Genomic DNA, 111,445 nt, shown 5'->3' with positions numbered 1-111,445 from the left:
TGGGGGATTAGCAGTCTGGGTCACAAAATGGCTGGCGCCCTTTGTCTCATAGCAACGTATAATGAATCATTCTATAGTATTCAGTAATTTAGAGAAATAAGTCTTCATTCAAATTGTATAATATTACTGTTTATAATATCGAGAGGATCCTAATTGTAAGGATAATGAGTAAGTCACCATCAGTGACATCACTAGCGGGACTATAGTCTCTACTGCGCAATCATTTGGGCGACCTTAGGTCACGAAGGTCACTAAAGCTCCATATTTTTGTTATTTTCTCAAAGGTCAAATAGCCATTTTGTAATCGGAAATAGTTCTTCCCTAGATGCTTGTGTAATTAACTTCAGTTAAAAGAATTCAACCAATCTGGGTCGTTTAGTACAACAGAATTAGTTGTTAAACTTAAGCCTTGCTAGTAACTTAGTAAACTAGGCGGAAGAACACTGATCTGTGCTTCTGGGTAGAGGAGCATGAGGGAAAGACAGTGTGGAACTGGGAGCGGCCCTGGCAAGTGACCTCGACCCTCTTGCCCCAAGAACTAGCACTATCACCGAGCTGGTCACCTCAAGGTAGAGTTGCTAAGAGTTGGTATAGGGAATTTGGTCAACTCATTGCCTTTCACTATAGGGAGTGCTTTGATTTTAGATTTTGTTTAGTTTTGAATAAAACCATTTAGCTAGTAAATTTGTCTTTTTATTACTTTCCATATTTGTAATATTGTTTACATGTTTCCGGACCACGTGGTGCCCACGAGGCCGAGTCGAGTTGGGCCGCAGATTCTAACACCAAGTAAGAATTCATTATCCCTTTGATTTTGATAATTCCGCACTTTTAATGTAAAAATTCAACCGTCCCCTATATTACTAGTGGGGATCAAGCCCCAAGGTTCATTGATTAGCATGATCGATCCAGACCTCGGTCATTGCTCAGTGGTAATGGTCTGGTGGTGGCAGCGCAAGGCGATTCTAGAGTTTTGCTAGAAGTCTATTTCACGTCATAAGGGTTGTAGAACCTTAATCCGTTCAAGCAGCTTAAGACCACGTGGCGTGGGGTCGGCTCAAGTGTAGCTCTGGGGTTCCTTGGTTTGAGTTAGTGAATAAAGAATACGAGTGAAGGTGAAAGAAGAGAAGTAAAGAGAGAGGGAACCTTATCCGTGTTACAAGACTAAAACTTAATACTTATTGAGATTAAAGTATAAATTGTGTTGAGAAAAAATAAGAAAAAAATGGAAAAAGGAAGTGGGGGGGGGAAAGCATGGCTGAAAAAAAGCAAAAATACAATTTGGTCAACTAAACAGCATTGTTTAAAATAGAAGACATGGGTTGACATTTTGGGGGTGAGGTAGGTTGCATTGAGTTAATTAGGTAGTACTTAGTTTTCATCGTAAACTGGTTGGGAGAGGTACAGTCTTTAACATAATTAGGAAGGTCATTCCACATTCCAGGTCCCTTGATTTGTAAAGCATTTCTAATTTGACTAAGTTTTACTCTTGGAATATCAAATAGGTATTTGTTTCTGGTGTGGTGCTCATGGGATCTGTTACAACCTTCTAGGAAGCTTTTAAGGTCCGGATTGACATTAGAGTTCACTGGACCCACAGTCAACTGGAAGTGGGGGATAAGGAACTGGATCAAAATGAGACAGATCGCAACCTCAGCCTCCTACCACCTCGCCCTTGGGTTGCTCCACTGTTCAAGCAGTGGTTGCCCTTCGTGACCGGTTGCAGGAACACCAGCAGCAGTCACAGCAGCAAACGGAGCGGCTGCAAGAGCAACTCCAACATGAGAAAAAATCCACCAGCGATATTTCGATGATGCTCACGCGTATGAGGGGACTTGTAAGCAATGACCGCCAAACTCCCCCTTCCACCCCTGAACCCTCCAAACATGTGTTCGCTTGCCCATCAGGGGAAACTTCTAGTGATCTTGAAATCTTGTGTAGTGGAGTCCTTCCACGCAAGTTAACTGCCAAAGTTGTGCTAAAGTATGTTCAAAACGACTCTATAGCTGGAAATGACAGACAAATTGTACTAGACCATTGGATGCAAATGTGTGACATTGGTAATAAACTAAGAAATGTTCCTGGACTTATACCGTAGTGCAATAGATAATATGTATATAGATAATATATATTAAGTGAACTAATAATATCAATATATAATGCTGACTTTAAATGCACAATTAACTAAGTTATCCATCCTTAGCTGGAACATTGCATCCCTCAAAAAAAGGTTCTCAGATTTACATCACAAAGTAACAACTGAACACATCGATATTGTATGTCTCCAGGAGTGCAGAGTTCCCGCAAGATCCTCACCCCCGAAATTGCCCTCATTTGTTTCTTACAACCTCAGATCCAGTAACTCTTGCATTCTATACATCAAACAATCCCTACCCCATCAACTTCTGCCAGAAAAACAAACTGCAGGTCAACAGTATGGAGTGAGGATCTATGTGGGCAACTCTATTCTCAATGTGTTTAATCTATATGCTCCAGCAGGAAAGTTAAATTATATTGATCTTCCGGCCTGCGCTCAAGCAGAGCCAACCATCATTCTTGGTGACTACAATGCTAGACACAAGGACATTGGTGGCTCTCGCTTCAGTAACGGTAACGGGAATCAACTGCTGTCGCTACTAAATAGTCACCAAGATGTGCAGATTGTGGGTGACCTTGAACCCACGCATATTTGTGGAGGCATTCTAGACCTCTGTGTTGGTTTCAACGTCTCTCACGTCTGGTACACATCACCTATTGTAACAGATTTGTTGTCAGATCATCACCCTAGATTGACTACTCATGTATAGGAAATACCATCCTGCCCGGTGGAACTTTCAAACACAAACGGCTCAGTGTTCCTCCTGCTCGATGTAAAGACTTTGTTGCTCATGTGTCAGCGTGGTACAGCACTTATGATCCCTCCACAGTCCAGACATTTAACGACGGTCTAGTACAGAGCATTCAGATGTTTGCTGACCCTTTAGGTCGGCCCCCTGCACCATCCAATAGTCGGACGATATGAAAGGTAATAAACGCCATGCCTATTACAATGACCCCAAACTGCGTACTTGAAACGCACTGCCAGACGAGTTGGGCTTGCATATAGGGAAACAAGTACGCCAGCAATGTTCAAGCTCTTTCAGAAAGCCCTAGCCAAAGGCGAGGGAGCGCATGACAGAGCTCAGGCAAGATAACTGGGAAACTTTTGTTACAGTCTCAACTCTCACACCCCCCTCAGCCAGGCATGGAAGGATATCAAAAGAATTAAAGGCGATAAGATCGGCCAAGTAGCACACCCTCACCCTCTACACAGAGCTAACGAGTTAGTAGATGCTTGGGCAAACCACCTCTAGCTTCAATAATCTTCCCCCAGATATACAGTTCAGATTAAATGCTGGTTACGGAGATCGAGAAAGGCTCGTTGACTTCATGCTCCACAAGGAAGATAAATGCAACGTGCCATTTACTGAGTTTGAATTACTCGCGGCCCTAAACAAAGGCAAAGCCACATCCCCCGGTGAAGATGGTATCACTTATGACATATTGAGTCTGCTTCCTTTAGTACCAGGGAATCCCCGGCTTGAGCTGTATAATATGAGCTATGTTACGGACCCAAATCCAGCGTCGTAGCACGGAGCAGTGACGACAACGCCATCTGTGAGTCAGCTCCCGAAACCCCCCTCAAATGGACGACGCCATCTAGTGAGGACGGGATATACCGGCCACAGGTGCTGGATTCGCCGTCTTAATCAGCTCGTAACATAGCCGCTGCTGACCTCTGGTGAGGTGGCGCTTAGACAGCAACGCCATCTATGGAGTGGATAGGTGGACGTTTGTGTCTAAGCCTGTAAGTGAGGTGCCCTAGAGCGTCCCTAGTACTAATGACGTGTCTGATTACAGAGTCGACCTGGGACTGCTGTATTGGACGATGAGGCAGTCTACCCAAGGCAGCCAAGGTCTCTCCACGAGTTTGCTCTGAGAACTGTGAGTCACCCCCGGACGGACACTGTTGAGAGTGTTAGCCTGCCTGTGACGTGGCAGAGTCGAGGAATCGTCGTATCCAGGGCTGGCTGGTGGAGGAGACTAGCCACTGTGGTGCTGAGAGAGGAGAGTGATCAGCGGAATCACACGAGGCTCCTGCCTAGGGCTCACAACCCTAGTATCGGTCGTGGAGTGGCCTACACAGCGGAGTTGATCGGAACCTGCCAGCTACAGGCTGGATCGTGGTTGAAGGCCTCCACGACGACGCACCCAGTGGGTACTGTGATTGGCTGGCCTGTGGCCAGGGTAGATTCGCCGAGAATCAGAAGATTCATCGTGGGCCAAAGAAGAGAACCAGGGCTACTCATCGTGAGCACCGTGGAGCACCCTGTGTCTTCAGAGGAAGACGAATCTGTATATAATAAGTGTAGTTATAGCAACCCTGTGTGACTGTTTATATATTTATTTATGGTGGTGGTGATTATATATATAAAGCAGTGCATTTGTATCCCTTCCCCTTTAATTTAACTTGCGTTACGGAACACACCCCTTGAAAGCCACTACTAACTTGGGGCCGGATACCCAAACTCTAACAATATCAGAGAAGAACCCGGTTGCGACCCAATAGGGCCGTAACAAGCTATGTTACTGGGGAACTTCCTATCTCTTGGACCAACAGTATAATCATTCCAATTCCCAAGCCAAATCAAGAGAATGCTTTCCGCCCAATTTCCCTTACTAGCTGCATTTGCAAAACATTCGAGAGAATGGTCCTAAACCGTCTCCTCCATAGAATAAGAACCATGCTATCCCCCCAGATATATGGCTTCATGCATGGAAGGAGTGTGCATCATTGCATCAACACCTCTCTTACCCTGCACACTGAAAAGTCATATACCACCTTCCTAGATCTTAAGTCTGCCTTTGATATTGCAAATAGACATGTTATCTTGAGTGAGCTTGCAAGAATGAATATTGGTGGTCGGCTTCTTTGTTGGATCAGGGGTTACTTATCCAACAGGAAGTCATATGTATTTTTCCAGGGACATAGGAGTGTAACAAGAGACTTTGAACTAGGTACCCCGCAGGGTGGTGTCCTCAGTCCTACCTTATTTAATATCTTAATAAACACACTGTTAAATTCAATACCGAGCAAACCCAACGTCCACATCATTAGCTATGCTGATGATATAATGATACACACCACTGGGTATGCTAACACGCAGAACACTCTTACTCTGTATTAGACTCATGTCAGGACCTAGGTTTAATTATCTCAGCAGAGAAAACAAAGATACTAAATCGGCACCCACCCAGGCAGGGAGGAGCTGTTCGCAAGATGCAACTGTCTGATGGCTCCCAGCTTGACTATGTGAACAGATTCAAATACCTTGGCTTTGAGGTGCCACTGTATGGTCCTGCTGTATTCAGACTCTGCCGTCAGTATAAAGAGAGGCTTCGAGTTCTCAAGGCTGTTGCAGGTTATCACTCAGGCTATGGTGCCAATGTCAGAATTGTCAAAATGATGTACTTTGCATACATCAGATCTCTAGTGGATTATGCTGCACCTCTGCTTGTTTTGATGCCTGAAAGAAAGCTTGGAGGGCTTGAAAAATTACACAACGAAGCCTTGAGGAAAATCCTTGGGTGCCCTTGTACCACAAAGATACTTAATATGAGAAAGGAACTTAATATTCTGAGCGTTGTTGATCGTGTTACTGAAATTAACTGTCAAATTGGTATAAAAATGCTTAGGCTAACTCATCCTAATCCTTGCACAGAAGCCCTCCAGAATTTCTTTATTGAAGATCAGCATTGTTCCAAATGGATAACAAAAACTGGAACTCAACTCAGAATGTATCGGGTTCATGATTTGTACCAAGAGAAACAACAACGGCACTTTCCTGCACCGTGGGAGGTTACACCCTTTCCAGTTTTAATCCCTCCCTTTCCACCCAAGAAGCAAATTAGAGATCAGCCCAAGCTTCGTCTTGAGGCAAAGCTCAGCGCCTTAAGCCATATTGATGCTCTGTCCACAGAGCATTCTCTCTCTCAAATTATATACACTGATGGTTCCCTACACCGCACCACGGGTGCAGCTGGAAGTGCAGTTGTCCTGACAATGGGCGATGGCCTATACTTTGAGTGGGGAGTCCGTATAAACAACTGGGCCTCTACCCTTCAGACTGAACTAGTTGCCTTGTACACATTTCAGTGCAAGGAACAAGTCTCCAAACTTGATACATTAATTGTAAGTGACTCCTTATCATCCTTAAATGCTCTCAACTCTTTAAGACATAACTGTAACATGCTCGTGTCCGAAGCTAGACACAAATACAACAAAATTATTAAGGATGGTAACAGAGTCCATTTCATGTGGTCTCCATCTCATGTTGGCCTCCGAATGCATGATAGAGCTGATAAGTTAGCCAAAGAATCTGCCTTTAAAGGAGCTGTTGAGTGTAACCTTGGATTGTTAATGAGCAATCTGAGAGCAGCAGTACACCGAGAACTTCAACAAGATCTTGTAGATCTGAGGCAAAGTGAAATTGACACCAGTAATTCCATCTATCATCATACTATCATGCAAGAGTAGCCACACATCTATGGATCATCCAATAAAATCAGCAGACTTCTAGATGTTACTACTGCTCGGCTTAGACTCGGTTACAGGTATCTCTGGGAATTCTCATTATCTGCTGATGTAGACCTGACCAAATGTAAACTGTGTCAACAAAATTATTCGCACACCCTCCGTCACTATGTGATGGAGTGCGAAAAGATACCTGAATTCAGAGACAATTCTTTAACCAATGTTCCAGAGATGTGTAAACATTTCATTCATAATGATCTACCAGAAATTTTAGCCAAATATCCCCAGTTTGCTAACTGTAGGTAGTAACTGAGTGATTGTAACCTATCCACCGCTGCCCACTGGATGGGGGGGCGGTGTGCAGGACAAACATATCAATTGTGACACTAGCTCTCCACATATGTCAGTTGCATAATATAGAAACTGTACTTGTGGTCGATCTCGAACCCATTGTTGATGTGACGACTTATACTGAATTTTGTAACTAGCTCATCAAGATTGTAACTTGCTTAGCTAAATGAATTGTGGGGTTCAGTCCCTGAGCCCATTATGTGCCTCTGTAACCCTTTCCACTACCGCCCACAAGATGGGTATGGGGTGCATAATAAATGAACTAAACTAACTAACTTCCGGCCTAAACATAACACTGGGAATGTTGTAACATCTCTGACTGCCCTGTTATCAATGATTTCAGACCAAATGGTACGAGGTATTTTGAGCTCTGTAACTACTTTTATTATTATTATTATTATTAATACCAGCCACTACCTTGGACCACATATGGACAAACATAACAGCTCCCCTTGTGTCTGGTATAATCTACGACAGAACAACTGACCACTATCCTACCTTTCTCATAGCGAACATGGACATAACACCACCAAAAAGCAAGAAACTTTCATTTAGGCTACACAGTGAATCAGCTTTAGACAATCTTACAGAGGCACTTTACAATATTAACTGGGATTCTGAATTCAATAATACCCATGATATAAATTCATTAGCTAACCTCTTCCTCTCCAAAACTCTAAGCCTCTACAACCTTCATTGTCCCCTTCTTACCAAGCAAGTAACTGACAAAAGATTAAACAATCCATGGCTCACAAATGGCATTCTCAACTCAATCAACAAGAAACATGAATATGAAAAGAAAGTTAGGATTGGCCTAGTTTCAAAGGAAGTAGCTAAAAGGTACTCATCAATGCTTACCAGTATCATAAGAAAGGCAAAACTTGCATATTATGTGAATAGATTCAATGAAGCAAAAGGCAACATGAAAAACACTTGGAAAACTATCTCTAGTATCCTAGGAACTAAACAACACTCACATAACCAAATAAAACTCTACAAGGATGGGGATATACCGTCAACTGATTTAGAAATGGCAAATGAATTTAATAGTTTCTTTTCATCGGTTGGTGCTAATCTTGCCAGTAAAATCCCACAGACTCAGACACATATTAACACATATCTCTCAGGCAGCTATCCAAACTCTCTTCTCCTTTCACCAATCAGCCCGGCAGATGTTGTGTCCATCATACACTCTCTAAAAACCAAGGCAGGGAACACCAGTGAAATTCCGTCCATTGTGTACAAGAGAGCCTCCCATGCCCTTGCCCCACCCATAGCACTACTGTTCAACAAATCTATAGAGTGTCACACCTTCCCTGATATCCTCAAAAAAGCAAGAGTAACGCCAGTCCATAAAGGAGGCAATCCGGCGGACATAAACAATTATAGACCAATATCAAATCTACCCATTCTATCAAAAATATTTGAAAAAAATTATTTACAAACAGCTCTATTCCTACCTCGTAAAATTCGACATACTCAGCCCCTGCCAGTTTGGCTTCCGGTCCCAAAAGAGCACCAACGATGCAATCATTAGTCTCCTTGACATTATCTACTCAGCCCTTGACAAAAATGAGTTTCCGATTGGACTCTTCATTGACCTAAGAAAAGCCTTTGATACTGTTAATCACAACTACCTCTTACTTAAACTCCAGCATTATGGAATCCGAGGCCTTGCCCTTGACTACATCCGATCCTATCTTAGTGACAGACACCAATATGTAACCATCAATGATACAACTTCTTCCACTCTACCAATTACCGTTGGAGTGCCACAGGGCAGCATCTTAGGACCTCTTCTATTTCTTATATATATAAACGATCTGCCTAATGTCTCTAATATTCTCAAACCTATACTGTTTGCTGACGATACTACTCTTATCTATTCAAACCTCAACCCACATACACTAAATAATGTTGTGAATAATGAATTAAAAAAAGTCCACTTATGGATGTCAACGAACAAACTAACATTAAACATCGAAAAGACTTACTACATCTTATTTGGAAGCAAATCATCAAATGCAATTCAGCTACAGATAGACAACATCAACATCAGTAATAAAAATGATGGCAAATTTCTTGGCCTATTCCTAGACAAGAGACTCAACTTCAGCACCCACATTCAACACATAACTAAGAAAGTCTCTAAGACAGTTGGTATACTCTCCAAAATCAGATAATATGTTCCTAACTCTGCTCTCCTCTCACTATATTATGCACTAATCTACCCCTATCTTAATTATGGTATCTGTGCATGGGGGTCTACCACTGCAAACCACCTTAAGCCCATCATCACACAGCAAAAATCTGCTATCAGAATAATAACTAACTCTGCTTTCAGACAACACTCAGCTCCATTGTTTAAATCCCTAAACTTGCTAAATATTAACTCCCTCCACACATTCTCTTGTGTCAACTACATTTACAAAACCCTGTTCTCAAATGCAAACCATGCTCTGAAACTCTCCCTGGACAGATGTAATAGGACCCATTATCACCACACCAGAAATAAATATCTCTTTGATATCCCCAGGGTCAAACTTAATCTGTGTAAACACTCTATGCAAATTAAGGGACCTAGTCTATGGAACTCACTCCCTAGTGAATTGAAAAACTGTAAAACTTTTGCCTTATTTAAAAGCAAAACCAAAAAGTACCTAACTTCATCTTCTTAGTTTCCTACACTGAGCTTTAAATTTGCTCTGTACCTAGTGATACCCAATCTCCTAATTTTTATGTAATATCAAACAACCTTATCATTGTGTTCATTGCTGTCTTCTTCTATGTGCTAGCCATATGCTGTATTGTGACTACCAATTTTTGTCAACTACCATTCAAGCTGTCATTGCAACCAATCTTATATTGTTTCTGCTGTATTGTGCCTACCAATTTTTTGTCAACTACCATTCAAGCTGTCATTGCAATCAATCTCAGCTACCTATGTGCTTTAATATACTGTACCTACAATTTTCTCTCATCTTTTTTTCATTTCATGTAATCTGTTATCATTTTTTTGTCTATAATTTTTGCAAGTATTTACCTCCTTAAAATTTTCTTAGATTAAGGACCTGCCCGAAACGCTGCGCGTGCTAGTGGCTTTACAAGACTGTAATTACCATATTTGTATCCTCACATTCCTTATGTACATTCTTGTATATGCATAAATAAATAAAATAAATAAAATAAATTATTATTTATATATGGACGAGTTCATACATGGTTGTAAAGCCACTAGCACACATAGCGTTTCGGGCAGGTCCTTAGTCCTATGTTCCCTGGAATACCAACCAGGTACCCATTTTACTGTAGGGGTAAACAAAGGCTATAGTTAAGGATTGGCGGCGTCCAGTAAATCCTCCCCGGCCAGGATACGAACTCAGGACAAAGCGCAAGCTAAACGCCAGGCGAGTCTTAACCACTACACCACCGGGACTACTTCATACACTTACGTGTATTGGAAGATATTCTTGTGCTAGTGTACTGGTGGATCAGCCTGGCATTCCATATTCTCTCCTGATTCCCTGTATGACTGGCCTTCCTGTGAGGCGGGGAGGTTAGATGAACTTGTGGCTAGTTTTTTATCTACACTTTGTAATCCATCATATAGAATAGCAAAGCAGCATATTGCTGTGTAGACCTAAGCTTATTAATACAAGATTTTCTGAATATTAATTTCAGTGGGAGACACAGTTCATCTGCCAGTTCTTTTATAACTTGTGATTTAATTTCGTTTACACCTGGGACTTTTGAGTCGTTGACCCAATGTACCTTCTTGTATATATAAAATAAATAAATAAATAAATTTACGATGCTTACTGTCTGAGACATTTATTTTTGCTATATTTCGTATATGACAAGTGAAATTCAGTTCCTTGTCAATGTGAACACCAAAAATAATTTTCCAACTACTCTGCTTTCAATTTGAGTATTGTTAATTGTTAGTTTAATATGATCCATAGCAAGTCATTGAGCGCTCCTCGTACAACAGGTGTTAAGGTCACTAACCAGCAGAGTCACCCCATAAATGTATCTCGTTTTCTGTAAAAAAAAATCACAGAGAATGTTGAAATTTGTCAATTACATAAACTGTAACTTCAGAGATATCTAAGTCAATATGTGGATTTATTCCGTGATAGCGTGACAATTATAGACCAAGTAACATAAGTTAAAATACAAGCCTAAGGGACATGTGGGAGCACTGGATAAAACTGGGTTAAAATGTTTATCATAAAATGTATAAAATTATCGATTATATCATTTATTTATATATTTATTATATATTTATTTATTTACTAGCAGTACCCGGCCACAGCAACCTTCCCTGTCCCCCAGTCTTACCTGGGACGCGGTCGGGTCAAGAAGTACCTGCTCCGCGACAAGGGGTGAAGTATGTATTGGTGTTTAGCTCAGTCTACACACAGGAGACTGACTAGCATTAATCGCCTTCTACACAACTCCCCCCATGCTGGGTACTGAGATGGAGACTCGGTCACCAGAAGAACTGGCTACTTCCCACGGGAATATTAACATGGACTCAGAAAGCAGCCAGTCAGTCGAGGAGGGTGAGTTTCAAGAAGCTCTAACCAGGCAACAGAAGAAACGGAGAAGACAGGATGTAAGGCGTAGTGTTGACAGTAATAGTACTCTTAACGGAAACGACAAGAGAATGAGGAACGACTCTGAGACTGATCAAATCAGTGTCAACGGACGGACGGAACGATGTCAGGAAGGTGAGGGTCAGCGGAGATGGAGGCTTCTCTTCCCTGCCTCATGCACGCTGGCCTATCATCAGAAGCTGCTGTGGACAGTCAGACTCGGAAGAGAACACCGCAAGTTCGAGCCCCTGCTGAAGGAAGGTGTAAACAGACCTTACTTAACGGTAGGTTCTATGGAGGCAGTGATGTTTCTTAGCCAGCAAGGATATGATGGAATTGTTATGGAAATACCGGAGGGGAACGAGAAGCTGACGAAGGTAATTATCTATAAATACCCTCAGATTCTGGACCCCGAGTTCATCCTCGACGACCAACGATTTGTGTGGGCCATGCGTCACCTTATTAAAGGTGAAGCTAGGAGTCAGGTGGTGGCTCTAGTTAGAGGTGAAGTTCCCGAGAAAGTGTTCATCCCCGGGGCTGGCTACAGGCATGTAGCAAAGTATGTGGAAGAGCCCATAATATGCCTGAAATGCTGCAGATGGGGGCATAAATCCTGGAGCTGTCAAAATGATCCACGATGTCGTTTCTGCGGAAAGTCTCACCCCTCTACTGTGTGTAGAAACAGACTTAATCTGGGTGAGAAAATGGTTCCCAGATGCTGCAACTGTGGAGGTGTTCACAATGCCAGCTCGGCTGTGTGTAGCAAGAGGCCGAGTATGGGTGTTCCCCGGCCGGTGAATGTTACAGAGCAAGCAAGAGCTCTTACCCAGACACCGGGAGCACAGCAAAACAGTCTGCCCCAAACAGTGCCAGTGAACCGGACGAATGCGTGGGTAAAGGAGTCACCTTTACTTAGGCAGGCTCAAGCAACAAGCAGCCACGCCACCACTCAGGACTCCGGCAGTGACTGTAACGGTGAGTGAAGTGGCTACTGTGGCTCAGAAAGAGGGTCATAATGATATGGTCAAGGAAGTGTGGGCTGAACTTAGAAAAGTTGGTGAGTTCCTCCAAAATCTTGGGCAGAGGAATCGAGTCCATCGAGGCTAAATTAAACGTTCAGGAGGTCAAGGAAAATCACAAAACGGTGAAGGATGGACAGGATATAGTGGTTGAGGACAATAATGAAATATTGAGTGATGAAATGAAGGAAAGTGAAGTGTGTGAATGATGATAGTCGTAGTGAAAGGAAGAACCCTATAATTTCACATAAAATGAAGGAATCATTTGGGCCAATAATGGACGTCACAGGACTGAAAAAATCTCTTGAGAATCGCAATGTCGCTTTTACTGGTGAACTTGGGAGGAGGTGGGAGATGTTATACAAGGTATGGCTATCATTTAGTGAATTTATAGGGGATGACTTAGGCAATGAATTGTTTAATAATGGATCACCCTAGACTGAAAGTGTTGTCATGGAATGTTAATGGTTTAAGAAACAGGGTTACAGATGTTCATTGTTATGTGATGGGAAATGATATTGATGTTGTAGCTCTCCAAGAGACAGGGGATAGGAATGAAGGATTATTGAAATTAAATGGTTATAAAGGGTTTCACCTCTTCGCCGCAAATAACATCAGAGGCACGTCAATTTATGTTAAGAACTCCATACCAGCAGAGTTAGTAGAACCGCCATCAAAAACGCAAGGTATAGAGAGTGTCTGTGTTAAATTATCATTAAGGGAAGGGGAATTTATTATAGTTTTTTTTGTATGTATCCAGGAACTGCTTCGACGCTAACTATCTACCTGACTGCATTTATACTAATCCTTCACTGGTCATTGGGGACCTTAATGCTCGGCACACAAGCCTTGGGACAGTGGGTAGTATTAATGCTAATGGGGTCAAGTGGTTACAGTTTCTACAAGATCATCCAGATACCTGTCTATTGAGAAACAATGAACCAACTCACATCAGGGGAGGACGGCTTGACTATGCCTGCATTTTAAACTCTCAGGGGATTATGGGGGAGGCTCGGGTTGTTCGGGAACTACTTAGTGACCACTTTGCCTTGAACGTTGAATTACCACTGGGGAAAAAACAAGTCCACTTTCAAAGGAAAAGGCTAAATATTAATAAGGGTATGAAAAATTATTTTATTCAAAATATGGGAGATTGGTATCAACATTACACGCCGCTCTGCGTTGATAGTTTTTACGAGGACATGGTCGAGAACATAGAGAAATTAGTACAGAGGGAAAATAACGGGGGCAGGGGAAGCAAGACGCACGGACCTAAGAAATTTAAATATTCCAATGATCAGCAAGTCAAGGGGTGGGAGAGAATGCTACGGAGTGCGCATAAAGAATGGTTAAAAAATGGAATGTGGGATGAAGAGAAAAATACAATGTTGGAAGTGGCTAGGGAATGCAGTCAGGTGAGGAAGGAGGCGCGGGACAGATACTGGCAAGAATTTGCTCAGTCCATTGGTAATACTAAGAACCTTAAAGACATATGGAGAGCAGTAAACAAAATCAGGGGTTGTAAGACCAAATTCATTGCTCACGCAGATCCAGGGAAAGTTGCTAATGAGTTAGTAGATAAATGGGCAAGTGCTGCTGGTATGGAGTCCTTACCTGCAGACATGAGAGTCACCATTGAGTCATGGGAAAATATTAGAAATGGAGTAACTTTATGTGCCTTAAATACAAGATCTATAACATGCACTGAGATAACTCACGATGAGCTACTGGATGCTATAAAAAGTGGCAGCTCTACTGCTCCGGGGAAAGATGGAGTAACGTATGACGTACTTAATTATTTAGCCGGTATGAAACCTAGTCCCTTACTTGAATTGTTTATTATGAGTTATAGAGAGGGAAAGTTACCAAGAAAATGGAAAGAGCCTGTCATCATTCCTATCCCTAAGTCAAACGGAGGCTACAGACCTGTCTCCTTAATATCCTGCTTTTGTAAAATGATGGAAAGGATTTTGTTAAATAGGCTACTCTACCTTGTAGGTGATAACATGTCCAGTAATCTCTTTGGTTTTATCAAAGGCAAAAGTACTGCGGATTGTCTCTTAAAGTGTTTGTCTAATGTGGATGACAATTGTAGAGTTTTTGTTGATCTACAAGGAGCATTTGATAAAGCCAATATGGAAGTAATCTTATACGAATTAGCCAATCTGGGAATAACAGGGAGATTGCTACACTGGATAAAGGATTATCTACAAGGCAGAAAAGGTCAGGTGTATTACCAGGGATACATGTCTGAGGAACGGAGGTTTCAGTTAGGTACCCCACATGGGGGAGTATTAAGTCCCACCTTATTCAATGTATTAATGAACAGATTAGCATCAGAGATGTATCCTCCAGGGGTTACGACGATCATATATGCTGATGACATTCTTATACAAGGCACTTCCGGGAACAAAATTCAAATTGCTCTTAACATACTTGGTACAACCTGTCACAAGTTAGGCTTAGTTATAAATGCAGATAAAGCCAAATACGAGTATAGGAAACGAAGAAATATGGCCCACTGCCTTTTGACGAAAGGCGGTGGAGTTTCTGATGGGGAAGGAAGAGACAATTGTGCATCGCGTCCCGCAGGCGCGGTGCGGCCAGCCTGGGTGGCATAAAAGGCGCACGAAGTCAGGTCTCGCTCTCACTCCCACTCCCGTCCCGGACCACGATTCAAGAAGCGCCCACCCTCCTCCCCCTTTCTGCTGGCTGCCAGTTTTCACGGTCCTGACTATGTCAGTCGTTGTTCCTCACGTTTTCCTCCCGTTTCACTGGGGATGGGTGGGGGGGGGGGGGGGTGCAGCGCCCGTCCCCAAGTGTTCCGCTGTCCGCAGCTACTACTTTGACTTTACTGCCATTCTACTAGTAAGCCCTACCTTGTCAGGTAATTCCTTCCTTGGCGGCTCGGCCTCTGGCCTGGGGTTATTTTCTTCTCCAAATACATATTCAGGCTTCCCCAGTCACTATGTTTTTCTGCCGCCTGATTATTCTCCAGCTAGGGTTTCCCTTATGTTATGTTGTTCACTTTGGTGTCCTGTTATACTTAGAATTAGATTTGTTACATTCGCCTCACTGCTAATTCTAGACATTAGGACATTAGGTTTCTGCAGAGTTGGTTACTAGGCTATAAGATTACGTTTTTACTACGGGTGTACAATTTAAGATGTTTTGTGTACTTTGCCTTAGCCACGGCTATGTTATACATTTGTTAAGTCCTATTTAAAAGCCTGTTTTACTTCTTCAGAATTATTTATCATGTCAATAAAATTACGCCCCCAAGGCTTGGTGTCTTCCTTCCCCTGATCAGAAAATAACACTTACTCTAAATGGTGTGGAACTGAGCCGTGTTCAGAAGTACAAGTATCTGGGCATGTATGTTGGATACACATGTGAGAGTAAAAATGCTGAAATAAATCATATCAGCACCTTATGTAAAGCCCGTCTGCATCCTCTGAAAGCACTGGCTTTTTCTGGTAAAGGTGTTGGGGTACCTATCTTGCGGATGTTATACATAAGCACTGCTCGGTCCCTGATAGACTACGCAGCACCCATATTGTCTTACACAGGCCAAGGCAGAATTAAAAAAATAGAGCTGATACAGAACGAGGCTATGAGGATTATTCTTGGATGTCAAAGAAATGCAATGATTGAAATAATGAGAATGTAATTAAATTTACAGAGTGTGTGTGATAGAGTCCGTGACATTAACACTAGAGTATCTATTCGTTTCATGTGGAGAAAAGGAGGGAATAAGCTGTTTGAGAGCGTTCAGACCTGCTTGAGTGACGTACACACATCCAGGAAACTGAGGGAGACACGCTACACGAGAGGATTAGCTCATGACCTCGGGGGAATACGACGTACTTGACTGCTGTAAACCCTCTCGACAGTGTAATATGTCTGCTCCCTGGAAAGTACAGAAAATAGACGTCGAAATTGTACCCCTCAAGGTGAAAAAGCTTCATCATGAACCGGGGCAATTACGGTGTTTGTATGGAAGCATGATATCTCGGTTACCAAGAGGCAACAGTTTACATGTATATTGCGACGGGTCGGTGGCGGAGGATGGCAGGGCCGGGTGTGGTGTCCTAATAAGGGATTATACGGAGTTTGGGACTGTGGACAGGATAATTGAACTCCGGCTTAGTAATTATATATCATCCACACAAGCTGAACTGCAGGTCATTCTGGCGTGTTTGGAGGAAGTACGTCATGACGACAAAAATGTTTTTGTATTTGTCGATAGCCGAGGAGCACTGGAGTCCTTAAACAGTCGAAACCCAGTCTTCATGTCTATAGTTGAGGACTGTAAGAGAAGAATAACTGAGATACAGCTGAAAGGTTATAGTGTGAAATTCATGTGGATTCCATCTCATGTTGGAATAGTGCTCAACGAGGTGGCGGATGACTTGGCCAAACGTGCCACATCAAAACCACAAGTTGACATTGAATGTGAATTCACAATGAGACAAATAAGAAGCAAAATCAGAAATATTCAGGCACAGGCAGGAGTGGAGAGGAGAGAGATAATGTATGAGAGAAGTCAAACCATGCAACACTACATGTATGTGAGTCAAAACACCCATTTCACTTATGGTAAAAGGAGAAATGCTTGGAGTGACTCTGTGTACATGCGGCTCAGGCTTGGGTACAAATATTACTGGGAATATGGGATAGATGTTCATGATAATGACACGAAGTGTAAACTATGTGGTATGTTAAGGTCTCACACCCTTGCCCATTATGTTCTTGATTGTCCGTTGATTAATGTATATAGAAACACTGAGATAAGGACTGTTCCTGAACAAATAGCCTGGATGTGTCACAACGGAAAGGTTGATGATATTCTTGAGAGATATAAGAATTTTGCACCAAGATTGTAATGTTTTGTTGAATTATCTGCAGGTGTCTTGCAAATTGTCTATACAGTATACCTAGGTCATAAAAGTATTTGTGTGTACGTCTGATACCATACTACTTGTGAAGGAGGAAATGTATATGTTTACCTCTCAGAATGTTTGGTAATATGTTTATTTGTGATGTGTGTCTATGTATATATTAACACGTTGTACTGAATGGGGTGAGAATAGCTTGAGCTACCTCATCCCTTTGTGTGTATTTTACCTCAATAAACTTATTTCAATTTCAATTCAATTTCAATCCCACAGACTTAGACACATGTATGGCTGTGAAACTGTGTATGGCTGACTCCATACACAGTTTCAAATGTAGATATGATAGAGCCCAGTAGGCTCAGGAATCTGTACACCAGTTGATTGACAGTTGAGAGGCGGGACCAAAGAGCCAAAGCTCAACCCCCGCAAGCACAATTAGGTGAATACATATTAACACATATCTCTCAGGCAGCTATCCAAACCTCTCTTCTCCTTTCACCAGTCAGCCCGGCAGATGTTGTGTCCAACATACACTCACTAAAAACCGAGGCAGGGAACATCAGTGAAATTCCGTCCATTGTATACAAGAGCGCCTCCCATGCCCTTGCGCCACCTATAGCTCTTTTGTTCAACAAATCCATAGAGTGTCATACCTTCCCTGATATCCTTAAAAAAGCAGGAGTAACGCCAGTTCATAAAGGAGGTAATTCGGCGGACATAAACAATTATAGACCAACATCAAACCTACCAATATTATCAAAAATATTTGAAAAAATTATCTACAAACAGCTCTATTCCTACCTCGTAAAATTCGACATACTCAGCCCCTGCCAGTTTGACTTCCGGTCCCACAAGAGCACCAATGATGCAATCATTAATCTCCTTGACGTAATCTACTCAGCCCTTGACAAAAATGAATTTCTGATTGGACTCTTCATTGACCTAAGAAAAGCCTTTGATACTGTTAATCACAATTACCTCTTACATAAACTCCATCATTATGGAATCAGAGGCCTTGCTCTGGACTATATCCTATCTTAGTGACAGACACCAATATGTAACCATCAATGATACAACCTCTTCCACTCTACCAATAACCGTTGGAGTGCCACAGGGCAGCATCTTAGGACCTCTTCTATTTCTTATATATATCAATGATCTGCCTAATGTCTCTAATATTCTTAAACCTATACTGTTTGCTGATGATACTATACCTCATCTATTCAGACTCCAACCCACATACACTAAACAATGTTGTGAATAATAAAGTTAAAAAAGTCTACTTATGGATGTCAACTAACAAACTAACACTAAACATAGAAAAGACCTACTACATCTTATTTGGAAGCAAATCATCGAATGCAATTCAGCTACAGATAGACAACATTAACATTAGTAATAAAAATGATGGAAAGTTTCTTGACCTATTCCTAGACAAGAGACTCAACTTCAGCACCCACATTCAACACATAACTAAGAAAGTCTCTAAAACAGTTGGTATACTCTCTAAAATCAGATATTATGTTCCTAACTCTGCTCTCCTCTCACTATATTATGCACTAATCTATCCCTATCTGAATTATGGTATCTGTGCATGGGGGTCAGCCACTGCAAACCACCTCATGCCCATCATCAACCAGCAAAAATCTGCTATCAGAATTATAACAAACTCTGCTTTCAGACAACACTCAGCTCCCTTGTTTAAATCCCTAAACTTGCTAAATATTAACTCCCTCCACACATTCTCTTGTGTCAACTACATTTACAAAACCCTGTTCTTAAATGCAAATTCTGCTCTGAAACTCTCCCCGGACAGATGTAATAGGACCCATTATCACCACACCAGAAATAAATATCTCTTTGATATCCTGTTATAAATATATATGTGGGTGTGGGGCTTCTATGGGTACTGGTACTATTAAGGGGTAAGGGTAGTTAGAAGACAAGAGTATCAAATATGGGAGAGCTAAAAGGCCCGGCCCCCAAAATAAACTATCCACAGTAGTAATAACTTGCTACTAGACCATATATGTTAGTCTAAGGGTTGATCAATGCGCTCCCACATAGGAAGAAGGGATACTCTGTAATTCATGTACTTATTTATTAACCCCTTAACAACCCCCCCCCCCCATATACACTCACACCAATAACAATAATAATAATAACTTTACCACACTATCTTACGTTAAAAGCCTTGGTCCACTTAGGCAGGATACAAGGTTTACACTAATAACAAGCTAGGGTAAAGTACTACTGGATAAGCACTGAAGCTGGATGCAGCTTAGGGTAGGGAAACCACGTGGGACCCTAATACAAAACACAACACTTAGGGGTACCCAAAACACTGGCAAATACTACCCCCAGGTCTCACCAATCGTTACTACCAGAGTAGGTACACTTAATAATGCCACGTACTTAACTTAAGGATACAGGAACTTCAGGTAAGGGAAATAAGTAAGAGGAGAAGGGAGAAGAGTAGGGGTGCAGCCACAGAGTAGGTCTCGTCCGCACGAACACCAGCCAGAGAAGAGAGCTCCTAGCGACCAGCTGGCCTCCCTCATGTCGTGGTGCCGGAAGGAGCCTAATTGATCGTGCAGCTAAGCACATTAAAGATCTTCCCCTATGCAATGTATTGTTACTTTACAAATGATTAGAAAGTATTAGTAAGCAAAGTTGGTGCCTATGTTATTATTTAATAATCAACCCCCAGCTCAGTCTTTAAATGCTCTTTGAGAAACAACAATAGTCTTAAGTCTGGCAGGGAAGATACAAACAATTGCCGCTAGTGATGCACCCAACTGTACTACCAGAAAGTTTAATAGCTCAATTTTGACCTCTGGTTTCCACTGGAGAACCCAGGGTCGTAACATATCCCCAGGGTCAAACTTAATCTGTGTAAACACTCTATGCAAATAAAGGGACCCAGTCTATGGAACTCACTCCCTATTGAATTGAAAAGCTGTCCAACTTTTGCCCCATTCAAAAACAAAACCAAAAAGTACCTAATTTCATCTTCGTAGTTTCCCACAATGAGCTTTAAATTTGCTTTGTATCTAGTGTTACCAAATCTCCCAATCTTTATGTACTTAATCCAAACAACTCTCTCATTGTGTTCATTGCTGTCTTCTTTTTATGTGCTTTTGTGCAAGCTATATACTGTAATGTGCCTACTAATTTTTGTTAACTACCATTCAAGCTGTCATTGCAATCAATCTGAGCTACCTATGTGCCTTAATATACCTACAAATTTTTCTCATCTTATTTTTTTTCTTGCTATGTATCTGTTATCATTTTTATAAATTTTGCTAGTATTTACCTACTTAAAATTTTCTTAGATTTATATATATATATATACAAGAAGGTACATGGACCTGCCCGAAACGCTGCGCGTACTAGTGGCTTTACAAGAATGTAATTACTATGCTATGTATCCTCACAATCCCAATGTACCTTCTTGTATATAAATAAATAAATAAATAAATATATAACACTGCAAACCAGCATGACAGGGCGGAGCTCATCGAAACCTTTCAAATACTAAACAATTTGGACGATGTCGATCTGGACACTTTCTTCAAAAGGTCAGATTCTCGGGTTCGAGCTCAACAAGCCTCAATGTAGGACAGAAAACAGAAGATGCTCTTTCACCCGTATGGTTGTAAACCCGTAGAACAGCCTACCCGCCAGAGAGTAGGTAAGGTAAACGCCAAATCTGTACTGGGTTTAAAATACAGATAGAAAAGATCGTCCAGGCAAATGGGTAGAACCTTTAACAAGCCGCCAGCTTCCTGTCCTCGTTGAGGCCACCAATATTAGTGGCTTTCAGGTAAATTAAACTTCAGCAAAGATCAGTAACCAAAGAAAATGGGAAGAGCTACGTGGCGAGTAAGCGAGCGAGCGAGTGACGTCATCATAACAAAGGTTGCTATAGACGTCTCCACGACTCGTGAAGTTCGCCTGTCTTAAAGACCTGTGTCCACAATACCCGCCAAATTGTCCCTCCCACAGTACTCTCAGGACACTTATGGCAGTGTAAGTGTGTGGTGAGGCCACACCACTGAAGACATTGAGGATATACCACGAGGGAGAGACAAAACTGTTGAAGGAAGGAGTCACTGGCGCCACCTGACCACCTTGTTCCTCGCACTCTCATCATCCACCGTAAGTACTGGAGTACTTTCTGCTCCTCCATTGTCTTACACCTCAACATGCAATTGTTGGGGTGTGGAAATAGGCCTATGGCATTGTTGGGGTGTGGACATTGGTCTATCGAATATGATAATTTTTATAATAATAATAATACGAAAATCCACTGGGACTGTGTGGTGTTGCAAACCAACAACCAAGGCATTGCCAGTCGCATACTCTACCACTGTACCACCACTGACTTCCTAAAAGTTTTATAATCGGATTTCTACTGATAACACAGGAAGTCTGTGATATCCTGATATCACAGGAAGTCCTGAAGCCAGTCCAAATTTTATGTAAGACCCCTAAGCACTCAGGTGAAGGATAAAGTACTGTAGTTCAACACTGTATGCACAACTTCAGATACACAGAAAATCACACTAAGGTGATATACATCAATGAACAATCCACTGAGGCTATGAGGTAATGCAAACATTGCAGGTTTGCCTCATCTCACAGCCCGAGTGAATTTTCTCATTGATGTATATCACTTTTGTGTGATTTTCCGTGTGTAAATAATAATAATAATATTATTATTATTTATTCAAAAGATTGTGTGTACAAAGAACATAAGAGTATTGTTCAATGAAGAGACAGGAGTTACATATACTAATGAAGCTACTATTATGCAAAGCGTTTCGGGCAAAAATTATTAATAATATAAAAATTGTTTAATTAATGTTGTGACGAGGTAAAACACTTAATACTATTAGAGTAGTAAGCTAACAAAATGAGAGTGTTCCAGGAAAATAAAAAATTAATACAAAGAAGGTGATACTTAAGGATGACAATTATAGACTATTACATTATGGAGTCAGAAGTTCTAGCAACAGTACAGTAGTTTATTTGCATTAATTATAGAATGGAAATACAAGTTGTAATTTAGAAAAGCAAGTGAACTGCTCCTCACAACATTTTTTTTTTAACAAATCAGAACATAGAGTAACATACTATAATTTAAGGTTAATGGGGCCAACACTTACAAATAACGAAGATCATAAAGGACACGAGTAAACACTTTATCAAAGAAATGCATGAAATTAGATGACATTAAATGTTGACAGTAAATATAGAAATTAAATGAGTAATACAGTGTGTCCTCGGCTATGGGGCATAGCCGATTTATTCCAGTGTGGAATTCGTTCCATCCGTTCGGCCCCAGCAACGCCCTTTCCCCTCCCCCCCCCCCCCAAAAAAAAATACAATCACATTAATGCATATGCCAGTACACATTTGCCTTATGAAAAATTTAAATAACAAAGAATGTATATTGAAATGAAATAAATTGATATGGCACGTTGCAGTACTGTACTTACCTTACCAGTTGAGTTGTAATTACCTAAATGCAATTACCTAAGTGTAGTTACAAGATGAGAGCTATGCTCGTGGTGTCCCATCTTCCCAGCACTCTTTGTCATACATATCACGCTTTGAAATTACTGATGGTTTTGGCCTCCACCACCTCACCTAATTTATTCCAATTGTCTACCACTCTGTTTACAAAAGTGAATTTTCTTATATTTCTCTGGCAGCTTTGTTTCGTTAGTTTAAATCTATGACCTCTTGTTCTTGAAGTTCCGGGTCTCAGGAATTCTTCCCTGTCAATTTTATCGATTCCTGTTACTATTTTGTACTTGGTGATCATATCACCTCTTTTTCTTCTATCTTCTAGTTTTTCATATTTAATGCCTCTAACCTCTCCTCATAGCTCTTGTCCGGTCCGTCTAATTACCACAAGCTACACAAGCTTCACAAAGCTTCAGAAAGCTTATGTTAGTAATGAATAAATATGATATATTTACTCATTATAATGTTGGTGCTGAATGTACAACATGAGAAAACATAATTTTAATCTGAAAAAGTATATTTTTATTAAGAAATTAGACAAAAATAAAGAGCTGGTGACGCCAAATAAAGTCGACGATCCAAGCGTCGGTTAGGTTAGGTTAGGTTAGGTTTGGTTAGGTTAGGTTAGGTTAGGTTAGGTCAGCCTAACCTAACATATCATATTTATTCATTACAAACGTATTGCCAGGAAGCTTTGTGAAGCTTGTGTAGCTTGTGGTAATTAGACAGACCCCTCTTGTCCTTTACTTCTGGGAGCCACTTAGTGGCATGTCTTTGCACCTTTTCCAGTTTGTTGATGTGCTTCGTAAGTTATGGGCACCATACAACTGCCTCATATTCCAGCTTTGGTCTTACAAAAGTCGTGAACAATTTCTTTAGTATTTCACCATCCATGTATTTAAAAGCAATTTTGAAATTAGAAAGTGTAGCATAGGCACCTTGCACAATGTTCTTAATGTGGTCCTCAGGTGACGGTTTTCTATCTAGAACCACCCCTAGATCCCTTTCTTTGTCAGAATTCTTTAAAGATTTCTCACATAATTTATAGGTTGTGTAGGGTCGATGTTCTCCAAATCCTCATTCCATAACATGGCATTTATTCACGTTAAATTCCATTTGCAAAGTATTGCTCCATATACTTATTTTGTCCAGATCTTCTTGAAGGGCATGACAATCATCTAGGTTTCTTATTCTTCCTATTATCTTAGCATCATCAGCAAACATGTTCATATAATTCTGTATTCCATCTGGTAGATCGTTTATGTAAACAATAAACATTACCGGTCCAAGAACTAAACCCTATGGTACTCCACTTGGGACATTTCTCCAATCCGACACATTGCCTTTGATTACGGCCCTCATTTTTCTATCAGTTAGGAAATTTTTCACCCATGTTAGAAGCTTACCTGTCACCCCTCCAATATATTCATTTCCAGAACAACCTCTTATGTGAAACTGTCAAAAGCCTTTTTTAGGTCCAGATAGATGCAGTCAACCCAACCATCTCTTTCCTGTAAAATCTCTGTGGCTCGATCATAGAAACCGAGTAAATTCGTTACACAGGATCTTCCAGATTGAAAAACATACTGTCTGTCTGATATTATATTGTTTTTGTCCAGGTGTTCTACCCATTTAGTTTTAATTATTTTTTCCAATATTTTGACAATTACAATTGTTAATGATACAGGTCTATAATTGAGGGGGGTCTTCCCTGCTGCCACTTATGTAGATTGGAATGATGTTAGCCTTTTTCCACACATCAGCTACAACTCCTGTAAACAGGGATGCCTGAAAAATCAGTTGAAGTGGAATGCTGAGCTCAGGTGCACATTCTCTCAGAACCCAGGGTGAAACTCCATCTGGACCAACTGCTTTGTTCTTACTTAGCTCCTTGAGCATTTTTTCCACTTCGTTTCTAGACACCTCTATGTGCTCTGTTGTTCTCTGGAATTCTTATTGTGTCTGGTTCCCTGAAGATTTCATTTTGTACAAACACACTTTGAAACTTTTCGTTTAATGTTTCACACGTTTCTTTTTCTTTTTCCGTGAATCTATTTCCCATTTTCAACCTCTGAATATTATCCTTTACCCTGCAATTTGTTGTTTATGAATTTATAGAATAGACCTGGTTCTGTTTTGCATTTGTCCACAATTTCTTTTTCAAAATTTTTTTCTTCCTCTCTCCTCACTGACGTGTAGTTGTTTCTCGCATCTTTGTATCGCTTGTATGTTTGGGGGTTTGGCCTCTTGCTATATTGATTCCATTTTTGTGTCTTTTGGTCTCTGGCCCTCTCACAATTTCTGTCAAACCAATCCTGTTTCCTAGTTGTGTATCTCTGCTTTGGTATAATTTTTTTTGTGCCTTTATCATATATTTCACAAAACTTGACATACATCTCATTTACTTCCTTGCCTAGCAGCAAGTCTGTCCAATTATACTCACTAAAAAAAATGTCTAAGGTCGCCATAGTGTCCTCTCCTGAAGTCAGCTTTTTCAACTGCTTCAACCTCCTTATTTTCTACCAGATTATAACGCATTGCATAGTTTATTCCCAAAAAGACATGGTCACTTTTACCCAAGGGAGGAAGGTACTGAATATCAAATATCTCTTCCTCCTTCCTGGTTAATATAAAATCTAGCATGGAGGGAACGTCTGTGGGATATTTGGGGCTTGAATCTGATTATTTAAATATTAATGTAGTAAATTAAATTGCGAAGGACCACCCGCTTTTATAGTAAAGAGGGAAACTGAGAATTTCTGATCATTAAATAATTCCTAGATAAAACCAGTAACTATGGATAAAAATACTAGAATTTATGATCATAGAAATAATTAATGGGCTGTATTATTAAATGAATCAAACCCTCAAGCACCTACATTGGGGGGTTATTACTGGAGGTAAGTACGTCCAGGAATTAGTGTGGTTCGTTCACTAATTCAATTAATAATAATCTAATCCTATAAAAATTATATTGAAACTGCTATCATTACCATAGATGGAAACATAGATTATGAGTATAGCAATGAGAGTTACAGTAAACCACATATTAATCCTGAGGGATTCTGCACATAAGAAATTGCAATAGAATCATGAAAGAAAATATAGTCTTAGCTTAATGATGATTTCTTTAGACAAGCCATGGAAGTTCCTCTTATTCTCTGGACTCGGTCGGCTGACGAAAGGGACGGATTAATATGGGAGAAGGCGGCATGGAGAGTTCCTCTCTTGTGCTGCAAGACAAATATGTACAGTAGTAACTAATTTAACTACTAAATCTATATTCAAGAAATTGAGAGTTACAGGTGACAGAATTTAATCACCTGTTATTAGATGTTATCGTGCGTCATAACGGACAATCACCCAGCTACCATTAAACTTTTACCTGATGCATCACATAAAGGACTATACTTAGCTGTGGGCACTGTATAAGTATTAAGATTGCCGTGCTTCGCGTCCCAGGCTCCGGTTTGACCTATCCTGGATAGTGACGCGCTTCGCTGGCCGGTCACGTGTCGTCAAGAACCAGGTTAAAAGGTTCCTTATTTGACACCAGCACTAGCTGAAGATATTATCTGCAAGGTTATTCACGCCTCACAGTGGCGACTTTCATCTGAGGATGGATAACGTCTGCCCTAGTGGCTGGACAATGGCGTCTCCTTGTGAGTACGGAATACGCAGGTCTGCCTCTGAGCGGCTCTCCGCGTGTACTGAGTTGGGCTTCCTCTACCCACGCTGCATCCGCGTTCATAAAACAAATTATTGTCACGAACATTAATATTTCTCGCATTTACGCTTGAAACGTTGAAGACTGGACGGGTTTATTATTTAGAGGAGGAAATTATTATTATTTACCAATTTAAGAATAGTAAATATATAAGGGAGAGGAATTAATGTCTCCCCATGGCATTCACTGGTGACGTTAACGTTATTACGAGATAGACGCTATGACTCCAACGCTCTATTCGGCATTTAGTTGGAAGTCAATTCATCTGCAATTAGTTATCATACAGAATGCCTTAGGTATAGAGAATCGTGTTTAATTCTCACATACATTGGATATAATGTGTTTACTGTAAGGAAATCTGACGCAATACTGGCGTCAGGTGACGTGAGACTCCTAGCCTACTGCTCAGATGAAATTATTAGTACATGAGAATTCTACGTGTTGTTAATTTTACTTACTACAATAATTAGTATTGTTAGTAATAAGTAATGAGAATACAACAGTGTTGTATTCGGTGTTGGAAATATCCAACATAACTCCGGGGGGAGGATTCTAGGGTCGTAGTGTACTGTGTTGTACTGACCTATCCCGAAGTGATATTAAGATTAGTACATTAGTATGTTAATATGTTAGTATGTTGGTACACACATAACGAACGTCCCGGATTGATCAAGGACTTACAAGAACTTAAGTCTTGCTAATTACATGTAAATGAAACATGTTACTTATAGCCTACACAATAATTAAAGAATTGCTCTTAGTTGAGAACTATAATAGGCTTGTAGTTTCCCTTAGTGGAAACATGTGTTAAATATTGAAACATTAAATGATTAAGTTATCGGTAATCAGGAACACTCTAAAGCTCACAATAAACTCAACAACTAGGGTCGCAGTGACATGTAATGGTGTATTACGTAGCTGCTGAATCGTAGGCAAACTCAGAATAAGTTCCTAAGAACTGATAACACTATTGTATGATTATACAGTAAAGTATTATTAGTCCTTCAAGATCAAGGAGACTATGACACTACAGTAAGGTCACTGTCTAGGGTCGCTGTGACTTGTAACTATTGGGTTACTAGACAATAACATCACGCAGTATCACGATCACCCCAAATTCAAATGAGGAAATTGAATTTAATGTGCACTGCCGTGCAGTAGTCATTCTGACTGATGGTACAAATAATTTGCTAACTAGCTAAAATAATAGAAAAGTAGAGAACTGAAAAGTTTATTCATTAAAATCAAGGAAAATTCTGAGTCGACAGTGAGATTAGCAGCCTAGTCATTCTGACTTATGAGCTAATTAAATGGCAGCTCATAGGCTTGACACTGTAAACTGGTTAATACGAAATCACCTTTACATGAATTTGAGTTTATTAAATCAGTCTCTATAAGTATAGTCAACTGTAATTAATGGTGAGTACAGATTAGGCTAGTACTCAGTTGACACTACTAAAGTCCCTAAGCCTACCTAAATAAATGGTTTGAATTTCTAACCTACCTAAGTAAGGGACTAAGCTAATTGTGAGCAAAGTACTCGAATTAAGATTGTGAGCAGTATTGAGCTCATTAACAGGTCGAGCTATATTGAACTCGTGAATATGGTGAGCTACAGTGAGCTCGTTAGCAGTGCTAACAGGGTGAGTTACATTGAACTCGTCAACAGTGTTGACTGGGTGAGCTACAGTGAGCTCGTTAACAGTGTTAACAGGGTGAGCTACAGTGAGCTCGTTAGCAGTGCTAACAGGGTGAGTTACAGTGAACTCGTCAACAGTGTTGACAGGGTGAGCTACAGTGAGCTCGTTAGCAGTGCTAACAGGGTGAGTTACATTGAACTCGTCAACAGTGTTGACAGGGTGAGCTACAGTGAGCTCGTTAGCAGTGCTAACAGGGTGAGTTGCAGTGAACTCGTCAACAGTGTTGACAGGGTGAGCTACAGTGAGCTCGTTAGCAGTGCTAACAGGGTGAGTTGCAGTGAACTCGTCAACAGTGTTGACAGGGTGAGCTCGTTAGCAGTGCTAACAGGGTGAGTTGCAGTGAACTCGTCAACAGTGATGACAGGGTGAGCTACAGTGAGCTCGTTAGCAGTGCTAACAGGGTGAGTTGCAGTGAACTCGTCAACAGTGTTGACAGGGTGAGCTACAGTGAGCTCGTTAGCAGTGCTAACAGGGTGAGTTGCAGTGAACTCGTCAACAGTGTTGACAGGGTGAGCTACAGTGAGCTCGTTAGCAGTGCTAACAGGGTGAGTTGCAGTGAACTCGTCAACAGTGTTGACAGGGTGAGCTACAGTGAGCTCGTTAGCAGTGCTAACAGGGTGAGTTACAGTGAACTCGTCAACAGTGTTGACAGGGTGAGCTACAGTGAGCTCGTTAGCAGTGCTAACAGGGTGAGTTGCAGTGAACTCGTCAACAGTGTTGACAGGGTGAGCTACAGTGAGCTCGTTAGCAGTGCTAACAGGGTGAGTTCAGTGAACTCGAATTAACGAGGTGGAGTTTTGCATTATTCAATTATCATGGCGAGCAATATTAAGCTCGTACGCATGGGGAACAAGCACTCATATTATTACGTTAATTCTAAGGTGAGCTATATTAAGCTCAGGAAGCATGTTAATTAACAATGCTAATGTTTAACGATAATGCATTAAACATATTAGTTCTCTGTAAATTCGCTTACATATTAGTAAGTTTGCAAGTTTGTTCGTGCTGCGTTCCTACACTAAATAAGCAGAAACGAAAGAAAAACAACTCAAACAATTAATGCAAGTATTTATCACTAACTCTTAGTGCAGAAAACATGGTATTAAGAAGGTTTTCTTGGCAAACCTTTAAGTGCAAGTATAGTGGACCAGTGGTCCTAGTGAATTTGTAATTACTGAAGTTGCTTGATGACTTCATAGAATTACTAAATTCAGGAAATGCCAGTGGCATTAAGTGCTAGATTCTCTAGCCTAACATTATTAATTACCTAGGGGGTACTAGATTCTCTAGCCCAACATTACAATTTAACTAGGAAGACTGAGTGTGGTCAATTACTACTTGTCGAGAATAATTCTAGGTCTGCAGTGAATTCAATGGTTTGGTCGTTGTGACTTGTACTTGTTTGAGTACGGACCATTGGTTTTCACTGAGAGCTATGAAACATCTCGGCGAGTATCAATTGCACTACATTCAATCTGAGTTTATTACTCAGCTGTGTTTTTCCTTTTAGCTTGCTGCTGGAGAATTGATTTACTGCTGACTAATTTATTATTATTGGCAGGTTTAGGCTTGTTCACATTCAGAACTTTACCAGTAAGTAAGTAGCCACCTGCAGATTGGAGCATATTCATTCCCAATCGTTTAACATGTCCAGTTATGAACTGGTAATAGTAGTCGGTTCCTACTAGTACATTTACATTGTTAAGGCGGTCAGACGTTAACTTGTTGTCGGCCAAATTAATTTCACGTTCCTGCAGGAAGTGGGCTGTGTACCCCAGACCCTTAATATTTAAGTCTAAAGGTATTTGATCTACAACAATGGCTTGGACAGCCTTGGCATGACTACCTAGTCGTACAAGCGGTTGAACTACTGTGTATTCATGGGTTCCTCGATTTATCATGGACCCTGACAAGTTTAATTTTACCTGTCCTATTGGTTGTAAATTAAGTGCCTCTGCTGCCCTTTGAGTAATGAAAGTTCTCTGGGAACCTTGATCAAATAGTCCACGTATGGTGATCTTGGTTCCTCTGTTCTTCACTTGAAGTTGGACAGTAGGCAGGGCAGCATCCACTTGAGATGCTTGTGTAGTTACGCTGTACACATCTCGCACCTTGCAGCACTCTACTGGTGTAGATTCTCTACGTCCTATTCTAGGATTGACATAATTAGTCCTAACTAATTTGCACAGTGCAGCATGATGCTTGCCCCTTCTACACCTATTGCAGGTGTTCAGTGGGGTGTCACAGCTGTTAACATTATGTGGTTTGAGACACCTAGTACATTTATGTAACTGTTTGAGTCGTCTGACTCTTGTGTCTCTATTAGGATAATTAGTACATTTGTACAGAGAATGTTTTTGATTGCAAAACAAGCACATTCCCCATCCTATAGTTCGTTTAGGGGTTACCGTTTTAGGTAAAACAGTATTTGCAGGTTGTGATGGTTTTGCTGTTTGCATTTGCTTATTATTTATTCTCTTGGGAGTACTTGGTGTACTCTGGGGAACCATTAACAGGTTCTTGGGAGTGCTCTTTGGACTATTAGGTCTCTTAGGAGCACCTGTGGAGTTATTAGCAGTGCTCTTTGGACTATTAGGTCTCTTAGGAGCACCTGTGGGACTCTTAGGTCTCACTGATGAATCAGTATTTGACTGATTCTGGTTACATGGGTTATTAGCACCTTTGTTACCTAGTGACAGTGTCACTTTAGGAGTTTCAGGCAAGGAAACTGATGTAGGTACAGTTTTGGTGCATTCAGATTTAGCATTAATTGCTTGGTCTGCTGTATGATTGCTCATATTATGCAAACCTGTAAATATATCCTGCATTGACAGGGTATTACCATTCTGGCATACATATAGTTTATTAAGTGTGTCACCAGACAATTTTCTCTGGATGATAATTTTAGTCATCCACTCAGTAGTTGGGTGATCCACCTCTTTACTGAAAGAATTTATCAGTGACTCAAGCTGGAAACTAAAGGCTTGTAAAGAGTCAATTGATTGCTCTGGTGAAGATAAATTTAATAATTGGTGCACAAGGTTTATAATAGTCTTCTCATTGTTAGCACTTACTTTAGAAGGCTGTTGTGAGCAATTGTGACCATTACTTGTGTTGCTTAAGGCTTCTTGTTTAGCCTCAGCTTTGATTACAGCTTTGACTGCTGCTGCAGCATTAGCTTTATCATTTTCTGGTTCAGATTCACTGATTATTGCAGCTTCACTTGTTTCATCTGCAGCTTCACTTGTTTCTCTGGATTCTGGTGTTAGGCTAGTTAATTCAGTAGCCTTATGTATTGAACTTATAGAATCCAAGGAACATTGAGAAGAGTGGTCTGAAATTTGATCAGACTCTGTAAACAAATCATCACATGAAGCGGTATTAGATGAGAGGTTAGAAAATGAAGGTTGAACTTCAGTTGTTGATCCTGTATAGTGATCAGCATTGATTAGAGGATTCTCCTCGTCTTGAGGTAGTTCAGGTATTTCATCTGAACTGAGTGTTAACTTGGATACAGGTCTATTAATGATCTGATCCACCCACTCGGGAATATCTTGTCTCGCAAGCACCTCCTTATATCGGTCTAACCTGGTTTGAACAGAATGTTCATAGTTATCGAGATCAGATTCTGTCAGACGTAAGTGGTCTGAGACAGTATGACCGACTTGGAGTAAATTCCTGTGGGACTCGATCACAGTCTTTACATGATCATATTTTTGGATGGCGTACCTTATGTAACTTGCTAGTCTATAGACGTCACCTGGGTCAGTTTCGACACAGAAATGACATTTCATAAGCAGTTTTCCTAAGGGACGTTGAAGAGCTGTCAAGAATCTTGCATTCCTTTCTAAAGGATTCATTCTTGCGGTAAATTGAGCCTGATAGGGCTTATGTAGCTAGTGGTATAGCTATAGTCTGCTCCTTGATGCAGAGCAGGTATAATTATTGACAGCCTGATAGGGCTTATGTAGCTAGTGGTATAGCTATGGTGTCTGCTCCTTGATGTAGAGCAGGTATAAGTAATGACAGCCTGATAGGGCTTATGTAGCTAGTGGTATAGCTATAGTCTGCTCCTTGATGCAGAGCAGGTATAAGTATTGACAGCCTGATAGGGCTTATGTAGCTAGTGGTATAGCTATGGTGTCTGCTCCTTGATGTAGAGCAGGTATAAGTAATGACAGCCTGATAGGGCTTATGTAGCTAGTGGTATAGCTATAGTCTGCTCCTTGATGCAGAGCAGGTATAATTATTGACAGCCTGATAGGGCTTATGTAGCTAGTGGTATAGCTATGGTGTCTGCTCCTTGATGTAGAGCAGGTATAAGTAATGACAGCCTGATAGGGCTTATGTAGCTAGTGGTATAGCTATAGTCTGCTCCTTGATGCAGAGCAGGTATAAGTATTGACAGCCTGATATTTCTTGAGGCTGGTTGTAATTTACCTCATTTAGAGGTTAGCTACCTACCTAATAATAAGCAACTAAGATTTGAGTGGTACCTTGGTCTCACTACAGGTGTTCCTCAGCTTAGCTCTTCTAAATCAGCCTCGGATGGGTAGTTGACTTACAGTAACACTCAAAGACATACATAGAAATATGCAATAAAATAATTACACAATAAATGGTTAATCCCACCCTTGATAGGGTCAGCACAAAAGAATAATATATGTGTCACTAACTAGCTCAAGCCTAGTCGTGAGAATTTCTACTTGAGAAACTACAACTATATTTAGTCTGTGCTTGTGCCAGATTCAACACAATCACAGCCTAAATTGCTACCTACCTAAGGTTGGCAAAGATTATATTATGGTGCAGTAATGTGCAAATAATTGTGCTGTGTTTTTGGGTTTTTTGGTATTTTATATAATATACACTTGTGTAATTATGTGTATAAGAAATTAAATGAACACAAAGGAATTAATTGTGTTTGGCAAGTATTCTACTGCCGTAAATATTATCTAACTCCTGAATGTACTCCTAATTATGGAATAAAATATTATCAGGGTTAGTAATGATTAACTAGTATGAGATCAGTAATTTATATTAGTATACTGGATCCCTAAATGTTAATGATCCACTGACTTGAGTGAATCAGTAATTATAACATGGATTCAGGCTATAATGGACAGTCTGCTGACAGCCATATATTGAAACATTGGTATAGCCTAAATGGTTAACACTTAATTGGTGTTAGTGATTAATATAAGGTTATGAGCTGTTGCTCTTGGTGACCTAAAGATTCTACTTCAGTATGAAGTGTAGGTCTAAATGTTGTGGGTAATTGGTTATGACCCACTAAAGCTATGTATAAGGTAGCTATGTTAGTGTGATCTAGACTAACTGATGTGTTACACTGTTAGTTGACACAATTAATTAAACAGTTAGTCTAGCTTCTGTCACACAATGATTAGTTATTAATGGTTAATATTTTAATTATAGATTTAATGCCTATCTGGTTCGATAAGGGCCATAATGAGGGATATTTGGGGCTTGAATCTGATTATTTAAATATTAATGTAGTAAATTAAATTACGAAGGACCACCCGCTTTTATAGTAAAGAGGGAAACTGAGAATTTCTGATCATTAAATAATTCCTAGATGAAACCAGTAACTATGGATAAAAATACTAGAATTTATGATCATAGAAATAATTAATGGGCTGTATTATTAAATGAATCAAACCCTCAAGCACCTACATTGGGGGGTTATTACTGGAGGTAAGTACGTCCAGGAATTAGTGTGGTTCGTTCACTAATTCAATTAATAATAATCTAATCCTATAAAAATTATATTGAAACTGCTATCATTACCATAGATGGAAACATAGATTATGAGTATAGCAATGAGAGTTACAGTAAACCACATATTAATCCTGAGGGATTCTGCACATAAGAAATTGCAATAGAATCATGAAAGAAAATATAGTCTTAGCTTAATGATGATTCCTTTAGACAAGCCATGGAAGTTCCTCTTATTCTCTGGACTCGGTCGGCTGACGAAAGGGACGGATTAATATGGGAGAAGACGGCATGGAGAGTTCCTCTCTCGTGCTGCAAGACAAATATGTACAGTAGTAACTAATTTAACTACTAAATCTATATTCAAGAAATTGAGAGTTACAGGTGACAGAATTTAATCACCTGTTATTAGATGTTATCGTGCGTCATAACGGACAATCACCCAGCTACCATTAAACTTTTACCTGATGCATCACATAAAGGAATATACTTAGCTGTGGGCACTGTATAAGTATTAAGATTGCCGTGCTTCGCGTCCCAGGCTCCGGTTTGACCTATCCTGGATAGTGACGCGCTTCGCTGGCCGGTCACGTGTCGTCAAGAACCAGGTTAAAAGGTTCCTTATTTGACACCAGCACTAGCTGAAGATATTATCTGCAAGGTTATTCACGCCTCACAGTGGCGACTTTCATCTGAGGATGGATAACGTCTGCCCTAGTGGCTGGACAATTTCGTCTCCTTGTGAGTACGGAATACGCAGGTCTGCCTCTGAGCGGCTCTCCACGTGTACTGAGTTGGCCTTCCTCTACCCACACCGCATCCGCGTTCATAAAACAAATTATTGTCACGAACATTAATATTTCTCGCATTTACGCTTGAAACGTTGAAGACTGGACGGGTTTATTATTTAGAGGAGGAAATTATTATTATTTACCAATTTAAGAATAGTAAATATATAAGGGAGAGGAATTAATGTCTCCCCATGGCATTCACTGGTGACGTTAACGTTATTACGAGATAGACGCTATGACTCCAACGCTCTATTCGGCATTTAGTTGGAAGTCAATTCATCTGCAATTAGTTATCATACAGAATGCCTTAGGTATAGAGAATCGTGTTTAATTCTCACATACATTGGATATAATGTGTTTACTGTAAGGAAATCTGACGCAATACTGGCGTCAGGTGACGTGAGACTCCTAGCCTACTGCACAGATGAAATTATTAGTACATGAGAATTCTACGTGTTGTTAATTTTACTTACTACAATAATTAGTATTGTTAGTAATAAGTAATGAGAATACAACAGTGTTGTATTCGGTGTTGGAAATATCCAACAACGTCCCCTTCCCTCATCCTCGTAGCTTGTTTAACATGTTGATACAAGAATGTTTCCAGGATGAGGTCTACAAATCTACTGGTCCAAAAATCCTCTGTTCTAGCTTTGTATGCTTCCCAGTATATGGATTTTAAGTTGAAGTTGCTGACTATCAAAAGTCGTGATCTATATTTATCCGCTCTTACTATAAACTCTCTCATTATTGTTATAAGACCCTCTCGTTCACTATCTAGCTCCCCCTTTGTCCATGTGTTGCATGGCGGTGGACTATGTGCATTTATGATCATTAGTTTATCATCCTCATAGGAGATCTCTAATGCTATTACGTCAACTTCTCGTGGATTGGCAATCATTATTTCGTTCACCATTAGGTGTACTTTCACCAGCACAGCAACGCCACCGCCTTTCCTAATTTTTCTGTCCCGTCTCCAAATTGAGTAGCCTCTTGGGAATATGACCTCATTTAAAATAACATCTTCAAGTTATGTCTCCGTGAGTGCAACAATGTCTGGTGTCTGAAGCTGTATTACATCACTTAACTCCAGTATCTTTGATCTTACTCCATCTACATTGGTGTATACTATTTTCAGGAACATGTTCCCCCTCTCCTAATTCATCACTACCCCTCTCTCTAGCAATTTTGTTGGGTTGCCTTTTTGTACCATTTTACAGGCCTGCCTTCCCTTATCAATTTGTAGAAAAAAGAATTGATTTCTTCTTCATTTCTGCTCTCATTTAGTTTTTTACCTCTATGAGGTTTAGTTTCAGCTTCTCTCTGTCTTCTCTTGAAAGATCTCGTCTTAACAATCACACTTTCCCATCCTCATCACTTTGTAATTTTCTAGCATTCCTTAGTACTTCTTCCATCTATTTGGCACCGTTTAGGGTGATCCTCAAAGATCGATCTTTCCCTTTTACGTACCTGCCTATTCTCCTGTAGTCGCAGACATTCTATGGTAGTAAGACCTTCCACGAGGCCAACAATTTTATCTACTACTTTTGCTTCTTCTACAGCTCTTTCTGACCTAGATATTATCTTTTCTTTGCAACCAAAAATTATCAGGGACTTGCTCCGATCAACTGTGTTTTGTACCAACTTTGGGTTAGATGCCAATTCCTTCCTCATCTCCAGCCTAATGTTTGTTTTATCTTGGTTGCTGCAGTGTTTGGCTTCCTTTACTGCTTCTTCAATTTTTTCCTTCTCCTTGGCCACTTGTGCATAGGTTAGTTGCATATCCTTCTTGCACTGTTCTATTCCCTGTGTAACTTCCTCCATCTGTGCTGACAAAAGCTGTTTCTCCTGTTGAATTTCCTTACTTAACCTATTGTAGTCATTTATGTTTAAATTTGCTTCTTCCAAAGCTATTTTTTAAGAGTTTATTTTCCTCTTCCATGGCTTTGCAATTTGTTTCCAATTGAGTCTTGTCCTTGCACAAGTCTTTCACTAAACCCTCAAGACATAAAACTTTGCTACACAACTAGTCATTACTTTCTTTCAATTTACTGATTATTTCTACATGAGAGTTCACTATGGTATCTAATTTTGCCAACTTGTTGTGTAGACTGCTTATATCAATGCTTTCTTCATTGAATCCCCCAAAATCAAACTCTGTTTTTCCTCTTGCTGGCGGCCATCTTGAATATTCTTGTCTGCACTAGAACACTAGGGTAACTTTGAGTTGTGTAGTGCAAACTTTGTTAGTCTCAATATCCTGAGAGTGCCACACATATGATATCAATATAAATTGTTTAAAGAACAGTAACTTTTCTAACAAATGTACATTATACACTACAGTCTGTACATAAAGTACAGACCACTAGAATCACACTACTGCAGTATACATATATCACTTAAACTACACTTTGTACATTTAGTGTCATTAGAACTGTGCTGTACAGCTCAATTGGTACTCTCAGGTAAGTTATGGCTAGTGCTGGGTGCTGGTCCAGTTGCCTGGGCATCCTCAGAAGGTGAGTCCTTGCTAGTGCTGGGTGCTGGTCCAGTTGCCTGGGCATCCTCGGAAGGTGAGTCCTTGCTAGTGCTGGGTGCTGGTCCAGTTGCCTGGGCATCCTCGGAAGGTGAGTCCTTGCTAGTGCTGGGTGCTGGTCCAGTTGCCTGGGCATCCTCGGAAGGTGAGTCCTTGCTAGTGCTGGGTTCTGGTCCAGTTGCCTGGGCATCCTTGGAAGGTGAGTCCTTGCTAGTGCTGGGTGCTGGTCTAGTTGCCTGGACATCCTCGGAAGGTGAGTCCTTGCTAGTGCTGGGTGCTGGTCCAGTTGCCTGGGCATCCTTGGAAGGTGAGTCCTTGCTAGTGCTGGGTGCTGGTCTAGTTGCCTGGACATCCTCGGAAGGTGAGTCCTTGCTAGTGCTGGGTGCTGGTCCAGTTGCCTGGGCATCCTCAGGTGTGTCCTTGCTAGTGCTGGGTGCTGTTCCTGTAGGCCTTCTGTGAAATCATACCAAAAACTTTTGAATCATAGTTTGTCTCTTTGTTGTGCCAACCACAAAGATATTATAATATCTTTCATGTCCTTTAGGTGCCGGTAATAATCTGTCAGCTCTTCATTATCAGTTACAGCAACCAAATCAAGCAGATCATTAACCTTTTGCAATGATGCAGCATATGGAATAGATAACACACTATCATCTTCCTCTTCAACATCCTCATCATTATTACCAGTAACTGACTAGATAATCTCATCATCAGCTAATTCACCATAACCTGGATCATCAGCATCATTATCTAACCATGCATTCACATCAGAAAATTGCACATCTTCCTCACCTGCATCTCTGAATGTCTCAAAAATCACATTATCAAAGCCCTCAAAATCATAGTAATCTTTGTCTTCATTCTAACTAGGTACCGGACTCAGAATTTTATTCCATGCATTCTTTAATGTGGTGACCTTCAACTTGCTCCATTCTTTGGCCTAGTTGTAAATTGCATCCTTAATTGAATATTTCTTGAAGTTTTCTATTGTTCTACTAACCTTTGTATCCTTATTAGTCACTGTGCTGCTCGGGCTCAAAATATGGCAACCCCCCCTGTGTGCAGGAAATAAATTCTTGGCTTTTTCTGGGGGGAGCCCCGCCGGCTCCCCGGAGCTTTACCGGCTGATATGCTAATGTCAGACTTTGGCATCAGTCATGTGTATGGAGTTCTAGGGCCTACCGGGGACCACGGCCAGAACCTGGCCCCCTCAGAGAGGCAAGGGGAGCAATGGCCTATAGAAACCCCCGTGTGGTTGGAAGCATTCTATGTCTGCCATCGACCGGGTCAAGCATCCAGAAAGGTAAGCATTCCAAAACAAACCCCTATTCTGGTGAAAATTGCTACCTAAAGCCAAACTAGTGGATAGAACTCTTCAACAGAAAACATGGAAACTAGTATGACGTCATACGTCACCGCGCCGCTGTCTGCGCAGCTCCCCCCTCCCCGGGAGGGGGAAGGGGGAGCCCCAGACCTCCCACGCCGACTATCCACCCATCAGTTCTTCGGCTGATGCTATAGGCAACGGTTATGTGCTCCGGCTCCAGTGGTTGTTTCAGCACTGTACCTAGAGTGTGGTGTCTGTTTTCTAGGTGGTGCGTGAGCCGGGAGTGATTCTCCAGTACTCGGGCTGCATGCGCCTAGGGTTCCCTTCCCTAGGTGCCCTGTAAGTACTGCCCTTGGGGCCACCTTCCACAAGTTCCTTGGGTCCTGCCCCTGCTTGGCCGTTTACTGCTTGGTTTTCGGCCACTCTTTGTGTGCTCGAGTGTTCTGTCTCCCTTGTTCGCCTTAGGGTAGGGGGCAGTTTGCACTGGTAGGGGCGCAGGGTGCTGTGTAGCTTGTCTTTACCAATCATAGCGGCCGGCTCTGTTCCGCTTGGGTACGCTGTCCTCTTGCGGGGTTTTCTTTTTCTTTTTGTTTATCTACCTGGTGGGGGGGGGGGGGGTCTGCCTTCGTTCTTGCCCCTTGTGTCCCTTGTGTTCTGAGTATTTTCTGGTGGTACCCCCTGCTAGGTCCCCGTGAGTTTACACGTCCCAGGGGTTCAGCTCTTAGAAAGTTGTTTGGTAGCTTTGGGTGCCAGTTAGCAGTACCCTGCCTGGGATTACCTGAGCGCGAGTCCTCTTATAGTAAACGCTCGGGACCCTGGGAAACCCCTGGGGGCGCGCGGGTCCGATGGATGTGACCCCAGAGTCCCCCCCTCGCTTCCAGCGAGTTTGAGGGTTGCTTTCGCCCTTTGTCTCTGGGTGACTCTCTGTTTTGCCTCCGTCTGCTGCCTGTGGGGTCGGTGACACCTTCGACCCGGAGTCCTGCGAGTTTGGTTGCTCGTTGTGGCTTGGTTACCCGGTTGTGCTAACGAAGCGGGTGCGGGCAGCAGGGGCGTTGCACTTAAGCCTTGGTGGTGGCAACGTTCTCGTGGTTTCCTCCCCGGGAGCCCCGGGGCTGCCCCGTTGTAGTTCGTTTTGGGACTTGGGGGTGTTGGTTGCTTCGGTTCCATCCACGCCCCCTTGTCTTTCCCCTGGATCACCCTTCCTGCCTGCGTCCGGTTCCTTACCATCTGTAGGTTCGGGGCGGGGTTTTTGGTGGTGTTGAGACTCGGGCAGTCTCGGGGAATTCCCCTTCCGGGGTAGTGACGGGGGCATTTGAGCCTGTTCCTCCAGCCGTGTTGTATGAATCTGCCAGTGGGCTCCCTTCCTTAGTGTTTTCACGGCTACCCCGGTTTTCTGGTACGGCCGGGGCTTTGGGGGAACGGCTCGGCCCCGGGGCCTGTCGTGTTGGTTCCCGGGGCTGGGGAGGGGCTGACTTGGGGGGCCTTGGCCCCGTTGGACCCCGTGGGTTTTTTTTATCCCCCTCTAGGCGGGGCTTGTGGTTACGCGGAGTGGGGTCTTTCCTCCCCACTCGCCGTACATGCTGTTGGGCGTCGGCCCCTCCCCGGGCTCGGTTCCTTGGCCTTTGAGTCGGTTGGTTCCGTCCTGTGGGTGGATGTTTCCTCCCACCCCTTTTTGGGATGGTGTTTTTGTCATGTTTCCCCGTTCGATGGGGTTCTGCGTGACTTCTGATCTCGGGTGCGCCTGCGTGTGCCTTCGGGACTAGTGTTGGCTTCTGTGTTCTCGAGGGTACGGGAAGGTTTTTCGCTACTTCCCGCATTATTGGAACGTCTGTCGGCTCCTCTTCCTTGTCGCCCTGTTGGGCTACTTGTCGCCCTGTTGGGCTACTTGTCGCCCTGTTGGGCTACTTGTCGCCCTGTTGGGCTACTTGTCGCCCTGTTGGGCTACTTGTCGCCCGGTTGGGCTGCGTGTCGCCCGGTTGGGCTGCGTGTCGCCCGGTTGGGCTGCTTGTCGCCCGGTTGGGCTGCTTGTCGCCCGGTTGGGCTGCTTGTCGCCCGGTTGGGCTGCTTGTCGCCCGGTTGGGTTCCTTTTTGCGCTCTTTGCTTCTTTGGCCGGTTTTATTGTTCCTGCTTCCTCTTTTGGCTACTTTTCTCGTGCAGTAGTCCTGGCTGGCGTCTTCCCACAGAGAGGGTGTGCGGTTCGGCCAGCGTGTTATGCGCATGCGCCGTGGAGTTTGTTTTGGTCTGGGCGGTGTTTCAGTGCTGGTGTTTTGCGCCCTTTTTGCTACAGTGCTTCGCCTCTCGTTCTTCTCCCTGGCTGCGGTATGTGCCCCTTCGCGCCAGGGGTGTCCTGGTTCCCAGTTGTGGGGAGGACACCGCGGTTTTCCCTGTGTCATGGGTGTGGACCGCCTCCTTCGCCTCTCCCTGCTCTCCTGCGGGTCCGGCGGGGTCCGGCTCTGGCGTCTTCACCTGGCGGTGCTCCCTGGTTCTTCTGGGCACGGTTGAGTCGTGTCAAGTTCGTGCCACCGTTCGCCAGGTGAGTTTCTGCGGTCTGGCGTCTTTTGGCCGGGCGCTGGATGCAGAGTTGTTTATATACCTGTCTTTATTTAGGTATATTTTTGTACGACTGAGACCGTTCGCACACCAGTGACTGTCCCTTTTTCAACCCTTCCTGTCCCCCTTATGTGCATGTCCAACCCATGCTGGAGTCATTCAGGGGACCCTCCTTTTTTAATGTTGTGAGGTGTGGGGGTTGTAGGGTTGGTTCTGTACTCACCTGGTAAGGCTCCTGGCTGTGCTTGCAGGTTTTGAGCTCTGGCTCTTGGGTCCCCCCTATCTGGTAGAACTTGCGGGATAGTACCAGTGGAGTGTAGTGGTGCTATTGGCACATTTGGGGAACACTGTATTACCATCAGAGGTCTGTGCTTGTTACACGACCTACTTGCAAGCATAAGCCTTCTTGCTGGTTCGTCCGTGGACTTCCAGGGTGCACTAGCCTGTTTTCGTATGGCAGTTCCGGCCCGTCCTGGTTGTGATGGTATGTGGGCCGGTGGACTGCTCCTAGCAGCTGCCTGGTGGGCCACCCTCTGGCCGGTCTAGCCTGGCCTTGGGCCGGGCTTCAGGTGTAAAAGAGCTCCCAGTACCTCATCCAGCAGGTATCGAGCGGGGTTTCTCCGCCGTCGGTCGCCTGGTGCAGGTTTCTGGGCCTGCAGGGTTTTGTTGTGTCTCCGTTGGCCCTGTCTGGGGTCTGCCTGCTCCGTTCTCTGCCTTTGCAGAAGGGAGTTGCTATTTACATGTTGCAGTGGTGCCTGTTGCTGCTGCTGCACGTGTGCATTGGTACCGTGTTTCACGGTGGCGTGTCCTTGTTCCTGTGTCCGGTTGTGGAGTGGCACTTTGCTGCCGTTTTGTGCCTGGGGATTGCGTGGTTTTTTTTTCTGTCCCTGCCTGATTGTCCACCCCTGGTGGTTCTCCTGGGGTTTTTGTGCTTCTGCTCTTTCTTCCTGCTTCCTCTGCAGCAGGGATGTTCTGCGTGTGTTCTTAGGCGTTGGTCAGCCTGTGTCCTGTGATGTGCTTCTTTGTCTCGGTCTATTGCAGTTGTTCGTACCCCTTGGTTCGGGTACTGTTCTGGCGGCGACCCTTCCGCCTTCTTTGGTTTCCTAGCTTGCCCTGCCGGTTGTTTTTTTTTGGGGGGTCTTGCGATGTCTCGCATCGGACCCGTCGTTTCTGAACTCCTGGCGGGCTTGCATGCTTTGGGGAGTTTTTCTGTTCGGCAGACGTTCCATCTCCTTGTGCCGCCTGGGTTTCGGTGGTCGCGCCCGAGATCTTCCCGCGGCTCCGCCTTTTTCCTGGGCTCGGAGGGGCCTTGTCGGGGCTGCTTATGTTCTGCCTTGCGGTCTCACCTCCGGTTGGTGGTCGGGTGGCTTCGTGGTAGGTGTCCCACCTGCGTGCTTCTCTTGGCGGCAGTATGGGGTATTTTGGCGGTCCTTCCTTTTCCTGTCCCTTCTTAGGTGGTTACTCTTGTTAGCTTGGTTTACTCTCGGCTTGGTTTTCTGGTGGGGGTTGGGGCCGTCGTCTTGCCACATACTGTCGCCTCTTTTCGTGCAGCGCGGGCAGAGCCGCTTCAGCTTGCTTTCGGTCTTGGTGTTGCTTCTGCACCGTTAGTCAGCTGTCTTGTGCGTCGTTTCACCTCCGGCCTGTTCGTGCGCCGCTTGCACCATCCTTGTCTCTGGTCAGCGTGCTCTGTCTTCTCCTCGGTTGGTAGTGCCCCTTCGGTTCCGGTGTGTTTTTTCGTCGGCTCTTTCCTTTGGGCCTTTGCCTCTGGGGGTCGCGTCGCTGAGTTTTCTTGCTCCTTCGGTTTTAGCGTTTTGGTTGTTTGGTGGCAGCAGTCTCCATCTTTTCTGGCGCGGGGTAGGGCTGCTGCATTCTGGAGGGGTCCAGGGTTTGTTGGTGCTTCGTTGGTCGGGCCGGGGGTGTGTCGTTTTTGTGTTCAGTGGCGGCCCTTCGCTGTTGTTTGCGTGCCACGGCGTTTGGGTCCGGAGCGCATTTTGCGTTGATCCGGTTCTGTTCTTCCTGGTTCGTGGATGATAGTGTCCCGGGTGGTCAGCCGTGTTCTTGCGGCTAAGCTGCCTGTGTTCTTCACTCATGCCTGTGGCGTTCGTGGCTTCGCTGCTCTCGCTGCCGTCTGGGTGACGTGGCCTTGCGGTCTTTCGGGCATGGATTTTTGGTGTTCGTGCAGGGGCCTTGCTGCTCATGGTTCTCGTGTTGTTCCTGGGATTTTCGGGGCTGTGGTGCCTTGGGTTGGCGTTTGCTGCCGGTTGTCTCGCCTCTTTGGGGGGTGCGTGGTGTCCGCCTCCCGGTTCTGTCCCTTGACCTTCCTCTGTGTGTAGTTAGCTCCGGGGAGCCGACGGGGCTCCCCCCAGAAAAGCAGCGTTGAATGTAATGAAACGCCATTTTCTGGGTGAGACCCGGAGGCTCCCCGGCAACCCTCCCTCCCTCCGGTCGGCGTTTTTCGTGTGTTTTGACATCCAGCCTCAGAACTGATGGGTGGATAGCCGGCGTGGGAGGTCTGGGGCTCCCCCTTCCCCCTCCCGGGGAGGGGGGAGCTGCGCAGACAGCGGCGCGGTGACGTATGACGTCATACTAGTTGCCTTGTTTTCTGTTGAAGAGTTCTATCCACTAGTTCGGCTTTAGGTAGCAATTTTCACCAGAATAGGGGTTTGTTTTGGAATGCTTGCCTTTCTGGATGCTTGACCCAGTCGATGGCAGACATAGAATGCTTCCAACCACACGGGGGTTTCTATAGGCCATTGCTCCCCTTGCCTCTCTGAGGGGGCCAGGTTCTGGCTCGTGGTCCCCGGTAGGCCCTAGAACTCCATACACATGACTGATGCCAAAGTCTGACATTAGCATATCAGCCGGTAAAGCTCCGGGAAGCCTCCGGGTCTCACCCAGAAAATGGCGTTTCATTACATTCAACGCTGGTTTTTTTAAAACAACGCTGTTTGTCTTTAATTGTCTGTAATAATTTGTAATTGTATTTGTGCTGCTTTTTCAGCCATGTTCCCCCTCTTTTATCTCTATTTTTATTTGTTCTCAACACATTTTATTCTTTATACCCATTAGTATTAAGCTTTAGTCATTAATGTTTTTCCTGCCCAAAACGCTTTGCGTAATAGTGGCTTTAGGCATTGTATGTACTAGCTCTATCTATTAATCCAACAAACTTTGTAAAATCTCTTGTATTTACCTTACCTAAATAAACGTTTATTTATTTATTTATTTATTATAAGTATCTACATTTGTGTTCACAATAGTGAACCACTAAGCTAGTATGGTGGGCAAAACAAGAGTGGCTGCCACATACTGACGCTACCTCGATTCCCTCCCTCCCTCACCAAAATTCCACCTCCCACAATACTACACACAGCGCTAATTATCACCACAATCCTGGTCACTAAATCCTGTAAATGAATAATCGATCACACATTTATTTTGTAAAGGAACGTATGAAGTCGTTTGAAGATTCCTAGATGGATGAAATAATGCTGTGGTGCTGTGGCTAGCGCTGTGAACATCTTGAAGAGCATTGATTCACTTACATTTGAACATTGTACACAGTCATTATCACACTCAGGCTCTTCTGTAATACTATCATGGCTAAATAATACCAGTTACATATATATTTTGACATTATTCGGCGATGCTGTGGTCACAAGCTGAACAGCAGTGCTGTGAGCTCATGCTGCGTGCGCCAGCCTTGGTTGCTCACTCAATACTGAGGCTCTTACACCCAGGAATGTTGCCCACAATTTTTTTTTTAAATGGCATCTGTTTACAAAAGAGCCCTGAGGAAGCTGATGTGACCCCCATGTATCCGCGGGAGTTTTGAATCATACGCTATACCTATAAGATCCCTGAGGTGTGTTACGCACCACCCGTCGAGCGCCTACAAGCGCGTTGCGCAGTGCAGTGGTTAAGCATCTCGTCTTCCTCAGAGAGCAGAACTTCCATATCTGAATTCATAGCTCTTTTATAAAGCCTTTTGAGAGCATTGATAAGCCCTTAATCCATGGGCTGTATTATAGATGTAGTGTTTGGTGGTAAAGCCATACATGTTATTTTGCCATCAGGCGATGTTAATTTAGCAATGGGGTGAGCTGGGGCATTATCAGTCAACAGCATTACCTTTACCTCAGTAGGATGAATTCTACACTCTGAATTCTACATCTGCTGTTTTTTTTACTTCTTTACAAGTGATTCTGGAACCAATCTTCAAAAATAATCTGTGTGAACCAGGCATTTTTTGTGTTGTAGTAGATGACAGGTAATCTGTTCATGCAGTTTTTCAGTGCTCTGAGGTTGGCAGATTTCCCAACAATTGCGTACTTTGTTTGGTGACTGCCATCTGCGTTAGAGCACAATAATGCTGAAATTCTTTCCTTCTTTATCTTGCAACCAGGAATACTCTTCTCAAGCCTGAAGGCCAAAGTGTTTCTTTGAAGTCATTTCCAGTTAAAGCCTGTTACATCTGCATTGTACACTTAAAACCAGCTTAGATTATTAGATATCATGTGCTGAGAAAGTTTATGCTTATATGCATTAGCACTTCCAACATCTGCACTTAATGCATCGCCACAAATTTTCTTGTTAATGATGCCATACCTCTCTTTAAATCGACATACTTATTCAATGCTAGCCTTGAAATTGTCTATGTTTAACTTTACAGCAAGTCTTTCAGCTGCATTTCTAATAGAATCAACTGAAACAGCAATTCCTTTCGTACCATGCTGTGTAAACCATTTAAATACAGACGAGTCCAAATCCGTATACTTAGCAGGCCTCAATTTTTTCTGTTGCCTATTGTATCAGTTTGAGCAAAGAATTTCTTAATATTATCCTTCTGCTTTTTTATATCACAAACTGTAGCTTTACCGATGTTGAATTCTTGGGCGAGTCGAGTGACAGAGTATCCATGCTCTACTTTCTCTATCAAGTCAACTTTCTAATCAATTGACAAATATTTTCTCTTTTGTTTTATACCTTTAATACCATGAATGCTGCTCTGAGACATCTTGACAGATTAACCCTTCAATTGCGCATCGCATCATATGATGCTTTGACCGACTTGCAGTAAATTGCGCATCGCATCATGTGATGCTTTGGAGTACTACGCAAGATTTAAACGGCCCGCGGATACACGGGGTTCACCAGACCTTCATCAGGGCTCTTGTAAACAGACGCCATTTTTAAAAAAAATCGTGGGCCAAACTCCCGGGTGTTAGGGGCCTCAGTATTGAGTCAGCTACCAAGCCTGACGCACGCAGCATGAACTCACAACACTGCTGTTCAGCTTGTGACCACAGCATCGCCTAAAAATGCCATAATATACTTGTTCATGCTATTATGTAGCGATGATATTACAGAAGACCCCAGACAGTGATAAAACTGACCAGGGTTCTGATAATAGCAAGATTGTGGTGATATTTGGCGCTGTGCGCCATGGAGGGAGGAGTAATGCTGTGGGAGGGAGGATGGTGGCGTTGTCTTTTGAGTGTGTGTGGCCACCTTTTATTGACTGCACTCACCATACCAGCTTAGTGGTTCGCTATGACCACAAATGTAGATACTTATATGTAACGTGTGTATAGTGTGAGATAACAGCGAGAGTAGGAGGTTGGGAGCCGCCATTTTGGTGAGGGTGGAGCGTCGTCTGCAGGACTTATCATGTTGTTTACTGATGACCACGATGGTCTTTGGGCACCATACCAGTTTACTTGTACAAGTATGGTGAATAAAACTGGTAGATATTTATATATAATGTGTGTATATATAGCGTAATAACACCACACAGTATTGTTGTAGGAGAAATATTAGTGCGTCTGGCCTTGAGGGCGGCCGCCACCAGCTGACTGTGTGAGAAGCTATGTCTCTGTGACTTTACTCACCATACAAACTTAGATGTACAGTTATGGTGAACAAAACATGTAAATACTTATATATAACGTCTGTATATAAAAGCAAAAACAGTATGGTGGGTGGAGAATGGTGGCAAGTCAGGTGAGGTGAGGTGAGGGAGGGAGTGGCAGCCAGTGGCAGCCAGTCACTGCCTGCCACTGCCACTCAGCATACCAACTTAGTGGTTTGTCATGGTGAACAAAACATGCAGATACTTATATATAACCTGTGTATATAGTGTAATAACCGACAAAGTATTTGTTCACTGTTTGATGAACCTAATTGAGTCAACAATATGCACACCATATTTTTGAGTACAGCGATGATTCACTCATTTTATTATATAAATATATCACACTACACACTATTGAATAATATTACAGCAAAAAAACTACAAAAAATCAATCAGAGACATTGAAATAATTAGGTAATTATCTCTTTGTGGAAACTCTGGCCTGACAGCTGGCGATCAACAGACCCCCTGGGACGCACGCTCAGTCAGCGCCTGATTTTTGCCACACTTCCCCGCCCTATAGTGGGCAATATATGCCACTTACAATTTTTTTATTATTTTTACCGTGATCAGTGAACACAAATTAACAGGTTAGGAAGAATAAATAATTTTTTTTTTTTTTTTTGGTATGCGCCTGTGGGTGTCAAATGGTATATAGCTATGCGCCATTTAAGGGTTAAATGAGTTCAAACAGTAAAAATTGTTCAAATTTATCACGAAAATCCATCGCGCGTGAACCCGACGTTTTTACCCCAGGAAGAGGAGAAGCACATGGTGCCAGCCATCTCATCCAGGCCCAATGCGTTGACATGACCTGTGCTTATTTTATAGGCATACTCAAAATTTAATGTACATGTTACAAGTTATCAAATGACTGTTACAATTTGTTTTATTTAAAATATTATTCTAATAGGATTGTAGAACAGACAACTGTGCACATTATTTGTAAAAATGGTGAGAATTGGTCAGAAACGGAATTTTTTGAAGCTGACTCAAAGTTTTAGAGATAACTGAAGTTAAAGTTATCGACAATGAATAAGGTAGTTCTAATTCATTAATTTACTTATATGTTTTAATAAACGTTGTTTGGCATTCGTACTCGAATATGTGAAAGTTGTAGGTCAATATGTGTTGGAATGATGTCAAGAAAAAATACCCCCCCCCCCCCAAAAAAAAAACAGCTAAATACTGTATAGGGAAAATTATAATGATTTAGGGGATAAAAATGTATATAGTGGCACCTCGATTAACGAGTTTAACCCTTTCTGGCACCGAGCTCGTTATTTGGAAACTCGTCTTTAGAAACAAATTTCCCCATATAAAATAAAGGAAATAAATTTAATCCGTTCCACTCACAAAAATATCCATACTTGTATGACATTTTATAATGTAAATATAATACTGCACATGTATTTATGAATGTTTTGTTGTACTATTTTCATGTTTACCTTATGAAGAGTCGTTGTTTGCTTGAATGAGACGATGGGGAGGTGGGAAGGAGGAGAGGGGTTATGGTGTGGAAGGAGAATCCACCTCTGAATCAGGGGGGCTCTCTCGGGAATTTCTCCCCACTGGGACCGGATTGTGGTTCACTATCACTGGCTCTTCTTTTCTCTACTTTTCCAAAGAACGTATCTATTGACAATTGCTCTTGTCTTTGTTTTAGGATGTTCCTAAAACGAGTCAGCAAATTATCATTAAACATGTTCACACACAAGGTTGTCACTGCTTTATCAGGGCAGCTTTTCCAAGAATGCGGTTACCTTTTCAAACATTCCCAACACTTCACTGATCTCACTGGAAGAGGCAGCATCCTCCCTTACCTCCTCATCCCCTTACTAATGGTGCAAATTGTTGATGAGGATCTGCCATACTCCCTTGTGAGATCAGCCGCACAGACACCACGCTCATGCTTTGCTATAATTTCCTTCTTCAAATCCATAGTAATTGTGTGTTTCTTCCTCTTGACAAGACTATCTTTAACAAGCAGCTTCTTTGGCGACATCTTGCGTTACAAATTGTTGTCACAAAACCACAAAATACCGAAAGAAAAGCGCAAATAAATGCAGAGGGATGCTTGTCATGCGCGATACAACAACAACACTGGTGTCGGAGGCGTCCGAGAATTTGTGAGAACCCGCGAGACGCTAGGAAGCACCATGTGGTTTTGCTCGTTAATAGAGGTGAAGCTCGTCAATAGAGACAAATTTGCTGTGAGTGGCTCACTCGTTACTCAAAATGATCTTAGATACAGCCGCTCGTTAATCGAGGTGCTACTGTACTTTATAAAAGTGATAAAGCCCTGATCATCAAAACCGCCTAAAGAGACAAAGAAAATAGAATTTGAAATCTGTGAAAAACTCAGTCAAAAAAAATTCAAAGTCCCAAGTTCTGCCAGTTGTGACTGATTTATTGGGTGACCAATTTCATTCTATCTTGACATAGTTAGGGATGGGTATGCACTCTCCAGGATGTAGAGGTTACATCAAAATGAGATAATAAACAAAGGAGATAAAAAATATATATATTTTTTGGATATTGGGGACAGTAACAGATATTAACATTAGGCAATACATGATATTTATGATATTTTATGATATTTAACAAAATAGAGCATGATAACATACTCATTATTATTGGTATTATGATGTATTACTCAGCAATGCTATACAGGCACCAGCTGCATATCCACTTTGTGGACACTTCTTGCTACTATTCTTCTTCTTTGTACATTGTACAAGTGCTTGCATCCCTTTATTACTGCATTATCCCTCAGTTCCAGTTAATAGGAGCTGTTCTCCTTATCAACAAAATGTTCTCCTTTTTAAAAAAAATTGTCTAAAATATATTTTTGAAAATATTAGGATGAAACTTGCATGACGCTTATGCCAATAAGTTGGAGATTTGTCTAACATTTAATATTAATTTTCACATAATTCAAATATTTTTGGCCCAGCCCCCATTTACAGCATTTACAGGTTAATGCACATGGTTTGTATTACGTAGGCTGTTAGAGAGGGAGGGGAGGCAGCCGAGAACCCGCCCATACCCCTTCCCCTTTCCTGCCCCACCCTCCTTACTCCTGTCCACCCTCCTTACTCCTGTCCACCCTCTTTACTCCTGTCCACCCTCCTTACTCCTGCCCACCCTCCTTACACCTGCCTACCCTCCTTACTCCTGCCTACCCTCCTTACTCCTGCCCCCCCTCCTTACTCCTGCCCACCCTCCATACTCCTGCCCACCCTCCTTACTCCTGCCCACCCTCCTTACTCCTGCCCACCCTCCATACTCCTGCCCACCCTCCTTACTCCTGCCCACCCTCCTTACTCCTGCCCACCCTCCTTACTCCTGCCCACCCTCCTTACTCCTACCCACCCTCCTTACTCCTACCCACCCTCCTTTCTCTGGCCTACCCTCCTTACTCCTGGCCACCCTCCTTACTTTTGCTCAAAGTACAATACCTAAAAAATATTATTAAATTTTTCAAAAAATTTACTATGTTTTGGTGGGAAAAATTTAGTCATAGAAACCTTAAATTTGTTTTATTTTGCCTAATAGGTAATACTGCTTCCATCTCTGCTCGGCTACCAAGGACGATAGCAAACACAACTTCTGCCCATTAATGATGGTAAGGACAATTTTATTCTTACTGTACTACCAGTGTGTGTGTGTGTGTATCATATTGTTATTAACTAGTGATGGTAAGTATATTTATTATGTTGTCATTAACTAGTGATGCTGAGTGTATTAACCCTTTAAGTGCGCAACTCATCATATGATGGGTTGAGTGACTTGCAGTAACTTGCGCTCCACATCATATGATGCATTGGAGTACCGCGCAAGATTTGAAAGGCCCGCGAGTAGAGGGGACTCCCATACGCTGCTTAGGGGTTATAGTAAACAGACACCATTTTGTAAAAAAAAATCCAGCTCACGCTACCATCGCGTGGGAGGCATCAGTTACCCAGCAGCCACCATGTCGAGCGCACGGCCGAACGCTTATCGGGCGCGCACCACGCAATCACTCGCCCAAGAGCAAATAACCAGTGAATTATTTTCTGATGGTGAGGAAAGTGATTTTGATAACTAATATTGATAAAGACTACACACAATTGACCGATGATAGTAGCACTGACAGTGAAAATGAGATACAGCCCCCTCCCATGGCGAGGCCTATATGCTCACCAATACCACTTAGCCCAGTGTCTACTCCAATTCACCCTCGACCACACAGTTCATGTGCTTATTTAGAGTCTGAGGATATTTTCGGTGACGAGTCAGAGGAAGGTGACTCATTTTCTGGTTTTAGTGAAGTGGAATCAGAACATAGTGTTACTGGGCCTGGTGCCAGTACCAGTGGTGTTACTGGGCAAGAATTTGTCGCGTCAGCAGCGTCTCGCCCAGCCAAGCGCCACCGCATGGAACAACATGAGGCACCAAGAGTAGTGTAGTGATGGTGATGTTCACGTGCTTCCACCTTATGTGCACGTAGTGGCCGTACTGTGCGTAGATGGGCTTCAGCTCCTGGTCCACGGTGTACATCGCTTCCTCGCCGTCGTGCCCCTGTTGCGTCTCGCAGGACACCAGGTGTACTAGTGTGGAGTGATGGTGCTGGTTTTATTCCTCGAATTCCTGCCTTTGACAATAAAGATGGGATTACCGAGCTTTTCCCTGATAATGGAGAGGATATGAGTAAATTAGATTATTTTACAGCATTCTATGATGAGCCGCTCATGGAATATATTGTACTCCAAACGAACCTTCATGCGGCTCATCTCATTAGAAGAGAGATAACAGAATTTTCACGATTGCAACATTGGAAAACCACCAATGTAGGTGAAATGTATGTGTTTTTAGCAATATGTATGTTGATGAAGCACTGTGTCAAACACGCTATCACAGATTACTGGAGCAAAGATCTGACTATTCCAACACCTTTCTTAGGGAAATATATATCCCGAGATAGGTTTCAGATACTCCTCAGGTATCTGCATTTTGCATGTAATGAGGACCGGGCAGAGGATGATAGACTTTGGCGAGTGAGACTATATGAATGAAGTGATTGATAAGTTCAGAGATTTTTACGTACCAGCACAGAAGCTGGTGATTGATAAATCCCTTGTGCTTTTCAAAGGATATGTTTCATTCAAGCAGTATATTCCCTCCAAACGAAACAGATTTGGATTGAAATTCTTTGTACTGTATGACTGTGAAACAGGATACGTGTTATACATGATTCTGTATTCAGCTAGCGATGTAGACATTCCCGGTAACAACGAACATGGTGTCTCGGGTAGTGTGGTGAAGTCACTGATGGCACCATGGACGAACAAGGGCCACATCTTATACACAGATAATTACTATACTAGTCTATTGCTAACTACGTTTTTGGTTGAAAATAGAACTGGATTGGTTGGCACAGTAAAGGCACGAAAGAGGGAAATGCCAGTGTTTGACGGTAGACTTGCAGTTGGTGAGTGCCAGCTACAGAAATGTGATCAAATACTCTCGGTTCGGTGGAAAGACAAGAGAGAAGTGAACATGCTGACAACCATTCATGAGGGTACAATGGTGAATAGTGGCAAGGTGAACTGTGTAACGAAAGAACCAGTATATAAGCCAGATTGTGTTCTTGACTATAATATCAACATGCGTTTGATTGATAAGGCTAACATGATGGTTGGCATGATCGAGTGTGTGCAGAAAACATTGAAATGGACGAAAAAAGTGTTTTTCCATCTTGTTGACATGAGCATGTTGAACTGCTATAATATGTATCTGGGGAAAACTGGACATAAACCTAGTTTCTGTGCATTTGCTTTTACACTTGCAGCACAGTTATTAGCAAAGTTTGGTAAAGGTGTCCCTGGCATACAAAGACCAATCATGAACCCAGTGTTGCAGCATGCTGCAACACCAAGCTTACTCACATGGAGGCCTTTCAGCAACACAGACTAAAACATTTGCCACCAGCTGGAAAGCGTGCAATAGGCCAACGTGAATGCCTAGTATGTAAAAACAACAAAAAGGAGAGAACAGAAACGTAAGGTGGTACGAACATCGTGTGAAGCGTGTGCAGTGCCATTGTGTGCTGTCGACTGCTTCAACGACTACCACTCTCTCCAAGATTTCTAAATGTGCAATAATAGTGCAAAAACCTGTACATAGTGCATGCTTGTGTGTACATATAATAATGAACATTGTGATTACATAATATAATGGCGTAATGGAAAACATTTGTGTGCACATGTGTATACTCGATGTATGTAACATTTATTGACAATGACTGTGATGTAACATTATGTGCAACACAATTAGTGACTAATATTGCTAATAAAATAGGCCTACACACTGTAAATAATGACGCAAAAATAAATTTGTGGCAACTCTGGTTGCTTGAAGACCGCACGCGACGCCTCTGGGACACACCGTGCATGAGCAATCATGCAGGGTGTGATGTCATCGCCCATCTTGTCGGCTCAATTACGTCGTCTGTAAGTTCAATTTAATTTTTTTTTCTCGTGGTCAGGGAACACGACTTAACAGGTTAGGAAGAAAAAATAATTTTTTTTTTTTGGTATGCACCTGTGGGTAACAAATGCTAAATAGCCCGGAGCCACACAAGGGTTATTCTTGGTGTTTTCATTACCCAGTAATGGTGAGTGTATTCATCATATTGGCATTACCCAGTGATGTTGATTGTATTAGTCATGGTATTAATAACCAGTTTTGTTGAGTGTATTAACCCTCTGAAATGCATTAGCGCCTAATTTCGCTCAGTCAAGCGGTGCACATAACACCTTAACCACTGCACTGTGCCAAACGACAAATGCTTTTCGCCATTAACTGTCCCCACCGACAAAAGTTTTTTTTTTCGTACTCGGTCAAAACACGCTCGCGGTAGGTTGGATACAAAATGAACTCTTGGGACCTCCAGTGAGAGGCAGCTTTCTTTGAAAAAAATTCCCAGAATGTCCTAGGGCTGCTGGCTGGGTTAGTATTGAGTGAGTAACCATGGGGTGGTGCACGTGCCTCTGGCTCCCAAACACCTGTCCGACGCAGTGTTGAAAGATTGCTCTCTGTCGGTGAAATTCAGACCTTATAGCTTGAAGAACATAAGGGTCATGATATTGATGAAGCTAGGTCATGATATTGATGAAGCAATAAGGACCTAACACAAAGGTCGGATGCAAGTGATACCGCACCTATTAGGACGACACAGCGAGCGTATCCAGTTGTAGCTGTGAACGCCACCCATGCCCACCTATGCCATCTCCAATTTATATAGGTGATACATAGATGAATCATTTTCTGGGTTCAGTGATGATGCATCTGATACAAGTAGCATAGATGAACAGTGTTAGCGGTTTCCATGGTGGTGTTTTCCATAGATATTTTCAAGATTAGCTGAATCTCTTCCAGAATGGCTGAATCTCTTCCAGATTGACTGACACTTGCCATAAATGACTGAATCTTCCAGTCAGGGACCTTACAAAGCAGTATTTTCAAGACTACCTTACACATTACAAGCTTGGCTACATACCACTTACAAGTACTAAAGCCAAGGGTGTACATGAGTGCGTTATTTGCAAGCACATAGAACAAAGAAACAGCGAAAATCTATGTACCTGGTGCAACGAGAGCGAAGTCGCGCTTTGTACCATGGACTACTTCATTGATTATTACTCACTTCTGAAGTACTGATTGTGTAATACAGTGTGTTAGTGTGTAAATAGTGTGTGAAACTATACATATTGTAATCTTAGTGAATTTTTAGCAAGTAATATTGCAACAATAAACATTGTGGATACATTACTGACACACAGTATCACAGTTCCATGGAACATTATGAACGTTCTGTTGTATACATATTGTAAATAACAAAAATATGCATCATATACAATAAAAAAAACTAATAAAACCGCATTGAAAATACATAGAACAAATAATTAAAAATATATTTGTGGCAACTCACAATGCTTGAATGGCCTGCACACTTGCTTCTGGGAGTTTCTGGTACGGGCGACCAGCCATGATGACGTCACAGCGCACCTTGTCCACGTCCCCACAGCCAAAGTAAGTGGAATTTTGTATTTATTTTTACATAGACATGTTCAGGGTTAAAAAAAACATTTTTGGGGGAACACTTGATTTCATGTGCACGGGGAATGTCACAATAAACTCAGCGCATCACAGTGGTTAAGGCACTCGTAGATATATTGTAGGGTTCAAAACTTGGGTACAAGATGGATTCCTGAGGTGTTTGCCAGCTTGAAAAAAATTCCCAGCATTCCCCACTGTTGTGGGCAGGCTCATATTCAAGGTAGGAACTATTTTGTATGTATCCATATTGAGCTCCCAGTCTCTAATTGGCCATGTTTTTGAGAAAACACTCTCTGATGTTGGAATACAGGGCATATTCCTTGAAGATGAGCATGCCAGGGATTTTGATAACTCAAATCTGGAAAAAGACCTAAGACAGGTGTTTGATACTAGTGATACGGATATTGAAGTGAACGATGTGGAGAGTGTGTACAGTACACAGCTCTCACAGCCCTGCCATGCCGGCCTAGGTCATCACCATCAGTGGAACAACACAAATGAATTTTTGTATGTTCTACTGAACATTTAGCGCCAAATGCAATTTGTTCGGATTATCCGGGAATGCTTTAGAGTAGGGTTCGTTAGAGTGAGGATGCACTGTAATTGAATAACTAATATGCTTACAATACTTTTTGAGTATAGCGATGGATCACATTTTATTATATAAATATATCACACTACACACTATTGAATAATATTACTCGAAAAAAAAACAGAAAAAAAATCAAAGACATTGAAATAATTAAGTAATAATATTTTTGTGGCAACTCCCGCCTGACAGCTCGGGTGGAGCTGACTGCCTCCGATGATTACTCTGTCAACGCCTCACTTTTGCCAGACTTCCTCGCCCTATTGTGGTCAAAATATGTCACAAATTATTTTCTATTTTTCCCATGATCAGGAAACACAAATGAACACTTTTATAAGACGTGTTGCAGGCTAAAATCGCAAGAGAGCAGCCCAAGGGTTAACAAAAACCAACTAATAATATCAGGGGTTTTGCGACCTGATGAGGGTATCGACATCATAAAACCAAAACACGCTGAGTCCCTGATGAAGGTAATGCCGTCATCAATTAATGCATTTTTAAAAATTCCATTTATTGTCCGAATATTATGGGACTGGTTTTAAATGTGCCCCTTTATATTGTGAACAGTTTGATAGCAAAATGAATGACGTAGCATGAAAATTGAGGTTAGAAAGCTGAAAAGAGTACAGTTCATCCTCACTAACGAACCCCGTTCTAGCGAATTCCCAGAAGATCCGAACAAATTGAATTAGGTACTAAATGTTCAGTGGAACATACAAATGTTTGATTAAGCGAAGATTGTTCATCCAAGCAGTCACCGAGACCGAGCGTCGGAGGTGGCTGTCATCATCTATGATTCGCCAAAGTGTAAACAGTTATACAGTGTTTTATTATGCTTACCCATTGTTTCTAGGGATAAATGGTTGAAGGATGATAAAATGGTATCAAGGGTCATTGGTGAGAGTTGTTGTCAGGGGGGGCAAGTGGTGTCAGTAGTTAGGGTTTATTGTTAGGGGGGGCAGGTGGTGTAAGTTATTCTCATGGAAGGCAGGTTGTCAGTGGTGTAAGTTGTCAGGGAAGCTGGAGTAATAGTGGTGTCAGGGGAGGCAGGTTGTGTCAGTGGAGAGCTCTGGCTCGAGTTATCATGTAAATGGCAACACGTGGCTGGCGCCTCCATGCTCCACCTCGATAGTTCACTCACTGTCTGCTTTTCACCAAATTAGCTGAGAAAATGTTACCATTTCAGTTGTTTGCAACACAAAGCTCTATCATATTCCATAGTCAAAATGAACAATTTATAATAAATTGTGGTGTCAGTGGTGAGAGGATGTATTAGGGGGTGGAAAGGCGTCAGAGAAGGAGGGTGAGTAGAGACACCAGCTGACTGCTACAGCACGTGCCTGCCTCGATACTAAGCTCACTTGCTGCTTTTGACAAAATTAGGAGAGAAAATTTTACCTTTTCAGTGGTTTGTAATGCATCGCTCTACCATATTCCGTAGTCAAAATGAAGAATTCATAATAATGTGTGGGGTCAGTGGTGAGGGGATGTATTGGGGGGGGGGGGGGAGGGAGGGGTAAGGAGGCGGCTAGCCTCTATGCAGTCAACATTGGGTCGAGTATCGTCGAGGTCTGGGTTCAAGGCCTGGTCTGAGGTCTGGCCTGAGGCCTGGTCTGAGGCCTGGCCTGAGGCCTGGTCAGGCCCAAGGCCTGTCAGTCTGGCTGCCACCCTTCCCCCCCCCCACTCCTATACCGCCAACATGCTACAACCCCCCCCCCCCCCCCTCCCCTCCCGCACCTGACTACCAGCGGCCGGCCCTGACCCTCCTTCCCCTACCACCGGCAGTCCGCCAACCACCCCTCCTCTTCAGTTTGTTGAGAAAATTATGTGATTTTGCTTTTTTGGATTCAATAATGCTCATATATGTAGAATTTTTAATCCAAATTGTTTGTAAGTGATTGTTCTATCAAATGCCATAGTGAAAATGAAGACTTCATAATAAATGAATTGTTTATGAATATTTATGTAGACTGATACAGTTGGCTTATGGAAATCCTGGCCATTACATCATATTTGCGGCCACCAATAACAGTCACATAGTTTTGATTTTAATATGGAATTGTTTACAATTGATTGTTCTATCATGTGCCATGTTTAAAATGATAAATACATAATAAATAGATTTTCTGTGATTTTTTGTTTTGTTGATAGTGGATGTAGGACCTTTGTTATTTTCACATGAAGGGGAGGGACAGCCTGGGGCTGACGGGTAGAACGAATTCCGCAGTGAAACGAATCGGCCTCGCCTCATATAACGCCTACGCCTCGTTCGAGTGAGGTCACACTGTATAAACATTTGAGTGTGGTTTGTGCGCTCACGGCCAATGCTCAGCCTTCGTTGCAGTGTGTGCCAGGTCGCTTGCCAGGCCAGCAAAAGAGTTAATCTTCCTTGGAGATTTCAATTTACCGAGTCTAAGATGGAGAATGGCAAACACAAATATCATAGCAGGGAATGACCCGGGAAATAACCAACCACAGGTTAGAGAACTTTTGAGATTCTGTGACAAATTCTCGCTCAATCAACAGATTACAGAACCAACTAGGAACGAAAACACACTAGACTTGTTTTCTAGTGTGTTTTTGTTGTTTTCTAGTTTTCTAGACTTGTTATCTAGTTCATCATTAGTTCACAAACAATGATGAACTAATCAGAGACATCACAATCTCAGATACTTCATACTCAGTCCATAAGCTCATTGAAGTGCGAACTAGCATAAATAATGGTAGTAGGTCTAAGAGACCCAACAAGCGAGAAGGAATATTTAATCAATTCAATTTTAACAATAAGAGGATCGACTGGGAAAAAATAAATGTAGACCTTGCAACCATTCAATGGGAGACAGTCATAAACGACAAAACTCCCACACAGGGAATAGCTCAACTGACAGCTGAAGCTTACAAGGTCTGCTTGAAGCACGTGCCTGTGAGGAGGGGCAGAAAGAGGACCACTCTAGAAAGAGAACGCAGACAACTCTACAGGAGAAGGAAAAAAATAACGGAAATGCTTCGGCAGACACAACTATCACAAGCAAGGAAAATAAGCCTAAGCAGGGAGATCGAAGAAATAGAACAAACGTTGAAGCGATCATATGAGTCTGAGGAAATGGAATTGGAACAGAAAGTTATACAAGAGATAAGGAAAAGTCCGAAATATTTTATCACATACACAAAATCAAAATAAAAAACCTCTACCAGTATTGGACCGTTAATTACAAATGAAGGTACGTACACAGAGGACAACAAAGAGATTAGTGAAATTCTAAGACGCCAGTATGAGGCTATGTTTAGCACACCAATAAACAACATGAAAGTTGATGACCCAGACAGCTTTTTTATGAATGACATTCAAGCTGCAGATAATATAACGGATATTACCACAAACTCGGAAAACTTTGAAATAGAAATTGACAATATGCCTATGCACTCAGCTCCTGGGCCTAACTCATGGAATTCAATATTCATAAAGAAATGTAAAGTACCAGTAGCGAGAGCACTCAGCGTAATTTGGAGAAAGAGCCTGGATACAGGGGACATACCAGCAGCACTTAAATCTGCAGATATAGCTCCGTTGCACAAGGGGGGGAGTAAAGCCTTGGCAAAAAATTATAGGCCAGTTGCACTAACATCACACATAATAAAAGTGTTTAAAACGTTTGTATATAGGGTAATAACACCACAAACAGTATTGTTGGGGGTGAAACTTTAGTGCGTCTGACCTTGAATGTGTGAAGGAAGCAGCCGCCACCTGACTGTGTGTAGCAACGTCTCTTAGTGCCTGAACTAACTATATCAACTTAGTTGTACAGTTGTGGTGAACAAAACATGTAGATACTTACATATAACATCTGTATATAGTGAATAAAAGCAAAAACAGTATTGTGGGAGGAGAATGTGGGTGAGGGAGGAAGTAGCAGCCAGAGGCGGGCTGCCACTGGTTGCCACTGCCACTCAGCATGCCAACTTAGTGGTTCGTTATGGTGAACACGAATGTAGATACTTATATGTAACGTCTGTATATAGTGAATAAAAGCAAAAACAGTATGGTGGGAGGAGAATGTGGGCAAGTGAGGTGTTGAGGGAGTGAGTGGCTGGCTGGTGTGTGGCGGTCACTCCTCGTTGCTTTTTGACTCATATTAGCGACTTAATGGTACGTTATGGTGAACAAAACATGCAGATACTTATATATAACCTGTGTATATAGTGTAATAATCGATAAAGTATTTATTCACTGTTTGATGAACATAATAATTGAATCAACAATATGCACACCATATTTTTGAGTACAGCGATGATTCACTCATTTTATTATATAATTATATCACACTACACACTATTGAATAATATTACAGCAAAAATACTATGAAAAATCAATCAGAGACATTGAAATAAATAATTAGGTAATTATCTCTTTGTGGCAACTCCTGCCTGACAGCTGGCGAGCAACAGACCGCTTGGGACGCACGCTGAGTCAGCGTCTGTTTTTTGCCAGACTTCCCCGCCCTATAGCAGGCAATATATGCCACTTACGATTTTTTTATTATTTTTCCCATGATCAGAGAACACAAATTAACAGGTTTAAAAGAAAAAATATTTTTTTTTTGTATGCGCCTGTGGGTGACAAATGCTAAATAGCCTGGAGCCACACAAGGGATTAAACATAATACAGGGTACATAACACAATCAAATTTGCCCATAGTAGGTAAACACCATGTAAAGAATTTGGGAATAATGATGTCTAGGGAGCATAACCTAAGCCTAAATGTCTAAACCTAATGTTTAGGGAGCATAACCAAGCAAATATTGCGTCAGAAAAATGATGGATTACGAGAACTTTCAAATCCAGGGATCCCATCACAATGGTTGTGCTCTTCAAATCACTTGTGTTGTCACGTCATGAGTACTGCTCAGTACTCACTTTACCCTTCAGAGCAGGAGAGATTGCAGAAATAGAGGGAGTACAGAGAACATATACAGCATACATAGACCCGATAAAGCACCTAAATTATTGGGATCGTCTCAAAGCCCTCCAAATGTACTCACTAGAAAGACGACGAGAGAGATATCAAATAATATACATATGGAAAATACTAGAGGGCCAGGTTCCAAATCTACACAGTAAAATAACAACATACTGGAGTAAATGATATGAAAGAAAATGCACAATAAAACCAGTGAAGAGCAGGGGTGCCGTAGGCACAGAGAACACTGTATAAACATCAGTGGTCCGCGGTTGTTCAACATTCTCCTGGCAAGCATAAGAAATATTGCTGGGACAACCGTGGACATCTTCAAGAGAAAACTAGATAGGTTTCTCCAAGGAGTGCTGGACCAACCGGGCTGTGGTGGGTATGTGGGCCGCTCCAAGCAACAGCCTGGTGGACCAAACTCTCACAAGTCAGAGTTTGAGGAGTAGAGAGTACTCCTCAAGTACTTCCAGTAGAGTAGAAGTAGGAGTAGAACAACTCCCAGAACCCCATCAAGCAGGTAAACCGCCTCTAGATACAATGAAGATAAGCCTTGGGCTACACAATGAAACTTGTAAAAGCAACTGTATTGCTGCTGCCTCTAATATCAACTGGGAGTTTGAAATAGGTGACATAGTGAATATCAACCTTGCAGTGCAAACATTTCTTCACAAAACTTTTAGCCTTGCCTTAAGGCTACCTTGAGGTGTTTTCTGGGCTTAGCATCCCCGCTGCCCGGTCGTCGACCAGGCCTCCTCGTTGCTGGATTGGTCAACCAGGCTGTTGAATGCGGCTACTCGCAGCCTGACGTATAAATCACAGCCTGGTTAATCAGGTATCATTTGGAGGTGCTTATTGAGTTCTCTCTTGAACATTGTGAGGGGTCGGCCAGTTATGCCTCTTATATTTAGTGGAAGCGTGTTGAACAGTATCGGGCCTCTGATGTTGACAGAGTTCTCTCAGAGTACCTATTGAACCTCTGCTCTTCAACGGGGGTATTCTGCACATGCTGCCATACCTTCCGGTCTCAAATGATATTATTTCTGTGTGCAGATTTGGGACCAGCCCCTCTACTATTTTCCACGAGTAAATTACAGTAGTTGCATGTCTCTGCACCTTTTCCAGTTTGTTGATGTGCTGCTTAAGATATGGGCACCATACAACCACTGCATATTCCAGCTTTAGTCTGACAATAGTTGTGAATAATTTCTTTAGTATTTTGCCATCCATGTATTTAAAAGCAATTCTGAAGTTAGAAAGTGTAGCATTGGCTCTTCATACAATGTTCTTTATGTGGTCCTCAGGTGATAGCTTTTTATCTAGAACCACTTCTAGATCTCTTTCTTTATCCGAATTCTTTAAAGATTTCTCACATTTCATAGAGGTGTCTGAATATAAAGTGAAAAAAATGCCAAAGGAGCTAAGTAAGAACAAAGCATTTGGTCCAGATGGAGTTTCACCATGGGTTTTGAGAGAATGTGCACTTGAGCTCAGCATTCCACTGTTACGAACCCGGATCCGACGTCCGAGCACGGAGCAGTGACAACCGCGCCATCTGTGGGTCAGCTCCCGAAACCCCCTCCAAACGGACGACGACACCTGGTGAGGACGACGTATATTGGCCACAAGGGCCAGTTTCCATTCCTGTGCAGCGCTCAACACAGCCGCTGCTGACCTCTGGTGAGGTGGTGCTCAGACACCAGCGCCATCTATGGAGTGGATAGGTGGGCGTTTGTGTCTGAGCCTGTAAGTGAGGTGCCTTAGTGTGTCCCAGTTATTGATGACGTGTCTGCTTACAGAGTCGACCTGGGACTGTTGTGATGGGAGTTGAGTCAGTCTACCCGAGGCAGCCGTCTCCATACCTTGTACTTTGCTGCAGCAGTTGTGAAGTCGTCCCCCGGAAGAACACTGTGGTGTGTTAGCCTGCCAGTGGAGTGGCAGTGAAAGGATTACCTGGGACCAACTGTTGGAGACGATCATCCACTGGGGTATCGAGGACAGGAGAGTGATTTGTGGTGTCACACGAGGCTCCTGTCTAGGGCGTTCCCCTTATATCGTTCGTGGAGTGGCTTGACCAGCGTTGTGGGTCTGGAACCTGCCAGCAGACCGGCTGGATTTGTGGTTGACGGCCTCCACGGCGGTGCCCCCAGTGGACCTGTGTTTTGGCTGACCTGTGGCCAGGGTAGGCTCAACTTCTCAGAAGAATTCGTTGTGAGGCCACGAAGAAGCACCGAGGACTCAGCACCGAGAGTTTTGCACCAGAGTCTTCAGCAGAAGACTACAGTGTATTTTCCCCTGTAAATAAGTGTTAATACCCCTCCCCCTGTGTAACTTTTATATATTATTTATTGGTGTTGGAAATCATTATATTATATTAAGTTCTTAACTTTCTTTCCCTTCCCCCTTTAAGTTTCTTGCGTCACGGATCACATCCCTTGAAAGCCACTACTGGCTTGGGGTCGGATACAACTTCCTCTAACAACATCAGAGTAAGGACCCCGTTGCGTCCCGAGAGGGCCGTAACATAATTGGCATCCCCAGCGGGATCCGTCCCCTTGTTAAGTATGTTTGACAGGGGTGGTGAAGTGGCGCAATCCCTGTATATAATTCCCCCAGTGTGTGACGATTGCGACGTTATACGTCCTGTGCGGTGCTCAAGAGTGACTAAGTGCAATATTGTGCAGTGCGGTGCTCGCTGTGACTAAGCGATTAAGTGCAATATTGACTAGTGTGGTGCTCAGTGATTCGGTGCAATATTGTAGAGCGAAGTGTTCGCTGTGATTCAGTGCAATATTGGGTAGTGCGGTGCTCGAAGTAATTACGTGCAATATTGGCAAGTGCAGTGTTTGGTGCGATAAAGTGCAATATTGACGTAGAACAGTGCTCGGTGTGTGAAGTGCTAACGTGAAAGCGGTGTGTTAAGTGCTAGTTGAGTGTTCCATCTGTGACAATGGCAGAAAAAGCTACCATCGATGATCTGGACGACGTTCAGGCTTTTCTGAACAGAGAGGACTGTCTTGCCAGATTAAAGTATCTGAGCAAACCGGAACTTGTACTAGTGAGCACCTACCTGGAGATCAAGATCCGTGCCAGTGATTCCCGTGTGGAGATCTTGTCCAAGGTTCACCGGCACCTGAAGGCAGAAGAGAAACAGGAAGGCGGGGCTCCTAGTAGAAAAGAAGGTGAGGAAATAGCTTCCACGGAAAAAGAAGATAAGGGCAGCGACATTGACAGTGATGCAGGTGAGCTTAATATCAGCTTCCTAACAGTCAAAATGCGTGCCCTAGAGATCAATCGTGAGATAGAGTGGAAGAAGTTAGAATTAGAACGAGAATTAAAAGATAAAGAAATGGAGATGAAAGAAAAAGAATTGGCGATGAGGCGTTTAGAATTAGAAAGAGAAGAAAGAAGAGAAGAACGAGAAAGAGAAAGGGAAGAACGAGAAAGAGAAAGAGAAGAGCGAGAAAGAGAAGAGAAACGAGAAAGAGAACAGCGAGAGAGAGAAGAAAATGAAAGACAGAGACAACATGAACTAGAAGTATTACAATTAGGCGGTGGTCGGAGGCCAACAACGGACACCAGCGGTTTCGATCCGGTAAGAAACATCAAAATGGTCCCCAAATTCAATGAGAGGGAAGTCTCGAAGTTCTTTGCAGCCTTCGAGAAAGTCGCTGCCTCTTTGGAGTGGCCAAGGGAGAATTGGGCCATCATGATACAGTCAGTCTTGACTGGGAAGGCCCAAATCGCCTATTCTACGTTATCCCTTGACGACTCCGGCGATTACGACAAGGTGAAGAAGGTTGTGCTCATGGCGTACCAATTGGTACCTGAGGCATATAGACAGAAGTTTAGAAACCTGAAGAAGACCTCAGAGCACACTTTCACCGAATTCGCCACCATCAAGGAGCGACTTTTTCAAGAATGGTGTGCCTCTCGAAAGGTGGAGACCAAGGAAGACCTCGAGCAGCTGATTCTGCTCGAGGACTTCAAGGATTGTTTGTCTGGAGACCTGAAGACGTACTTAGAGGAACAGCAGGTAGAGACCTTGAGTGCAGCAGCCACCATGGCTGAAGAGTACATCCTGACTCATAGGCCGTCTGCTAAGTACGTCCCAAGGAATTACCAGCGCCGGTTTGACAGACCTGACGAAGAGGAAAGACCCGTCCCACAAAGTGCTAAGAAGACGCCCCCAAGTAGCCCTCGAAGGACTAGTCCTAGTTGTCCGAAACACCGTAGTCCAAGGAGGAATATGGTGTGCTACTTGTGGGCAGAAGGGGCATGTAGCTGCTAGGTGCCGAGGCAGAAGAGGTGGCAGCGTACGTAGGGAGGTAATGATGATGAGCTGTGTTACCCCAACAGCAGGAAGCCAGTCGACGACTACGCAGGAAGAACCCAGATTGTTTTCCCCTCACACTTCAGGCGGGTATGTATCGCGTGATCATACTGGTAGATCTGTAGTAGTGCTCAGAGATAGTGGATAGCAGCCCAGTCCCTGATCGTGAAGAGCTCGTTACCCGAGGGAGTAAGTGTGGATGTGAGACAAAAGGTTGTCCTGGTTGGGTTTCCTAGGACGCAGTACATCGCCCCCTTAGTGACGGTACATCTCGACTCGCCTTACTTCAGCGGCACATGTGCGTTGGCAGTAGTCGATACCCTCCCTGTGGCTGGGATTGACGTGGTACTAGCCAATGACTTGGTGACCGATTGGAGCACCAATCATCCCAAGATAGCGGACGAGTCAGCCAGAACAGCAAGGTCTGAGGTAACGACGGGCCGTGGTAATGTCCAGGTAAAGACAGACCCGGATTTGAACATGTCTAATTTGTCCTCTCACCCGCAGATCGACAGCTATCTAGCAGTGTCTCCTGATTCTTCTCTCGACAAGGAACATGAGGTTACGATGGCAGAAGTACCTGAGCTAGAAGAGAGGCCTTGTGTGCAGGCACCCACGGATACCAACGAGTCTGGAGCGAAGGCGGAGGTGTGCTTGCGGTATGGCAAGTTACAGCGTGTATTGAACCAGCCAGAGATTCCCCAGACGTCAGAGGTATGTGAGGTGTGTTCGAAAGGTCTAGTGGTCCAAACCAGGCTAGTGGATATAGCCTGCTATGGACATGACAGGCTCAGGAAGCTTATCCCTCAGGTAACCAAATGTTTCTTAGCGGTATTTTGTTGTGTTCTCGTATGTGTTCTCAGTGTTCTCAGTAAGGACCAGTGGACGACCCGATGGATGATGGCTCCCTTGAACATCGTGAAGAGATCCCAGGGATTGGAGATTTGCACTGCAAGTGTTGCAGTCGACGAAGGGACCTGGAAAGTAATAGTTGATACAGGAGATACGAGAAATGATAATATGAGTGACTGTTTCCGACAGGTTGACACCCCCCGCGTGATTGCTGAGCCTCAATACAGCGTTATACGGAACGTTGGTCGACCTGACGTGGGCAGAGCGAATGCCATCTTCGGTGTGCAAGCAGCCCTGTTGAAACTAGGTGTAAGCCTAGTAGAGGTGTATGCAGTAAGTATTGACTTACCCATTGTCGCTATCACTCTGAATTGTCAGACCCCTGTATTCCAGGTTCCTGTCTCCCTGAAGGACCATCGGACCGGTACCAGAAATGCCGTCTGTGATCAGCCATCATCGGTGCCACGACATAGGGAAGTGTCGAGTCTCCCCAGATCGTGTCTACACCGATCCTTACTCGAGAGGTGTGAGATGATGCCCCTGTTTGACATCGCTGTGGAGACGTGGAAGGTTACGCTAGGCAGGACATCGCCTGCCATTTTCAAGTTCCCTTTGTGCCAGGGTTTCTCTGTAGTACAGTTCTGTGGACAAGACAGCCTCGCCATTCCAGTTCATAGAGTAAGTGAGTCCATTTGGAGTTGTGTTGCCATACTAATTTGGTCTGTGTTTCTTTTTATAGAACCCCAAACCAAATTCTTTTTGGTGGGGAGGTGTTACGAACCCGGATCCGACGTCCGAGCACGGAGCAGTGACAACCGCGCCATCTGTGGGTCAGCTCCCGAAACCCCCTCCAAACGGACGACGACACCTGGTGAGGACGACGTATATTGGCCACAAGGGCCAGTTTCCAGTCCTGTGCAGCGCTCAACACAGCCGCTGCTGACCTCTGGTGAGGTGGTGCTCTGACACCAGCGCCATCTATGGAGTGGATAGGTGGGCGTTTGTGTCTGAGCCTGTAAGTGAGGTGCCTTAGTGTGTCCCAGTTATTGATGACGTGTCTGCTTACAGAGTCGACCTGGGACTGTTGTGATGGGAGTTGAGTCAGTCTACCCGAGGCAGCCGTCTCCATACCTTGTACTTTGCTGCAGCAGTTGTGAAGTCGTCCCCCCGGAAGAACACTGTGGTGTGTTAGCCTGCCAGTGGAGTGGCAGTGAAAGGATTACCCGGGACCAACTGTTGGAGACGATCATCCACTGGGGTATCGAGGACAGGAGAGTGATTTGTGGTGTCACACGAGGCTCCTGTCTAGGGCGTTCCCCTTATATCGTTCGTGGAGTGGCCTGACCAGCGTTGTGAGTCCGGAACCTGCCAGCAGACCGGCTGGATTTGTGGTTGACGGCCTCCACGGCGGTGCCCCCAGTGGACCTGTGTTTTGGCTGACCTGTGGCCAGGGTAGGCTCAACTTCTCAGAAGAATTCGTTGTGAGGCCACGAAGAAGCACCGAGGACTCAGCACCGAGAGTTTTGCACCAGAGTCTTCAGCAGAAGACTACAGTGTATTTTCCCCTGTAAATAAGTGTTAATACCCCTCCCCCTGTGTAACTTTTATATATTATTTATTGGTGTTGGAAATCATTATATTATATTAAGTTCTTAACTTTCTTTCCCTTCCCCCTTTAAGTTTCTTGCGTCACGGATCACATCCCTTGAAAGCCACTACTGGCTTGGGGTCGGATACAACTTCCTCTAACAACATCAGAGTAAGGACCCCGTTGCGTCCCGAGAGGGCCGTAACATCCACTTAACAGATTTTTTCAGGCATCTCCGTGAACAGGAGTCCTAGCAGATGTGTGGAAAAAGGCTAACACAGAACAAATGTTTGCACTACAAGGTTGATATTCACTGTACTACCTATTTCAGATTCCCTGTTGATATTAGAGGCAGCAGCAATCTACAGCAGTGGCAGCAGGGAAGATCCCATCAAATATAGACCTGTATCATTGACAAGTGTTATAGTCAAAATATTGGAAAAAACCAGCGTTGAATGTAATGAAACGCCATTTTCTGGGTGAGACCCGGAGGCTCCCTGGAGCTTTACCAGGCTGATATGCTAATGTCGGACTTTGGCATCAGTCATGTGTATGGAGTTCTAGGGCCTACCGGGGACCACGGCCAGAACCTGGCCCCCTCAGAGAGGCAAGGGGAGCAATGGCCTATCGAATGGCTTATGCATCGTTAACGATGCATAAGCAACAGGGCTCCATTAAGGAACATATAATCTCTTCCCACAACCAGAGAAGTCTTATAAAAAAACACGGAAATCATCGATAGATACAGCGATAGCAGGCGGCCTGATATCTGCGAGGCACTACACATTAAGAAGTCGATACCAGCAATCAACAGCCAATTAATGCACAACTATATTCTACCCACTTCAAGACTCCGCACCAATATAGAAGCATCAAGAAATATGGGCCAATAGGCCCATTGCAGTTACTTACATTCTTCCTTTTAACTTACAAAATATTATACCCATTGTTTCGTGTTCTGTCTTGTGTTGAAAATTTGTTTTCACCTCATCCAAAACTGTTGTAACATCACCTCACCCAAATGCAGGTATAAAATCAAAGCTGTTTAACCCTTACACTGCTCAGGGGTCCTGGGGACATTTACACCCCTGTGCGCAAGAAAAAAAGAATTCAAAATTTTTTTTTCGTCTTCTAGACATGTTAATTTGTGTCCCCTGAGCACGGGAAAAAAAAATCGTAGGTAACATATTTTGGGCGCAATTGACCGAGGAAGTCTGGCAAAAAGTGGGCGTTGACAGAGCGGTCGTCAGACCCGGTCAGCGTCACCCGCGCTGACAGGTGGGAGTTGCCACAAAGATATTATTACCTAATTGTTTCAATGTCTTCGATTTATTTTTTCTTAGTTTTTTTGCAGTAATATTATTCAGTAGTGTCTATTGTAATATATTTATATAATAAAAGTGATGAATAATCGCTATACTCAAAAGTATGATGTGCATATTAGTGATTCAATTATGTTTATAAAACGATAAACAAATAGTTTTGCTGCTATTACACTCTATACACAGGTTATATATAAGTATCTGCATGTTTTGGTCACCATAACAAATCACTAAGTTGGTATTGAGAGTCGAAAAGCAACGAAGAGTTACGGCCACACACCAGCCAGCCACTCGCTGCCACTCCCTCAACACAATCACTAAATTTTCTTCCCCCCAACAATACCATTTGTGGTGTTATTACACTATATACAGACGTTATATATAAGTATGTATATATTTTGTTCACCACAACTGTAAAGCTAAGCTGATATAGTTAGTTCAGGCACTAAGAGTCGTCGCTATACACAGATGGCGGCTGGCGGCTCCCTCACTCTTTCAAGGTCACACGCACTAAACTTTCTCCCCCAACAATACTGTTTGCAGTGTTATTACCCTATATACACGTATTATATATAAGTATCTACATGTTTTATGCACCGTAACTGTACACCTAAGCTTGTAGTGCGCCCAAAGAGCATAGTGGCCACCCTCTAAACAGCTAGACAAATCGTGCAGACGACGTCACCTCCGTCACCCAAATGGCTCCTCCCAGCATAATCCTTTTGCTGTTATTACACTAATACACACATTATATATAAATATCTACATTTGTGTTCACCATAGAGAACCACTGACCTGGTATGGTGAATGCAAACAATAACAGGTGGCCACACAGTCAGTAAACGATGCTGTCTCCCTCCGTCTCTCAGCATCACTCTTCCCACAGCGCTAATTATTACAACAATCCTGCCATTATCACAACCCTGGTTATTTATATCACAGTCATGGGTTATCTGTGATATTGTCATCGCTAAATAATAACAATTATATATTTTGACATTTTTCGGCGATGCTGTGGTCACAAGCTGAACAGCAATGCTGTTCGCTCATGCTGCGTGCGCCAGCCTTGGTTCCTCCAACAGTACTGTGCCTCTTACACCTGAGAATATTGCCCACGATTTAAAAAAAAAATGGCGTCTGTTTACAAGAGCCCTGAGGAAGTTACTGTGAACCCCGTGTAGCCGCGGTCCATTTGAATCTGGCCTGGCACCCTATGGCATATATATTCGCCATGCGCACCGTGGGACATGTTACTCAGGGCGTATGTATACACCATGAGCAGTTTAAGGGTTAAACTCTGTTTAGTGTTTGCAAGTTAGTTGTGTGTGTGTAAACTAAAGTCTTTGAAAATGTAATAATTTATTACGAAACGCGTTCACATGTCAAGCCGCCTGCTATCGCTGTATCTATCGATGATTTCTGTGTTGTTTGATAATCATCGATAGATACAGTGATAGCAGGCGGCTTGACGTCTGCAAAGCACTACACATCAAGAAGTCAACACCAGCAATCAACAGCCAATTAATGCACAACTATATTCTACCCACTTCAAGACTCCGCTCCAATATAGAAGCATCAAGAAATATGGACCAATAGGCTTTCTACAATTACTTCCATTCAATACCCATTGTTTCGTGTTCTGTCTTGTGTTGGAATTTAATACCCATTGAATACCCATTGTTGAAAGTTCGTTTTTTCACCTCATCCACCTCACCCAAATGTAGATATAAACCTCGAAGATGTGTAAGCTCTATTCAGTTTCAGTTGTGTGTTTGTAAACTAAAGTCTTTGAAAATGTAATAAGTTTTACAAAACGCGCTCAAGTGTCGCGTCAGACTAGAAATAAAAATGAATTTTGGAGAATTGATCTTTGAATTACCATCAACAGTGAAAAGAAATGTAAGAAAGATAGAGAAAATTCGTGTTAGAATTATTAATCTTACTTTTTCGGTCATATTTAATAATATATGTCTACAGGAAAGACTGCTACCAAAATATACTAATATACAAGAGTTGTTACATTCTTGTACAGCCACTAGTACGCGTAGCGTTTCGGGCAAGTCCTTAATCCTATGGTACCTGGAATACGATCCCCTGCCGCGAAGAATCGTTTTTTCATCCAAGTACACATTTTACTGTTGCGTTAAACAAGAGGCTACAGTTAAGGAATTGCGCCCAGTAAATTCTCCCCGGCCAGGATACGAACCCATGACATAGCGCTCGCGGAACGCCAGGCGAGTGTCTTACCACTACACCACGGAGACTGCCGAAATATTGAGAAAATTTGTGTTAGAATTATTAATCTTATTTTTTCGGTCATATTTAATAATATATGTCTACAGGAAAGAATGCTACCAAAATATACTAATATATATATATATATATATATATATATATATATATATATATATATATATATATATATATATATATATATATATATATATATATATATATATTATATATATACATTAGACCGGACACCTCATTATGTCCGGTCGTGATGGTCAAGTGGATTAAGGCGTATTGTACATACCAGTTGCGTTGCTCCTGGGAGTATGGGTTCGAGTCACTTCTGGGGTGTGAGTTTTCAGTTGCATATTGTCCTGGGGACCATTCAGGCTTGTTCACATTTTTGTTCCTCACGTGTGCCCCAAAGAATGAGGTGATTTGGTAAAATGCTATGCCCAAGATTACTATCCGAGTGCCGGCGGTGGGGTGGTTCAAATAGCCTCGGCTATCACCTCATTATGTCCGGTCGTGATGGTCAAGTGGATTAAGGCGTCTTGTACATACCAGTTGCGTTGCTCCTGGGAGTATGGGTTCGAGTCACTTCTGGGGTGTGAGTTTTCAGTTGCATATTGTCCTGGGGACCATTCAGGCTTGTTCGCATTTGTGTTCCTCACGTGTGCCCCAAAGAATGAGGTGATTTGGTAAAATGCTATGCCCAAGATTACTATCCGAGTGCCGGCGGTGGGGTGGTTCAAATAGCCTCGGCTATCACCTCATTATGTCCGGTCGTGATGGTCAAGTGGATTAAGGCGTCTTGTACATACCAGTTGCGTTGCTCCTGGGAGTATGGGTTCGAGTCACTTCTGGGGTGTGAGTTTTCAGTTGCATATTGTCCTGGGGACCATTCAGGCTTGTTCGCATTTGTGTTCCTCACGTGTGCCCCAAAGAATGAGGTGATTTGGTAAAATGCTATGCCCAAAGATTACTATCCGAGTGCCGGCGGTGGGGTGGTTCAAATAGCCTCGGCTATCACCTCATTATGTCCGGTCGTGATGGTCAAGTGGATTAAGGCGTCTTGTACATACCAGTTGCGTTGCTCCTGGGAGTATGGGTTCGAGTCACTTCTGGGGTGTGAGTTTTCAATTGCATATTGTCCTGGGGACCATTCAGGCTTGTTCGCATATATATATATATATATATATATATATATATATATATATATATATATATATATATATATATATATTAGTATATTTTGGTAGCATTCTTTCCTGTAGACATATATTATTAAATATGACCGAAAAAATAAGATTAATAATTCTAACACAAATTTTCTCAATATTTCTTATGTTTCTTTTCACTGTCGATGGTAATTGAAAAATCAGTTCTCCAAAATTCATTTTTATTTCTAGTCTGACACCACACTTGAACGCGTTTCGTAATAACTAATTACATTTTCAAAGACTTTAGTTTACACACACACAACTATAACCTGCAAACACTAAACAGATTTCTTACTATGCTATAATTCAAATGGCTTTTCATTTTGTATACCTGCATTTGGGTGAGGTGATATGTTACAACAGTTTTGGATGAGGTGAAAACAAACTTTCAACACAAGATAGAACACGAAATATTGGGTAAAGTTAAAGGGGAAGAATGGAAGTAAATGCAAACGGCCTACCCAGCAAACAATTTTAGGTTGCCACAACATATCTGGAAAGTATTTGAAAGTATTGGAAACGTTTGTTTTATCGTATCAGATACGATATTGTGTGTGGACTTAAATAGGTTTCCAAAACTTATAACCAAGACATATGTATCTAACACTAATTTGAGATGTTGTGGCAACTTTACACTCCTAACATGAGTCATTCATAATCCATTCATATACCAATATGAATCTCTTATGAAAGGTTTGAGCCAATAATCTGAACCCTTTTCACATCTTTGTGTGTAAAGTTAAATTTCTTGAAATTAAATTATATTTTATATTATATTATTTTTATTATATTTTATATATTATTTTCAATTTTAATATTAAAACCAATTGAAGGGTAAAAAAAATCTAATAATTTATATTTCTTTTATTATTTACTAACAATTAAAATTATTTACTAACGGAGAGAGGGGAGGCTGTACGGCGGAGAGTGGCGGCTGTGGCGGACAGTGGCGGCGGTGGCGGATAGTGGCGGCGGGCGGACAGTGGCGGCGGGCGGACAGTGGCGGCGGGCGGACAGTGGCGGCGGCGGGCGGACAGTGGCGGCGGTGGCGGATAGTGGCGGCGGGCGGACAGTGGCGGCGGTGGCGGATAGTGGCGGCGGGCGGACAGTGGCGGTGGGCGGACAGTGGCGGCGGTGGCGGATAGTGGCGGCTGTGGCGGATAGTGGCGGCGGGCGGACCGTGGCGGCTTTGGCGGCGGTGGTGGACAGTGGCGGCGGCGGTGGTGGACAGTGGCGGCGGGCGGACAGTGGCGGCGGCGGGCGGACAGTGGCGGCGGCGGGCGGACAGTGGTGGCGGCGGGCGGACAGTGGTGGCGGCGGGCGGACAGTGGAGGCGGCGGGCGGACAGTGGTGGTGGCGGGCGGACAGTGGTGGCGGCGGGCGGACAGTGGTGGTGGCGGGCGGACAGTGGTGGCGGCGGGCGGACAGTGGTGGCGGTGGCAGACAGTGGTGGCGGTGGCGGACAGTGGTGGCGGTGGCGGACAGAGGTGGCGGTGGCGGATAGTGGCAGCGGGCGGACAGTGGCGGCGGGTGGAAAGTGGCGGCGGTGGCGGACAGTGGCGTCGGGCGGACAGTGGCGGCGGTGGCGGATAGTGGCGGCGGTGGCGGATAGTGGCGGCGGGCGGACAGTGGCGGCGGGCGGACAGTGGCGGCGGTGGCGGATAGTGGCGGCGGGCGGACAGGGCAGCGGCGGGCGGACAGTGGCGGCGGTGGCGGATAGTGGCGGCGGGCGGACCGTGGCAGCTTTGGCGGCGGTGGTGGACAGTGGCGGCGGGCGGACAGTGGCGGCGGGAGGACAGTGGCGGCGGTGGCGGATAGTGGCGGCGGGCGGACAGTGGCGGCGGGCGGACAGTGGCGGCTATGGCGGATAGTGGCGGCGGGCGGACCGTGGCAGCTTTGGCGGCGGTGGTGGACAGTGGCGGCGGGCGGACAGTGGCGGCGGCGGGCGGACAGTGGCGGCGGCGGGCGGACAGTGGCGGCGGCGGGCGGACAGTGGCGGCGGCGGGCGAACAGTGGCGGCGGCGGGCGAACAGTGGCGGCGGTGGGCGGACAGTGGTGGCGGTGGCAGACAGTGGTGGCGGTGGCGGACAGTGGCGGCGGTGGCGGACAGTGACGGCGGTGGCGGACAGTGGCGGCGGTGGCGGACAGTGGCGGCGGTGGCGGACAGTGGCGGCGGTGGCGGACACTGGCGGCTGTGTCTGGCGGTGGTGGCGGGCGGTGGCGGGTGGCGGCGTCTGTGATGAGTAGTGGCGGCTGGCGGTGGTGGGTGGTGGCGGCGGTGGTGGTGGGTGGTGGTGGCGGTGGTGGTGGTGGGTGGTGGTGGCGGCGGCGGCTGGTGGTGGTGGGTGGTGGCGGCGGTGGTGGTGGGTGGTGGTGGCGGCGGCGGCTGGTGGTGGTGGTGGGTGGTGGCGGCGGGTGGTGGGTGGCGGCGGCGGCTGGTGGTGGTGGGTGGTGGCGGCGGGTGGTGGGTGGTGGCGGCTGTGGTGGGTGGTGGCGGGCGGTGGCGGGCGGCGGCGGCTGTGGTGGGTGGTGACGATCGGCGGTGGGGGGGGGGCTGGTGGCGGCTGGCGGTGGCGACTGTGGCAACGGGCGGTGACGGCTGATAGCGGGCGGTGGTGGCGGCTGGTGGCAGGTGGTGGTGACGGCGGCGGTGATGGGTGGTGGCGGCGGCGGTGGTGGTGGGTGGTGGTGGCGGCGGCGGTGATGGGTGGTGGCGGCGGTGGTGGTGGGTGGTGGTGGCGGCGGCGGCTGGTGGTGGTGGGTGGTGGTGGTGGGTGGTGGTGGTGGGTGGTGGTGGTGGGTGGTGGCGGCGGGTGGCGGTGGTGGGTGGCGGTGGCTGGTGGCGGGTGGCGGCTGGTGGTGGGTGGTGGCGGCGGGTGGTGAGTGGCGGTGGTGGGTGGCGGTGGCTGGTGGCGGGTGGCGGCTGGTGGTGGCGGGTGGCGGCTGGTGGTGGGTGGCGGCGGGTGGCGGCTGGTGGTGGGTGGTGGCGGGTGGCGGCTGGTGGTGGGTGGCGGCTGGTGGTGGGTGGTGGCGGGTGGCGGCTGGGGGTGGGTGGCGGGTGGTGGGTGGTGGCGGCGGGTGGTGAATGGCGGTGGGTGGTGGCGGGTGGCGGCTGGTGGTGGGTGGTGGCGGGTGGCGGCTGGTGGTGGGTGGTGGCGGGTGGCGGCTGGTGGTGGGTGGTGGCGGCGGGTGGCGGTGGTGGGTGGCGGTGGCTGGTGGCGGGTGGCGGCTGGTGGTGGGTGGTGGCGGCGGGTGGTGAGTGGCGGTGGTTGGTGGCGGTGGCTGGTGGCGGGTGGCGGCTGGTGGTGGGTGGTGGCGGGTGGCGGCTGGTGGCGGGTGGCGGCTGGTGGCGGGTGGCGGCTGGTGGTGGGTGGTGGCGGGTGGCGGGTGGTGGGTGGCGGTGGCGGCTGGTGGTGGGTGGTGGCGGGTGGCGGCTGGTGGTGGCGGGTGGCGGCTGGTGGTGGGTGGTGGCGGGTGGCGGCTGGTGGTGGGTGGTGGCGGGTGGCGGCTGGTGGTGGGTGGTGGCGGGTGGCGGCTGGTGGTGGGTGGTGGCGGGTGGCGGCTGGTGGTGGGTGGCGGCTGGTGGTGGGTTGCGGGTGGCGGCGGGTGGCGGCTGGTGGCGGGTGGCGGCTGGTGGCGGGTGGCGGCTGGTGGTGGGTGGTGGCTGGTGGTGGGTGGTGGCGGGTGGCGGCTGGTGGTGGGCGGCGGGTGGCGGCTGGTGGCGGCCAGCTGGGACACACCCTTCACCACTGAAGGTCTGAGTACAACTAACCATATGTCTCTCTCACCCACCAGCCCAGTGTTGCCAGCTCGCGCTCTCAAAATGTTTCCTTCAAAGATTGTATATTATCTTTGAACAACAAGTTTGATTATCAAGGAAATAATGCATATATTATTGTCACATTAATACTGTGCAATATCTTATTACATTCCTGCTAAATAATTATAATTTGAAACAGGACAAAAAATCCCACATATATATAAAAACCAACATTAGAGATCACGAGGCCTAGGCCTCGCCTGTGACCACACATCCTGCCTCCCTGGCCTGCTACACTCACACACCTCACACTCTTAACTCTCTCATAATCACTCTCACTCTCTTACTCTGTCACTCTTACTCTCTGTCACTCTTACTCTCTGTCACTCTTACTCTCTGTCACTCTTACTCTCTGTCACTCTTACTCTCTGTCACTCTTACTTTCTGTCACTCTTACTCTCTGTCACTCTTACTCTCTGTCACTCTTACTCTCTGTCACTCTTACTCTCTATCACTCTTACTCTGTCACTCTTACACTGTCACTCTTACTCTCTGTCACTCTTACTCTGTCACTCTTACTCTCTGTCACTCTTACTCACTGTCACTCTTACTCTCTATCACTCTTACTCTGTCACTCTTACTCTGTCACTCTTACTCTCTGTCACTCTTACTCTCTGTCACTCTTACTCTCTATCACTCTTACTCTGTCACTCTTACTCTGTCACTCTTACTCTCTGTCACTCTTACTCTGTCACTCTTACTCTCTGTCACTCTTACTCTCTGTCACTCTTACTCTCTGTCACTCTTACTCTCTGTCACTCTTACTCTGTCACTCTTACTCTGTCACTCTTACTCTGTCACTCTTACTCTCTGTCACTCTTACTCTCTGTCACTCTTACTCTGTCACTCTTACTCTCTGTCACTCTTACTCTTTCACTCTTACTCTCTGTCACTCTTACTCTCTGTCACTCTTACTCTCTGTCACTCTTACTCTGTCATTCTTACTCACTCTCAGTCACCCTTACCCATTCATACTCACTCTCTCACTCTTACTCTCATACTCTTACTCTCAATTACTCTTACTCTCAATTACTCTTACTCTCAATCACTCTTACTCCCAATCACTCCTACTCCCAATCACTCCTACTCTCAATCACTCCTACTCACATTCTTACTCTTACTCTTACTCCCAATCACTCTTACTCTCAATCACTCTTATTCTCATTCTTACTCTTACTCTCACTCTTACTCTTACTCCCAATCACTCTTACTCCCAATTACTCCTACTCTCAATCACTCTTACTCTCAATCACTCTTACTCTTACTCCCAATCACTCTTACTCCCAATCACTCTTACTCTCAATCACTCTTACTCTCAATCACTCTTACTCTCAATCACTCTTACTCTCATTCTTACTCTTACTCACTCTTACTCTCAATCACTCTTATTCTCATTCTTACTCCTACTCCCAATCACTCTTACTCCCAATCACTCTTACTCTCAATCACTCTTACTCCCAATCACTCTTACTCTCAATCACTCTTACTCTCAATCACTCTTACTCTCAATCACTCTTACTCTCATTCTTACTCTTACTCACTCTTACTCTCAATCACTCTTATTCTCATTCTTACTCCTACTCCCAATCACTCTTACTCTCAATCACTCTTACTCCCAATCACTCTTACTCTCAATCACTCTTACTCTCAATCACTCTTACTCTCAATCACTCTTACTCTCACTAACTCTCAATCACTCTTACTGTCACTCTAACTCTCAATCACTCTTACTCTCATACTCACCCTTACTCTCAATCACTTTACTCTCACTCTTACTCATTCTGTCACCCTTACTCTCACTCTTACTCTGTCACTCTTACTCACTCTCAGTCACTCTTACTTATACTCACTCTTACTCACACTTTCACACTCTCTGGCACTCTCACTCACCTTCAGTCACTCTTACTCACTCTTACCCACTCTCGCTCACTCTTACTCACTCTAGTTAATAAGAACACGCCAATATAAGACAACAAAACGTTTTCAGATTCTTTCTCACCACTTTCCAGCAACTTTTATAATTTATATAAATTATCTTAGGGAATAATACATAAATTATATATTTAAACATGATATTAGTGTTTAGTGGAATGCATAAGGAGTCAAATTGTGTTAAAAAGAGCGATTTTTAGAAAATTTGGAAAACTACTTTTTTCTGTTCATATTATAACTAAATGGATTTTAAAGGTTTCACTCAGCCAATATATATCATTCACAATTTATTAATGAATTTTACAAAAAAACACCATAAATTTTATATTTAAACATGTAAAAACTATTTGTTTTACATTTGGAAGAAAATAATTGTAGAAAAACTATTTATAATTAAACCTTTGTGTTTGGATTTTTTGAGTAAAAGTTTCTCAAAGGCTCTCCTGCACCATTCTCAATGCAAATCATTCCCACACCTATGGGAAGAGATAGGCGAACGTTGTGTAGATGATTTGTGTTTGCTGGGTATTGGCCCATATTTCTTGATGCTTCTATATTGGTGCGGAGTCTTGAAGTGGGTAGAATATAGTTGTGCATTAATTGCCTGTTGATTGCTGGTGTTGACTTCTTAATGTGTAGTGCCTCGCAGATATCAAGCTGCCTGCTATTGGTGCATCTATCGATGATTTCCGTGTTTTTTGTTAAGACTTCTCTGGTGATGGTATGGTTGTGGGAAGAGATTATATGTTCCTTAATGGAGCCCTGTTGCTTATGTATCGTTATTCGCCTGGAAAGAGATGTTGTTGTCTTGCCTATATACTAAGTTCTTTGAGGCTTACAGTCCCTAAGTGGGCATTTGAAGGCATAGACGACATTGGTCTCTTGCAAAGCGTTCTGCTTTGTGTCTGGAGAGTTTCTCATGAGTAGGTTAGCAGTTTTCTTGGTTTTATAGTAAATCGTCAATTGTATCTTCTGATTTTTGTCTGTAGGGGTAACGTTTCTATTAACAATATCTTTCAGGACCCTTTCCTGCGTTTTATGAGCAGTGGAAAAGAAGTTCCTGTAAAATAGTCTAATAGGGGGTACAGGTATTGTGTTAGTTGTCTCTTCAGAGGTTGCATGGCATTTCGCTTTCCTTCTTATGATGTCTTCAATGAAACCATTGGAGAAGCCGTTGTTGACTAGAACCTGCCTTACCCTACAAAGTTCTTCATCGACTTGCTTCCATCCTGAGCTGTGGCTGAGAGCACGGTAGACATAAGCGTTAACAACACTCCTCTTGTACCTGTCTGGGCAGTCACTATTGGCATTGAGGCACATTCCTATGTTTGTTTCTCTAGTGTAGACTGCAGTGTGGAAACCTCCGCTCCTTTCCATGACTGTTAGATCTAGAAAGGGCAGCTTCCCATCCTTCTCCATCTCGTAGGTGAAATGCAACACAGAATTCCGCTCAAATGCCTCCTTCAGCTCCTGCAAATGTCTGACCTCAGGTACCTGAGTAAAAATGTCGTCAACATACCTGCAGTATATGGCCGGTTTCAAGTTCATGTCAACGAAGACCTTTTGTTCGATGGTCCCCATGTAGAAGTTCGCAAACAGAGCACCTAGGGGAGAACCCATGGCGACCCCATCTACTTGCTTATACATGTGCCCATCCAGGCTCAAGAAGGATGCCTCTTTAGTACAAGCTTGGAGTAGTTTCCTTAGAATGTTTTCTGGTATGTCAAGAGGAGTACAGGCCAGATCACGATACACTCTGCCCGCTATATATATATATATATATATAAATATATATATATATATATATATATATATGGTGCATGGTGCATGGCCGTTCTTAGTTGGTGGAGCGATTTGTCTGGTTAATTCCGATAACGAACGAGACTCTGGCCTATTAACTAGTCGACGGATCTCCAGCAATTGGTGTCCAGTTCGCAACTTCTTCTTAGAGGGATTAGCGACAATTCTAGCCGCACGAGATTGAGCAATAACTCGCCCAACATCATTACCCCCTGCACTAATACAAATAATGGGTTTGTTCCCATTTCCCGTCATAATATCATTCATGTTTTCAACAATATCACCAATTCCAGCTCCCGGATAGCAAACCCTTAATCTGTTTTCCCTATCTCTGGCACAAAACGTTCTGTCTAAATACTTCACCTGGGAATCTCCCACAACCAAAATTCGCTTCGGTACCGCCCTAACTTTCTGAGCAGCCTGAGGGGCCTGCGCTCCGCCGTTCCTCGATGATTTCCTCGCTGCAGGCGCACTACAGCACTCGTCCTCCAACACGGCAAATGAATTTGCCGTGTTTATATATATGTACATATATATATATATATATATATATATATATATATATATATATATATATATATATATATATTAGTATATTTTGGTAGCAGTCTTTCCTGTAGACATATTTTATTAAATATGACCGAAAAAGTAAGATTAATAATTCTAACACGAATTTTCTCAATCTTTCGTACATTATGCTTCACTGTTGGAGGTAAATCAAAAATCACTTCTCCAAAATTCATTTTTATTTCTAGTCTGACGCGTATGTAATAAGTTTTACGAAACGCGCCCGTGTCGCGTCAGACTAGAAATAAAAATGAATTTTGGAGAAGTGATTTTTGATTTACCTCCAACAGTGAAGCATAATGTACGAAAGATTGAGAAAATTCGTGTTAGAATTATTAATCTTACTTTTTCGGTCATATTTAATAAAATATATATATATATATATATATATATATATATATATATATATATATATATATATATATATATATGCAATAGACGATCACAAAACACTGATCATTTTATGCGGAAAATCCACAGAGAAATATGAAATGAGGTGAACGTTTCGGCTTTGTTAAAGCCTTTGTCAACACCAGACTGACTAAGGAGAAGGGAAGGGGGAGGATATATAGGCCGACACCTGACCCAACCCATCCCTAGGGAAGGAATTAACCAAAAACAGGTATAGCTTAGCTTAGAATGGTCAAAGAGGATTAAGTGGTCAGAGAATAAGGATGAAAGATTAAAGAAAAGCCTCATAAACACACAATATATGAATATACAATTATAATGAGACATTGTAAGCCTCTCTATCAGAGTTGTTTCTTAAACTGTTGTGCAATATTATAACTTAAAAATGGATCAAGTTTATACATACCAGTACTAACATTAAGAAGATTTGGACACTGACTGATTAGCGCAGACTCAATCAAATTCCGTTCCACGAAATCCCCACAATTGGTAATGCTTTTTGCCCCATTCCAGTTAATATTGTGATCGCATAAACTCGTATGTAGATACAATGCATTAGACATTTGGGCAGTTCTAATACTATAAGCATGTTGTGACAACCGCAATTGTAAGGACTTTCCTGTTTGTCCAAGGTACACAGAATCACAATCATTGCAGGGAATCGAATACACACAACCTGCTGTATCAGGGGAGTTTTTTATTAAATTGGATTTGATCGTACTATTAGTGAACACCAAATTTATATTCAGTTTCTTAAAAATCAGAGACAATTTTTCAAGTCCACTCGCATAAGGAACCACCAATGAGTTAATCATTTTTGGTTTCGCCTTAGGGACGTGATTATAAAACGTACGCTTGGCTTGTCCAAACGAGAAATCCAAAAACCTCGTAGGATATTGTAAACTCTTCCCAATTTCATATATTTTAGCAATCTCTTCATCAAAAAACTCAGGGCTGCAAACCCTCAAAGCTCTTAGAAACATTCCTGAAAATACTGCCTGTTTAACTTTACTATGATGATTCGAATAAAAATGAACATACGACCCCACGTTGGTAGGTTTCCTATACACATTAAATTTGAACTTTCTAGTGACTCTATGAATCATAATGTCCAAAAACGGAAGAGTACCATTCTCCTCAGTCTCACAAGTGAATTTTATTGAAGGTACCAAAGGTATTATTAGTTCAATTGGTTCGGCGGCTTATAAACTCTCTAAGTGGTTAGTCAAAGTTTTGTCCCCTATAATTGGTACTATTTCCAACTCACACTTGACAAACAATGTGGACTTAGTTAATAAGCTATCCACACTGAATTTAAATTTTGATTTTAAACTTATAAGTTTCGATGTGACCTCTTTATTCACTAAAGTTCCTGTTGATGATCTGTTAGAATTTCTACGTGAGGAACTGCCTAAATATAATTTGAGCTTGCAGACCAATAAAGTATTGGAACTTATCAAATTGTGTATAAAAGACAATTATTTTAGTTTTAATGGAAAATTTTTCAAACAAACATTTGGTATGGCGATGGGCAATCCCCTGTCCCCAGTTTTAAGCAATTTGTATATGGAATTCTTTGAAACAAAAATCTTATCCAGGATTATCCCGGCTAATGTAGTTTGGTTTAGGTATGTTGATGATATTTTGTGCTTATGGCCGTGCAACAAAGACCAGATAGTTTTTCTTAATGAACTTAATTCTTTGGTACCTTCAATAAAATTCACTTGTGAGACTGAGGAGAATGGTACTCTTCCGTTTTTGGACATTATGATTCATAGAGTCACTAGAAAGTTCAAATTTAATGTGTATAGGAAACCTACCAACGTGGGGTCGTATGTTCATTTTTATTCGAATCATCATAGTAAAGTTAAACAGGCAGTATTTTCAGGAATGTTTCTAAGAGCTTTGAGGGTTTGCAGCCCTGAGTTTTTTGATGAAGAGATTGCTAAAGTATATGAAATTGGGAAGAGTTTACAATATCCTAAGAGGTTTTTGGATTTCTCGTTTGGACAAGCCAAGCGTACGTTTTATAATCACGTCCCTAAGGCGAAACCAAAAATGATTAACTCATTGGTGGTTCCTTATGCGAGTGGACTTGAAAAATTGTCTCTGATTTTTAAGAAACTGAATATAAATTTGGTGTTCACTAATAGTACGATCAAATCCAATTTAATAAAAAACTCCCCTGATACAGCAGGTTGTGTGTATTCGATTCCCTGCAATGATTGTGATTCTGTGTACCTTGGACAAACAGGAAAGTCCTTACAATTGCGGTTGTCACAACATGCTTATAGTATTAGAACTGCCCAAATGTCTAATGCATTGTATCTACATACGAGTTTATGCGATCACAATATTAACTGGACTGGGGCAAAAAGCATTACCAATTGTGGGGATTTCGTGGAACGGAATTTGATTGAGTCTGCGCTAATCAGTCAGTGTCCAAATCTTCTTAATGTTAGTACTGGTATGTATAAACTTGATCCATTTTTAAGTTATAATATTGCACAACAGTTTAAGAAACAACTCTGATAGAGAGGCTTACAATGTCTCATTATAATTGTATATTCATATATTGTGTGTTTATGAGGCTTTTCTTTAATCTTTCATCCTTATTCTCTGACCACTTAATCCTCTTTGACCATTCTAAGCTAAGCTATACCTGTTTTTGGTTAATTCCTTCCCTAGGGATGGGTTGGGTCAGGTGTCGGCCTATATATCCTCCCCCTTCCCTTCTCCTTAGTCAGTCTGGTGTTGACAAAGGCTTTAACAAAGCCGAAACGTTCACCTCATTTCATATTTCTCTGTGGATTTTCCGCATGTATATATATATATATATATATATATATATATATATATATATATATATATATATATATATATATATATATATATATATATATATATATATATATATACAGTGGCACCTCGACATACGATTGCCCCTACTTGCGATAATTTCGAGTTACGATGTGAATTTCATCGAAAAATGCGACTCGACATCCGATGGTGTTGTTGACTTACGATATTTGTTGGTACACGTTCGGGTCGACAGAGCGAGTGGTTCCCAGTCACGCGGCCGACCTGCCTCAGTTTACTACAGCTGCCCGCTTAGTGACGATTGTGCCTTTAAGAAATTCCGCTTTTGTGGTGATTTTTTGCATTTTGAACATTAAAGTAATTATTATATACCTTGCCATGAGTCCCAGGAAAGTCAGTGGTAAGGCTCAACATATGAAAACCCATGTAAGGATGAGCATATAGCAGATACAAGAGTACAGAATGTCTCTTCCTCAACAATTAAGAAAATGTGTGCAGCATGGGAAGAATTGCAAACCTTTGCTGAAACGACTCGCCCAAATCAAGCTGCAGTAGGTCGTTGCCTTAACCTATTCAATGACACTGATGCATCATTACAGACAAATGTTAAAATTAAGGGAACAACAAATGCCTCTTGACAAATTTGTAGTGAGACAAACAAGCACTGAATCATAACCAGGTTCTAGTGGTATTCAGACAAAACGTAGGAAAGAGAGTACCCTAGAGAAAACATCACTGCCTGATGTGATAATGGAAGGGAACTCCCCTTCCAAACAGGTACAACTCTCCTCCTCCCCCCTCATCACCATCTTCCATACGCCATCAAGAGCCCTCCATAAAGGTAAGAGACACTTTGGTACTGTATTGTAGTTAGAAAAAAAATTGTATTCAGTATAAAATGTATGTATATTCAGTATGTATTTGTATGTTAATATTTTGGAGGGTGGGGAACGGATTAATTCAATTCCCTTTATTTCTTATGGGAAAAATCGCTTCGACTTACGATCCGTCTCTGGGAACGGATTAGCATCGGAAGTCGAGGCCCCATTGTGTGTGTATATATATATATATATATATATATATATATATATATATAATATATAAATATATGCGAACAAGCCTGAATGATCCCCAGGACAATATGCAACTGAAAACTCACACCCCAGAAGTGACTCGAACCCATACTCCCAGGAGCAACGCAACTGGTATGTACAAGACGCCTTAATCCACTTGACCATCACGATCGGACATAATGAGGTGATAGCCGAGGCTATTTGAACCACCCCACTGCCGGCACTCGGATAGTAATCTTGGGCAAGGAATATATAAATATATATATATATATAATATATATATATATATATATATATATATATATATATATATATATATATATATATATATATATATATATATATATATATATATATATGCAATTGACGATCACAAAACACTGATCATTTTATGCGGAAAATCCACAGAGAAATAAATAATATATATAATATAATATAATATATATAATATATATATATATATAATAATACAGAGAAATAAATAATATAGTACAGTATATATATATATATACTGTACTTAGTTTATAAATTAAATAGATAAGATTTGGTGGTCTTATCACCACCAAATCAACTAAGCCCAGATTTGTGTGAGACCAATAGTCAATTTATCCATCATGGTTATGTTTGGGGAAGAGTATCACTCAATCTCAACAATCCTGTAATGTAATTGTGTGTTCCCATAGTAAGTGTAAAATAATCCAGAGTAGTTCAATAAAACCCATGTGTTAAGATGTAACCCACAGTGTATTTATTGTCCAACTTAGACTAAGAATACTTGATCCTTCCCCCATTATCACATACGATACATACATTTCCTTCCATTATTCATAATAAAGTAAGGATGGGTTTTGTTAGTCTGCACTCTCAGGTATGGCTTACAAACAGCCCTGCTGCTGCAATATGTTACCTAAATATATTATCCCATACTCCGAGATATGTTTATAAAAAATATTGGCCTTGCTGTGAATGTGTTAATCTGTCAGTAATATTAACCCTGCTTTGAAATAGCTAATGCAAAGAATGTATAAAAATATTATGTAATTTGTATTAGTAAATAAAGTACTGTAATATTAGTTTTAAATGTAAATACATCTAGCAAACTAAATATTCTTTTCCACAGGATAACAAGCCAGAGGAATGTTCAGTGTGTTTTAACGATTATGATGACAATCAGCTACGACCTCGCACACTGCCATGTGGCCACACATTCTGCTCCCAGTGTATTGACAATGCTATCAAGAATGGTCAGCTGACCTGCCCCAGCTGCCGTGCCGAGCACACTGCCACAGCTGCTACTCAGTTCCCAATTAGCTATGCTGTGGAGGCTTTTGTTAGGAAACTCAAAAATATCCAGCTAACAACTGAGGAAGTAGTGCCAGCAAAACCTTATGAAGGTCCCGCCAGAGGCATCAGTAAGACATTACGTTCCCTGGTGCAGGAGCAGAAGAGCATCATCAGCAGCCTCATTACTAGCTGTGAAGAGGTACTGTCCCAGCTGGGGGAGTACCGGGGGCAGCTGGGGGACTGGAAGACTCACCACCTCCAGCTCCAGGACAGACTCTATGCTCTGGTAGAGCAGAACAAGTCAGCAATGAAGCTCTTGGAACTGGAGGATACCAGTGTGGTGGATATGACAACACAAGGAGAGGGAGGGAAGACTCAGCTGCAGGCCATGTTGGGGAGCCTCGACACAGTCAACACCCCACAGGAGGTTGGCACAACCATAGACACAGCTGATGAGTGCAAGGTGAAGGTAGAAGATTGGTTCCGGAAGTGCCAGGAACTCTTCCCAGATGTCAACACTGTCCACACCTCGGTGAAGGTACACTACCGAAGGTCACATTGTTCTCACCCAACTGAGTATAGTATGGCCTCTATATAAACACTTTTGACATGGAGACACATCAAGATGAGAGTTGACTTTATAGATAGGAAACATTTTTATTAATAAAGTCAACTGTCATCTTGGTGTTTCTCTACACTGTGGTCAGTGTAGAGAAACACCATTACTTATATTGTGAAATTATTTTACTCAGAGCCTGATGCTTCATTATAGTCCAGTTACTTTACTCAGAGCCAGATGCTTCATTATAGTCCAGTTACTTTACTCAGAGCCTGATGCTTCATTATAGTCCAGTCACTTTACTCAGAGCCAGATGCTTCATTATAGTCCAGTTACTTTACTCAGAGCCTGATGCTTCATTATAGTCCAGTTACTTTACTCAGAGCCTGATGCTTCATTATAGTCCAGTTACTTTACTCAGAGCCTGATGCTTCATTATAGTCCAGTTACTTTACTCAGAGCCAGATGCTTCATTATAGTCCAGTTACTTTACTCAGTGCCAGATGCTTCATTATAGTCCAGTTACTTTACTCAGAGCCAGATGCTTCATTATAGTCCAGTTACTTTACTCAGAGCCTGATGCTTCATTATAGTCCAGTTACTTTACTCAGAGCCAGATGCTTCATTATAGTCCAGTTACTTTACTCAGAGCCTGATGCTTCATTATAGTCCAGTTACTTTACTCAGAGCCTGATGCTTCATTATAGTCCAGTTACTTTACTCAGAGCCTGATGCTTCATTATAGTCCAGTTACTTTATTCAGAGCCTGATGCTTCATTATAGTCCAGGTTCCACCATTAATGTTTGTGTTGGTAATGACAGGTGCAGGAGACCATCAGGGAGGCCCTGGAGATGACGACCACAGAGACAGGTGCCACAGCTGACCCCGTACACCTGGGAGACTCAGCCTCCACCATTAATGTTTGTGTTGGTAATGACAGGTGCAGGAGACCATCAGGGAGGCCCTGGAGATGATGACCACAGAGACAGGTGCCACAGCTAACCCCGTACACCTGGGAGACTCAGCCTCCACCATTAATGTTTGTGTTGGTAATGACAGGTGCAGGAGACCATCAGGGAGGCCCTGGAGATGATGACCACAGAGACAGGTTCCACAGCTTACCCCGTACACCTGGGAGACTCAGCCTCCACCATTAATGTTTGTGTTGGTAATGACAGGTGCAGGAGACCATCAGGGAGGCCCTGGAGATGATGACCACAGAGACAGGTGCCACAGCTGACCCCGTACACCTGGGAGACTCAGCCTCCACCATTAATGTTTGTGTTGGTAATGACAGGTGCAGGAGACCATCAGGGAGGCCCTGGAGATAACGACCACAGAGACAGGTGCCACAGCTGACCCCGTACACCTGGGAGACTCAGCCTCCAGCATCATGGATAAAGTTCAGGAAATCACTTTAGAGATCCCCCAGAAGCAATTAACAGTAAGTTTGTTATTTTCTCTCATAGGTCATACCACAAGATATTGAGTTGCGTTTTGAGGAGAGGAAGCCTGTTCTTAGGTTTATCGAGGTTCCCCCAAGGTCAACTACTGACTTTCCTTAACATACAATCCACAATAGTTGCCTAACTCCTGGATAAATATTTACTGGTTGGTGAACAGAGGCAACAGGAAACATGTTAACCATTTCTGGCCTGCATGGTGATTGAACCCGCGATCCTGGCCCCCTCACAGAGAGCGGGTGACACTCCACCAACCTTTCCAAAAAAGTATACCTGGTTGATGGGGTTCTGGAAGTTGTTCTACTCCCCAAGCCCGGCCCGAAGCCAGGCTTGACTTGAGAGAGTTTGGTCCACTAGGTTGTTGCTTGGAGCGGCCCGCAGGCCCACATATCCACCACAGCCCGGTTGATCTAGCACTCCTTAGGAGAAACAATCTAGTTTCCACTTGAAGATGTGTACGGTTGTTCCGGCAATATTTCTTGTGCTCGCTGGGAGGACGTTGAATCCAGTAAGACAGCGAACCAAATCAGACCACTGCTGGGTACGAAGAAACTGAAGCCTTAAAATTGACAACGAACTCCACAACAATGCCAGCACCAACCCCATGCCAGTAGAGGGATGGGGGGGGGGCTGGAGCTACAGGTCCAGCACCAACCCCCTGCCAGTAGAGGGGGGCTGGAGCAACAGGTACAACACCAAACCCCTGCCAGTAGAAGGAGGGCTGGAGCTACAGGTCCAGCACCAATCCCCTGCCAGTAGAAGGAGGGCTGGAGCTACAGGTCCAGCACCAATCCCCTGCCAGTAGAGGGGGGCTGGAGCAACAGGTACAACACCAACCCCCTGCCAGTAGAAGGGGGGGGATGAAACTACTGGTCCAGCACCAACTCTCACTGCTAGTAGAGAGGGGCTGGAGCTATAGGTCCAGCACCCACCCCCCTGCCAGTAGAAGGGGGCTGGAGCTACAGGTCCAGCACGAACACCCTGCCAGTAGAGGGGGGGGGGCAGGAGCTATAGGTAAAGCACCAACCCCTGCCAGTAGAGGGGCCTGGGGCTACAGGTCCAGCACCAACCCCCTGCCAGTAGAGGGGGGGGGGGCTGGAGCTACAGGTCCAGCACCAACCCACTGCCAGTAAAGGGGGGCTGGAGCTACAGGTCCAGCACCAATCCACTGCCAGGAAAGGGTGGCTGGAGCTACAGGTCCAGCACCAACCCCCTGCCAGTAGAGGGGGGCTGGAGCTACACATCCAGCACCAACCTCCTGCCAGTAGAGGGGGGCTGGAGCTACAGGTCCAGCACCAACCCACTGCCAGTAAAGGAGGGCTGGAGCTACAGGTCCAGCACCAACCCACTGCCAGTAAAGGGGGCTGGAGCTACAGGTCCAGCACCAACCCACTGCCAGTAAAGGAGGGCTGGAGCTACAGGTCCAGCACCAACCCACTGCCAGTAAAGGGGGGGCTGGTGCTACAGGTCCAGCACCAACCCCCTGCCAGTAGAGGGGGGGGGGCTGGAGCTACAGGTACAACTCCAACCCCCTGCCAGTAGAGGGGGGCTGGAGCTACTGGTCCAGCACCAACTCCCCCTGCCAGTAGGGGGGAGGGGGCTGGAGCTACTGGTCCAGCACCAACTTCCCCTGCCAGTAGAGGGGGGCTGGAGCTACAGGTCCAGCACCTACCCCCTGTCAGTAGAGGGGGGTTGGAACTACTAGTCCTGCACCAACCCCGGCCAGCAGAGGGGACTGGAGCTACAGGTCCAGCACCAACCCCCTGCCAGTAGAGGGGGGCTGGAGCTACAGGTCCAGCACCTACCCTCTGCCAGTAGAGGAGGGCTGGAGCTATAAGGCCAGCCCCAACCCCCCCGCCAGTAGAGGGGGGCTGGAGCTACAGGTCCAGCACCAACCCCCTGCCAGTAGAGGGGTGGCTGGAGCTACAGGTCCAGCACCTACCCCCTGCCAGTAGAGGGAGGTTGGAACTACTAGTCCTGCACCAAACCCCTGCCAGTAGAGGGGGGGCTAGAGCTACAGGTCCAGCATCAACCCCCTGCCAGTAGAGTGTGGCTGGAGCTACAGGTCTAGCACCAACCCCCTGCCAGTAGAGGGGAGCTGGAGCTACAGGTCCAGCACCAACCCCCTGCGAGTAGAGGGGGGTTGGAGTTACAGGTCCAGGACCAACCCCACCCAGCCCGTAGAGGGGGCTGCAGCTACAGGTCCAGCACCAACCCCCAGCCAGTAGAGGGGGGGGCTAGAGCTACAGGTCCAGCATCAACCCCCTGCCAGTAGAGGGAGGCTAAAGTTACAGGTCCAGGACCAACCCCACCCTGCCCGTAGAGGGGGCTGCAGCTACAGGTCCAGCACCAACCCCCTGCCAGTAGAGGGGAGCTAGAGCTACAGGTCTAGCACCAACCCCCTGCTAGTAGAGGGGGGCTGGAGCTACAAGTCCAGGACCAACCCCATGCCAATAGAGGGGGGGCTGGAGCTACAGGTCCAGCACCATCCCCCCCTGCCAGTAGAGGGGGGCTGGAGCATAGGTCCAGCATCAACCATATACCAGTAGAGGAGGGCTGGATCTACAGGTCCTGCACCAACCTCCTGCCAGTAGAGGAGGCTGGAACTACAGATCCAGCGCTAACCCCCTGCCAGTAGAGGGGAGCTGGAGCTACAGGTGCAGCACCAACCCCATGCCAATAGAGGGGAGGGGGGCTGGAGCAACAGCTACAGCACCAACCTCCTGCCAGTAGAGGGGGGGCTGGAGCTACAGGTCCAGCACCAACCCCTTGCCAGTAGAGGGGGCCTGGAGCTACAGGTCCAGCACCAACCCCCTACCAGTAGAGGGGGCCTGGAGCTACAGGTTCAGCACCAACCCCCTGCCAGTAGAAGGGGGCTGGAGCTACAGGTCCAGCACCAAACCCCTGCCAGTAGAGGGGGGCTGTAGCTACAGGTCCAGGACCAATCCCCTGCCAGTAGAGGGGGGCTGGAGCTAAAGGTCCAGCACCAACCCCCTGCCAGTCGAAGGCGGAGTGGAGTTACAGATTCAGGGCCAACCCCCTGGCTATAGAGGATGGCTGGAGCTACAGGTCCATCTCCAACCCCCTGCCAGTAGAGCGGGGCTGGAGCTACAGGTCCAGCACCATCCCCCTGCCAATAGAGGAGGCTGGATCTGCAGGTCAAGCACCAACCCCCTGCCAGTAGAGTGGGGGGGGGGCTGGAGCTACAGGTCCAGCACCAACCCCCTGCCATTAGAGGGGGGGGGGCTGGAGCTACAGGTCCAGCACCAACCCCCTTCTAGTAGAGGGGGGTGGGGCTGGAGCTACAGTTCCAGCACCAACCCTTTGCCAGAAGAGGGGTGCTGGAGCTACAGGTCCAGCACCAACCCCCTGCCAGTAGAGGGGGCTGGAGCTACCGATTCAGGGCCAACCCCCTGCCAGTAGAGGGGAGCTAGAGCTACAGGTCCAGCACCAACCCCCTGCTAGTAGAGGGGGGCTGGATCTACAGGTCCAGCACTAACCTCCTGCCAGTAGAGGGGGGCTGGAGCTACAGGTCCAGCACCAACTCCCTGCCAGTAGAGGGGGGGCTGGAGCTACAGATTCAGGGCCAACCCCCTGCCAGTGGAGGGGAGCTAGAGCTACAGGTCCAGCACCAACCCCCTGCCAGTAGAGGGGGGCTGGAGCTACAGGTCCAGCACCAACCTCCTGCCAGTAGAGGGGGCCTGGAGCTACAAGTCCAGCACCATTCCCCTGCCAGTAGAGGGGGCTGGAGCTACAGGTCCAGCACCAACCCCCTGCCAGTAGAAGGGGGCTGGAGCTACAAGTCCAGCACCATTCCCCTGCCAGTAGAGGGGGGCTGGAGCTACAGGTCCAGCACCAACCCCCTGCCAGTTGAGGGGGCTGGAGCTACAGGTCCAGCATCAACCCTCTGCCGGTAGAGGGGGGCTGGAGTCTTCATTTCCAGGACCAACCCCCTGCCAGTTGAGGGGGGGGCTAGCGCTACAGATCCAGGGTCAACCCCCTGCCAGTAGAAGGGGGCTGGAGCTACAGGTCCAGCACCTACCCCCTGCCAGTAGAGGGGGGCTGGAGCTACAGGTCCAGCACCTACCCCCTGCCAGTAGAGGGGTGGCTGGAGCTACAGGTCCAGCACCTACCCCCAGCAGGTAGAGCGGGGATGGAGCTACAGGTCCAGCACCAACCCCCTGCCAGTAGAGGGGGGCTGGAGCTACAGGTCCAGCAGCATCCCCTGCCAGTAGAGGGGGAGCTGGGTCAACACATTCAACACCAACCCCCTGCCAGTAGAGGGGGGGGGCTGGAGCTGCAGGTCCAGCACCAATCCCCTGCCAGTAGAGGGGGGCTGGAGCTACAGGTCCAGCACCAACCCCCTGCCAGTAGAAGGGGACTGGAGCTACAGGTCCAGAACCAACCCCCTTCCAGTAGAGGGGGGGCTGGATTTTCAGGTCCAGCACCAACCCCCTGCCACTAGAGGGGGGGAGGTCTGGAACTACAGGTCAAGAACCAACCCCCTGCCAGTAGAGGGGGTTCTGGAGCTTCAGGTCCAGCACCAACCCCCTGCCAATAGAGGGGGGCTGGAGTTACAGGTTCAGGACCAACCCCACCCTGCCCGTAGAGGGGGCTGCAGCTACAGGTCCAGCACGAACACCCTGCCAGTAGAGGGGGGGGGGCTAGAGCTACAGTTCCAGCATCAACCCCCTGCCAGTAGAAAGGGCTGGAGCTACAGATTCAGGGCCAACCCCCTGCTAGTAGAGGGGGGCTGGAGCTGCAGATCCAGGACCAACCCCATGCCAATAGAGGGGAGGCTGGAGCTACAGGTCCAGCACCATCCCCCCTGCCAGTAGAGGGGGGCTGGAGCTATAGGTCCAACATCAACCCCCTGCCACTAGAGGAGGGCTGGATCTACAGGTCCAGCACCAACCCCCTGCCAGTAGAGGGGTGGCTGGAGCTACAGGTCCAGCACCTACCCCCAGCAGGTAGAGCGGGGCTGGAGCTACAGGTACAGCACCAAACCCCTGCCAGTAGAGGGAGCTGGAGCTACAGGTCCAGCACCAACCTCCTGGCAGTAGAGGGGGCTGGAGCTACAGGTCCAGCACCAACCCCCTGCCAGTAGAGGAGGGCTGGAGCTACAGGTCCAGTGCCAACCCCAAGCCAGTAGAGGAGGGCCTGAGCTACAGGTCCAGCACCACCCCTCTGCCAGTAGAGGGGGGGCTGGAGCTACAGGTCCAGCACCAACCACCTGCCAATAGAGGGAAGGCTAGAGCTACAGGTCCAGGGCCAACCCCTTGCCAGTAGAGGGGGCTGGAGCTACAGGTCCAGCACCAACCCCCTGCCAGTAGAGGGAAGGCTGGAGCTACAGGTCCAGGGCCAACCCTCTGCCAGTAAAGGGGGCTGGAGCTACAGGTCCAGAACCAACCCCCTGCCAGTTGAGGAGGGCTGGAGCTACAGGTCCAGCGCCAACCCCCTGCCAGTAGAGGTGGGCAGGAGCTACAGGTCCAGCACCAACCCCCAGCCAGTAGAGGGGGGCTGGAGCTACAGGTCCAGCACCAACCCCCTGCCAGTAGAGGGGGGGGGCTGGAGATACAGGTCCAGCACCTACCCCCTGCCAGTAGAGGGGGGCTGGAACTACAGGTCCAGCACCTAACCCCTGCCAGTAAAGGGGGGCTGGAGCTACAGGTCCAGCACCAACCCACTGCCAGTAAAGGGGGGCTGGAGCTACAGGTCCAGCACCAACCCCCTGCCAGTAGAGGGGGAGGGCTGGAGCTACAGGTACAACTCCAACCCCCTGCCAGTAGAGGGGGGCTGGAGCTACAGGTCCAGCACCTACCCCCTGCCAGTAAAGGGGGGCTGGAGCTACAGGTCCAGCACCAACCCACTGCCAGTAAAGGGGGGCTGGAGCTACAGGTCCAGCACCAACCCCCTGCCAGTAGAGGGGGAGGGCTGGAGTTACAGGTACAACTCCAACCCCCTGCCAGTAGAGGGGGGCTGGAGCTACTGGTCCAGGACCAACCCCATGCCAATAGAGGGGGGGCTGGAGCTACAGGTCCAGCACCATCCCCCCCTGCCAGTAGAGGGGGGCTGGAGCATAGGTCCAGCATCAACCATATGCCAGTAGAGGAGGGCTGGATCTACAGGTCCTGCACCAACCTCCTGCCAGTAGAGGAGGCTGGAACTACAGATCCAGCGCTAACCCCCTGCCAGTAGAGGGGAGCTGGAGCTACAGGTGCAGCACCAACCCCATGCCAATAGAGGGGAGGGGGGCTGGAGCAACAGCTACAGCACCAACCTCCTGCCAGTAGAGGGGGGGCTGGAGCTACAGGTCCAGCACCAACCCCTTGCCAGTAGAGGGGGCCTGGAGCTACAGGTCCAGCACCAACCCCCTACCAGTAGAGGGGGCCTGGAGCTACAGGTTCAGCACCAACCCCCTGCCAGTAGAGGGGGGCTGGAGCTACAGTTCCAGCACCAACCCCCTGCCAGTAGAAGGGGGCTGGAGCTACAGGTCCAGCACCAACCCCCTGCCAGTAGAAGGGGGCTGGAGCTACAGGTCCAGGACCAATCCCCTGCCAGTAGAGGGGGGCTGGAGCTAAAGGTCCAGCACCAACCCCCTGCCAGTCGAAGGCGGAGTGGAGTTACAGATTCAGGGCCAACCCCCTGGCTATAGAGGATGGCTGGAGCTACAGGTCCATCTCCAACCCCCTGCCAGTAGAGCGGGGCTGGAGCTACAGGTCCAGCACCATCCCCCTGCCAATAGAGGAGGCTGGATCTGCAGGTCAAGCACCAACCCCCTGCCAGTAGAGTGGGGGGGGGGGGGCTGGAGCTACAGGTCCAGCACCAACCCCCTGCCATTAGAGGGGGGGGGGGCTGGAGCTACAGGTCCAGCACCAACCCCCTTCTAGTAGAGGGGGGTGGGGCTGGAGCTACAGTTCCAGCACCAACCCTTTGCCAGAAGAGGGGTGCTGGAGCTACAGGTCCAGCACCAACCCCCTGCCAGTAGAGGGGGCTGGAGCTACCGATTCAGGGCCAACCCCCTGCCAGTAGAGGGGAGCTAGAGCTACAGGTCCAGCACCAACCCCCTGCTAGTAGAGGGGGGCTGGATCTACAGGTCCAGCACTAACCTCCTGCCAGTAGAGGGGGGCTGGAGCTACAGGTCCAGCACCAACTCCCTGCCAGTAGAGGGGGGGCTGGAGCTACAGATTCAGGGCCAACCCCCTGCCAGTGGAGGGGAGCTAGAGCTACAGGTCCAGCACCAACCCCCTGCCAGTAGAGGGGGGCTGGAGCTACAGGTCCAGCACCAACCTCCTGCCAGTAGAGGGGGCCTGGAGCTACAAGTCCAGCACCATTCCCCTGCCAGTAGAGGGGGCTGGAGCTACAGGTCCAGCACCAACCCCCTGCCAGTAGAAGGGGGCTGGAGCTACAAGTCCAGCACCATTCCCCTGCCAGTAGAGGGGGGCTGGAGCTACAGGTCCAGCACCAACCCCCTGCCAGTTGAGGGGGCTGGAGCTACAGGTCCAGCATCAACCCTCTGCCGGTAGAGGGGGGCTGGAGTCTTCATTTCCAGGACCAACCCCCTGCCAGTTGAGGGGGGGGCTAGCGCTACAGATCCAGGGTCAACCCCCTGCCAGTAGAAGGGGGCTGGAGCTACAGGTCCAGCACCTACCCCCTGCCAGTAGAGGGGGGCTGGAGCTACAGGTCCAGCACCTACCCCCTGCCAGTAGAGGGGTGGCTGGAGCTACAGGTCCAGCACCTACCCCCAGCAGGTAGAGCGGGGATGGAGCTACAGGTCCAGCACCAACCCCCTGCCAGTAGAGGGGGGCTGGAGCTACAGGTCCAGCAGCATCCCCTGCCAGTAGAGGGGGAGCTGGGTCAACACATTCAACACCAACCCCCTGCCAGTAGAGGGGGGGGGGGGGCTGGAGCTGCAGGTCCAGCACCAATCCCCTGCCAGTAGAGGGGGGCTGGAGCTACAGGTCCAGCACCAACCCCCTGCCAGTAGAAGGGGACTGGAGCTACAGGTCCAGAACCAACCCCCTTCCAGTAGAGGGGGGGCTGGATTTTCAGGTCCAGCACCAACCCCCTGCCACTAGAGGGGGGGAGGTCTGGAACTACAGGTCAAGAACCAACCCCCTGCCAGTAGAGGGGGTTCTGGAGCTTCAGGTCCAGCACCAACCCCCTGCCAATAGAGGGGGGCTGGAGTTACAGGTTCAGGACCAACCCCACCCTGCCCGTAGAGGGGGCTGCAGCTACAGGTCCAGCACGAACACCCTGCCAGTAGAGGGGGGGGGGCTAGAGCTACAGTTCCAGCATCAACCCCCTGCCAGTAGAAAGGGCTGGAGCTACAGATTCAGGGCCAACCCCCTGCTAGTAGAGGGGGGCTGGAGCTGCAGATCCAGGACCAACCCCATGCCAATAGAGGGGAGGCTGGAGCTACAGGTCCAGCACCATCCCCCCTGCCAGTAGAGGGGGGCTGGAGCTATAGGTCCAACATCAACCCCCTGCCACTAGAGGAGGGCTGGATCTACAGGTCCAGCACCAACCCCCTGCCAGTAGAGGGGTGGCTGGAGCTACAGGTCCAGCACCTACCCCCAGCAGGTAGAGCGGGGCTGGAGCTACAGGTACAGCACCAAACCCCTGCCAGTAGAGGGAGCTGGAGCTACAGGTCCAGCACCAACCTCCTGGCAGTAGAGGGGGCTGGAGCTACAGGTCCAGCACCAACCCCCTGCCAGTAGAGGAGGGCTGGAGCTACAGGTCCAGTGCCAACCCCAAGCCAGTAGAGGAGGGCCTGAGCTACAGGTCCAGCACCACCCCTCTGCCAGTAGAGGGGGGGCTGGAGCTACAGGTCCAGCACCAACCACCTGCCAATAGAGGGAAGGCTAGAGCTACAGGTCCAGGGCCAACCCCTTGCCAGTAGAGGGGGCTGGAGCTACAGGTCCAGCACCAACCCCCTGCCAGTAGAGGGAAGGCTGGAGCTACAGGTCCAGGGCCAACCCTCTGCCAGTAAAGGGGGCTGGAGCTACAGGTCCAGAACCAACCCCCTGCCAGTTGAGGAGGGCTGGAGCTACAGGTCCAGCGCCAACCCCCTGCCAGTAGAGGTGGGCAGGAGCTACAGGTCCAGCACCAACCCCCAGCCAGTAGAGGGGGGCTGGAGCTACAGGTCCAGCACCAACCCCCTGCCAGTAGAGGGGGGGGGGCTGGAGATACAGGTCCAGCACCTACCCCCTGCCAGTAGAGGGGGGCTGGAGCTACAGGTCCAGCACCTAACCCCTGCCAGTAAAGGGGGGCTGGAGCTACAGGTCCAGCACCAACCCACTGCCAGTAAAGGGGGGCTGGAGCTACAGGTCCAGCACCAACCCCCTGCCAGTAGAGGGGGAGGGCTGGAGCTACAGGTACAACTCCAACCCCCTGCCAGTAGAGGGGGGCTGGAGCTACAGGTCCAGCACCTACCCCCTGCCAGTAAAGGGGGGCTGGAGCTACAGGTCCAGCACCAACCCACTGCCAGTAAAGGGGGGCTGGAGCTACAGGTCCAGCACCAACCCCCTGCCAGTAGAGGGGGAGGGCTGGAGTTACAGGTACAACTCCAACCCCCTGCCAGTAGAGGGGGGCTGGAGCTACTGGTCCAGCACCTACCCCCTGCCAGTAGAGGGGGGCTGGAGCTACAGGTCCAGCACCTACCCCCTGCCATTAAAGGGGGGCTGGAGCTACAGGTCCAGCACCAACCCCCTGCCAGTAGAGGGGGAGGGCTAGAGCTACAGTTGCAACTCCAACCCCCTGCCAGTAGAGGGGGGCTGGAGCTACTGGTCCAGCACCTACCCCCTGCCAGTAGAGGGGGGCTGGAGCTACAGGTACAACTCCAACCCCCTGCCAGTAGAGGAGGGGCTGGAGCTACAGGTCTAGCACCAACCCCTTGCCAGTAGAGAGGGGCTGGAGCTACAGGTCCAGCACCAACCCCCTGCCAGTAGAGGGGGGGGGCTGGAGCTACAGGTCCAGCACCATCCCCCTGTCAGTAGAGTGGGGCTGGAGCTACAGGTCCAGCACCAATCCCCTGCCAGTAGAGGGGGGGCTTTAGCTACAGATCCAGCACCAACCCCCTGCCAGTAGAGGGGGGGGGGGCTGGAGCTACAAGTCCAGCACCAACCCCCTGCCAGTAGAGGGGGGGCTGGAGCTACTGGTCCTGCACCGACCCCCTGCCAGTAGAGGGGGGGCTGGAGCTACAGTTGCAGCACCAACCCCCTGCCAGTAGAGGGGGGCTGGAACTACAGGTCCAGCACCCACCCCTTGCCAGTAGTGTGGGGCTGGAGCTACAGGTCCAGCACCAACCCCCTGCCAATAGAGCTGGGCTGGAGCTACAAGTCCAACACCAACCCCCTGCCAGTAGAGGGGGCTAGAGCTACAGGTCCAGCACCAACCCCCTACCAGTAGAGGGGGCTGGAGCTACAGATCCTGCACCAATCCCCTGCCAGTAGAGGGGGCTAGAGCTACAGGTCCAGCTCCAACCCCCAGCCAGTAGAGGGGGGCTGGAGCTACAGGTCCAGCACCAACCCCCTCCCAGTAGAGGGGGGGGGGGCAGGAGATACAGGTGCAGCACCTACCCCCTGCCAGTAAAGTAAAGGGGGGCTGGAGCTACAGGTCCAGCACCTACCCCCTGCCAGTTGAGGGGGGCTGGAGCTATAGGTCCAGCACCAACCCTCTTCCAGTAGAGGTGGGCTAAAAGCTACAGGTCCAGCACCAACCCCCTGCCAGTAAAGGGGGGGCTGGAGCTACAGGTCCAGCACCAACCCCCTGCCAGTAAAGGGGGGGCTGGAGCTACAGGTCCAGCACCAACCCCCTGCCAGTAGAGGGGGCTAGAGCTACAGATCCAGCACCAACCCCCAGCCAGTAGAGGGGGGGCTGGAGCTACAGGTCCAGCACCAACCCCCTGCAAGTAGAGGGGGGGGGGGCTGGAGCTTCAGGTCCAGCACCAACCCCCTGCCAGTAGAGGGGGGGGCTGGAGCTACTGGTCCAGCACCAACCCCCTGCCAGTAGAGGGGGGCTGAAGCTATAGGTCCAGCACCAACCCCCTGCCAGTAGAGGGGCTGGAGCTACTGGTACAGCACCAACCCCCTGCCAGTAGAGGAGGGCTGAAGCTACAAGTCCAGCACCAACCCTCTTCCAGTAGAGGGGGGCTGGAGCTACACGTCCAGCACCAACCCCCTGCCAGTAGAGGGGGGCTGGAGCTACTGGTACAGCACCAACCCTCTGCCAGTAGAGGGGGGCTGAAGCTACAAATCCAGCACCAACCCTCTTCCAGTAGAGGGGGGCTGGAGCTACAGGTCAAGCAGCTACCCCCTGCCAATAGAGGGGGGGGCTGGAGCTACAGGTCCAGCACCACCCCTCTACCAGTAGAGGGGGGCTGGAGCTACAGGTCCAGCACCAACCCGCTGCCAGTAGAGGGGGGCTGGAGCTACAGTTCCAGCACCAACCATCTGCCAGTTTAAGGGGTCCTGGAGCTTCAGGTCCAGCACCAATCCCCTGCCAGTAGAGGGGGGGGCTGGAGCTACAGGTCCAGCACCAACCCCCTGCCAGTAGAGGGGGGGGGGCTGGAGCTACAGGTCCAGCACCACCCCTCTACCAGTAGAGGGGGGCTGGAGCTACAGGTCCAGCACCAACCCGCTGCCAGTAGAGGGGGGCTGGAGTTACAGGTCCAGCACCAAACCCCTGCCAGTAGAAGGGGGCTGGAGCAACAGGTCCAGCACCAACCCCCTGCCAGTAGAGGAGGGCTGGAGCTACAGGTCCAGCGCCAACCCCAAGCCAGTAGAGGGGGGCTTGAGCTACAGGTCCAGCACCACCCCTCTGCCAGTAGAGGGGGGGCTGGAGCTACAGGTCCAGCACCAACCACCTGCCAATAGAGGGAAGGCTGGTGCTACAGGTCCAGGGCCAACCCCCTGCCAGTAGAGGGGGCTGGAGCTACAGGTCCAGCACCAACCCCCTGCCAGTAGAGGGAAGGCTGGAGCTACAGGTCCAGGGCCAACCCCCTGCCAGTAAAGGGGGCTGGAGTTACAGGTCCAGCACCAACCCCCAGCCAGTAGAGGGGGGCTGGAGCTACAGGTCCAGCACCTACCCCCTGCCAGTAGAGGAGGGAGGCTGGAGGTACAGGTCCAGCACCAACCCCCTGCCAGTAGAGGGGGGGCTGGAGCTACAGGTCCAGCACGAAACCCCTGCCAGTAGAGGGGGGCTGGAGCTACTGGTCCATCACCAACCCCCTGCCAGTAGAGGGGGGGCTGGAGCTATAGGTCCAGCACCTACCCCCTGCCAGTAGAGGGGGGCTGGAGCTACAGGTCCAGCACCAACCCCCTGCCAGTAGAGGGGGGAGGCTGGAGCTACTGACTGTACAGCCCAACCCCCTGCCAGTAGAGGGGGGCTGAAGCTACAAGTCCAGCACCAACCCTCTTCCAGTAGAGGGGGGCTGGAGCTACAGGTCAAGCAGCTACCCCCTGCCAGTAGAGGGGGGTTGGAACTACAGGTCCAGCACCAACCATCTGCCAGTAGAAGGGGGCTGGAGCTACAAGTCCAGCACCATTCCCCTGCCAGTAGAGGGGGGCTGGAGCTACAGGTCCAGCACCAACCCCCTGCCAGTTGAGGGGCTGGAGCTACAGGTCCAGCATCAACCCTTTGCCGGTAGAGGGGGGCTGGAGTCTTCATTTCCAGGACCAACCCCCTGCCAGTTGAGGGGGGGGCTAGCGCTACAGATCCAGGGTCAACCCCCTGCCAGTAGAAGGGGGCTGGAGCTACAGGTCCAGCACCTACCCCCTGCCAGTAGAGGGGGGCTGGAGCTACAGGTCCAGCACCTACCCCCTGCCAGTAGAGGGGTGGCTGGAGCTACAGGTCCAGCACCTACCCCCAGCAGGTAGAGCGGGGATGGAGCTACAGGTCCAGCACCAACCCCCTGCCAGTAGAGGGGGGCTGGAGCTACAGGTCCAGCAGCATCCCCCTGCCAGTAGAGGGGGAGCTGGGTCAACACATTCAACACCAACCCCCTGCCAGTAGAGGGGGGGGGGCTGGAGCTGCAGGTCCAGCACCAATCCCCTGCCAGTAGAGGGGGGCTGGAGCTACAGGTCCAGCACCAACCCCCTGCCAGTAGAAGGGGACTGGAGCTACAGGTCCAGAACCAACCCCCTTCCAGTAGAGGGGGGGCTGGATTTTCAGGTCCAGCACCAACCCCCTGCCACTAGAGGGGGGGAGGTCTGGAACTACAGGTCAAGAACCAACCCCCTGCCAGTAGAGGGGGTTCTGGAGCTTCAGGTCCAGCACCAACCCCCTGCCAATAGAGGGGGGCTTGGAGTTACAGGTTCAGGACCAACCCCACCCTGCCCGTAGAGGGGGCTGCAGCTACAGGTCCAGCACGAACACCCTGCCAGTAGAGGGGGGGGGCTAGAGCTACAGTTCCAGCATCAACCCCCTGCCAGTAGAAAGGGCTGGAGCTACAGATTCAGGGCCAACCCCCTGCTAGTAGAGGGGGGCTGGAGCTGCAGATCCAGGACCAACCCCTTGCCAATAGAGGGGAGGCTGGAGCTACAGGTCCAGCACCATCCCCCCCTGCCAGTAGAGGGGGGGCTGGAGCTATAGGTCCAACATCAACCCCCTGCCACTAGAGGAGGGCTGGATCTACAGGTCCAGCACCAACCCCCCTGCCAGTAGAGGGGTGGCTGGAGCTACAGGTCCAGCACCTACCCCCAGCAGGTAGAGCGGGGCTGGAGCTACAGGTACAGCACCAAACCCCTGCCAGTAGAGGGAGCTGGAGCTACAGGTCCAGCACCAACCTCCTGGCAGTAGAGGGGGCTGGAGCTACAGGTCTCAGCACCAACCCCCTGCCAGTAGAGGAGGGCTGGAGCTACAGGTCCAGTGCCAACCCCAAGCCAGTAGAGGAGGGCCTGAGCTACAGGTCCAGCACCCACCCCTCTGCCAGTAGAGGGGAGGCTGGAGCTACAGGTCCAGCACCAACCACCTGCCAATAGAGGGAAGGCTAAGAGCTACAGGTCCAGGGCCAACCCTTGCCAGTAGAGGGGGCTGGAGCTACAGGTCCAGCACCAACCCCCTGCCAGTAGAGGGAAGGCTGGAGCTACAGGTCCAGGGCCAACCCTCTGCCAGTAAGGGGGCTGGAGCTACAGGTCCAGAACCAACCCCCTGCCAGTTGAGGAGGGCTGGAGCTACAGGTCCAGCGCCAACCCCCTGCCAGTAGAGGTGGGCAGGAGCTACAGGTCCAGCACCAACCCCCAGCCAGTAGAGGGGGGCTGGAGCTACAGGTCCAGCACCAACCCCCTGCCAGTAGAGGGGGGGGGGGGGGCTGGAGATACAGGTCCAGCACCTACCCCCTGCCAGTAGAGGGGGGCTGGAGCTACAGGTCCAGCACCTAACCCTGCCAGTAAAGGGGGGCTGGAGCTACAGGTCCAGCACCAACCCACTGCCAGTATAGGGGGGCTGGAGCTACAGGGTACAACTCCAACCCCCTGCCAGTAGAGGGGGGCTGGAGCTACAGGTCCAGCACCTACCCCCTGCCAGTAAAGGGGGGGCTGGAGCTACAGGTCCAGCACCAACCCACTGCCAGTAAAGGGGGGCTGGAGCTACAGGTCCAGCACCAACCCCTGCCAGTAGAGGGGGAGGGCTGGAGTTACAGGTACAACTCCAACCCCCTGCCAGTAGAGGGGGGCTGGAGCTACTGGTCCAGCACCTACCCCCTGCTGTGGGTACCGACCTGTGAGATTTATATTTATTTAATTTATATGAATTTATATTTACGTTAATTTATATACTTCGATAGCAATTTGTATAATGTTAAGTGGACTGTATTTCTGCAATAATCTCATAATCTCACAAATCGATCCTCTACACATTAGGGGGGGTTTATTAGTTTATATATATATGCAGCCAATCAAACTACAGTAACTACATACATTGAAAAGGTTCCTTATCTTATAGTACAGCAGGTTAGTCCACCAGGTATAACTAGGGTGTAGACACCAAATTATCCTCTTTGAGGTAGCTTCCATATCACCCAGTAACTGGTGCACAAATCTTGCTTCCTCGTCTTGACCTGTCAAAAGTGCGCTAGCTGTGAAGCCAGAATCCTATATATGACAAGTATATCAGAGAAAACACTATACAGTACATGGAACATTAAAGACCTGGCTTAATTACCTTTAGTTTGAGGCTTCCACGTGATCTAACCGGGCACCCTATATCCTGACATTAATGGCCATAAATGAATGATAAACGGGTTTCGGATAGACACTTAACTTGAATTGTAGACATCGTGTTGGAGATGGTACCTTTGGTTTCCATAACACTACGTCCAAGTAAAATTAACAGGAGCCGAATTTGCTCCTGTGTGAGCCTCTGGTCTCGTATATACAATGGCTGTTTAACACTCCATACTATTGACGTTACTGGCCGACATTGTCCAGAATGATAGGAGCCGAATTTGCTCCACACGTCTCGGAGGTGACACAACAATGGCTCCCTCCTTCCTCCCTGACGCCTGGCCTACTTTGTCCAGATTTCAGAAAGTGATAGAAGGGTCACATTTACTCTACTTTAATATTGATAATTAAGTTAATTTATATAAGATGTTTTTATGATGGTAAAGTCCAAAGACTTATGTATTTAAGAATAATTCCCAGCAGAATAGCTGGTGAATTATAATAGTATGTGGTGATGATATCCCGTTTTCTTAGACGGTAATTCCACTACAAGTTACGTTTTCTATGGGTAACTTGTTTATACAACACAGCTCTTATCTGTCTGTATGATATTATTATTAAATGGTGTCGGATTTTCCGACACCTGCCAGTAGAGGGGGGCTGGAGCTACAGGTCCAGCACCTACCCCCTGCCATTAAAGGGGGGCTGGAGCTACAGGTCCAGCACCAACCCCCTGCCAGTAGAGGGGGAGGGCTGGAGCTACAGTTACAACTCCAACCCCCTGCCAGTAGAGGGGGGCTGGAGCTACTGGTCCAGCACCTACCCCCTGCCAGTAGAGGGGGGCTGGAGCTACAGGTCCAGCACCTACCCCCTGCCAGTAAAGGGGGGCTGGAGCTACAGGTACAACTCCAACCCCCTGCCAGTAGAGGAGGGGCTGGAGCTACAGGTCTAGCACCAACCCCTTGCCAGTAGAGAGGGGCTGGAGCTACAGGTCCAGCACCAACCCCCTGCCAGTAGAGGGGGGGGGCTGGAGCTACAGGTCCAGCACCATCCCCCTGTCAGTAGAGTAGGGCTGGAGCTACAGGTCCAGCACCAATCCCCTGCCAGTAGAGGGGGGGCTTTAGCTACAGATCCAGCACCAACCCCCTGCCAGTAGGGGGGGGGCTGGAGCTACAGGTCCAGCACCAACCCCCTGCCAGTAGAGGGGGGGCTGGAGCTACTGGTCCTGCACCGACCCCCTGCCAGTAGAGGGGGGCTGGTGCTACAGTTGCAGCACCAACCCCCTGCCAGTAGAGGGGGGCTGGAACTACAGGTCCAGCACCCACCCCTTGCCAGTAGTGTGGGGCTGGAGCTACAGGTCCAGCACCAACCCCCTGCCAATAGAGCTGGGCTGGAGCTACAAGTCCAACACCAACCCCCTGCCAGTAGAGGGGGCTAGAGCTACAGGTCCAGCACCAACCCCCTACCAGTAGAGGGGGCTGGAGCTACAGATCCTGCACCAATCCCCTGCCAGTAGAGGGGGCTAGAGCTACAGGTCCAGCTCCAACCCCCAGCCAGTAGAGGGGGGCTGGAGCTACAGGTCCAGCACCAACCCCCTGCCAGTAGAGGGGGGCTGGAACTACAGGTCCAGCACCCACCCCTTGCCAGTAGTGTGGGGCTGGAGCTACAGGTCCAGCACCAACCCCCTGCCAATAGAGCTGGGCTGGAGCTACAAGTCCAACACCAACCCCCTGCCAGTAGAGGGGGCTAGAGCTACAGGTCCAGCACCAACCCCCTACCAGTAGAGGGGGCTGGAGCTACAGATCCTGCACCAATCCCCTGCCAGTAGAGGGGGCTAGAGCTACAGGTCCAGCTCCAACCCCCAGCCAGTAGAGGGGGGCTGGAGCTACAGGTCCAGCACCAACCCCCTCCCAGTAGAGGTGGGGGGCAGGAGATACAGGTGCAGCACCTACCCCCTGCCAGTAAAGGGGGGCTGGAGCTACAGGTCCAGCACCTACCCCCTGCCAGTAGAGGGGGGCTGGAGCTATAGGTCCAGCACCAACCCTCTTCCAGTAGAGGTGGGCTAAAAGCTACAGGTCCAGCACCAACCCCCTGCCAGTAAAGGGGGGGCTGGAGCTACAGGTCCAGCACCAACCCCCTGCCAGTAAAGGGGGGGCTGGAGCTACAGGTCCAGCACCAACCCCCTGCCAGTAGAGGGGGCTAGAGCTACAGATCCAGCACCAACCCCCAGCCAGTAGAGGGGGGGCTGGAGATAGAGGTCCAGCACCAACCCCCTGCAAGTAGAGGGGGGGGGGCTGGAGCTTCAGGTCCAGCACCAACCCCCTGCCAGTAGAGGGGGGGGCTGGAGCTACTGGTCCAGCACCAACCCCCTGCCAGTAGAGGGGGGCTGAAGCTATAGGTCCAGCACCAACCCCCTGCCAGTAGAGGGGGCTGGAGCTACTGGTACAGCACCAACCCCCTGCCAGTAGAGGAGGGCTGAAGCTACAAGTCCAGCACCAACCCTCTTCCAGTAGAGGGGGGCTGGAGCTACACGTCCAGCACCAACCCCCTGCCAGTAGAGGGGGGCTGGAGCTACTGGTACAGCACCAACCCTCTGCCAGTAGAGGGGGGCTGAAGCTACAAATCCAGCACCAACCCTCTTCCAGTAGAGGGGGGCTGGAGCTACAGGTCAAGCAGCTACCCCCTGCCAATAGAGGGGGGGGCTGGAGCTACAGGTCCAGCACCACCCCTCTACCAGTAGAGGGGGGCTGGAGCTACAGGTCCAGCACCAACCCGCTGCCAGTAGAGGAGGGCTGGAGCTACAGTTCCAGCACCAACCATCTGCCAGTTTAAGGGGTCCTGGAGCCTCAGGTCCAGCACCAATCCCCTGCCAGTAGAGGGGGGGCTGGAGCTACAGGTCCAGCACCAACCCCCTGCCAGTAGAGGGGGGGGGGGCTGGAGCTACAGGTCCAGCACCACCCCTCTACCAGTAGAGGGGGGCTGGAGCTACAGGTCCAGCACCAACCCGCTGCCAGTAGAGGGGGGCTGGAGTTACAGGTCCAGCACCAAACCCCTGCCAGTAGAAGGGGGCTGGAGCAACAGGTCCAGCACCAACCCCCTGCCAGTAGAGGAGGGCTGGAGCTACAGGTCCAGCGCCAACCCCAAGCCAGTAGAGGGGGGCTTGAGCTACAGGTCCAGCACCACCCCTGCCAGTAGAGGGGGCTGGAGCTACAGGTCCAGCCAACCCCCTGCCAGTAGAGGGGGCTGGAGCTACAGGTCCAGCACCAACCCCCTGCCAGTAGAGGGAAGGCTGGAGCTACAGGTCCAGGGCCAACCCCCTGCCAGTAAGGGGGCTGGAGTTACAGGTCCAGCACCAACCCCCAGCCAGTAGAGGGGGGCTGGAGCTACAGGTCCAGCACCTACCCCCTGCCAGTAGAGGGGGAGGCTGGAGCTACAGGTCCAGCACCAACCCCCTGCCAGTAGAGGGGGGCTGGAGCTACAGGTCCAGCACGAAACCCCTGCCAGTAGAGGGGGGCTGGAGCTACAGGTCCAGCACCAACCCCTGCCAGTAGAGGGGGGCTGGAGCTACAGGTCCAGCACCTAACCCCTGCCAGTAGAGGGGGGCTGGAGCTACAGGTCCAGCACCAACCCCCTGCCAGTAGAGGGGGAGGCTGGAGCTACAGGTACAGCACCAACCCCCTGCCAGTAGAGGGGGGCTGGAGCTACAGGTCCAGCACGAACCCCCTGCCAGTAGAGGGGGGCTGGAGCTACAGGTCCAGCACCAACCCCTTCCAGTAGAGGGGGGCTGGAGCTACAGGTCAGCACTACCCCCTGCCAGTAGAGGGGGGTTGGAACTACAGGTCCAGCACCAACCCTGCCAGTAAGGGGTCTGGAGCTTCAGGTCCAGCACCAACCCCCGGCCAGTAGAGGGGGCTGGAGCTACAGGTCCAGCACCAACCCCCTGCCAGTAGAGGAGGTGGAGCTACAGGTCCAGCACCAACCATCTGCCAGTAGAAGGGGTCCTGGAGCTTCAGGTCCAGCACCAATCCCCTGCCAGTAGAGAGGGGGCTGGAGCTACAGGTCCAGCACCAACCCCCTGCCAGTAGAGGGGGGGGCTGGAGCTACAGGTCCAGCCCACCCCTCTACCAGTAGAGGGGGGCTGGAGCTACAGGTCCAGCACCAACCCGCTGCCAGTAGAGGGGGGCTGGAGCTACAGGTCCAGCACCAAACCCCTGCCAGTAGAGGGGGCTGGAGCTACAGGTCCAGCAACAACCCCCTGCCAGTAGAAGGGGGCTGGAGCTACAGGTCCAGCACCAACCCCCTGCCAGTAGAGGAGGGCTGGAGCTACAGGTCCAGCGCCAACCCCCTGCCAGTAGAGGGGGGCTGGAGCTACAGGTCCAGGGCCAACCCCTGCCAGTAGAGGGGGGCTGGAGCTACAGGTCCAGCACCACCCCTCTGCCAGTAGAGGGAAGGCTGGAGCTACAGGTCCAGGGCCAGCCTCCTGCCAGTAGAGGGGGGCTGGAGCTACAGGTCCAACACCACCCCTCTGCCAGTAGAGGGAAGGCTGGAGCTACAGGTCCAGGCAACATCCTGCCAGTAGAGGGGGCTGGAGCTGCAGGTCCAGCACCAACCCCATGCCAGTAGAGGGGAGCTAGAGCTACAGGTCCAGCACCAACCCCCTGCTAGTAGAAGGGGGCTGGAGCTACAGGTCTAGGACCAACCCCATGCCATAGAGGGGTGGGGGGGCTGGAGCTACAGGTCAAGCACCAACCCCCTGCCAGTAGAGAGGGGCTGGAGTACAGGTCCAGCACCAACCCCCTCCTAGTAGAGGGGGCTGGAGCTACAGGTCCAGCACCATCCCCTGCCAATAGAGGGGGGTTGGAGTACAGGTTCCTGACCAACCCCCTGCCTGTAAAAGGCGCGGCTAGAGCTACAGGTCCAGCATCAACCCCCTGCCAGTAGAGGGGGCTGGAGCTACATATTCAGGGCCAACCCCCTGCCAGTAGAGGGAGGCTTTAGCTACAGGTCCAGGACCAATCCCCTGCCAGTAGAGGGGGGCTGGAGCTACAGGTCCATCTCCAACCCCCTGCCAGTAGAGGTGGGGGGGGGACCTAGAGCTTCAGGTCCAGCAGGAACCCCCTGCCTGGAGAGGGGCCTGAAGTTACAGGTCCAGCACCATCCCCCTGCCAGTAGAGGAGGCTGGAGCTGCAGGTCAAGCACCAACCCCCTGCCAGTAGAGGGAGGGGGGGCTGGAGCTACAGGTCCAGCACCAACCCCCTGCCAGTTGAGGGGGCGGGGGCTGGAGCTACAGGTCCAACACCAACCCCCTGCCAGTAGAGAGGGGGCTTGAGCTATAGGTCCAGCACCATCCCCCTGCCAGTAGAGGAGGCTGGATCTACAGGTCGAGCATCAACCCCCTGCCAATAGAGGGGGGCTGGAGCTACAGGTCCAGCATCAACCCCCTGCCATTAGAGGTAGCCTGGAGCTACAGGTCCAGCATCAACCCCCTGCCAGTAGAGGGGGCTGGAGCTACAGATTCAGGGCCAACCCCCTGCCAGTAGAGGGGAGCTAAAGCTACAGGTCCAGCACCAACCCCCTGCTAGTAGAGGGGGGCTGGATCTACAGGTCCAGCACCAACCCTCTGCCAGTAGAGGGGGGCTGGAGCTACAGGTCAGGCGCAAACCCCCTGCCAGTAGAGGGGGGGAAGGAACTGCAGGTTCAGACCAACCCCCTGCCAGTAGAGGGGGGGCTGGCGCTACAGATCCAGGGTCAACCCCCTGCCAGTAGAAGGGAGCTGAAGCTACAGGTTCAGCACCAAATCCCTGCCAGTAGAGAAGGGGCTTGAGCTATAGGTTCAGCAACAACCCCCTGTCAGTAGAGGGGGGCTGGAGCTACAGGTCCAGCACCAACCCCCTGCCAGTAGAGGGGGGCTGGAGCTACAGGTCCAGCACCGACCTCCTGCCAGTAGAGGGGGCCTGGAGCTACAGGTCCAGTACCACCCCCCTGCCAGTAGAGGGGGGGGGGGCTGGAGCTACAGGTCCAGCTCCAACCCACTGCCAGTAGAGGGGGGAGGCTGGAGCTACAGGTCCAGCACCAACCCCCTGCCTGTAGAGGGGGAAGGCTGGAGCTACAGGTCCAGCTCCAACCCCCCCCCCCCATGCCGGTAGAGGTGGGCTGGAGGTACAGGTTCAGCACCAACTCCCTGCCAGTAGAGGGGGAGGCTGGAGCTACAGGTTCAGCACCAACCCTCTGCCAGTAGAGGGGGGAGGCTGGAGCTACAGGTCCAGCACAAACCCCCTGCCTGTAGAGGGGGGGGCTGGAGCTACAGGTCCAGGACCAACCCCATGCCAGTAGAAGGGGCTGGAGCTACAGGTCCATCATCAATCCCCTGCTAGTACAGGGGGGCCGGAGCTACAGGTCCAGGACCAACCCCTTGCCAGTAATGGGAGGCTGGAGCTATAGGTCTAGCACCAACCCCCTGCTAGTAGAGGGGGGCTGGAGCTACAGGTCTAGCATCAACCCCCTGCCAGTAGAGGGGGGCTGGAGCTACAGGTCTAGCATCAACCCCGTGCCAGTAAAAGGGGGCTGGAGCTACAGGTCCAGAACCAACCCCCTGCCAGTAGAAGGGGGGGGGGCTGGAGCTGCAGGTCCAGCACCAATCCCCTGCCAGTAGAGGGGGGCTGGAGCTACAGGTCCAGCACCAACCCCCTGCCAGTAGAAGGGGACTGGAGCTACAGGTCCAGAACCAACCCCCTTCCAGTAGAGGGGGGGCTGGATTTTCAGGTCCAGCACCAACCCCCTGCCACTAGAGGGGGGGAGGTCTGGAACTACAGGTCAAGAACCAACCCCCTGCCAGTAGAGGGGGGGCTGGAGCTTCAGGCCCAGCACCAACCCCCTGCCAATAGAGGGGGTGTTACAAATAATATGAGTGGGGCTTCTATGGGGTACTGGTACTATTAAGGGGTAAAGGTAGTTAGAAGACAAGAGTATCAAATATGGGAGAGCTAAAAGGCCCGGCCCCCAAAATAAACTATCCACAGTAGTAATAACTTGCTACAAGACCATATATGTTAGTCTAAGGGTTGATCACTGCGCTCCCACCTTGGAAGAAGAGATACTCTGTAATTCATGTACTTATTTATTAACCCCTTAACAACCCCCCATATACACTCACACCAATAACAATAATAATAATAACTTTACCACACTATCTTACGTTAAAAGCCTTGGTCCACATAGACAGGATACAAGGTTTACACTAATAACAAGCTAGGGTAAAGTACTACTGGATAAGCACTGAAGCTGGATGCAGCTTAGGGTAGTGAGACCATGTGGTACCCTAATACAAACACAACACTTAGGGTAAACAAAACACTGGCAAATACTAACCCCAGGTCTCACCAATAGTTACTACCAGAGTAGGTACACTTACTGATGCCCCGTACTTAGCTTAAGGATACAGGAACTTCAGGTAAGGGAAATAAGTAAGAGGAGAAGGGAGGAGAGTAGGGGTGCAGCCACAGAGTAGGTCTTATCCGCACGACACCAGCCAGAGAGAAGAGAGAGCTAGCGACCAGCTGCCTCCCTCATGCCGTGGTGCCGGAAGGAGCCTAATTGATCGTGCAGCTTAGCACATTAAAGATCTTCCCCTATGCAACGTATTGTTACTTTATGAATGATTAGAAAGTATTAGTAAGCAAAGTTGGTGCCTATGTTATTTTTAATAATCAACCCCCAGCTCAGACTTTAAATGCTCTTTGAGAAACAATAATAGTCTTACGTCTGGCAGGGAAGATACAAACAATTGCTATTCGCGATGCACAACTGTACTACCAGAAGTTTAATAGCTCAATTTTGACCTCTGGTTTCCACTGGAGAACCCAGGGTCGTAACAGGGGGGCTGGAGTTACAGGTTCAGGACCAACCCCACCCTGCCCGTAGAGGGGGCTGCAGCTACAGGTCCAGCACCAACACCCTGCCAGTAGAGGGGGGGGGCCTAGAGCTACAGTTCCAGCATCAACCCCCTGCCAGTAGAAAGGGCTGGAGCTACAGATTCAGGTCCAACCCCCTACCATAGAGGGGAGCTAGAGCTACAGGTCCAGCACCAACC

At 46.9% G+C, this 111,445-nt stretch overlaps 1 protein-coding gene across 1 annotated transcript; it reads left to right on the top strand.

The window, feature by feature from the left end:
• The first annotated feature begins 21,363 nt into the window (after positions 1 to 21,363).
• Positions 21,364 to 88,169, top strand: LOC138371238 (tripartite motif containing 13-like). Its single transcript, XM_069336055.1, has 4 exons — positions 21,364 to 21,601; positions 50,815 to 50,884; positions 86,006 to 86,707; positions 87,908 to 88,169. The coding sequence occupies exons 2-4, from the start codon at positions 50,879 to 50,881 to the stop codon at positions 88,058 to 88,060; spliced, it is 861 nt and encodes a 286-aa protein (XP_069192156.1). The 5' UTR covers positions 21,364 to 21,601; positions 50,815 to 50,878; the 3' UTR covers positions 88,061 to 88,169.
• Positions 88,170 to 111,445: the final 23,276 nt, after the last annotated feature.

This window comes from Procambarus clarkii, chromosome 35, assembly GCF_040958095.1.
Source record: "Procambarus clarkii isolate CNS0578487 chromosome 35, FALCON_Pclarkii_2.0, whole genome shotgun sequence".
Classification (NCBI taxonomy): Eukaryota; Metazoa; Arthropoda; class Malacostraca; order Decapoda; family Cambaridae; genus Procambarus; species Procambarus clarkii.
The sequence above is the reverse complement of the archived record's forward strand: the minus strand, read 5'-3'. Positions and strand labels throughout refer to the sequence as shown.

Bases quoted from the DNA above. Each gene is read 5' to 3' on its own strand.
- LOC138371238 (XM_069336055.1), top strand. The intron at 86,708-87,907 runs GTACACTACCGA...TGGTAATGACAG, and splicing joins CTGTCCACACCTCGGTGAAG to GTGCAGGAGACCATCAGGGA.